Consider the following 144179-nt stretch of genomic DNA (forward strand, 5'->3'; position numbering starts at 1 on the left):
TTTCCCCATGTCCTGTATGAAAAGCCCAGGCACCTACCTCAGGGTTATGGTCTAATAAATGATATCACCTCTTCCAAGAGTTCTGCACATGTTTTCCTTGTAGAGCAACAGAGCTAAAACTTGTATTCCTGAAACTAGAGCAGGGGTGGGCAAAATACGGCCCACGGGTTGCATCTGGCCCACAAAGCACTTCCCTTCTGCCTGCAGAGCCCCTTCAAACCCCACATAATGGCAGCTGCCTCTCTAAAAGCCTCTGGCGGACCCAGCCGCAGTACCTCAGGCTGTTTGCTTGGGTTCTGGTTGTGAGGCATGCAGCTGAAGTCAGCTCCTGACATGCTGCTGGGGATGGAGCAAGCCCAGCCGGGTCTGCACTGGCCAGCAGAAGCAGTGGCGGAGCCATGTGCTGCTCAGGACTGACCAGTGCCGGTAGGGGGAAAATGCAGCTGAGCCCCTGCTGCTCCAGCCAGGCTCGTCTCATCCTGAGCGGCACACAGCTCCGCTGCCACTTCTGCTGGGCAGTGCAGACCCAGCCAGGCTCCTCTTGTCCCCAGCAGCACATGAGGAGCCAACTTCAGCTGCATGCCACCTTTCCTGGCTGGTGCAAACATGGCCGGGTCCGTCCCATCTGGAGCAGCGTGCGGCTGAAGCTGGTTTCCCAGGTGTTGCTGGGGATGGGGTGAGCCCAACTGGATGGCACTGGCCAGCAGAATCGGCGGCGGAGCCTCCTCCATTTGTGACCAGCTGGCACAGGTAGGGGGAAAGTTCTGGGGGAGGTCTGATGCCCCTGAAACCCCACTGCTGGGGCAGGATGTTAGAGAGGTCTCAACCCCTTGCTACCTGGTAAGTTGCACAAGGGGAGGCACTTCCGGTGGCAAAGGTCAGGGATCAGGGGACGGGACTTCTGGTGGCAAAGGTCAGGGCTCAGGGGGCGGGACGTCTGGTCCCAAGATGGCGACCAGGGGGTGGAGCAACTGAAGGGGCGGGGCTACCCACGTGGCCCTTGACAGCTCACCAAAATTCATCAAGCAGCCCTCTGCCCGAAATAATCGCCCACCCCTGAACCAGAGGAAGGAGGCACCTGAGTCCCTTTCAGGATCTAGACCTTTGCCTCTCTGTACTTCAGTTTCTTCATTTGAATCTGAGATCAGTGGATGAAAAGTACAAGAACAAACTTGCAGGAGTATTAATTACACAATTAATTTTCACTTTGTACTACAACATGGTATTCATCAAACTGAAAATATTAGTGCTCTGTATTTTTAAGCAGGGTATTCCATGGGGCGAAGTTTTCCTCACGTGTAACCATCATACCACCAATAATATTTGTGTAATGCCTTTCACACAAGGGATTCTCAAAGTACTGCATAATCGCTTACAAATTAAATATGTTAGCATTTTACTGCCTACCTTTGAAATGCAACCGAGTCTGAGGCTGAACACAGCAATCACTCACCAGGGCAGAGCAGCACAACACAACCATTTGGTGCTGGTGCTGAGTATCATGTACAACTCCCTGGAGTAGTTACAAAGTCTGAATGTAATTGCTCAAGTTTGAATTTGTCAAGGGTCATGAAAATTAACACCCTTATTCCAGCAAAAAGCAGTAAAGAAGCTTAATGTCAAGAGTTCAGTCTCTCAGTTTCATGTCAGTGTAAAGCCTGCACGTATTATTAGCAGACAGATTCAAGAGGAAAGATGCCACCTACTGAATCACATTCACTGTTTCTCAAGGTTTAGTTGTACCCCTTATTCCTTCAAATTCATTCCTCTTTAGGCTGGGAGGTCTGGCATGAATCATTGCTCAAGGTGATAAGGAGGTAGGCACTGTTCCACCCCATCATCATTCTTGAGAATGACTCTCATTCTCTCTAGTAAGCAGTATACACAGCAGCCTCTAATTATATGAATTCTTGAAATTGCCTGTTTCAATCAGATGATCCTGCTAGAAATGCCAACTCTATTTGTTTTGTTTCTTACTTAGAAAATTTCCTTTTAATTAATATGTTTACAAACAATCTTGCTTATTTAACTGCTTCCAAAACAGGAAATTTAATCATGTGTACTTGTTTTATTCTTGAAGTACAGTCCTCTGGCAGCACATCTGACACACATCCCTGGCACAAGCCCATTTTGTCTAAAAGATTTTTGGATTATCCAGAAGTGTAGATAAAACCACGTTTTCAAATGAATAGAGGATCTTTGAGTAGTGTGTCATAATGGGTGCAGCGGGGTGGGGGAGAGGGGAAATCTCCTTAGATTTAATTTAATCAGAGATTTAGACTTGCGCAGCATTTGACATGGTTATATAAAGGACTTGAAAAATGCAAAGCAAAGTTCTAAGTAAATGTCCTTTTTTTTTCTAAAGTAAATATATAGATTTATTGCCAGCACCTGAAAACTGGCTTTTGCATGGAAGACAGGGCTCTGTGTCAGTCTGTACTGCAAACCCCATGAACATGTGGCAGGAATTGTAGACACAAATATGTAATTCCTGGCCTGTAAATGATATCTGAACACAGTGTGGCTTTCCTACCCTGGAGGGACTTGAATGAGCCCATTTTATGTTCTAGACTTTGTGTATCTTGGCAAGTTATGCACGTCCTCTGTACTGAGTTGAGTGCTGATGTTACAAGAAGTGAACTGAAGAGAAAGAGATATGTGTATAAACTGAGAATCCTCATCCATAGGATTTACGTTTTAGCAAAAGGTGCACTGTGAATGTTTTCATAGGGCTGGACTCTTATCCAAGGAGTAGCACCTCGGTCTCCAAACTTTCTCTCTGAATTCTCTGCTATAATTTGTGCAGTAACTAGTGCTGCTTAATGAGAACAGGCTATAAGAATATGATCCATTGTATTTGGCCTCAGTACCTTAAAATCAGTATGACCAGTGATATTTCCTGGAATATTAAAGTTTTGGGCAATGTGCCATGTTTTGGCAAGGTAGAAGAATTCCTGTAAGAAAAGAACCACAATGCACAGAAAAGTGTCATTAGAAAATGTTTTCAATGCATTACTCACACCAGAAGTTGAACTGTGATTACAGTTAAAAAGTATGTTTCCAATAAAAATGGGCTGACCTGAAGTGCTTCCAGAAACCACATTGGGGTCACATATTACATCAACTCAGCCTGCACTGTCCAACCTAGTGATGTGATCCTCCCAGCCTTTTGGAACGATACCACCCAGTGTTTGAGCCACAACTGAGCCAATATACATATGTGGCTTATCCAGAGCCATAGGGAGGGGTGAATCTGTTCAAAGGAAAAAAGAGGCCCAAATCTCAGCATGTTCCCCAAAAGAAATAAAAGATAGCACATGAAGGTCTAGGAACATATGGCAGCATTTTTGTACCAAATATTATTCCATTGTTTTCCCTTTTCAAATTGTTCCCTTTTCCCTTGTCACTTAATCCCCAGTATGAGGATGACAGTTCTTTTCTGTGCCTCCTATTCATTTCCTTGTTCCACATGTCTTCACTGTTAACTCAGACAGCCACATCTATATTTGCTGATGGAACAAGAAAATCAAATTTGCCAAATTTATAACCCAGTTAGGAATGATGGAAAAAATAAAGAATCTTTGAGCTTTCAAGTCTGGACTCCATTTTCGTTGGTTCCCCAGGGAGTCCTGGTATCAGGGCCAGTGTTTGGATTGTAAACTCTTTAGAGCAGAGGTCACTTTGTTGTTCTTTGTTTGTACCATGCCTAAAGGAATGAGGCTTTGCTCCATGGCTAGGGATTCAAGGTGCAGTGACAATAAATAGTAAGGCTCTTATTCTGAGGGCTGGGAAATCCTGGAGCATGTGAGATCGGAAAACCCATGTGTAGCAGGTTACATAGGTTTGCAGCCTTATGGGAACAGGAAGCTTTGCATTTTAGTGAACTGTAACCTTGAAAGTGATATTTATTGTGTATTGATTTGGGCTTTTATTTTTGCATTTTCAGAGGAAACCATGAAGTTGCACGGTGGACCTCCTAAGAACGCATATATGGAACAGAGTTTCCAAGGCTTGAATCCAGTTTTAAATATCCCTATCAGTGCAGGTCAAGTGGACCAGGCCAAAAAGAACGCAGCACTGTTAGGCACCAAGCTGGAGAACTGGGTTGACACCTTGGCCAGCAGCATGTGGTCAGCAGTGGATATCTGTAGCACAGGCCCAACTTCCTGTCCTGTTATGCAGGCTTGCAGTCAGACAGCATGGAGCTCACTTAGCCCAGACCCCAAGTCCGAGCTCGGCCCCGTGAAACCTGATGGGCGTCTGAGGTAGCACCTTTCTTTGGCATGGATTTTAAAAGGGAATTTAACCTGGCTTACCTACACCTCTGACTGCGGGTTGTAAAACCTCGCTGAAACATTTTGTCTATTTGTTATCCCAATATAATTCTTAAACATCTGGCACAGTCTTTGGCATCCTTTCTCCTTCAGACCTGTCAGACTAAGCTTCAGTAATGCTGTAGCTTCTCCTCTGTATCTGTCCAGAGTCACAACCTTACCTCGTTCAATTTGTACCCAAAAGGGCTCCAACTCCTCTACTGATTATGAATAGGGACCTACTTAAATCACGGTTTTGCAATTTTCATGGAAAGCACAAAAAACTATAATTTCCACAGTTGCTGTGAAAAATAGCATTGGCTGTGATTTCCCAGGAAGTCAACTAAAAAAAAAACCTTAATAAAAAGAGAATGCTGTCTCCCCAGTGGGAGCCAGCGGTCCTTGGTGGCACTGCGGCCTGGCCTCGCCTGCCCAGGAAGGTTAGGCATCAACTGGCGGGGTGGCACAAAGGGCAACAACCATGATGGCAGATGCCTCTTTGTGCCTCTGCCAATCAGTGTCAAGGAGCGGGGCCACATGAAGGGCAGCCAGCAGTCAAGATGGCAACTCTCTTCTTGTTCCTCCTCCCCCTGGGGCCTCTCCACCAATCAGCACCAAGGGACGGGGCCACCACAAAACAACTGCAAAATTGGCTCTTCAGGCCAAGCCACAAAACTTGTTTTCTCTCACCGTGAGTTAGGTAGGTCCCTAGTTATGAAATGGTAACATAGCACCTCTGGGATCAGGGGAGGTCAAAAGGAGGCACTGCAGAAAAATGTTCCCGGAGCAAAATAAGTATGTATCTTTTGACTGGTTCATAGTTGTTAATTATTTGGCTAGCATAAAGAACTCTGCATGCTAAGAACCGTGTGTATGTGTGTATGTACACACACACACACACACACATACATACAGAGATATGCATACGTGTGTGTATGTGTATAAGTTTATATATACACACACTCACACATATTACAAGATAATTATAGATATATGTATAATACATAATATATATAATATAATATACAACATATATTTATTTCCTCCAAAAACTGCTCTGCCTTCCAAAATGTGGAAAACTGGAGATACGCCCCTGACGAGAGTTTTCATCATTGGAAAAAATAGACTTGATTCACTACTCTGCTATTCCACTTTTTTGCCAGCATGAGTGACATCATCCTGAGACCCAGTCTAGCAGTGGTGAATCGGGCTCCTTCTCACAGTGGGGAAAAATTCTCAAGCCAGAACAAAGTGAACATTATGGCTGCTTGCAGACATGGAAAAAGAAAAACGGTGCTTTACTTTCAACTCAGCACACTCCTGCGCCAAGCCAGCGCATGTCCAGTAGAGGCAGTGCATTAGTTGCACCCCACTTTCCCAATGTCTGTGTAGACTGGGTGCTTTAGTGGGTCTTTTTTGGTGCTTTTATCTAATAGCTAATTGAATTAGCTTGAGCTAAAAGTGCCAAAAAGCCCCGCTGAAGTACCCAATCTATACAGACGCTGCAGAGCCAAGTCAAACTAATGGGCTGCTGCTTCTGGTAAAACATGGTGGGTTTTTTCCCCACACACACATCTTTCACCTTTTATTCGTAATGTGATCAGACTTCACAATATCTGGGCACCACTTGCATTATTTATAACAAATATTCCCATACCCAAGCATGGGTTTCTGCCACTTCAGAAGTTTGCATTTTAAAAAGCCTACATTCAAAGTCATTCACATATGCAAATTCCATGAATATCAGGTGGTTTGTGCAAGAGGGTGGTCTGTGAGAAATTAGGGTTCAGACTGTAATACCCCTACTCACACTGAGTGGCACCATTTTTTTTTTCTATTACTAGACCTTGCTGTGTTCAGCAGAGCTATTCAGTCTGTAAACAAGGCAGAATCTGGCCTTTAATAATTTAGGTTTGGAAACTTTTCCACTGATTTTAGTGGAAGAAGGATTGGAGCCTAACTATGTGGCAAGCTGATTCTGATCTAATTTAAGTAGTGCCTAACGAGTCTAACACTAATTGCCTCCCTTGGTTCCAGACCTGCCAGGGTTCATGAAGGATAGTTCTAAGATTGCAGAGTCCATCTGGAAGGTTGTGGTGAATGAGACATGGAGATTCTCTGCTGAAGCCCTGAATTGAACATGGAGAGCAATGCTGTGCCTCAGAGTTTTACTTTTATATTACTGATAAGCATTAGCCTTGTTTGTGTTCCATTATTTACTTTCCAGTAGGCTCCAGGTGTTTTAAACATGGATGTGATACATCGTTTGAACCTGAGTTTTCAACAGTTGGGGGGGGGGGGGATACCCATTTAATTTCTAAGGACTTTAAAAAATATTTTATATGCAAATTCACTCTGACAAACTTTACATAAAACATGCACTTTTTTGTAGTCTTTGGAGTGCACCATACCGAGAAACTTCAAGGAGCCTTTTAATTATAAATTGCCCTATTAATGTAATAAAGGAAGGTGTCTGTTTACCCTTCTGTGTGCACATATAACTTTCATTACTGCTAATGAGAGTTAAGCTCCCACACTGGGGGGGAAATAGACCCTCAAATCTTTTCATAACCACATATCACAAAAAAAGGTTGAACTCCCTTTTAAGTAAGGATGGCAAAATGACCATAAAACAGACTTCCCAGTAGCTTGTTATATTTCTCATAGTAGTATTGGTTTAAAGCTACTGCAGTTTGCTTTGGACTTGAAATTGCAGTGTCAGCTGTGCTGGCTTTAAGGCGGAACATTTACATGTTTATCTGGCACGAGGATGGATGCATAGAAGGAATGTTTTAGGTATTTATTATTTATGTTTTAGTCAATGACTAATTAGTAGGTGCTGCTTTTGCAGCTTGAAGATTATTTTATCTTACTAACTAAAGCTGCCTTTATTAAGAAAAGGCCTTCCCCCCCATGCCTCTCATCTCTCTTTCTTTCTTCCTGATTTTGACAGTCATGAAGCTGTAGTTTTAGGAAAGCTTGTAGCCATTATAGCTGGTTGGAAAGTTTCTGTCAAAGCAGTGTCCCCGCTTTTCAACTGGCTGTAGTGGTGAGTTTGTTTTTAAACCAGTGTTGCCAACAGGTTTATATCATAGAAACACAATGTTATTTCTCATTCAGTATTTTTTCTAATACTCGTTTTTATCGATCATCGTGAAGGTCAGATGTGCTGGGGGCGTCCAGTCCTCTCTGTGAGCTGTGGGGGCTTAGCTACACTGACCAAATAGGGCTAGTGTGGTTAACGCCCTATAGATTGAATGAAAAAATATCATATTTGCTCATGTATTAGGCTATAACTAAAAAGATTTCATTCATTTTCCTAGTCTTTGGATCATTCCAGTTAAATCTGCTATTGAATTAATTAAATCCAGTCTGTCATGGGGGGGTGGGGGTGTGCACGTGCGTGTGTGTACATGTGCATGCACACACACAAATAACCTGGTTTATAAATTTTATACCTTTTTAAATATTAGGAAAGAACGTTTTTAAGTGTTTTGTTGGGAAGTTCACTATTAAATTTGTCAGGCCAAAGTTGGCAACGGTCCAGTCTCTCTCTCACAGTTAGAATGGTAGCCACCATTTTTATCATTTAAAATGTAAGGTTCAAATGACTTAGTTTTAGTTCCTGTTTTGCAGTTCAAAAAAATAAAACTATTGCAGATATACCTATCTACATTTCTATGCTTTATCTATATAGATTCTATGCTATGTTGTAAACATCTCAAAAGAAATATTTTATACTATTTTATTTTCTAAATGGCAAAAAGAGCCTATAAATATAAATACTATAGCCAGCTAGTAACACCAGTGCTGCTATTAAAATACTAGATGGTAACACGACTAGGTCAAATCCTGCAGTCCTTTCTCAGGAAAAACTTGTATGATTCTGAGTAAGGACTTCAGTATGAAACCCAGCATAAGTAAAAAGCAGCATACGTTTAAAGGTATCAGAGAATGAACTTTTCAGCATCCTTGGAGATGGGCATCAAGTTTGGATCCAGTGGACCATTTCCTACCATAGCTATTAATAGGAAGATACATAATATACATTGGACAATATGTCTTAATCGTTATGTCTTGTAGTTATAACATTACATTATGGAAAGCAAGACTGTCTCCATTAGGGATCAGAACTTGCCCCAAAACTATTGCTAAGGTAGCACCATGCTTAGTGGCTTGTCCAGCTTGAAAATAGCAGGCACTTAATGTCTACGATGAACCTCTGTCTTTTTAGAAAAGAATAACTCCACAGATCTTGCATCTGGTGAAAAGGAGAATTCAAAGCAGGGGCCCAGAGTTTATATGAAATAAACAAGTCATACATGTTTCCATTTGAGCAGACTAGTATTATTTTCAGAACATGCTGGCTAGTGATATTTTATGAACAAGACTGCATTTGAAAGCCAGCTGTGACCAAATGCCTTCTATGGGAAAAGAGTATATTTCCATTTGCACATATTTGCCCTCTATGTGTAATGCTGTACTCATTTAAACTCCATGCCCATGCTGCTAGATAGTCATGTGAAACTTCTAAAATCAACTGGCCTTATTCAGGCAGAAAAGAAATGTGGCAGAACATAGGGTGTCTGCATACATTTTTTTTAAAGGAATTAAATCCAAAGTCAGTGATATGCAAACCTGTTTATATGGTAATATTAAGCCCTGGAGCTAATAGAAATTAGCTGAAATGACAGTTTATTTTGTAGATGTGAACACAATCTTTCTCTATGTAGTCTGACTGGACATGGAGTAAAGATATTTATATTTTAGGTTTCTGATATTTGAAGTTTTTTAGAATTAAAATTGTGTCTTCATAGTTGTGCTGTGAAGGGCAAAGGGGATGGAGTATATTAACAGTTCTTTCATAGTGGCAAGTAGTTCAACAAGAACTATACATCTGTATCGCTGTTGCTAAGCCTAAAAATATAGGAGTGCCAATTAGTATGTTACAGATTGACTTTCCTAGATACAGGCTTTAATGCAGAATGTCTGGCAAATGCGACTCCTTAATGGCATATTAATGGTGAACTTGCAGCACCTTCAAAAGGATAAGCTTATGAGTATTCAACTTCCATCCATCTCTCATAAATCTTGTGGTTGGTACCAAAAAAGTCAAAATCCCTCTTATTCATTATTATAGGAAGAAGGACACTGAGTCAGACAAAGAACTGAGAAAATCCAAAGCTGGTGTAAGGAGGTAATAAAGGATAAAAGAAAGCCTGAGTCCTTAGCCTAAGCTTGAGACAAAACTGTATTTCTTTATTGCAGCAAAGGGGATGGTAGCTTCATTTTCTCACACACCCAGTCTCAGGACCCTGGGGTTATCAAATCTCAGTTTTGACCTCCCAGCTTTTTATTCTGTTTGGAAAGTATTGACTAACTTCCTGTTGATTTCAGAGGCACCAAAGCTAAATCACACTCTGTCATTTAGAGGGGAAATAGAGAACTGCCAGCTTGGCTCCCTGACTTCCCTAACGCTCCCTAATTCCCTCTGCTTAGAAGCAACAGCGTGAGTAAATTCTGTCTTTCCCAGGATGCCCAAACTGCAAATAATTGATCAAACTAAGCAGTGGCCTAATGCCCCTGTTTTCTGTTGAGTAAGGAAGTAATGTGCCCATCTTATAAGACCAGAGTCCATAACGCTCTTTGAAAAACTTGACTGTACGGGAGAAGGGTTGCTTTTGAAAGTCTGCTCAGCACTAAAGTATATAAAAAAGGACCTTCTGAAGGTGCTGGCAATTGGACTATCTTTTACCATGCTCAGATATATGGGTGTTCAGCATGTTCAGTAATAGATTAGTGTAGTTTATAAAAAAAAAAAGGCAACCTATCCAAAAATTGTTTGCAGCGGCTCCTTATTCTTATTTGGCACTGGAAAGCCAACATTGGAAAGAATACTTCTATCTCAGTCATGCTACACAATGATCCCTCCATGGTGGGGGAGAGTAGGTCTCGTGCCTGCTTCTAGCCACAAAGGAGCTACACTGCAGTGATGGGGGGCGGGGGGGCAATGTGTTATTTCCACACTGGGAGGAAGGCTTGTGGGCCATCACAGTGGATGGAGAGAACAATGTAGGAGAAACTCTGCAAAGGGTGTTCTCCCCTTTAGATCACTCTTGCAGGTTTTGTTAAAACATGGCCCGTTTTCTTTGTATAGTAGAGCAGTCACAAACATCTCTTCACTGTAGCATATTCAGAGTAAATAATAATTAGGTTGCATAACAGTCTCTTAGAAGGTGCAGAGTACAAAGGCTATGTGATTAGGGAGTCTTGAATGGTTAATTGCACAATTACACCCTGTTGTAGACATTCAGCACAATAGGCCTGAGTTCCCTCTCGCATCGTTTTCTGCTGGTTCAGCTCCCTTGATATCAGCAGACTCCTGTTTCAGAACTGGAGCAAATGAGGGGGTCATCAGGCCCAAAGCTATTGGGGCAAAGGTAAAAAGCAGTGATATTGCATGTTATCTGACCCAAGGGCCAGGGTAGCATTTAGGCTGTTTTCAGTTACCTATGGTGGGTTTTTTTCTAGTGATGAATTATGATTCTCTAATTCTGCAGGGTGCCCCCTTTCTTTTGTTCTTTTATGCTAATAGTAGTATATGGATCACTCTTTGCTGTTTGCTTCTGCCTCAGTTACCTTTTTTTGCCCATGGGTGCTACCACAGCTGCTACCTCACTTTATCTGCAAACACGTTTACCTGCCAACAACAACAAAGGTACCAGAAATCTCCTTGAGCTGAATGTACAGTCTATGCAAATTCTCTCTGTTTTGTTAAAACTCACAAGTATTACTTGTTACCTTGCCGAATAAACAGCAAGATCCTGTACAGGTGCCTCTGATAACAGAGTAACATTTTTAGGCGCGGTTCATCGCGCTGCAGTTGTATATTGTAATGACTGACTTGTCTTTGGTTCTGTTGTAATTAATACTCTTGAATGAGCAGATAGTAATCTCTCGTGTTCAAGGAGCACCTTCAGTTTGCTGGGAATGTTCTGGAGGAAGATGGCTACTGCGTTTTACTCTATTTGTCATGTTTGTTTTAAGAAGAAGACACAGGCCTAGCAATCAAAAAAGGTATTGTTTCAGATTTTTCCAGTGTGTTACCCCATAAAAAAGCCTTACTTTCATCCTTTCTTTCAATGTGGCCTTAAACAGTATTAGAAAGTTAGATGCTACGTGTGCGTGCGTCTCTCTCTCTCTGTTTGCTGTAAGTGGAATAAAAGGCACCTTGAAATTTCTGTTACAACTCTGAGCTGTGTAGCTGTCAGCTTATTCTTCACAAATATAATTGAAATTGCTTACAAATGCAGTCTTTAAGGGGAAGAAATGACCTTGCCTTTGGGGAAAAGGAAGGCTTGAGCTCTCTTCTAAGCTGAGCAAGTAATGAGAGTTCTCTTCTGCAACTTACTTCTGGTGAAGACAGTTGACTTAATTACTTACAGGTATGACTTCCCTATGTAATGATTTTCTGTTTGTCTGCAAAGTATTTCAGGATAGATTCTGGCCTTGGTTATGCCAGTCTGGAGTCATTCCTCTTATTCCAATGGGACTTCAGTGGAGTTCCTCCCAGATTTACACTGCTGTAGCAGAGATGAGAATACTCTTTCTGTACTTCACTAGAAGTTAAATAAGAACTTTTGAGATTCAGGCCAGATTTTAAAAGGTATTTAAGCACCAGGTTATTAGGAGCTTAAATGCCTTTAAAAACCTGCCCTTTAGAGCTTGATCCAAAGCCCACTTGAAGTGCATAAAAACTGTCTTCAGTGGACTTCTGATCTGTGCTATGCACATTTTTCTTTGCTCTTCTTGCATCTTTGGCAATGGGAACTATAGCAATTCAATAGAGCCAATATTCCCGGCAGGCTGGCAGTGCTTTTGAGGAACCTATGTTCTATCTTGTTTCTCTGTCCTGAGGCTGATACAACCCAAAGACAACTGAAAACATAGAAAAAATGGTTTGTGACACAAAAATAGTTTAATTTGAGTTAATGAAATTATCTCTCTAACTTTGTTTTTATGTTTGTGTTGAGTTGATTGGATTTTTGTATTGGTTAACCCACTCCATAATAAGTTATTCCTGTTCCCTCATTTTCAGAGACTGGCGGTAATATAGTTTTAAGAAATAACTATTTTGTTATAGATCATAATATGCATAAAACTGTACAGAAATATTTTGTAAGCTATTGATTAAGGAAAAAAACCATGTATATACAGTAAAGTTTAAAAAAATTGGGAATTCAAATGGCACACACTGAAAGATGTAGATATTTTGCTATTTATTTAAAGGAGTATTTTATGAGGTATTAAAATGTCTTAAATTGACTGGTAATCACAGTTCAAAAGTCAGAATGCTTTTCTTGTAGTAGAATGTGATTTTCAGCAATTATTGCACTACCCATTTTTGCACCCTTTTTGTCTTTCATTTAGCAGAAAAACAATGTGCCTTAGCTGTATTCCTTGTCTATGGGAGTTTGGGTTTTTGTCTGAAAAAGCAAATTTTTTTGCAGAACAAGAAATGGATGTATTGAATACTGTATTATACCAAAAACGCTGCGGTTGTATATACATGCTTTCTGTCCTACTGTGTTTTCAGATGCAGAATTTTAAAATTAAAAAAAAAGTCTGTCTTTAGTAATGGCTGTGTGACTGATTCTTACTTTTCATCTCAATCTAATTGATGACTTTTTTTCAAAAAGGAAGATATGAGCTGGTGGCATTTAGCAAAAGAGTACGAAGCAGGGACCCCGAGTTCTAATCTCGCTGCTAAAGATAATTCTCTTGCTGGCAAATAACAGGTTACTCTGTGCTCAGTTTCCAAGCCTCACAAACTATGGATAATGCAGCTAAGTTCACAGGTGTGCTTTTGAGCTCACTTCATATTTATAAAGGACTGAAGATGTAAAAAGCTATGACCCACGTACTGGCATGTGGCCCTTACTCAAGTTATAGGGAGTCAGGATCACTCACAAAAGGATTTTCAAAATCCAGTTAAACATAACGTAGGATGTTAATTCCAACCCATCGTGCAAATCCACCAGGCAACTTCAGTGTTTAGAGAAAGGTGAAAAGGACTCTTCTGAATACAAAACATTATTTTTAGTTCTGTTTCTGTGATTTCCACAAAATATGCGTGATAGCTCCAGAGACCGAAACTTCCCTGCTTTCACTTTCAGAGAACTCCCAGAACAAGATCTCTTGTGTAAGGGTATTTTTTCTCTCATTTGTGCACAGACATTTGAGGATGGGAGTGCAGGAACAAATAATATTTAGACCCACTGTGCATGCCCTTTCCAAGGTGCATACTCAAATCCAGTGTCTCCCACTAAGCTGGCATCATAATGAGTGTTTTGGATTGTTTCTTGATGCAGTCTCCTGCTACATAGTTACCTGTACAGGGTATCCCTGTAAGTCATGCAGCCTTTTGGTGCCATCAGTAACCTGTGTGGCTTTCTCCTATACCAACAAGCAACGTAGCAACCTCTCTCGGCAGTCAGAAGTGCCTTTGATCTTGTGATTACTTTCCACCTGCTCTGCAGGAATTCCACTTGTTGGCACTTGACTGTGACAATGCCTGTTTTTAAAAATGGGAGGAAATACAGTCCTGGCACAGAAAACAGACTTGCTACAAAAAAGATCATCCTTGCAGCTTTATTTAGACTTTCTCCAAACATATCATTGCCCTCTTCTTAGAACGAGGACCTTGATCAACCAGGTCCTTAAGTACTTTGCTTAATTGCACCCAACAGCAAGAGTGAACATTTGAGGAGGTGTACAAAGCCCGTTGTTATTGAGTGATCCATCTGAGCTGTTTACAAAGTCATGCCAACAGAGAGCTATGTTTACAGCTATACATATGCTGTACTTCTGGTAGAGATCTTATCATTAAAATTTGCATCTACCATGCCTAATCTGTCTTAATCCAAATGCATATTTAAATAGAACAGAACCTGGCTAATTCTTACTAATGACTAGGGGACTCATTGCAAATCATTAAATTTTGTCAAGCAGAGTTTACAAGAAACAAGTACAAAAGAAAAAAGGTTATTTTGTTCTTCTCTTTTGTCAATGGTAGCTTAATTTTAATGCTCTCTGTGTGACACTTCATCTATTAATCAAGTACCATAGCATGTTTTCTAAAAAAAAAGAATTGTTAGTAATCTCAGGACTCCATACCATGAGGTGTTCCTACCCTTTGGTGGGAAGACTTCATGTATGCAAATTAGATTTGTACAGCACTACTGTATTAAGAACACAATAGCAATTTTTCAGTCATTCTGCAGGAGACAGAATTCTGGGCCGTGGTACAGAATCATAACCAGCTTTTCAAGGCCTTCTACTGCCTCCATGGGAGGCTTTTGGGAACAAGCCCAAACTGACTTCAGTGACACTGACACATGGCTGTCAGAAGAGATGGAACTGAGCTATAAAATCTGGACTCAGATTTCAATTGTCTCAAAGTTCAGGAGTGTTCGAATCTGGAGGTCAGGGTCAGCTTGGATAGACCAGACTTCAAATACCAATCCACATCTGCCATCAGTATCCAAACAGATGTACACTATGTTCTGCATAGTTAAAGTCAAACAGGGTGGTTCTACTTGTGGTCCCTAACTTGGTTCAGGACCAGGGTAGGAATTTCCTCAGCTGTGGAACTTGGATCCTAATTTTGTTTACAGCCGGCATTACTATGACTCAGGAAGAGAGAGGTTCCTTTTTCCCTCTTCTTGGCTTATCAACTAAAGCATGTCTAGTCTAAATGTAAATTTTAGTTGTGCCCTAATGACCATGTAATCTTGGGGAAGCATTTGGAATCAGCACAGTTCATATGAAATTGGAAAGAGAAATACCTGCAAAGGCCTTGAGAATGATCTGACAGGGTGGTCTGTGTTGCACATTTATTCAGTTTGTCGGGATCAAATGTTAAGATATTTGAAATGCAGCAGGACACAGTTACAGGACTCAATTTCCTAAAAGTTTGTGCTCACCTGGTAAAAAAAATTATGAGTAACTTTGGTTCCCCTAGGATCTTAAGCCTCTGAAGCAGGCATTTGGGCCTAATGTTTCAGCAACCCCCGCAGATTGTACTACTCCCATATGCAGCAAAGGAATATGTGGCTTATCTATGTAATTGTGGCCTTCTCAGCCTTGTGTTTAATAGCATGATATAAATAGGTAGGATTGAGTTAAAATCATGGAGGATCAATATGGCAGTTATCATCAAGATGTTCAAGATATAACAGGCCATTTGTTTGCTTCCACGTGATTACATTGGCCTGGGCACATTACAGAAACCATTGCAAAAAGTTCAGTTCTGCCGTTACAGAAAATGTCAGCCGTAGGACTTTGTAAAGAACCATAGAACTTTTCTGGGGGATCAATAACGCTGGTTGCTTCAGTAAGGGTGTCATAGTATGACCAAAGCAGTAGAAATGAGGATTGTTGATTCATCCATACAGTGGAGAACAAAGAGAAACAAGGACTCCATGCTGAAGCTTGGGAAACTGAGTCACAGCAAGGAAAAGTAATGTATTCAAAGTCATACACTAGTCAAGGGATAGAACTTTAATCTATTGTTTCTGAGTCTAATACCTTAAACCGTGTCAATTCTGCCTCCTGTGATTCCGGAAAGTAAGGTTCGATTCCTGACCTTTGCTTCAACCGCCTGTTCATCTTGCCCTGTAAGAATAAGAGCTTCTCCTCACATTTGTTTCAAGGTCAGGACTAATTTGATCTCTAAAACTGTTCATTTCCTCTGACTTTAGATGTGTGTCTCACTACAACTGAAAGAGCCAGATGGAGGTTCTCATCTCCCAACTTTTATTTGTCTTTCCTTAGAAATAATATATGATGACAGCAGTGTTAGCACCTGAAATGGCTGACAACCCATGGCTGCCTGAAAGAAATCAAACTATCTAAATAATAGCAAAAAGTAAAAGCAAAACATTTGGTACCGTACACAGATTTCCATGATAAAGTTATGCAGTGATCTGTGATTTATCCTAGAGCAGGTAATATAATGCATGGGGGTGGAGCGTAGCAGACATCTCCCCCTCAGACATTTTGTGGAAGGAAGCTAGGGTTATTATAGGACAAGAATACAGTCTCCCAGGTCACACATCATCTGAAAGGGGCCAGGGATAAGCCAGTGCCATTATTTTCCTTATCCCCTCCACACACCACACTTTGCACTAATCAGAGCAGTTAGGAGGTACCATTCAAAGAGGCAGACCCTATTCTTTCACTCTGCAGAGCTCTGTCAGGGATTGTTGCTACTAAAGCAATGTGTCATTTGCACAGTTTTACCCAGTCTTTGTAACGGGTAATTCTCATTATGGCATCAACTTTCCTTGAGCAGTTAAATGTTCAGGATTCTCAAAATTCAACTGCCACAACTCCATGGGGGAGAAATTCTCATTGCAAGCAATAATCCTATTAGTTTTTATGCACTACTGAATAGCAAACCAATCCTGCAAACCTATATTCATGAGTGATCTTTATTCACCTGAACAGTTCCATTAAAGTCAACGGCATGATTTGAGAGAGTAAGAATTACTTGCATAAGTAAAGTTTGCTGTGCCAGGACCTATGATTGTGCAAATTTAATAATAAAAGCAGCAATCCCAACTATTTTAACGCACATGGGAAATGATTAATTAACAAGGAATAAAGTGACTCTTACAGCCCTGCACACAGCAACACAGGGCTATTCAATACCCTGCAAAATTGATTTCTCAGGCCTTGCTTGGCCTGACACAATATCCTTAAAGCAGTTTCAAAGCAAGTCACCAGTCTGAATAGTAATAGTTACCATAGTATAACTATGCTTCCTGGGACTGAAGCGCATAGCAGTACTTAAGAAGATAGATTGGCTAGGACCACACAGACCCAGCCTATTAAAAGAGTTTTCCCAAGGCTGTAATTATATTCAACAATTCCAAATCCACAAGCTTTGCAGAAAGATAATGCCTCCAAAAACTAGCTTTATCACTGCAAAGGAATTATGCCCCTCTTCAATTTTTTTTCCCCTTAATTAAAGCCATTTTATTGACGTACTGTATTTACAATGTCTGGTTCATATTTTTTTTGGCAAATACTGGGTTATAATATGCAAACCCATACTTTTGCAAAGAAAAATCACTTTCCTTTGTGATATGTTCAGTCTGTAGGTTGGGCTTTCATTTTGTTTTACTTCAAAGGAAGTCTGAATGAACGTACCTCCACTAGAATGCTTCTATAAGTGACTCCACTCAATGAAGCAATTAGATGTCCATCAGAAGAAGGGACCTTTATGATTCTGCAAATGCCTGATTACATAAGTACTGCTTATTCAAATAATTCCACCGAAGTCAGTAGACGTGGGCATCATACTGAGATTGCAACATGAAGTGTCATTAATTTTCACATACAAGGAAGAGCAGAAACAAGTCAGGAACCCTATATAATTATTAAGAAAAAGGGCTGAAGAAGATCCCATTAAGAAATATGATTTTTTTGTTTGTTTACTAAGTTCCAACAGCAACAAATCACAGCAAATAAATATTATTTCATAAAATCCACCCCTAAGAGCAAGGAAACAAAAATCCTGTACAAGATCTGGACCTGGGCTGAGATCTTAATCTCATACACACCAAGACCTAGCTGAGCTGGTGGACTGCTTCTAGACCGACTGACATCTTCCAAGATGGAGCAAGTTGCCTTGGCTGGTGACAGCTATATAGTCCCTTAGCTCCACCCCTTTTTTGTCTTAGCCAATCAGTCCCCTTGGCCTCCATAAAGCTTCAGAGGGGAGCAGGCCAGCCCACACCCTAGCACTACTTCCTTAATAAGAGTAGGTGGTGCTACATTAAGTTATAAATAGCAGCTCTTTCAAATTTTTCCATATCTTTCAGAACAAGCTCCAACAGTCTGTAACAGCTAGCTGCAGAGACACCTGTAACTTGTCCCAGGGCTACTGGTTTAAGGTAAGTACAGTTGGAGAAAGGCAAGGAGAAGCCATCTTCTCTAGAGACATTATGTGTAACTCAGTAACTGACCGTACTGAATTATCCCTGGCATTGGATCCACCCTTGGGTTTCTATATTCTCTGCAAGGGCTTCCTCCCTGGGAAAACATGGCCCAAGCCATTGCTCTTCAATAGAAGCAACTTTTAGGCTCAACCCCAGAAGGTGCCAAGGGATGAAAGCTCTTGTGTTCAGTGATCATTCAGAGCACACATGGAAAGCAGCAGACTTTTGTTAAGCTTCTTCACTTTGGGTTCCTGAACAGCATGGCTTAATGGCCATAATGGGGGTTCTCCATGCTTCCCAGGGGATGTTCAAAACTGCCTGGGAGCTTGAGGGCAAAGGATTGCAGGATGTGTCATCTTTGTGCACCTGATCTGAGGCAAACCAAATTGTATTTGCATATTGGTTATGTTTATTGTTGGGGGCCAGGGATTCCCCCCAAAAGCAGTTCTGGAAAAGTTCTTCTGGTAACATTTGAACTGTTTTCTTTCACTGTCCATTAATGGATGAGATTGTGTTCCTACATCAGCACTTTTGTGATGTTGTGTGGCTATTTATAATAGTGTATACTCTGGCAGGGGAGGGAGGCAAAGTCCAGCCCATGGGCTGGATCTGGCCCACAGTGGACTCCATTTCCCAGCAGCCCCTTTCCCGTGGGCAGGAGCATGCAGTGAGTGGATTGCAGCTCTGCCACAAAATCCCAACCTTGGCCCTGGAGCAACTCCTTGCCCAGCCATGCGCTCTGCCAGCACTGCTTGGGCTGATCCTCCTGGAAACCTTGGCCCCGCGGCTCCTGGGGTCTCCTTGGGAACTGTCTGCAGTGATGTGGGAAGGGGCTCTTGGGAAATGGAGTCCAGCTGCCAGCCGGCTTCACTATTTTGCCCACCCGTAGTATACTCCCTGTCCACTCAAGGATTGAGGTATGGCATTGGAGCCTGAAAAGCAATCCTGTTTGATTCATTACAGCATTGGCTCTATTTCAAAGCACTCTTGCAGCTAGTCCATCATGTCACAGGAATGGTAGTTTAGCAGCTAGTTTGGAAGGCCATGTTCTGCCACTGATGCATGGTGAGATTATGGAGAAGTCACTTAATCTGCTCATGCCTCATTTTACTCATTTGTAAAATGGTTGCTTAAATACCCAACCAGGAGAGTGTGGGGTAAGGGGTGATAAGCTTTGTTACTATTGGTTCAGCAGTTGGAGACCCTCGAAAGAAAGGTTCTATGGATATGCAAAATATCATACTGAATTTATTCACTACCTTGAAAACTGTTTCAGAAATTCCCCTTCCTCTCTAAACTTCTTTGTTGGGATTTCCAGTGCAGTCTCTTAATTTTAGACACATCTTGGTTTTGGACACTTATCAATTTTATTATAATCTATATGTTGTGTATCTAAATCCCTAAATCCCCTAGACAGCTCTGAGAAACAAAACTGCTTATAATTATGAATAAAGAAAATAAATACATTTTCAGCTCATTTCTCCACAGTTCTTGGGATTCTCAAAACTCAAGGCTTTGGATCCATATAGGCCTATTCAGATCCTATTTAAGTTTCCATTGCAATGATTTAATCTAGTACTAGAAACATAGCAGCTATGCAGCAGCATGTTCCTGAGGCATTTTACTATTACAGAAAGCACACACTTCAAGTATGGGGACTAACAATATTACTCCTATATGTAAATGAATTAAGTAATTTACTGTTATTAGTCTGATACCATAATTGTTTTTCCCCCCAAATAAAACTTGCATAATATAAAAAGATTTGACTTAAAATTCAAAGTACATTTTAATGTGATCTCATTTACAAAAGCATATCACCCTGTTACATATGGCAAGGAAATGAAATAATTCTTACAACAGATTAGTATTCAAGATTACATATTTCGCTTTCAAACGTATTCTGCCTATATATGTTTTTAATCCCCCACTAAATTTAAATTCAGGTTTTTTTACATTGAGAGCAACCTACCTCCTATCTTGTCACTCCTGATTTTTCATTACTGCTCACTGATGATCTGCACTCATTAGCATACAAGGACAGTGGTCGTATTCTTCAAGGGAGAGAATCTGACTTGTTTCTTGTTGCCTCTAGGAACAGTTTAAAATTAGATTGTGTTAGGGAGGCAGACTTCAGACAGATGCACCCACAAAGTCCACAGTTACACCTACATGCAGGGCACTGGACTAGATTAATTTATTAGAATAAGTGGTAGGCCAGAAAAAGGTCTAGTTGGCAGCTAATATCAAGTGGAGTGCTCCCGGGACCAGTTTTGTCCAATATCTTCATTAACAATCTGGAAGATGGCATAGAGCGCACCCTCAACAAGTTTGTGGATGGTGCCAAGCTGGGAGGAGTAGTAGATACATTGGAGGGTAGAGCTAGGATTCAGGGTGACCTAGACAAATTGGAGGATTGGGCTAGAAGAAATCTCATGAGGTTCAATACGGACAAGTGCAAAGTCCTGCACTTAGGACAGAATGATCCCATGCACCAGTACAGGCTGGGGGTTGACTGGCTGGGCAGCATCTCTGCAGAAGGAGACATAGGGGTTACAGTGGACAGTAAGATTGATATGAGTCAGCAGTGTGCCCTTGTTGCCAAGAAGGCCAACAGCATACTGGGCTGCATTAGTAGGAGCATTGCCAGCAGATTGAGGGAAATAATTATTCTGCTTTATTCTGCACTGGTTAGGCCACATCTGGAGTACTGTGTCCAGTTTGGGGCCTCCCACTACACAAGTTGGAGAGAATCCAGCAGAGGGCAATGAAAATGGTTCAGGGGCTGGGGCACATGACTTCTGAGGAAAGGTGAGAGAACTGGGTTTATTTAGTCTGCAGAAGAGAAGACTGAGAGGAGATTTGATAGCAGCCTTTAACTATGTGAACTGGGGCTCCAAAGAGGATGGAGCTGGGCTGTTCTCAGTGGTGACAGATGACAGAGCAAGGAGCAAAGGTCTCAAGTTGCAGCAAAGGGAAGTTTAGGTTGGATATTAGGAAAAACTTTCTCCCTAGGAGGATAGTAAAACACTGGAACAGGTTACCTAGAGAGGAGGTAGAATCTCCATTCTGGGAGGTTTTTAAGGCCTGGCTCGACAAAGCACTGGCTAGGATGATCTAGCTGGGGATGGTCCTGCTTTGAGCAGGGGAGTTGGACTAGATGACTCCTGAGGTCCCTTCCAACCCTAATTTTCTATTTTTTTTAAAAAGACACTTGGTGTTGACAATAAAGGAAAACTCTGGAGATGGTACAAAAACAGCTATGATTCAGCTCTGCACTTCAGGGACTGCCCTGTGTCAGTCCTCCTTCCTTCTCACGTCCCTGTGACAACATATTTAACAAAATTCACAGATTTGTTGGAATATGATAGGGTCACACCGTGAGTCCTTCTGCTATGCCCTGAAACTTGCTACCTCTGGGCTATTGACTGTACACCTTAGAATCCGCACCTCACCAGCCCCTGCCCTGCATTACTGAGGCAAGGCAGCTCCCTGGCTGCAGACCATGATGGGGATTAGTGACTCAGCGTGCTGCTCATATCAGCTTTGAACTCGCGGGCAAGCGAGTCTGTCTAGACTTAACTGAGCAGAGTGCCAAAAATTTCTTACCATTCATCGGCTCTCAGATCCACAATAAGAAACATATCCCAGCACTCTCAATAAAGGTCCTCACACCCTCAAATTTAAAAATATCTGGCTCTGAATCCTCTGAGCTCACTGCTCCTCCTGATCTCTTACTTTGTGTGTGTTGTTATGGAAAATCAGGTTTTTGGCTTTGTTTGGGGATAACTTTGGGACAACAAAGAATCGAGCCTATACAGATAAGAGCAGAATGCATGTGGGGTGATGCAGATAAATAATCTAAACAGGAAGGCAGACCGGGATATCGCCAGTCTGCTTTTTACACTAATACTGTAGTTAGAAAGGAAGTTGATGTTTGGTGTGGTAAGTGTAAAAATAGTAGCATGCTAATGAAAAAGTGGACTACAATATGCACCATCCAGTGAGATAGATGGGTCTCATTACACGAGAAGTTTGCCTTGGCAATGTCATTGTTCCCTCAAAGGCCAGATAATTCCATGGTGGCATGTGAGTTTGAGTGTAAGTCAGTATAGGTTGTTTGCTCTTTTTGTACATTGGACACGTCTACACATGCTATTAATGAGCCTGAATAAACTCCAGTGCAGTTCACGCTGGAGTGAGTGGCTTCCCAGGTGCAGCTGGGGTGGAGCAGCCCCAGCTGGCAGGGGCCTGGAGACTCAGCCTGCCAATCCAGGGCTGCTCCCCCTTGGCTCAATGTGCTTGTGGAGGGGTTGGCTGGGGCACGAGGGTGCAGTGTAGGGCTAGCTGGCAGGATAAGTACTATCCTGTAGCACCCTTGTGCCCCAGCCAGCCCTGGTCACAGTCTACACGTGTGTTTGAGCACATGTAATTACTCTGCTGTAGGATAGTACTTGTCCTGGACAGTATTATCCTACAGCAGAGTTAATTAGTTTACTGAACCCTAATAGGAGTGCACATATAGACTGTGACACTTTACTACAGAGCTAATTAGTCAACTCTGCAGTAAAGAGCACTGGTAGATGGACCCATTGTGACTAATCAGTCTGCTAAGGCTCATCTGTCCTTGAACGTGCCCTGGAATCACTCAATTTCTCTCGTTCCATTTGTCTTTTGTGGCTGTGTTTTTAAAGCGGAGTTCTCTTTTGTGAGGCGCACACTTTGGGCACATCTACATGTGCCACTATGGCGCCGTTGTTACTGCACCACCCTTTAGTACTCCCTTTGGAAGTACTTAAAATGGTGTAGTAACAGCCAGTACAGATGCCATGTGTCCCCTGCCCACCCAGCGCGCAGAAGGCACATAGTCTTGCTCAGCTGTCAAGGCAGTGACACGCAGAGCCCTGGTGCGCAGCGGGAGCCTGCCTCCGCCCTGCATACAAATCCAGGGGGCACATGTCCCCCAGGTCTCCCCCAGGGTGCCTGCACCAGTGGGAGCCCCCCCCAACTTCCGGTGCCCCTGGATCAGCCAGCCAGCCGAGCCGTGGCTCCATCCCACAACGTGTCCCAGGGCCCCAGTCACCCAAGCCCCACCCCACCCACTCCCCCACTCACTGTGGGGGCCTCGATCTGCCCCTCTACCCCTCTCCCTCCACCCTTTCTCTAACACACTTACCTGCTGGGCAGTGTGTATCTGCATGTCTGCTCCTCACTCCCAAGCCACAGCCTCTGCAGCCCTGCTGCTGCCCCTCACTCCTGACCCATAGTACCCACATCCTGCCAGGGTAGGCAGGAACCCCCCCTGCCCCAGCTCCAAACCCCCCACACACACCCACAGCCCCCTACACCTTCACAACCCCTCCCCCATGCACACAACCTCCACGCACCTGCCAACCATACAAAGTACCTGCATAATTTTGCATAACTTTGAGTTTTCCTGCGCATAATATTGAGTTTTTAACTGTGCAATTAAAATCACGATTGATTGTGACTCATTTTTTTAATTGCTCACCTAATCGTGATCAAATTCTTTAATCGTTTGACAGCCCTACTGCGATAAATGTATTGCATGAGCATATTTAAGTAGATGCATATAATGTGGATAGGCAAAAGCAGCACAGTAGAAGTATCTTTTAAGTTTAAGTTTTACTCAGCCCTCCCACGAATAATATTTTCTCCCTCAGCCTATGGTTGCATGTAGATGCGCCCTTTGAGTAGAGAACTGAAATATTGTCACAAAAGACCAGGGACTGGAACTGATGCAGTGCCATTAACAGCAAGGGAGACGTGCTGATTTATGCCTGGTGAGGAGCTGACCCTAAATATCCAAAGATACTTAAACTTGATAGATAATTTTGAATCCTTGTTGAACAGCCCTGGTTTGTAAGTGCCAGGGTCTGAGAGAGGTGCTGGGACCTCTCACAGCAAGGAGGTAGCAAGAACACTGTGAAGTATATTTTGCAGTGTCTGTCACCAGCCAGAGTTATTGACTCCTCGCCCCCATGCAAATATAAAAGGAGCTTGGAAATTAGACCAAAACCATGAGAAAAGAAAACCGAAGGGGGAAAAAACCTAATTAAAAACTGTGAGCAAGAAAAAGAGAGAATGTCTGCCAGGATTTCCAGGTATCTGAGAAAAGGCAAAATATCAGGGGATTGTATTCATTTAATCATGCTTCCCTGCCACCTGTCTGTTGAAATGGTTTTACTCTTCATAAAGAATCCAAGACATGGCCTTGCAAATGCTACTTGGGATCCAATTCAGTTTTTCAGCTCAGCAGCTAAATTTTCTTCTTGTTGGCCCCTGATTGCTAACTGGTTCGTTTTCATCTCCTCACTTTTCTTTTACAGAGGCAACATCTTCACCCACCACCAACTAACATTAATCAAGCCAGTTTCAATATAACAGATCAGAATTGGGCAATTCACATAGCAAAACAGATCAACAAAAAATATGATGTTTTCATTCCTTCGTGCCACTTCACACTGTTACTTAATAACTGTATAGAAAAATGTTTCCTACTAAAAAGATCTCTTCATTATCATTTATAGCACCAAGGTACAACACAATATTTTTCTGGTTGTGATTTCAAGATCCCGACCTTTCCGGGCCAGAGCCTCAACTGATGTCAAGCAGGATGGCTGAACTAATGTGAACAGAATGGTGCTGATTTACATCAGCTCAATGAAGAGGTGCTGTTATCCAGCCTTAGTCTGAAAGCAAACGTGCTCTCATTTCTTTCATTGGTCTTGAAGATGTTATAAAACAAACCAAAAAATCTACCAAGCTAAGTACACAGTCAAAAAAAAGCCCATGGCTGAATTGATTCAGTCTTTGCAGGTTAGTCTAAACTGCATGGATTGAACCGATAAGCTAGGGTTACCATATTTCCAGTTCCAAAAAAGAGGACATCTGTTGTGCGGAGGAGGCAGTGATATGCCAGTGTCCTGGCCCTGCCCATTCTGTTGCCCCTCAATCCCAAGCCACAGCCCCCCCCCCGCCCCCACAGCCCTGCTGCTGCCCCTCACGCCCGACCCACAAATCCCAGTCCTTCCAGTGCCCCTCACTCCCAAACTGCAGTACCCTGCCACCCTGGGCCATGCTGGTGCCCCTCACTCCCAATCTGCAGCCCCCCCATCCCTGCTGGTGCCCCTCCTGACCTGCACCATGTGGCAATGCCAGTGCCCTGCCCTTCTGATGTACTCTCCCCGACCTCCCTGGTGCCCCTCACTCCCAAGCCATAGTCCCCTCAGTCCCCGCAGTGCTCCTCACTTCAGACCCGCAGCCCCTTGCTCCCCCCCAGCCCCATCCCTGTGATCATAGGCACTGGCCCCAGTGCTGCTGGGCCAGCCACACAGCTCCCTCTGCCCCTCAAGGGCTCCCACCCCCTTCCCAGCTGGAGAGGCAGGCACCTCCCCTGCCCTGCTGCAGCTTCAGACTCACCCCTGCACCATAAATATGCCTACACGCACACGCGTGCATACAGACACACACACACACTGGCAGTCCCCAAGCCCCTGCCTTCCAACCCCCACCCCTCACAGACTTACCATATACAGCTGCCAGGCTGCTCCTACCCCCTGCCTGGCTACATGCTGACCACATGTGTGTGCGCCCTGCCTCCAATCTCCCTGCCCCCAGCCCCATGTAGCTCCTTGCTAGGGCAAGCCAGGAAGTGCTGGAAAAAGCTTTGAAGTTGAGCAAAGCAAAATCCTGAACATTTGATCATATTTAAAATAAACACCTGGACTGAGATTGGAGGATCTAAAAGGAGGCCATGTCCAGGAAAACCTGGACGTATAGCGTATAGTAACCCTACAATAAGCAAGTGAACAGACATTCGCTTTTGATTCTGGAAATACAGCCATATGCCTGCCGTGGCCCAGGACCAAAACCAGGGGAGCGGGGGCACTAGAGCACACCTTCCTGCTCTGCTGGAGCAGACAGCTTGGGCCAAGGCTAGCCCACCCACCCTGTGAAGGGAGAGATGCAAGACATCCTGGGATGTTGGGGGCTGTGAATGAACTTGAATCTGAAGGGAATCCTGGACAGAAGTTCAAGAAACCCATTTAAACTGAATCAGTTAAGTCTGATACTACATCCATCCAGGTTTCTCTTAAACTGGTTTTGGCCATTTTGAAAGTGGTTTAAGTGCACTTAACTTCTGGACTAGGGACAGAAATTACACATAAACCAGTATAAGTGGTTCAAATCTGTAACACAACAGAAGTTCAGCCCAAGGCTGTCTGTACTTTTGAATGTCTGTACTTAGCCTGGTGTTCTTTTTTCTTTCTGAGAAATTTCCTAATAACTCACTTAGAAGTTTTTTTTTAAGGGCTTTCCTTCTTTCTGGCTTTTCCTTGTTTCTTTGAGAGAACACTTCAAGCTGACTTTGCCAATATTTGAAGCATGTGCTCTTGTCAGACTCTCTTTACATCTGTCGCTCCTTTGGATGCTCTTTTAAAAAAAACCAAAAACCATTTATGTTGTGGGGTTGTTCTGAAAGTATACACCGTGGTTGAGTTGGCAGTTTGGAGACCTACAGTCAAATGCTGTGCTGTGCTGTGCTTCAAGGTCTCTCACTGCCAAATAGAGCCAAGGTCCCCCAGCTCCATAAGCCAGATCCAGTGGATCCACAAGCTGCATCCATTTACATGTTGCCAACTGTAGATGGCATTAAATTGCATGAAATAGCTCTGTCATGCAAAAAAGTATCTTAGTTTGGACTTAAACAATCTCAGGCCATTGCGCAAGCTCATGCCACTGCCTCAGCATTGTACCGCTAACCCTAGGTTGCCAACTCCTGACTTAGACGGCTCTGTCTAAAGTATAGCACCCCACAGGACTGCCCTATGGGTCACAGTGTTGTGTGTTGTGACCCCAATTCCAGTATGCACTGTTCTACCCTCTTATACCAGGACCTCGAAAAGGGGCCTTGGAAGGCAGCCTTTGGGTTGTCCTGCACATACCTGTGTTGGAGACTTTGGTAGACTTTCTGAGCTCTTTGCAACAGAAGATTTGCTCTTTTATTTTTCCACAGTCAAGAAACAATTGAAAGCTAACAACCGGCATTTTCTGAGGGATGCCTTAAGTCTACAAAAGGTTGAGAACCACTGATCTAGCATGTCCCTGTTAAAAACAAAATCAAGACACTGCCTGTATTATCCATGTTCTAGCTCATTAGTGTGAAATGGTGGCACTGATACTGTTTTGCTCTTATTCAAGTGTTAATATTGTAATGTCAGGTGAGGCAGGAGTAGAGTGGAAACTAATATCACTATATTATATATATATATATATAAATAAAATGGTCACTGTGCATTTTCCATATTAATGTATTTGAACCAGTTCCTCTGGATTCCTAAGATCTGTCAAGAATTAATAAACCATTTGAGTAAGTATTCCCTAATACTTGATTGAGAATTAACAAACCATTTGAATGAGTATTTTGCTGCTATGGGAAAAGGCCACCTCATGGGCATGCTTTATTATTCTAGAAAGTAAAGGTGTGATGAATCCATGCTTGAAAGTAGAGTGGAAGACTTAAGGCTCTTTGTTTCAGCTTACAAACTGCAATTTGTTGCTAAGAGACTATATAAAGTGATGCCATTAAAATACATCAGAATCCACATGTGGTTATATAATACCAAGTCCTTTTATAGAAATGCAAATTAGGCATGTGCTAAATATGCCTGCGGTATGTGTTGAATGTGATAAGGGGATTTCTGTTGCAACCAAAAGTAGCCTGGTCTCCCAGAGGGGGTAGGAAATAGAGACACTGAATTGATTTAGTTCTTCTCCCCGTTCCATTTCCAAATTATTTTAATAATAATTTACAAGCAATTCAATTGCTGCTTCACAACTGGTTCTTACACAATTAGTACCAGAACAAATTTAAATTACTGATATTATTGTGTTATTTATAAACACACTTTTTCTGATATTTTAGAAAGAATGTAGTGACATGACAGATGCTTTGTTTTTTTCAATATCATGTTGTCAAAGCACTGTTGTTTGATAGACTTACTACTACTTATTCCTAAAAAGATCATGCTGTGTGATAAAGTCTCCGTCTTCTGGATGCCATTTGCACCAATTTAAACAGAGGTTTGCTAGTGAAGCAATTGCATTAAATACCTCTACCATACAAAATGTTTTAGTTTGGGATCAAACAAGCTCATGCCATTGTAACTTTTGTACTTCCTCAGCATTATACAGCTAACCCAAACCTGCCTTTGGTTTGTACTCTTTGAGGACCGTTTACCTGATGTAAATGTGTGCATAAGTCAGTGGACCTATAGTAATTCATACCAGTTGCTGGCCCAAACAATTCCACGGGTCCAGCCAGCAGGACCTGAGGACCTCCTAGGGAAGCAATTTTTCAGGACCTTTCAAAATAGGATGAATATACGTCAAATCCAAACCTATGTTTCTAATGATAGATTAGGTCTGGGTCTACAGCAAAACCCATACTTACACTTTAAAAGGTAACTGTGGTCTCGTCCAAAGTGTTCTGACAAACTCTTCTTGGCCACACGTAACAGTGCATGTCACACCCATCTATAAGTGATACACTGCTGGAGGGAAAGGTGATGAAGTTAGACCCTATGAAGACGGACAAAGAAAACTACCATATTTTGTTCATGCCTTTCCTTTCTTTCTTATCTTGAGTTCCTTTGTCAGTATTAATTGTGAACAGGCAGTGAGCAGGACCGAAGGGTTGGCATATGGCCAAAAGAGGGCACTAAAACAAGTAACAACAAAATCTCCAGGAAGGACTAGAAATAGAGTGAAATGTAAGATGCTTAAGGGAAAATGAGACTTGTGAATTGCTCAGGTGGATTCTAACAGTGCAATGGAGTGTGAGAGCCACAGGTTTTTCTCTTGCTAATTTCTATGCATGTGGCTTCGGTATCACTGACTCTGGAAATGGTATGCACAAATAAAAGCAAAGTCAGTGAAACCTAGACACCCCCAGCCCAGTCTTATATAAGATTTTTATATATATATATATATATATATATATATATATATATATATATATATAAAATTGCCTCCCTAGGAGGTGCTCAGGTCCTATAAGATGCTGAGGAAGTACAGAAGTTACAATGGTATGAGCTTGTTTGATCCCAAACTAAGACACTTCTTTGCACGGTAGAGGTATTTAATGCAATTGCCTAACTAACAAATCTCTGTTTAAATTAGTGCAAATTATTTACTTATAACCGGAGTACTATATATATATATATATATATATATATATATATATATATATATAGTACTCCGGTTATAAATATATAGTATAAATATATAGTAAATATATATAGTACTCTGCTTATAAATAAGGGGGGAAAGCATTTCTCTTAAAATGGGAAGACTCCACTCTCTTGTAAGCAAACAATGCATGGCTAAACTCCATCCCAGAAGAAATCATGAGATGAAGCACAGTAACTGTATACACCATTAGGAAAGAATGGCAGAACTAGTCAGGTATTTTCTCAGTGTAACCTTTTCATTCACAAAGATGCCAACTGGATGAAACTAAACCTTTTTTTCCTTTTGTGAGAAAGGGACACTTTTGATAAATTTCATATTTCAAAGAAAAGTTGATGATGAAGTTGCAGTTGCTGAAACATCCAGTTTTGCTATTTTTAAACAAAAAAGTTCAGTTTGAAATTGTGTTTGTTTTAAAATTTAATTTCGAGTAAAATATAATAAAACAATGAAGGTTAGAAAGGAAATGTTTTGACTGACCCAAACCAACATTTTTCTTGAGTTCACAAATACATTTGAGATTTGGACTTTTTGCCTTTACTCGGGATGGAGTCTTTCTCCTTGAAAATTCAGCCCCCACCCCGCCCTTGGGACAGGAAAGCCATTTCCCATCCAGCTCTAACAGAAGGGGCCAGGTTCTGCAGCTTCTCAGTTTCCACTTTCTCCTCATCCAGATAATGCCATTGACTTTAATGGGAGGCTTATTTGAGTACAGGGCATAATGCAAATTGAGCCACAGATCTGTAGCCAAATAAATCTACAGAGAGTCGTGTCCCCCCAAGACCACTCCACTGGTCTAGGCTCTGCATTGTAGATTGTAGTGAAGGCAGAGGTAGGACTAATACAACATTGGGATACATTTCCTCTTTGGAGTCCCAGGAGTAGCTACAGTGAAAATAATTTGTAGTCTAATTCCACAGCAAAGGGGCTGTATCTTTGTCTGGTCTAGTCCTAAGGCCATCAGCCATTTTAGTATGATAAGTACAAGTCTAGCACTCATGCCAAATATGCCAGTGGTGTCATGCTGCCTTATCAAAGGAGCCTTAGGTCAAGTAGAAAATGTCCCCCGTGTTCCTGAACTGCAGAAAATTCCTCAAGTTATATTTCTGATCATCTTTGAATTAGAAACAATCACATATTACATTATTGCAGAGGTTATAGAAAGCACATAGTAGCAGAAGATTGTGAATGTATCGAATTAAAGGAAAGAAAATCCCATTTCCTTGCCGATTCACTGACCCAAGTGAACTGTCGTTTCTTGTTTTAACGTGTGACTTCAAAAAATGCCAGTTAGTTTCACAATTCAAAAACTTTTTCTGAGACATTTTCTAATTGGTAGTTTAGGCAGATATATTGTATGTAAGTTAAGTAATGTCTAGAAACATTGAGCCAAACCAAATATTATGTGCTCTCATTTTCAACTATAAATTGGACATTATCAGAAAGAAAGGATAATGTGTTGAGGAATATTTTGCAGTGGAGAAAGCTTACTTTACCAGGCCAGGATTTTCAAAAGGAGGTGTTGAAAGTTAAGATTTCTAAAAAAAAAAAGCTGAACATTCGTCTCCGTGCCTTTTTTGCTTTGCTAGGGGCTTCTGCATTTTCAGTACTTCTGAGAAATCAAGCCAATGGTTTTAGATGCCAAAATGAATTTAACTTTGGTTGCCTCCTTTTAGGAGTCCTGGTCCTTGAGTCCTTTGACAGAGTCATTTCTCTTTGAGAGTTTCATCAAAAATATCTTAACACTAATGGGTTGCATAAGTGAATTTAGCAATTTGAAAAGCACAGATGCTGATGTATTGAGCCATACAACACACTGCCTGAAATGCTCCCAAGACCTGCTCTTTGCAGCTGGCTGGGAAGAGCCCACACCTAAGGATTCTGACAGATGTCTTTCTCCAGGCCTCTCTTCCAACTGCAGTTTTTCAGAAAGGAGGAAAAAACTGTACCTCATCAAGAAATAAGAAATTATTTAATGCTGAGAAAGTGAAGTCTAGGAAACCTAATGCCTTGCACTTGGTAATTATGCTCTTTCCTTTGCTGCTGGCATTATTCACAGGCACATCTGGAGTACAGGCATGCTTCCTTAGAGCAGTAGTGCAAAAACCCTCTGAGGAAGAAGCAGGCAGCAGCAACACTTCATGGAGAGTGAAGTCATCAGTTCAGCAGCGTACCCAGCCTCCACCCCCTTAGCAGTCATATCCCTGTAGGGAGATCTGAGACGGCCCCTTCCCACCTGAAACAGGAAGGTATGCAGCACTGAAAGCAGTCAGAATTCAAAGTGACAGGTCTAAATAAAATCACTTCTGCTTTCATCTCTTCCTCCCAGGTGCACAATATTGTCCCAATCCCTGATTAATGAGCTGATTTAAATAATTAAAATCCCAGCCTCCTCTCTCCCGGCTGCTGAATCCCAGCCTGAGCTTTATTTAATGCACACCTTTTTAAAATTTATTCTAGGCCAAGACTTCACTCTGTTCCCTGCTTCCCACTTATTTCTGGAGCAGTTTTGCCTAAGTAAGGAATAAAAGCTGAGGACCAAGTTGTTTTGGGGGCAATGCAAAGCTCCAGGAGGGAGTGTGGGATTTGAGGATATATCCAGGCTCCTCCAGGAATGGCAGCTACCACGCTGAAAAGCTGGACCACTTTCCCCCTTGGCATGGCTTGTGCCTATTTCAACCCCAAACAGTCAGACTGTCATAAGCATATTGGTGGGCATCTAACTCTTGTGTCTTTGCCATAGCAAGTCCCCAGCTTCAATCTTCAGGGGTCATCATAAGTGTTAACATCCACTCCCTTTCCTCCTCCTTGCAATATCAGACCTCAGAAACAGGTTTCTGCTGCTCTCACTGCTGTGTCTGGCTAATTAAGCCTGAAGCCTGGCACTTCGCTGCTAATTTGCATCACAGGTTCAGACATTCCTGATACCAAAAGGTAAGCACAACTTGTTGAGCAGCATGTAGCTGGAATCCACACAGAGTCCTGAATACCAGCACAGCCTCAGAATGGATGTACCATGAATGACTTAGGAATCAGGAAAGCACTTAGAAGTGCTTAACTTTAAGCACATGCTTAAATATCCCTTCCAAGAGACATAAGTAGGTACTTACTGGGTACATGCTTACTAGGATTTGGAGCTAGTCATTAGGGCTGTGCAAAGTTTTGGTCCCTGACTCAATTTGGCAGAGATTCAGCTCAATTCAGTGGCCAAATCTCCGAATGGAATCAGGAGACCCTTTAATCTCTCTGAATCGAATCAGAATCCTCCGAATCGATTCGGAGAGATTCAGAAAGACTCGGCAATTTGGACATAGACACAGGTTTAAATGGTTTTTCTACATACCTCTAGGTACCAGGCAGCTCGTGAATGCTGCGATGGTGGGCGGATGGAGCATCCCACAGAAGCATGGGGGGCTCCCCAGTGCGCTCAGCGGTAGACCTGGAAGTGGACCAGAAGCACTTCTGGGTCTGCTAAGCAGCATACAGAGGGTCCCCCCCTCCCACCCCCCATCTGCCCCGGTTCAGTGACTGGTGCCTCCTGGGTCTGGAAGGGCACCCGGGGTCCCCTGGCAGCCGATCGCTGAGCCAGGGAGCACGGGGCGAGGGGGGCCCTGCTTGCTCCCCGGTGGACCTGGAAGTGGACCGGAAGTACTTCCAGTCCACTTCCAGGTTGGCCACTGAGCACATGGGGGCCCACCCCTGCGCTCCTGTGGGACTCTTCACCTGCCCCAGCATTGCAGTGATCACGAGCCGCATCTGGTACCTCGAGGTATGTAGAAAAAACATTTAAAGCTGTGCCTATGGCTGAATCACTGATTCTCTGAATCAGCATCAAATCTTCAGATTTGGATTTGGCCGAATCAAATCGGGGACAGTGATCCAAATCAACTAATTCAATCCCTGTCCCCTATTCAGGCCAAATCCGAATCTGAGTTGAATAGGGCCCATTTCGCACACCCCTATTAGTCATGCTAAAGTCCCCAGCACACCTTCAACACTCTCCAGTCACTGTCAACCATGAGTTTTATGTCCATAGCAATATATTTGTTTTTCTCCACATGTCTAGCCATCTACCAAGCTCTTGGCTTCCTCCTTTACACAAAGAGGTCATTTTAAAATAAAATATTGTTTTAGTTTTGCTTCAAATTTAAAGAGCCTTTTTTGTTATAACTTTTCCTTCTTCTTTTTTGAGGTGTTTTGTCATTCATCCATCAGAAACTGGCAAGGATGATTAAATATATCAGCCCACATAACATTTCTGTCCACACATAAATTTCAGAGAGCTTTTCTGAGAAAAAACAATCTTTCCACCCCTTACCCACTTCCCTCCCTCCCTGCCCTCGGTTTTGGTAGTGAGACAACACTATTTGTGCGTTCATTCTCACTCTGCAGTGAGATTCAGGTTTTCTAATAGTTTCTGTGTCTTATACATGACTAAGTGAGGCTCATTAAGCAGTTCACAGTCACTGTTCTGCTGCTAGTATGGGGCTGCTTCCATCTTTTCCCTCTGCCCAAGCTGCTGCTCTGCTTACTGCTCTTAGCCCCATGCACCCTGACCAATGCATGGTAAGTGAGGGCGAGAATTCACAGTGCTGGAACTGCTCTGTATCAGCGCCTCACCTAGACCTTAGTGTGTACTGAATACAATAGCTTTTAAAAAACCTTAAGCCCAACACCCCTAATTTCTTAAATACTGCAAAGGGGTGATGGGTGTCAGCCCCAGCACTCGGTGCCCCACGGTGCTGCCCCACCCAGGTGGGACAGAGCGTTCATCTGCCCAAGCCCCAGCCAGGCCCGGGGCTCTCCCATCCACTAGGAGCCTCCAGCACAGTGGCCCTGCACAGCACCTGCCTGGGCCCCAGCCCCTGCCCCAGCCACCTGCAGCTCCTCTCCAGGGGCCAGGCTGGGCTCGGGGGCGCAGCCCAGGAACAGGGTTGGGGTCAGCAGAATGCAGACTGAGACCCTGCCTGTGTTCTCCTGACTCTGCCCCCAGTGCCTGCTGTGGTGCTGGGACCTGTGGCTGCTCTAGAGGGCCCAGAGCAGCAACTTGAAAAAAATGTTTTTTTAAACAAGTTCCTCACACGCCTCCTGATGTGCCAGGGAAAATGTCTCCACATGCCACTAATTGGCATGCGTGCTGAGGGTTGCCTATCCCTGTCCTAGGGGGCACTCTTTTGAGGCTTGCCCCTCCCCAATGGTGGGGAGTGGTGATTTGCCTCTGTCCTATACATGATACCCTGCATAACTGCTTAGTTATCCGACTAGTGTGTGTGGGCCCTGGTTCTCTCACCTGTCACCAGCCATCTGCTCCAGTAAGGGATTGGAGTAGGCAGGTATTGAGTTTCTTGCATACTAAAATGTTCAAATTCATCTAATGGTACAAGTAGTCCACATTGAGACAAGGTGTGCTTTTATGTCCCTCATGGTCTTGATTTCCATTCTCACCCCTCTACTTCTATTTTGATAACAAAGCAGGGTGCTATGCAAATCAAAGTAATAGGAGAATTAGCCTTATGGAATCCAGACAGACATGGCTGTGGAAAAGACTGTCCCTAGTTATTAAAGCCTTATATAAGGTAGCTGTTCTGGTATTAGTGGCCATTGCTACTTGAAAAGGCCTATTCTCCATGCACAAAAGGACTTATCAAGAATGCAAAGTATGTTGCTTTGGATTGTGGATTTCTGTGTCTCTGAACAGCCAAGACAGCCGTGTTTGGCTTTTGTTATAGGCCAACAGAGAATATGCATCGGCACGCTCTTCTTGCTAAGGGTTCTCGCTAAGATTTCTCTGCGGCCTGCTCGTATCTTTATTTCCCCCTCCCCCTTGAAAAAGGAGAAGTACGTGTTTCCCAGGCATAATGCAGATAATACCTAATGCACTGACCCCCAACTGCAGGCAATAATACCCAGGTATCCAGGTTGTAGCCATATTGGTCTAGAGGAAAAGGCAATCAGGACCCGTAGTAGAGATGATATCTTTTATTAGACCACAAGATTTTTTCAAAAAAAAAATTCTTGAATTTAATTAAATACATGGGTGGGTGTTTGTGTCTAAAAGCCAGTAATCAAAAAAAAATTTTTTTTGCAAAAAATCTTGTTGGTTGAATAAAAGATATCATGTCTACTACGAGTCATGATGGCCATAACACCCAAGCACTTATGAGAATATGTCATATTGGATCCATCTACACATGCGGCAGACTGCTCAGTAACAACTGCGCAGTAAGCAGCATTACTGAGCAGTCCTGTCGCTGCAGTTATTTTTAGCTGCTACTGTGCATGAGCAACGAGCTACTGTGTAGTAGCTGTGCAGTAGCTACTGCTCATTGCTCATGTGCAGTAACTTCAGCATCACAATTCATGCCCAGCAATGCTACGTTGCCATAGCAACGAGCTACAACACAGTAGCTTGTTGCTATGGCAACATAGCATCTCATGTAGATGTGCCCACTGTGTATGAGCCAACCAAGTAAGCAAAGGAGGCTTTATTAATATAAACGTGTCCCCCGGAGGGTATCCCATCCACATTAGCCCTGAGGGTGAAGTTGCACGTTGCACTTGGGCCATACTAAACCTTTGGCATGTTAAACAGTGTTAAAGTTAGCATGTGCTGTGAGAAGTTGCACATTAAGGGTTAATACTGTGTCTTGCCTGCGCAGCTCTGACTTCCCACTAGAAGGGGAAGGGGTAGTCATTGTGGGTGCATCTACCGGAGATGCTTTACTGTGCAGTAGAGCTAATTACTGCACAGTAAGTATCTGCATCTTCATGTGCAGACGCTTACTGTGAAGTAATTAGCTCTAATCACAAGTAAATTTACTACCTGCAAATGCAAGTGGCAAATTTACTCAAGATTAGTAACTGTGCAGTAGTGCACATGTAGACCCCTGACTGGGAGCAAATGTGCTGCCGGTCAGCCAGGCAGCAGGGGGCAGGAGATTGCTCGCTGCCTCTGCGATGTCCCCCTGCCCCAGCAGCAGGGAATCATGGAGCTGGCACTGGGAAAGAAGGATCTCCCAGTGCTGGCCCCGAAATTGCAGAGCTCGGGCTGGGACATGAGGATCTCTTAGACCCTGCTCCCCGATCGGGGAACGGGGGCTGGGAGCTCCCTGCTGGCAGGGCCTGGGGAGGCTCCGTGATTGTGGCGGTGGGGAAGAAACAGGCTCTCCATCCCCTGGGGGCTGGGAACTGTCCTGGCCAGGGATAGATCCCAGCCCTGTGCCCTGACTGGGGGATCAAAGCATGGGCCTTGGAAACAGCTGCAGGCGTGAGGCAGGTCCCAGCCCCCTGCCCCATCCACTAGTGGGGCAGCTAGCAGCAAGCCCCTAGCAGGGACTCCCTGCCCAGCTGGGGGCTTGTTGCTAGCTGCCCCACCAGCAGATAGGGGAAAGGGGCTAAGACCTGCCCCTCTCCTGCAGCTCTTTCCAAGTCCCCTTCCCCTAATCAGGGAGCTGGGGCTAGGAGCTGCTGGGACAGGGGGACATTGTCCCTGCCCAGGCAGCAGGCAGCCCCCCGGGAGACTGGGAGCAATGTCCCAGCCCTTGCCAGGAGATTGCTGTCTCCAGGCCCAGTGCTCCCTGTCAGCCCCTGGGTTAGCACCCAGGGGGAGCCTAGAGCTCCCCCTGGCTGCTGCAGGGGCCGTGGAGGGCCCGCAGGGGCAGGAGCCAGCTGCTGCCATGAGCAGCAAATCCATTCCTGGGACCCTGCATGTATAGATGCCTACCCAGGATCATTTACTCTCAGATCAAATTAACATGTAGACACACCCCCTGGGTTGCTGGAGGACTGTTAATTGCTCTTTTTAACCCGTTGGAGAAGACTAAAGTTACCTTTACACAAGCTAGGTAGCGTAGCCCAGAAGTGGCATAACATGAGATGCTCAGAGAACACTTAGTATGAGGTAGCAAGTTGTAAGCCATGGACACTTGTATTTTAAGTGCTCTTAGTATAGTCTACGTAGACTGTGTAACTTCATTTTGATCCTCAGCCCATGGGCAATTCAGCAGAGCATAGGTGTGGTCCTCGTGTCCCATAGTGCTGGTTCCTCACATGCCACCTGAAGCACCTGGGCAGCCCCTCCAGAGGCTGTGCTTGTTCCTCATCTGCTGATCATCAGTGAAGGTCTGGTCACAGTTTTGTGTCACAACCCAAGGGTGTGATTTTTGTTTGTGTGTGCTTCGGCACTGCTGAATTATTTCCCGCCATTTGTAGCTTTCTTTGCAGGGTGCATTTCTTCGTTGCAACACAGAAATGCACGTTGCAAGGAGTTCCCGCCATTTGTATTCAGATTCGTGCCCCACTATTGGTCAGTTCTAAATTATTCCTACGTGGCGGCTAGCGATTGGCTTGCTAGCCGTATAAGAGGCTTGAGTGGTTTCCGCCCAAGTTGGAGGACTCCACGAACACCAGGAGGAGGAAACTTCATGTCTCGTGAAGATCTCTAAGCGCTGCAGAGCCTATTGGACCCAGCGTGTATATCATGAAGGCTACAGGGGTCTGATCAGCCTCTCGCCTCTCCCCGTCGCCGAATGATCCCTCGACATACCTTTCCCTGCGCGCACAAGTTCCACAGAGCCTAGCAAACTTCGTGTGAGTGAATCCAGAGCTCTGTCCGAGTCCTTAAACTGGGACTTAAGCGAAGTTTTCCTGGAAATTTTCCAGCCTGCACCGTGACCATCTACGGTGTAAGTAAACAATCTTAAATCAACCATTAAGCGTCCGTGCCTAATTCTAGCGTGCCGCCTGCCTTCCCCGACCCTGCATGTCCGGGCTGCTGGCCACAGCCCGCTGCGCGAAGAAAGGGCCTTGGACTGCTCCCGGCCTGCACATTTTGATTTTTTCAGCCCCTTTTATGCCCACTGCATGCATATGCCAACCACAATAAGACTTCCCTTTTTTAATAGCCCGCCTTATCATGACTAGCATATTCTTACTCAGATGCAGTCTCTCTCTTGGCAAGCTTGCACTCCCTTAAGTTTGCACGGCTGGCTCCACACTGGGACAGGTAGAGATTTGCAGGTCTGCTGCACTGTTAAAATAGACTTATTACCAGCAGGTTTGTTCCACATACCAGTGTCTATTTGGATAATAATTACCTTCTATTGAAGACAGCTGAGCTCCTGTAAGAATGCAACCAAGTCAATATGCTAAGCATCACTGCTGTGATAACAGGAGCTCTGGTTCTGTTCAGGAGGGACCTGCCAGCAGAAGGTTTTGGCCAGAGCAACTGCTTCTCAGTGTGACTGATGAATAAACTTACTTAGTGCCTGTCAGGTAACCTCTAGAGATACAGACTCATCTGCCAGCCTTTTCTGTTGTAAATTGTGGCTGCACTGCAGATATCGTTCTTAATTGTTGAGTTATAAACACCAATGAGCAATTTAGACAGAAACCTGTGGGGTAGAGGGGAGACAAGCCTGCCAGGAGGCATTTAGTGAAAATCCTTTCAACACAAAAGTCTCAATCAGCAGCAGTTAGCCTCCCGTGGGTTATCAATGGCTAGGATTAGCTTAGAGCCACATCATTCCTATAGTGCTTGGTGCTGTACAAAGACGATCATATGATCCTTGGGCCAGGAACTGATTTTGTTGTTGATGTTGCTCTGAAAAAGGGATAAGCTGGGCACAGGCCAATGGGACCCTGGTCACTTGATGGGCAGTAGCCTTAGCAAAGTAGCAGCTCGCCCAAGCTATTGGATCCAGCCTCAGTGGTCTGAGGGGACCAGTTCAATGGTATTGTTTCCACAGGTAGCATCTCTCCTTAACTTCTGTAGAAGTTTTCGTGTGGAGCAAGGATGGGAGAGGTAGGTGTGTGGCATTGTATAGCTAGGAGCAGTTAATGCTTCAACTCATGTAATTCCCAATTGAGCACCTCGGTGGCCTCTCCTATGCAGCTGGCAGCTAAGCTGCTTCCAAATGAAGGTCAACACGGCCCTCCATGCTGTGGGCTATAGGGCCTGTCTGCTGGGCAGGGACACATAAACTTAAGCTTTCTCCCCTGCCAATAGCGAAATGATTCTGGAGCAGCTCTTGGCTGAGGGGTTTGTGGGATTTCTTGTGACCTTTCATAGGCTCCATTCTGTCCGTGAAGATCAGGCCTGTGGATCACAAGTGGGGCATCTATCTTGTGGCTCAGGGCTGTTCAACTTCAAAGCAGCCAGGTGCCACGTGCCGTGTGGATGGTCCCCTCTCCCCACTGCTCCATGTTCCTTGCTGTCCCCTGCTACACCGCACAACTGAAGGCTCGTTCTCAGCTCTGCAGCCTCATCCCCTGGGCTGGTGGAGGCAGAAAAAGGCAGAGGAGGGAGGGGGAGCCCAGAGCAGTGAGGGGGCTGCTACTTAACCCTTCATGGGTCACATGCAGCCTGTAGATTGCTAGTTGGCCAGCCCTGTTGCAGATCACAAGATACCTGCTTGAAGAAAAAAGGAAAGACAATATAAACTAAAGCTTAAAACTTTATTTTTCCTTAGGAGGTAACAGGATACCATAAATGCCTTTCTTGTCACCCAGGCTTCCAGTTCTTAAAAGCTGCATGGACACTCAGCGTGGCATGGACCTAGGCATTGATCTGACAGGCATACTTACTATCCCTGCTGTCAGCTAGTCCCCTCTGTCATGGGTGAGGGCTCTCCTAGTCAGTGGCCAACATTTTTAAAAGTTTAAAATTAGGTACTTAAATCCATGTTTAAGTAATTAAAGAGGCAGCCTATTTTTTTTCTGCACTCTCAGTTCCCTTTGATTTTTGACCTAAATCTTTAGGCTCTGTCAAGTGGATAAATACAAGGGGTATTGCATGCTCTAAGCCAATTATAGGTATTCCTTCAGAGTTCACAGCATTTATTTCAGTACAGACAGTCTTCTGATTTTGATTTGCACCCCAGCCAATGTGCATTTTGAAAGCAAATTTGTAAATGCAAGTTTGTGTGCTGTCTCCTGCGTGTACTCTTGTTGTACAGTAGTACATCTTTGCAGCTGTCACCTAAGGCTTCAACACTGGTTTATTAAGAAAGAAATGAAACAGTTCATAGCATTGCTTGTGAACATGCTTAAAGATGATGTGTACACTTATATAATGCTATATCTGCCACTCCTTAGCTGTGGACTTTCCTTTCCTTTGTCCTGTTAATTCACTTTAGGTCTCTTCCCGTAGTCAAACTCCTGTTAGAAACACTTCTGGTGAAGTTTTCTCCAAGAACCGCAGGACTGGACATTGGTCCAGATGCAAAGGTTACCTACCATGTCAGCCCATAGAGCTGCCTGACCTGAACCCAGAAAAAAAAGCAACTATTCATTTATTCTAATTTGTTTAGGGTTTTTCTGCCTCTCCCCTTTTATCCCTCTCCTTGTTGTAGCTTGTTGAACAAATATTGAATATCCAATTAATCCACCTGAACACATTGGATTTTTGTTTTTCTTTTCCATGTTGAGTAAAATGGCTATTGCAAGCATAGTCCAACTAGAAAATTAATGGGAAACTTCAGTCCTTTTCTTCAGTTCCTTGTATAAGAGAAGAGGTTTGCCTTTGTTTTCACCTCAAAATGATGTAGATGGAGCTGAGAGTGATTGAAGGTTCTGGCATCAAAATCACCTGTGACAGGAAAAAAAAACCCTTATTTCCCAGGGAATTCTTGCATCAAACTAAAAATAAAGGAGCAGATCCTCAGGCCGATACCTGCCAGCTCTGCTCTAGTTCTTATTTCTATCAGCAGAAGATTCAACTCAAAAAGTTTATATGAAAAATTCAATGGTTCTGAGTGTAAGTGGTGGTTAAAAAACACCAAAAGAACAAGAAAAGCTCCCGTTCCCTCCCCCTCATGCCATGCTACCCAGGGACACTATAGCATACTGTAGCATACTGGGATTATTTCAAAAAGTCAGACTGCTTTGCTTTTATTAGAGACAGAAACGAAATCCAGAACACTTTGGTCAGGGTGCAAATTTTCATTTCATAGACATTACAGCTGGAAGGGACCTCGGAAGATTGGGTCCAGCCCCCAGATATCTTTGATGCTAAACCTCCCCTCTTTTGGGTTCAGTCATAACAAAGTAGAAAAGCAAACAATGCTAATTGTAAGAACAAAAATTAAAAAGACCAGAAAAATGCTCTCTCCTCTTACTGGCTGGATATGAAAACTCATGCAGGAAACACTTAGGTGAGGAGTAGTTTTATCTGGGCTAGTCTGATGCCAGCCAGTTTTGTTAGAGTATAAGGACACAAGAGGTATGTACCATGCTGGCTCAGACCACAGGTCCATCTAATCCAGGGGCAGGCAAAATATGGCCCGCAGGCTGGATGTGGCCTACCAGGCAATCCCATCTGGCCCATGGGGCCCCTTTGTAAGCTGAAAGAGTTATCACGGGCCCTGGTCCTAGGCTGCCCCTCTGAAAGCTGGCACCTCCATGCAAGAGGTACAGCTCTGGCTGCCAAGAAACTAACCCTGCACCCTGGCCTGGCCTGGCCTGGCCTGCCCCAGCCCCAGTCCCAAGGGAGGGGGTCTAGAGACAAGAAACTTCTGCCTGGCAGACGTTTTTGCTGGGCAACGCTGTGGCTGTTTCCAGCCTCCCTCCCTGCGAGAGTGGAAATTCAGGTAAGGGCCCCAGTGGGCCAGGGACTCCTGTTGGGGGGAAGGGGACCAGGACCATGGGGAGACACAGACTATGGGGCCAGGCCAGGCTGGCCCTACACTACACTGCCACGTGAAGCTGCGGACTTGGGTGGGAGCACAAGAGCTGTGTGTTATGAGTTTGGGCAGGGCTGGCCCCACATGCTGCCGCCATGTGCAGCTGCGGACTCGGGTGGGAATGTGGGAGCAGGGTGGGACCGGCCCCACTCGTTGCTACCACATGCAGCTTCGGGGACTCAGGGGACTCCAAGGACCCACTCCCCTATACACATACCCTACACACATGCACCCATACCCTCTCACACCCCCACCATATCCCCACATACCCCCACACCCTCCCACATTCCCCCACACATTCCCACACTCCCATACACACACCCAAACACCCACCATACCCATACACATTCCCACATACCCCCACACACTCCCACCCCCTAACATACCCACTCATACACCCACACCCTCCTCCACACACTCCTACATACAAACCCACATCCACCAACACACCCCATGCACACCCCCACATACACCCCTTACTCCCCCAATATACAAGAGTAAGACTGTATTTTGAGCTATTATGCAATCATCTCTATATACAACATGCAAACACACATAAATCAGGACTGAAATATTTTTTTAAATAAAATTGTGCGGGCCGGGCCCCAAGCCCGCCCTTGTCGCCATGCGCGGCGGTGATTCCGATCCCATTCTGGCCGCCATGGGCAAGCCAGGGGCGAACCAGGGTCGTACCGGACCCGTCTCTGGTGCACATGGGCTGTGGCCGTCAGCCCGGACACGCGGGGTGGGAGAAACCGCAGGATGGTTTTGTGCACGCGAGTTAGAATTAGTCACGGAGGCGTAATGGTTGATTGAAAAGATTGTTTACTTACACCCAAAGATGGTATCGGTGTAGGCTGGATAAGTTTCCAGGCACAGCTCCCGCTTGAACCCTCGTTGGAGGACTCTGACAAAACGATTGCTCCCACGGAGTTTGCTAGGCTCCGCAGGTCTGGTTAAGTTGAATTCAAAAAGTTTCCCCGGAGCTATTTAGGCTCCGCGGGTCCGATACATTTTCCCCGGAGTTTGCTAGGCTCCGCGGGGTCCGAAATTATAGGAAAGGGATACGTCTAGGATTGCGCTCGGCGACGGGGAGAGGCGAGAAGCAAAAGCTCCATAGGCTCGGCTCTATTGCCTCTCTCTGCCTGCTTAGGGGAGGCGCGTCGGATCCGCGAGGGTCCACAGTGCTTGGAGATCTTCACACAGAATCTCTCTCTCTCCTCCCTCCTCCAGCTTGGGCGGAAACTACCCAAGCCTTATGTACGGCTAGCAAGCCAATAGCTAGCCGCCACATGTGCCTAAATTAGGAGTCGGCCAATAACATGGCGCGGACTCTAATACAAATGGCGGGAACTTCTTTGCGGCGAGCATCACTACGATGCAAAAGGAATGCACACTGCAAAGAAGCTGTAATTTTGGCGGGAAATCCCCCGCTGCACCAGAGCTCTCTCTAGCAGCAGAGAGCTCTACCGTGCAAAGAAAGCGACAAAAATGGCGGGAAATAATTTAGCGGTGCCGAAGCGCACACACAAACAAAAAATCACAACTTTGGGTTGTGACAAAAATAAGTTATAGTAGATGTTTGTTTTTTTAGTATGATTTGTTTGGGGTTTTTTCCAGTTCCAAGATGCCACCCCCACTCCCAAAAAGGAGTCCTTCCAGGGCAAGGGGAAAGACTTCAGGTGGCAAAGTTCAGGGGTTAGGGATGGGACTTCTGGTCCCAAGATGGCAACCAGGGGTGGGGCTACACTTGACAGCTCATCAAAACTCAATAAGCAGCCCTCCATCTGAAATAATTGCCCACCCCTTATCTAGCCCATTATCCTGTATCTCATAGCAGCAAAGAGTGGTTGCTAATGCATAGAATATTTATGCAGGGCCTATCCAGGATCTGCCCCCTGCCTCTTCCATTATAGCTTCCAGCTTCTAACTTTTAGGATGTCCTAATTTAGTGGTTGCAGCCATGCTGTCATGTTTAATATTTACTAATGCACCTATCCTGCATGAATGTGTCTAAGGTTCTTTTGAACCTGGTTAAATTGCCAGCCTCTACATCTTGTAGCAAGAATTCCACAAATAAATTGAACCCCGTGTAAAGAAGAACTTCCTTTTTGTTTTAAACTGGATTGCTAATAATTTCCTTGGCCACTGGTTCTTGTATTGTGAGATGATAAATAGTAAATCTCTATTCATTTTCTCCATGGCATTCATTACTTTATCACCCCTTGATTGTTTTTTTTTCTCTAAGGTGACAACTTCAAGCCTGCTTAGTTTCTCCTCAAACAGAAGCTTCTCCATGACCCTGGTCATTCATGTTGCTTTTCTCTGTACTTTTTCAAGTTCAGCTATCACCTTTTGGAGGTTCAGTTATCACCTTTTGGGGACTAAAACTGCACACAATATTCAAGGTGTGGGCATACCATCAATTTATAGTGGCATAATTATATTTTCTGGCTTGTTTTCAATCCTTTTCCTAATAATTCCTAAGATACGGCCCACAGGCTGGATTCTAGCAGAGTGGTGAGGTATGACCTCCCTTTACAAAAGCCATGTTGACTCTCTCCCAGCAAGTCCTGTCAGAGGATTTAATTCCACAGGATATAAAATCAGTGGAGAAACAACAGAAATGATGTCACTCCTGATGAGTGCTTTTCTGCCTCTCAATATTTCATTGTTTGAAATTGTTATGGGCATGGTTGTTTCTTTCACCAAAACTTTGAGATTAATGCAGATTAACAGAATTGGAAACATGATTTAAAAACAAAACAAAAAAGAATAGTAGATGATGAAGAATGGACTTTGTTCCTCTCTAGAATGAAGCAAATGAGAGGAAAACCTTGCCCAGAAGTTAAAGAACTGTCTTGGGACGTGGGAGACTCTGCTTCAATTTCTTGCTCTGCTCTCGGTATCCTGTATGACCTTCAGCAAGTCATTATAGTCTCTACATCAGTTCTCTCCAATAAGGATCACAGCAATTTGTGGGGATGTTGTGGTGGGATTTGGGTACTTGCTCAGCATCTATGGTTGTGAGTGCCCCATAGAAAACTGTTTTCTTTCTTTTCCTCTTGTGTTCACTTGAAGGTTTGGGGTGAATTTCTCCATTAGTAGAGCCCAGTTCTGCTAGGTGATGTGCAGAAAATGAACAGGCGCAGCCAGACAGGGTAAGGCACTCCAAAATATCCCAGGTAACCTTTAGCCTCTGGCTTTTTACTGCTACCTCTTCCTTGTAGTGACCCCAGAGTGCTTCACCCCAGAGTGTGATTGGTGGAATTCAGGGAAAAGGAGGGGGAAGTACAACATGCCTAAAACAGGCTAATTGACCACTGAAGAGTTGGGATTTATTCTGGATGCTCCAGAGCAGGCAAGTATCTTCAGAGAACAGGGGGTTTTAGATCCTTCATAGCCTGGTTATTGTGGATGCTTTATTCTACTAAGTCAAATTACACTAAAAAATTCTAACTCCACATCCTAAATCTATTGGTATTCCCTGGCCCATGGTAGTTTCAAAGCAAATAGATATTGACTTTCAATAATACAGGCACCTGTCCAAGGAATTTTCTCATTAGAAAGGCAGTATCATTTTTTTGGCCAAAAACTGGTATGTCATTTAATTTTTTTATTTTTATCCAGAAGATACTATGAAGTGAATGTTTAAAGAAATAGATACTTGTGCTAATGCTTCCCTGTCAATAGAAGTGAAACATTTTTTAGTTCCGTGAAAATGACTTGCAAAGAATGAACCAACCCTTATAGACCCATAGTTTGGGGAAAAAACCAAAAACAGCACATTTTTGGTAGCTCATTTTCCTAAGCACTACTTAACTGCATATTCTTTAGCAACCAGGTCCAACCTCCATATACATTATGTGATGCCACAAGTAGCTGTGGCTTTCCAGAACTAGGCTTTTGAGGAGAAAATAAAGAAACCCTTCCTGTAAACTTTTACCATGCAGCAACGGTCTGTGTTTTCTTCATGCAAAAAACAACATTTTATAAATTGGTCACAGCTAATGTACCTTCTTGTAAAGTCATTGCCACCCTACATTTGTGTTTTTGGATAAATGAGATCTGTTTAAAGCACTTGTTTCTTGGTATTTACAGAAAAGTTCATATTCTTGTATGGTGCTTTTGATATATTATTTTTCATCTTCTTGATATCTTTGATGTATGGTCTTCAAATTCAGGATGACTGTCACGTAGACCTCACCAGAAAACACATTTCATTTACAGCACCTACTGCAATACCCAAGGAACCATATACTTGAGTCACTCTTTCACATGGAAAAAGTAAGGACTAGGTGTTAAAAACATTTTCTGGCTTTGTTTCCAAGATGTGCACATTTGCATATTTGAGACTCACTAATAAGGCGGGGGGGGGGAGTGTCAGTTTTTCCTCAACTAATTAATTTTTTTAAAGTATAATTTCATTTTGACCAAAAAGTGTTTGCAGATTGAGGTCAAATTCAGTGAATAATTTGGTCAATGAGTAATTGAGAAGCAAGGTCTCCCCAAAGTTGAAATATTTTGTTTGGACACTTTCAAAAACAAAATGTGTTTCAGTTTTCTGTTCTGAAATGACCATTCAGAATTGTGCTAGTTTTCTTTTTTATAAAAAGAATAGCAAAAACCACCCAAAAAGAATTAAGAGTTTCATTTCAGGATGAATACATTATTTTGTTTAATCTGAAATGAATGTGCATTTTTTTCAGTTCTTTTTATTATATTGAGAAAAAAATCTATCTCAGGTCAAAATATTTTTTTTCCTGTTTTTTAATATTTTCTTTTAGTTAATCTGCCAAACTGCAAACCCCCCCCAAGTATTTTCACAGCCCTATCACAAATTAAGGAAACAATACCAAAAGATTGAATATAAAACACCATTAGATTACATGTTACACCATAACACAGGTAACTTTTAATCTAGTATCCTGCTGTTGCTAGTGCCTGATACGCAGCACTACACAGAAAAAATCCCGCATCAAGTGTTCAGTGTAATTCATTTGTGTGTGGTGTAGGGAAGAAATTGTAATTTCTCTTTCACTCCTGTTACAGATAACTTGTACCTTGAGGCTAAAGATGTGACTACTCAGCCCCTTATCTTTGTTTTTCTTAATATAGCCCTAATATTACTAGTCCAAAATGATTTGACCTTGAACTGATAATCAAAGGAAGCTGTTTCCATTCCAGAATCCATTTTGTCTGAGAACTTTTTAAAGTGAAGATAAGCTCTAAAAGTATGATAAAACACTGAAAAACCCAGCACTATCCCCTATACTGGTGGGCAGGACAATCTCAGCCAATATAGTTATTTGGGGATATTCCCAGAATATCCCCAATTGTTATCATTGAAATATTGGCCTCACAGCTTTAGACAGTATTGACTATGGGTGTCTATACACATGCTCTGGGGTAGTGCATGGGGTGTTTTAATTAAAGCAGCTCCTGGACAGCCACTCTAAGGTTATGTGCATTAAAATCCATGCATTTAAAAATGGTCATGAGACGCTTTTTCTAAAGCTTGTTCAATGAGATTTAGATAAAATGAATAAAATATGATAAAATTTTAAAATATGTGGGGTCTTAATACGTTGCAGCATTTTAATTAGAATGGCCAGGAGCTCGCATATAGGCAGTAGGACCGTGCAAAATTTCAACGGCCGTTTCATTTCAAAGGTGTTTCAATGAGTTTCAAGCTCAAAACACTGAAACCAAAACAAAATGCAAGGCTTCAAAACAGCTTTGAAATGAAACAAAGGCGCTTGAAATGTTTTGAAAATGTTGAAGAGTTTTGAGTTTTGAAGCTGGGTGCACAGGGAAATATAAACTAAGGAGAGGGAGGGGGAAGAGGGGGGAAGGACTGCTTTGATCTTAACATGTGTGACTGTGATCCCTCCCTGAGATCCCTTCCAATCCCAGTGCTCAGGGGGAGGGATGGAGAAGGATCATAAAAGCATTATATGAAATCATCTTTGTCAGCTGTGTCTTTGTCAGCTTACTGATGTGACCTCCAGCAGCATCAGGAGCATCAGGAAGGCTCTCATTTCCTACTTGCTAGTCTGTTCCTAGCAAGTAGGATCCAATCCTTTCTGAAATACCCTAATACCCTTCCTAATCCATTCCTTTCAATTTATCCTCCCCTTCCCCCCCCATCCTCTTTTTGTTTTTGTTAATCTCTGTAATTCTTTCTCCACATAAAAGAAATCTGTGTTTTCCCCAACAGTCTGCATTGACTGCATTAAATGTTGCTGTTTTGCACAGCCCTAATAGGCAGCCCATGCCACCTGGCCTGACTGCAATGCCCAAGGTAAATTAAAATGTGGGTTGGTCACTCCAGTTTGTTTCATAAATTTCTGTGTGCTTGGATAGACATCCAATTTATCATAATGTCTTTAGTGCCCTTAATTAGTATTGATGCTACTGCTGGAAACAATATACTAGAGGGCATCTTATTCTTGCTCAGATTATGATGCCAGTTCTTTTTGTACCAAGAGAATCACATAGGCTGCCTATACACGTGCTCATTGCTGTTCTAATTAGAACGGTGCAGTGTTGCTGCATTGCATGTATTAACTCTCCATGCATTTTAAAATGGCTGTGGGGGTGCTTTAACTAAACCTTGTCAAATGAGATTTAGAACAAAACATCCCGCAATGTTTTTAAATGTGCGTGGGCATAATACACGTGACAGTGACGTGTTTTCATTACTGCGGGTGCACAGGAACTGCTCTAATTAAAATGTACTCCCCCACCTCTGAGCATATGTATAGGCAGGCTTAAAGTATGTTTTCTTCTCCTAGGCAATAAAACACTCCAAAAAACCATCAGCACAACTTTTCTCATACTAAAATCTTTTTTTTCTTGGATTCCAGTTGACTTTGGATCAGGCTTTCCTTCTGAGGAATGTATACCCAAATTTCACAGCATTGCATGGTTCTTCCTTCTACAAGGAAGTATCAAAATATTAGCAATGGACAAATTCATTTGAGATCTGCCTGAGCCTCCTGAATTCATGCTAGGTTTCGTGGAGGGAAAGAGTGACATTTGGCCACCTCTGACTCCACAGCTCAAATGACCAAGTACCCATTTATACCTGGGCTTAGTGTGCTGGCTCTATATCTAGATAAATTTGGTTCTCGTTATGAAGATTTTGCAATCTAAATAGACATCCCAAGCAAAGGGTGAGAAGGGAAAAGGGGATGAAATAACGACACAGAGTAGGTTAGTTGCAGAACAATATGTACTTCTACTCTGGAATCCCACTTCCCTCTCAACGAGAGCATGAAGTCTCTGTCACTACATTTATCTTCTTTGACAAATAGCAGCAGCCAGTGAAAAGGAATAAAAAATCCCAAACAATTTGGTCACAGCCCTTGCTATAACAAAGCTGTTTCCAGCCTTTGGGAATGGCTAGCTCCAGAAATGAAGGCTGACACATTTCTCCTGGAGCACTTGGAGTGCTTGCTCTGTCTGGGGATGAGGTTTGCTAAAGGGAACATTACACTGTTTTCCAGTTAATTGGGAGGGATGGTATTTGACAGGTTTATAAACACATGTGGCAGAGGCAGGGAGAGACAGCGAGGGTCCAAACTCCTATAGTTTTTTAGCTAACCCCGTAAAAAATATTGAAAGACCACAACACATGATATGCGAAAACCAACATCTTCCCAGTCAAACCCTCAGGTTCTAACATGCTAAGGTAAGCCCAATAAGGATTTGGTTTTCCAGACAAAAAACCTCACATCTTAGTGAAATGAATAGGAGTCCTTTCATAAACATCAGCGAGAACTGGCTTGAGTCTCATAAGCCCAGAAAATTTAAATAAAATTTATGCGCAACTGCATGCTGAATAGAGCACATTTGTGCATGAAATTCAAGTCATTTGTAGGCAAAAATAGGCATCTGTTATCCAGTGGGCATTTTGTATATGTAAATACCTGATTTGAATATATAACTCTATGGGCACATAAAGCATGTAATTTCACATATATTTTCCTTTATTACAAGGCTTCTGCTCTTCAGAAAATCAGGCCTCCTAGGTTTTTATCTGGTCAAGCACATTAGGACACATGCATATAATTAAGCACATTTATAGTTTCAGTGAGTTTAAGTTATACGTGTGCTCATGTTCCAGTGGATAAAGCCTATTGTTTCTTAACAACATGACATGAGGTACACAGTAAATAGATCAAAGTCGTTTTAAGGCCTAACACTATGTATAACACAGTATAAGTGTTTTCTTTGACCTAGGTAAACCATCAAAGGCAGACAAAAAAGAAAAAGTGAGTTTTCATTAATCTGATATATCATGTCATACCCGTAACAGCCTATTAAGAAGCTAGCTGGAGGAGTCACATGCTGCCAGCTCATAAAATCTTTGAGCTCCAATACACAAAGGATGCTTTTACTTTGACCAGCCTGCATGTATTTGATTTTTGTTGATTTACAAATATGCATTTCCCCAATAATTCAATTGCGATCCCCTGACAATTTTAGGCTGGTGATTTGTGGGCTGGTTTTCAAGTGATGAGCCCTGATTCTTGGGCTTGCACTTGCACAGGAAACACAGCTTTATGTCAGCCACGGATTTTATTGATTTCAGATTTGAGACATTTTATGTCCTCGGAGCAAGAGAACTATGTAAATGTCAACAGGAATTTTCAGAGGAGAAATGTTTTTCTAGTGTGTTTATGTTACAGCATGTCCCAGATAACTGCATATACATCCCACCCTCTGCATAATAAAAGTGATTAACAGCAGCAGGATTCCTTTGATTTGCAAAGAAGAGTGTTGCTGCCATTCAAAGGAAATGTGCTCATACTAATTCAGTGCTGTGCTTGTTCAGATGGAGTTGTTACAGTACATATTTGACTGCACGGTGTCCAACTGAAAAATGCTTTATGGGAAAGTCAGTAGGCTTACCCCTGCCTTTTTTTTAGCTATCATGAATCTTAAGGTTGTTCCTTATCTCAGCAGCCCAGTTCTGTATGGGAGTGTCCCCAGATTTAGGGGATGGAAGCATCCTGGCAACCAACCTGGTCACCACTGGATAGGGTTACCATATTTCCAGTATCAAAAAAGATGACTCCTGCTGGGGGGGAGCACAGGGGGGAGAGGGAGGAAAGGGATATATGATTTGGGGAGCAGTGATATGCCCATGCCCTGCCTCTGCCCCTCACTCCTAAGCCACAGCCCCTCTAGGCCTGCTGTTGCTGCTCACTCCTGACCGACTGTACCTTACCCCCCAGCCCTGCCAGTGCATCAGGAGCTTGGTGAACAACAGTTCACTAGGGCACCCCTGGGGCAGACCAGGACCAATGGATACAAACTCCTGGAAGGCTGCTTCAGGCTTAATACCAGGAAAAACTGCTTCACAGTCAGGGTGTCCAGACTGTGCAATAAACTCCCTCCAGAGGTGGTGCAGTCACCTACCCTGGTGGTTTTCAAGAGGAGACTGGACAGTCACCTCGCTGGGGTCGCTTTACCCCAGTTGTCCTCCTGCCTAGAGCGGTGGGAGCTGGACCCGATGATCTGCAAGGTCCCTTCCAGCCCCGTACAATCTATGAATCTATGAAAAGGCAATTGACTGCATTTGAAAGAGGGTCACATGATAACCTGTAATTCTTTGCATGAGAGTAACACCGACAGGCCACACCAGAGACCAAGACCCCAGCAAGCTAGCTGTAGGCCAGGTGCATTGTAAAAGAATGCCCAGTCCTTCAGAGAACGTCCAGGCGGAAGAGACAAGACAAGAAGGTGGGGAATGGATGTTTTAAGTTTATTATGTTCATTTTACAGATGTGCCTCAGTTTTCCAGGTGGAATAAATGACTTGCCCAAGGTCACACCAGGAGTCTTGGCCAGTAAAAATGAGTGAACATGAGTCAACATGGGTCTACCACGTTCTAGGTGGGGGCCCTAACTATGACATGATTTGATGTAAGAGGTAGCTCCTCCTTTTCTTCCAACTTTTTGTGAAAAAGGAATCTCCAGAACAGAGAGGGGCTTTGTGTCTTTGAATACCAAGTGGACAGAGTCTTCTTTCTAGATGGGAGCTGGGTGCCATCTAGAGAGGGGCTGCATCTAGACTTGATGCAGCCCCTCTCAAGTCCCTTTCTGACTTGGCTGGCTCAATCAGCTTCCACTCACAGTGTTGGTTGTTATGCGTCTCACTCTTGCTTGACACTCTCCATGTACTGTATGAGAGCCTGGGCACCTACCTTTTGGATCCCAGTAGTTGGCAGGGTGCAGAAGAGTTGGATGTTGCAATGCTGAGGGCCTTGTTACATGTTACACTGTGAGCTGTTCAAATGTTGATTGGTGCCAGTGCTAGCTCAAGTTTGGAGCAGTCACACATTCAGGTCAGCAGGGGCCTGGAGCATTGAAAGGTAAGACTCCCCCCTCCCTCCCATTCCAGGTTTCTCCTCTGTGCCCCCTCCCAGGGTTCCCTCGGTTTCCCCTGGGCCCTGGGCTCCCCCCGATCCACGCCAGTGGTGCGGGAGGGGATTACATTAACATGTAGCCTAGAGTTGCTGCACTGTAGCATGACACAAGTTGGGTAACATGGATCAGAGACACCTAGGCTGGAGGGGCCTAACTTTAAGCCAGCTACAGAGTTCTTAACACTAGTTTCAGGAGTTAATGTGTGGACAATCCAGGGGTTAAGAGCTGAGGGAGCAGCTTAAAATTAACATGGAACAAGGCCCTAAGTTAAGTTCCCTTTGGATTTAGCCCTGTGTGCCAGAACTGTCTGAGCTCAACTCCCTCATGTTTTGTGAGGGACAAGGGTCAGATTTTTATCTGACTTAACACCAGCAGAAATCTATGGAAGTCCTGTGCAATTACTCTGGATCAATGATAGTGTTACTGACAGCATCTGTCTGCACTGTCCATAGTTAAGAGCAGTACATGCATTCACACATGCATTCAAGTACACACAAGCATGCTCTTCTTTGCCTGTCGATTGGTTTCTGTCACCAGTAATTTTACTGAGATAAGTGGAGCATCGGTGCATTCTGGTGTTGCCCTCAAAACTATATGAATACTTCACTTCTTTGCCAAAAACCTTAATCATCTAGTTCTGCTGTAGCAGCAGACAAGAGAATATTTCTAACCCCACAAATAATAGAGAGCCAATTGTGAGGACAGCATGTTAAAAAAACAGCTGAGAAAAAACAACATTTTCTGTCTGACCTCTACCCAGCAAAATCACGTTGTTGCTATAGTTGCTGTTCTAGAACAAGTTTTAGCAATAAACAGTGAGGCTGTTGGTTTTGATTGGGAAGGAAAACAGTCCCTGTTCTTGTATCTTGATGTGGTCCCATGCAGTAATATTTTTTCCAGCTGGCCTGATTACTAATTTATAATACTGCAAAACCCTGTAGAGCTGTAGAGTGGCTCTCCCCCAAATTTTCCATTCACTTCTATGAAAACATGGCGGAAGGTAGAGCAGGAACTTAGAAACTAATTGGGCTAACATGGAGCAGAGTGATAATAAGCTTTTAAGCCAGTGGTCCTCAGCCTCTTGCTGGCCCATGGACAACAGTGCCGAGCAAATAACAAGTTGTAGGCAACCTCATACTCTGCTCTCCCTTTTGAACTCAGTTGTACCTTTTTAACTTCCTGTGCCCATGAGCAATGTTAAAAGATTTCACAGGTAATGAGCTGGTCCCTGGCTATGAATCAGGATCCACAGCTCTAAGCAGACTTCTTGAAAATTATATTGAAATAAAGATCATTCCAAACGAAAACAGCCTAGAATGGCATGTGTAGATAACAGTTCTTATTATTTGCAAATGAACTGTGCCATTTTTATAGTTCACTGTTTTTATTGAACTTTTATTCTATTGTAATAGTTGTGAATGAAACCCAAATGGAAATGTGCCATTTACTCCATTTATCTGGAATTATATTTAGTTACTACTTTGATTATACTAAAATAATGTGGGGGAAAGCGTGTGTTGTTTTAACTTGGGAATGTTTTAGAATTTTGCTTTCCACAACCTTGACGTGTGCTTACTTGTAATCACCTTGGAAATGCTAGCTGTCACCACTAGAGCTGAGTTGTAATGTAGAGCCGATCATCACTGCTCTCTACTTTGTCTTGTCAACAAATTTAGTTCCCTTTGGAGAGGCCACTGCACTAGTGCCGAATGCAAATAAGTAGTAACGTGCTTTTTCTGGTTGTTATTAAAAATCAATTCAGAAAATCAAAGGGCCGGGTTTTGCAACACTCTGTACCACTTCTCTACCCCTGCTGAGGCCGTGATGCCTGCCAGCTGTCAAGGAGATAGGTCCTGGGGGGTTCTGGGGCCCTGCATCCCTGGCTGCTGGCAGACAAAACTCGTGACATGGGTGCTTGTGCAACTGTCTGTGTCTGTGTCTGTCTTGGGGCATGGGAGACACTGCTGCAGGCCTGGCTGCTGAACTACTGCGTAACTAGTTACCAATCAATCATGATTTACTCAGGGACCAGCTCAATACACAGGACCTAGCTAATGTAGCCAGTTAATTGCCATCAATTAGCACCTACAAAACCAGGCTAAGGAGAGGAAAGAATCAATACAGACAATCAACTGCCCCAAGACAGACAGACACAGTTGCACAAGCACACATCACGAGTTTTGTCTCTCAGCAGCTAGGGGTGCAGGGCCCCAGAACCCAGAAGCCCCTGTACCGACCTCCTCGACAGCTGTCAGCCTTCATGGCCGCAGCAGGGGCCACCACCCCTGCAGTTGTCACCCTGCTGCGCCTTAACACACACAGGGTCACCCATGGCATGAGTTTTTCTTGTCCACAGCTTGAGGGGCAGTTCCCCCCGAACCCCTGCATCGATCTTCTTGAAATGTGGCGGGTTTGTGGCCTCAGTAAGAGCTGCCACCCCTGCAGTTTTGATCCCCCGTGCTGTAACACATAGACATGACAGGAGTTTTGCTTTCAAGAATTTGGGGTACAGTTCTCCCAAAACCCTTGCACCGACCTTCTTGAAACTTGGCAGGCTTTGTGGCCTCATCAGGATCCACCACCTCTGCAGTCCCCCCCCCCGCCGGCTGTAACACAGCTGTGACATGAGTTTTGCTTTCAAGAATTTGGGGTGCAGTTCCCCCAAACCTCTTCACCAATCTTCTTGAAACTTGGCAAATTTCATGCTCTCAGCAGAGGCTACTGTTCCTAAAAGTTTCATCCAAATTGCACAAAAAACAACAAAGTTATAGGTATTTCATTGATTCCTCATTATACCCTACAGCCTGATCTCCAGGGCGGCTCCGAAGCTTCAGAGCCACTTCAGCCGGATCGAGGTGGAAACCCAGTCCGGAGCTCCGGATCGGATCACGGCCATTGAAAGTGGCTGGATCTGAAGCCGGATTGGGTCTCTGCTGACTTGCACAGGTCTAAGGAGTTGCTCTTGAAACATGAAACACAGCATCTACCCAATAGAATTTAGCAATGCAAAAGGCCTATAAGATCATCTCTGTGCTGCTCAGTGCAGGTTTGTGTCTACCAGGGGGGTTATAACTATACTTGAAATGATTCAGAAGAGACTTCCACTTTATTAGATACAACTGTATTAGATGCTTCCTTGCTAGGTGTCTCCTCAGGACCAAGTTCTGATGTATGTGGTTTACTCATTTTGCACAAGAAGCTCTTGCTGACATGGGGGCAGCTTTGTGGTATTAGTCAGCTGTCAGTTTATTCAAGTCTCTGAATTGTCAGCAACGGCAGTGGCAATCCCTCATGATCAAGGATGATCACTCCCATAGGTCAAGTAAAGTGTTGTAAATGCGTCCACTGATGGCTCACTCAGAAGGCCAATCCTAAAGCAGCAGACTGTCTGGCAAATGTCACAGATGGTGGTTAAAGGGAGGGTCAGACCATAGATTTCTCATTTCCTTTCCTTCATTTCTGTCATTTTTCTTCCTCCAGGGCAAGACAGTTTTCCTCAAAGTAAGATGACCCTTCTCTGACAAGGCATCACCATGTAGCCTTGTCCCAGGCTAGTTTTCCCCAATTTGTGATGTCAATGCCATGCTTCTTAATATTCACCTTGTGGGTGTTCTTGAAGTGTTTCCTCTGGCCTCTGCATGTCCCTTGTCCTTGACTGAGTTGGGAATATTGCAGTTGTTTTGGTAAACATGTGTTGGGCATGCACACACAGCGCTCTGTCTACCACAGCTGATGTTGAATAATCGGTGCTTCCATACTGGACATGTTGGCATCAGTAAAGACACTGGCATTTGTGCGATGATCCTCCCACTTTGTGCCAAGGATCTTCCAGAGGTAGCGCTGGTGATGGTGTTCCAGGGTTTTCAGGTGGTCTCTGTAGGTCACCCAAGCTTCACAGGTATAGAAAAGAGTTAGGATTACCACAGCCTTATATAGCAGGAGCTTTGTTCATGTCCTGATGTCATGATTGTTGAACACAGTGATTTAGTCTTCTCAAGGCAGAGTGGGCACTTTGGATCTTATACTGGGTCTCCTCATTGATGTTGGCCTTTGAGAGATGGCTGTTAAGGTATTCAAAATGTCCAACATTCTCCAGCTCCTGTCCATCAATGAGGAGCTTTGTTGGGGGAGTTGTTTGGACTGGAGGAGGCTGGTGAGGCACCTTTATTTTTCCAATGTCAAGGTCAGTCCCAGGCACTGGTATACTTGAGAGAAGTAGTTATGGGCTGTTATAGGTCTTCCTCTATATGTGCAATGCCAGCACCATCATCAACATACTGAAGTTCCACAATCAAGGCTGAAATAACTTTGGTTTTGGTACAGAGGTGGGAGAGCTTGAAAATTTTCCCCTCCATCCTGTACTTGATGCCGATGCCATGCAGCAGATGGTCACAGATGAGCACCTTGATGACTGCAAGAAAGATGGAAAACAAAATGAGTGCTTGATGCCAGTTTGAATGGCAAAGGGCTCCATAGCAGAACCACTGCTTAGGTTGAAGGCAATCATCTGGTCATGAAGGAGTCTTAGGACGGTGATAAATTTCCCTGGGCAGCCAAACTTCAATAAGATCTTCCATAGAGCCTCATGGTTAACAGTGTCGAAGGCTTTGGTCAAATTAGTAAAGGCCATAGACAGTTCCTGGTGTTGTTCTCAGCATTTTTCCTGGATTTCCCAGGCCACAAAAAATCATGTCCATCATGCCTCTCCATTGTTTGAAGCCACCTTGAGACTCAGGAAGAATTTCCTCAACAAGTGGGAGCAGTTGGTTCAGAAGAATTCAAGCAAGGATCTTCCCAGCCATGGAGAGAAGGGCAATACCTTGATAGTTTCCACAGTCAGCCTTATTCACTTCTTAAAAAATGGCAATATTGACATTCCTTAGATTAGCAGGAATTTCCTCAGTGTTCCAGATTTTGAGAAACTGTGTGGAGCTTTTTGGTTATCATTTCCCCTATCAACTTTGAAGACCTCAGCTGGTATGCCATCAGGACCAGATGCATTGTTGTTCTTCATCTGTCTTATCATCTGGTGTACTTCTTCAGAGGTTGGTGGACTGGCAAATGCTTCCCTTACTGGATGCTGAGGGATGGATTTGATGGTTTCATCAGTCATCATTGATTCTCAGTTCAGGAGCTTTTGGTAGTGCTCCTTCCAGTGGTTTTTGATGGACTTGTCTTTGAGAAATGTAGTGCCATCTTTAGATCTAAGTGGGGTGAGTCCACAAGAGCTTGGTCCATACACAGCCTTGATTGCACTGAAGAATCTCTGCATGTCATGATTATCAATAAATTGTTGGATTTCTTTTGCCTTTTTTTCTCAACATTTGTTTTTAATTTCTTGAATCTTCCTCTGGGCTTAACTTTAAGGCATTGTGGTGGAGCAGGGGTGCTCGCCACGTGGCAAGGGCTTCTGTAGGCTGGGGCAGAGCCCAGCAGAGAAGGCAGCCAAGTAAATCCCCCCCCCCCCGCTCCCATTCTAAGGGGGGAGGTGTGTGACAGAGCACCGCTGGGGGTGCTCACCACTTGAGGGCTCTCACAGGCTCCAAGGGAAGCCTCTTTTGGAGAAGCAGCAAGGGAAACCTTCCCCTGGTACCATTTAAAGGGGGAAGATGTGTGGCAGGGCACTGTGGGTGCCTGCCACTTCAAGACCAGAGCCAAGCAGCTAGCAGGTGCTTGATTGAGGCAGTCATTTTAGATCCCTGGTGGCCTATATAAACAGCTCAGTTCCTGGTGACTGAGAAAGCAGTAACATTGCCTGGTTGTGAGGCTCCATGTATCATCCTGGAGGTAAGGGATGAGCTGTAGGGGATGGATTGGAGGCTCCTGGTCCTGGCCATGACCTAAAACTGCACTCTGCCAGGAGTGGGTGGTCAAGTGGGGCTCTCAGTGGCACAGGAGCCACCAGGAAATGCCAGGCCAGTTATCACCCTGGTGACAGGTGGGTGGGGCACCTTAACCCTCACCCTCACCTTTGGGTGGGTTTATGTAATACTGGAGGCAGTTGGGGCCAGGCATGGCTGTGGCCACCTGAGTCTTGTGGGGTGCAAGACCCCGAGGAAGATGCCGAGGAGAGAGAGAGAGAGTGGGGGGCCAGGCACGGCTGCGGCCACCTGAGCCTTGTGGGGCACAAGACCCTGAGGAAGATGCTGAGGAGGGAGAGTGGGGGCCAGGCACGGCTGCGGCCACCTGAGCCCACAGGGGGAAAGAAGCCCTGGGGCCCTGAGTGAGGGGGTGGTGTGGAGCCCCAAGTGAGGGGGGCAATGTGGAACCCCAGAGAGGGGGCAGAGATGGGGAGCCCCAGTGAAAGGGGAGAAGCCCTTTACTGAGGGCCCAGTACATTTTTATACACATAGTGTTGCCCCCAGAAGGGGCCAGAGTAAGCTTAGACCTGGTCAGGTAATTGGCTGGCCACTACCCCAGTGAGGGCCATGGGAAAGGCCCAAAAGATGATACATCTACCACCCAAGGAATGGACTAGCTAAGCCTATGGCCTAAGGGGCCCGATCCAAGAGGCAGCAAGGCAGAATAAGTTGTCAACAGATGAAAGAGACCTTGTGAGAGAGGGTGGAGTGTGTGAGGCCCGAGTGAGAAGCAGGCAATATGAATGTGTGTGTGACTGAGACCTGACAGCATGGCCTAAGCTTGCTCCGGTGGTAGGCCAGGAGCACAGTAACATCTGGATGCCATCTATGAGGCATGGGCTATGGTGTAGGGGAGGTGTGGAGCTGCAGATAGCGCCCCCTGGCATCGGGGCATAAAATGGGCAGCCTCCTGCCTAATTAACATGCTCATTAAGAACAAGGCATGGCAGGAGAGTCAGGTGGGGAGCGTGCCCAAAAACAAGTGGGGAACCTAGCACTGTGGCTAGGTGGGGAGCCCCACATTGCCACAGGCATCAAAAAGTTCCTTGCTTCTGACTGGACATAGGATGGTTTTGCCAGTCACAGAAATCTTTTCTGTTCGAGAAGGGCTTTGATCTCAATACTGTTTACATCTAATCAGTGCTGATGGCATTGGGTTATAAAGCCAATCAAGTCTGTGCAAGCCTCATGGATGGTCTCTGTAACAGGCTGAAAACTTGCAGCCTGGAGCAATTAGCCAGCTACTAACAGGCTGCCTGCCTAAGGGGCCACAGCTGGCTCACCCAATTAGTAAGTGAGGGGAAGTTAACTGGCTGACCTAGAAATAAAAGCGGATGGGATGAGGAAGTGAGAGAGGACCTGGAGTGGGAATTGTTCACGAGTGCAGATGAACCCAGGGCATTATCACTTGTGTTGTGAAACCCAGAGAATGACTGTGGGTGGGACCAGATTATGGGAGTTAGTTCAAGGACTAATTTGAGCTTGGTGGTGCCAGGTTAGCCAGTTGACCTGCTACAGTCTCCTTTAGAGCTCGCCAATCTTCCTCAACACAAGTGTTATAATTTTCAATCTTAAGATTGGTGAGTTTCTTGCTGAGATGTGTTTGGAGGGCTCCATGGTGTCTAAAGGCATTTGATGTTGTACTGTCTTGAGACTGATTTGGGTTGCTTTTGATGTGTCAGCACAGCCCTAATGGACATGACGGATCTCACTAAGTGATGATAGGTGATAGTCATTGGCTTGTCTCATAACACACATGATATGAGCGTCTTTTAGAACACATGCTCTTATGATTATCTAGTCGAGGAGCTGCCATTGTTTTGAGCGAGGTTGTTGCCATGTTGCTTTGTACCTATTGTATTATTTGAAGATAGTGTTAGTAATGACAAGGTCATGCTCTGCATGTTTACTGAGTAAGAGGATGCCCTTGGAATTGGCCTTGCCCACTCTCTTCTTTCCAACCCTAACCCCTAACCCCTCCACAAGTTAAAGTCACAGCCAACTCCCACATTGAAAGTCCAAGGAGGATGATCTTATTCTCCGTTGGGATAATAGTCAGGATTTCATCAAGGTCAACATAAAATTGTTCTTTCTATTCTTCCTCAGTATCAAGTGTTGTGGTGTATGCACTGATAATGGTAGCAAACAAATTATTGGTCAGCTGGAGGTGCAGAATCATGAGGCGCTCGTTAATGCCATAGGGAATTCAGTCATTCAGCTGACAATCTTGTTCTTAATGGCAAAATCAGCACTGTGTATTTACCTGTAGTTTGCAGGTTTCCCTTTCCAGAACATATAGCCACCCCCATCCTCCCTCAGGTGGCCTTCATCTGCATGCCTGGTCTCATTAAAAAGAGCAATATTGATGATGTATCACAAGAGTTCTCGGTGACAATAGCTGTTTTACATTCAGGTTCGTCACTGTTTGAGTCATTAAGTAGGGTTCATGCATTCTAAGATGCAAAGGACATTTTTGTGTTTTGACTACAATTTGAGTGATCCCCCTGGAAGCAGCTATCTAATTGGGTAAGATAAGGTGGGTCAGCCTATGTTTGGGGCACCTTTTCTAGCCCTTACCTCATGTGGGATGAGCAGAGGGCATCCTAAAAAGGACTGCTCAGTTATGATCGCAAGACGTTGAATCACCCTCCTATCCCGTTCCAAGGTTGAAGTGACTAAAATGACACACCTGTATGTAGATCCATGAGTAGAGACTCCTGGTGATCACTTCCTCTGTCCCCGTCACCACTCATCCATCACTGCAAGACTTTGTAGAGGTTATGGGTATTGGTGATTGGTTTTTAGATGTTGGACCCAGTGGGAAAAGCCTACATATGACTTGTTTTATATTAGGAAGCCATTGCGCAACAGCAACTGCACAGATCTTGGTAGAGGAGAAACCTGTGCCAGTGGTAAGAGATCCAAGATGACTGGGGTTAGTCTTTCATGGCAGCCTTCATTTGCCTTCAAGCGATTGAGAAGTATGCCTTCTTCATCTGCCTGCTCCACTGCCGAGGTTTTTATGTTATGTTGGATTGGTCTTCGTCTGATACCTCACCTTTGACCGTACTGCCAGGGGTGACCCTACCCGGAGTACAAAACTCCTAATGGTGTAGCTCTTAGAGTCATCTGTACACACAAACCTCTCCACATCATCAAGGTGGAAGCCCATGTAATGGAAGTCTCTGAATATACAGTGCCCCAAAAGGATTTTAAAAAGCCTTATCATCATCTGATGACATGTAACAATGCAACAAAAATGGGTCTGTCCAACCCTTAGACTTCACCGCTTAACATATCCTGTTTCCTCAGTTTGTGCTCTCTCCCCTTGTCATATAACTGAGACAGCCTATCTTCTTTCTTCCTGCTGTGTATTGGTTTAGAAGCAAGCCATCATTCCTTTTCCTTCCATTCCCACCTCTGTACCATGGTCAGGACAAAGGAGGCAGTATCATGGCTGAGCCTCAGCCAAAGCAAACCAGCAGACAATGCACTGACCTGCATTCTGCAGCTCTGTTTGACGTAAGTCGCCCATCAAAAAAACACTACCAGACTACAGCAGGTCAATTTGGAATTGGTCCAAAATATTAGTTCCTTCCTTGTCTTCCTTGTTTTTGGATTCCACATATCCTCAATTTTGGGTCTGCTTTCTTTTAAGGGGGACTTAGCAGGGTGGATAAACTGGCCTATGAAACTATCAGTACGTTGGCATGTGCTGTTACTGCCACTTGCTTTAATTACACAATTCAGTGACATAATGAGAAACCTTCAAAAAAGGCTAAAGGATTATTATAATCTTGCTGTGTTGCAGACGGTGAGAAAGGAGACATTCAAAGGCACAAGCGGATATATGTCTTCTATCATGTGACTTCTGAAAATTTCGCTCTTAAAAGCATCATCTCTCCACTGGTTATTTCTCCATTGTCCATAGTCTGTTTTTTCCCCCCCCCTCTTTTACTGTCTCGTTCTTGTGAGAGCCCATACTTTTTGTCATAGGGGTAAATTGTCACAAAGGTCCTCAGTGATGCTGTTTTTGATAGGAAAAACTAAATAAGGAGCATGGGAGCCTTTTCCTGAGATCCAGTTTGAAAAGCATCACACTGCATAGCATTTACTTCTCTGAGTAGTGCCACTGAGGACATGTGAATGAGAGCAGAGGTACGCGGTGCATAAGTGATTTTACAAGCACCTGTCACATGCTTTATCCAGCGCTAATCCTCATTGTATCCAGTGCCCAATTCGACTCTTATTTTTCACAGAATAAAGGTAGAGCAGAAGAGTTGCTCTACATTTACGGCAGCATACTAGAGCAGGATGCGGTCTGTTTAGCTGCTGAGAACAGCAGCAGAAGTACATGAAAACACTGATTGGTAAAAGATTTTGCAAAATAGCTTGACTCTCCTAACTGCTTTGCGCCACAATGCACTCACTTTTTCTCCCTGTTGGAAGCTACTTTTCACATCTGCTGTCACAACAGTTTTACAATGGGTGGCAGCCATTGACTTTTTCCTTCTCGCTTATTGGAACGTACGAAAAGTCAAAATTCCACAATTTTTGCTGTTGGGACAAAGTTTTTCATATAACCCCAGGCTGCCTAAAATATATGGAGTTTCCTTTTAGATATAGATGTTATAAGGAAGAAATTCTTGGTACTGAGGTTTTAGACATTCCACCTAGAAGTAAAATAGAATCTGCTGCAAATGACCCAAAATGTAAGGAGTGACCCAGCGCAAGGGAAGCGCATCAAAGCCAAAAAAATGTGAGCGGGGAAAATGTTGCTAAGTGCTTCTAAAAGCTTTCTTAAATTGAAAAAGACAGAACATGTGAAAGGACCTTTGTCCACAACCAAGTGAATGTAATCAGTAAGTTCAAGGAGAGCTAAACTGCTTGAAAGAGAAAGGGCATAACCTTGATTAAAAGCAATTCAGTAGCTTATTACATTTGAGCCATTCCTTAGTTTGTTCATAAATATTTTAAAGTGATTTTTCAGTAGCTTAGAAGGCCATGTTGGAAAATAATTAAAATCTGGGAGAAAATGGAAATGAGAAAAAAATTGGGAGGAATGAGGTCTTGCCAACACCATTCTTAGAACTGCTCAATCTGATTCCTAACTAGCCAGTTAAAAAATAACTTTGAAAGCCAATATAAATAAATCACTAGGGAAGAGTAAATGCAGATAGTTAACACCCATAGGGTACAACCACACATGCAGGCACATGCGCTTGCAGCAGCTCAAACTGGAGCAGCACAAATTTGCGCCAGGGATTTTTGCCTCAGTGCACGTGCCTGGACATGCACTTTGGTGTGGGGCAAGTTGTGCTACTTGCAGCAAAATGGCCTTGCCCAGCTCCTCCCAACCCTGCAGCCAGGGCTGGCCCCAGCAATATAAAAACCTGCCCTGTGCTGGCTCCAACAATATAAAAAGCTGCCCTGGGAAGCAGCTCAGGGCTACTTGCTCTCAGGAGCTTCTAGGTGGAAGTTGGCCATACCCCTTCCTGCCCGAGGCTGCTGCTCCTGCTGCTGCTAACCCCCCACAGGGGGGGTCTCTGCCACACACTGCTGCCCCCCCTGCAGGGGGGCACCACATCCCCACCGCACTGCACCGCACCCCAGTTCTCGCACTTGCGTTCCAGCCTGCTGCCCAGCCTGCCGCCAAGCCACAGCCAGGGGACAGCCCAGGGGTGGGGGGAGGTGGCCTGTGCTGCCTGCAGGCCTCTCCCCCCTCACCACCACTGCTGGTGCCTAAAGGCTCCTCACCTGGCCCAGCTGCCTCGGCAGGCCACCCACCACCTTCACCTGAAACACGCCTTGGGTGGCTGACCTGGGTGGCTGCTACCATGCTACCTTTGCTGCTGCTGCTGCTGCCTGTGCTGCCACTGGCCCCACTCAAGGTGACTGTCTAGTCTCCTCTTAAAAACTACTTCTGGAGGGAGTTTATTCCACAGTCTGGACACCCTGACTGTGAAGGAGTTTTTTCCTGGTATTAAGCCTGAAGCGTCCTTCTAGGAGTTTGTACCCATTGGTCCTGGTCTTCCCTGGAGATGCCCTAGCAAACAGTTGTTCACTGAGCTCCTGATGCACTCCTCTGATATAGTGGTAAGCCGCTAGCAAGTCCCCTCTCAACCTTGGGTAAGTAGAATCGGGAACACATTCTCAGCAGAGGTGGTGCAGTCACCATCCCTGGAGGGGTTCAAGAGGAGGCTGGACAGGCATCTCATGGAGCTTGAGCCCAATAACCTCCTACCTATGGCAGGGGACTGGACTCAGTGATCTTACAGGTTCCTTCTGGTCCTTCTATTCTACTATTCTATGCCCCTACAGCCCCCACCCCAGGGGCAAGGTCCAACTGACCCCCTCTGGGGATAGACAAGCCTGTAACCCCCATTGCAAGGGCAAACAGGACTCTAACAGGGAGCCAGTGGGGTCAGGGGGTGTCCCCCCTCTGCCAGTCCACTCCTGGAGGGGCTCCCAAGCCCTACCCTACCATCAGGAACCCAGGACAGGGGCAATGGGAAGGGCTTCTCTTCAGCCTCCTCCTCAGCTGGGGGTGGGAAAGGCAAGGGCCCCACCTCCTGGCCTAGACCACCGGCACCTGAGGGGACCAGGTGTGCTACACCAGCCCTCACACCCACTCAGCCTGCCTCTGCCCCTAGCCCTGGCCCCACCAAGGCGGCTCCCCAGCGAGGGACTTACAGCTATGCCCAGGCAACTGTGGGGTGATCTGCAGCTGTGGGGCCTTCCAGGTCTAGCGGTGGGACCTGCTTTCTAGCACTTACCCTTAGGCTCAGGGTGAAGTGCCAACTACCCAAGCAGGAGAATCAGCACTTTGAGACCTGGGTTCAGGCCCTGGCTTGGGTGGTTGGGGCCCACAAGATCGTGATGGCTTCTCGCTTTCATGGCAAGGGGTTTTTTTTACCTTGCTTTGGAGGTTGCCCTACAAAAGGCAGTGGAGAGGAGGCTCATGGTGGAGGGTGAATACATCCCCCTTGATCCCCTAGAAGAGCTGAGGATCTGGGTGGTCCTCAGGTCCATCCCACCCTATATCCCCAACTGGGCCTTGCTCCCCCAGCTCCAAATCTTGGGGACGATTATCTCCTTGGTGTTGGCCCTCTTGCTAGGGTGCCAAGAACCTGGACTCCTCCATGTGCGCTCTTTCTGCTGCCAAGGCTAAGGCCTGCCCTCCTTTTTTTCTTTATATGCTGAAAAACCCCAGAACTGAGGCAACGAGCATGCTCCATAGATATGCCTCACTGTCAGTCAAGCACTCACACACAGTGTTTGGGGGTGTCCCTCGAGCATCCTCAGTGCCAGGGTTGGAGTCCACAGAGCAGGAGAGGATGAGCAAGACTTCATTTGTAGGGGCTGTCTCAAATGCCATGAAGTGGTGTAGACCAGTGGTTCTCAACCTTTTTTGTATTGGGACCCATTTGTAAACATCGATGGCCAGTCCTGACCCATTGCCCCTCACTCTCAACCCACTGTCCCCTGCCCCCAGGCCTCAGCCTCCCAGCGTGTGGGGTAAGGGGTGGGTGTGTCGTGACCCTTTTAGATATTCTTGCAACCCACTTTTGGGTCACGACCCACAGGTTGAAAAATGCTGGTGTAGACGGGCAGACACTGGCAGGTAGAGAAATACCAGGAAAGCATAGGACAACACTGGTCAGTTGTCTCTGTGCCTTGTCTGCCTGGCCATCGTTAGGTTTTTTTTCATAGAACAATGGCCAAGAAGTGCATGTACACACGCGCGCGCGCACAGGTGTTTTGTACTATGTGATATCTTTAGGTCAGTGTTCTATTCCTCTGCTTTTTTTGATTATTTTTTAAGCAACACAGTTTTCACTTTCCGTGATGACAAAGGTCATGTCTGACAGAAAAAGCAGCAGCAAAAGAAAGAATTCAAAAGAGCAATTTCTTTGTGTTATAGTTTGAAAAATCTCTCTTTTACCATCCTGCTTCTTTCTTTGTGATCACAAAGGAAAATAGTTCTAGCAAAGCAAAAAATATTATCAAAGTTAAAATGAGATCCATTGAATTTTATTAGCAATTTTCTAATTTGTTAGCAATTTCACACTGCCTGTTAGCATTTGTTTTTATATATTAGCATTCATCACAAAAAGCTAATCCTATTAGCGCTTTCCATATTGAATTATTGAAAACAAACAACAATGCTGCAGCAAATCTTTACTATGCCATTCTCATTTATGTACAGTATTTCTGTTCATGCTAGCTCATATCTAATGCTGCCAATTAGGACAGAATCATAGCATACTTGCTTACAAGATATCATATATAATATACTCAAATATTTGAAAACTAAAGGAGATGTCCTGTTCTTACATATCATATATATCTCATCTTTTTTCACCCAACTGGAAATGTTCCAGAGAACTTGATTGAAAGTGTTGACCTTTGTATAGGACCTTTTCCCCCAATTCTTCTATGGAATTCAATAGAAAATTATATCCTTTTACGAGAATTTTTTTCAACCATCCTTTAAGATTTTCCAATAGACCACATCCTCTGGTACATGATAGATTAATTTCTAAATCACTTATACTCTACAATAATTTCAACTATTCAAAACAATTTGCATAAACCCTGATTTACAATGTCTAGAATGCTAATGGATTCATCCTAAATAAGATGTTTGGGAATATGGGCACATATATAAGAAGTGTGTGATGTATGGTATTTAGTATTAAAATATATTGCACTTGTTTGCTGTGAACATGGGGACAAGTTAGGAAAGTGTGTGTGTGTGCATATATACATATATAATGTGTGTGCGTGTATGCATGAGTATGTGTGTGATATATATATATATATTTAATAGGTCTGTGCAAAACAGCACCATGTCATTTTGATTTCCATTGCACCTTTTCAAAGAGACAGCATTTTGTTTCAGCATTTCATTTTGTTTCAAAGCACTGTTCCATTTCGTTTCCTCGAAACTGTTTCGCTGTTTCGACGCATTTTGACGTTTCTCCCATAGGCTGTAATGGGGAATCATGAAAGTTAACTTTGTAATTTCTTTTCTTATTAAAATGAAAACAGCAGGGTGGGTAGTCCCTGCTGAGATGACAAAGCCTGCCACGTTTCAAGGAGATATGTGCAGGGGTTTCTGGGAAACTGCACCTCAAACTGTTCAGAGCAAAACTTGTGTCACTTGTAAGTGTGAAGGCACAGAGAAAGCTCAGTTCAAACAATGCTTTTTATGCTGTTTTTCCATCCCTCCCCCAGAGCACCAGGATTGGAAGGGACCTCAGGGAAGGATCACAGTCACTGGCCAGCTACACATGTCAAGATCAAAGCAGTCCTTCCCCCTCCCTCTCCTTAGTTTCCCTTTAGCTGCAAGGAAGCCCAGTTTCAAAACTCGAAACATTCCCAAACTTTCATAATGTTTTGACTGTGCTCGTTTCTCCTCAAGGCTGTTTTGAAGCCTTTAATTTCATTTTGATTTCACTGTTTCAAGCTTGAAACTAGTCGAAACAGCTTCGAAATGATACACCCGGTGAAATTTCACACAGCCCTAATATTTAACCATGGAACCTCAAAACTTGGGGCTTTCTCTTTTATTTTCTTCTGGAAATCATTCTAGGGAATACAACAGTGACATCCAAAGATGCCAATTAGTTGTGTATCCTTCAATCTTTTTTGGGACTGCGCAAGACAAGCAATGGTACCTTCTTATGCTACCTATGCAATTCTGAGTGCAATATTAACAAATAAGTAAATAATAATAGAAATACCCACGAGTCATAAATGTGCCAGCTTTCTGTGTGAGGAGCTAGTATAGTCTACGTCTCAATATATACCCAAGTGTGTGTGCTTGTATAGCAATGTAAGTCTTTGAATACAACCATCACCTTTATGGTGCAGTTGCATGCATACCATTCTTCAATTCCATAATTGTGTTTTTACTTTCACATCTGGGACCAGATCAGAGTGCCTTCTACATACCTGTGGACTCTATTAAAAAAAAAAGTAGGGGGAAGGGAATCTCCTATGTACCAGCTGTGAAATTATCCTTATCCTTTGATATATTAGAATTGAAGTGCTGTAAATTTCTGTTGCCATGGTAATACTTTCCATGCCACTTTCTGATTGGCCATCTGAGTTCACTTTCCTTTGGGTGTTCTAGCCTAATTAACTGTTATTTTTTGCGTTTGTAGAGGAAAAACCCACACAAGCCATTTTGGGCTGTGATTTGTGTCCCTTATGATGAATATTCATTTTCACATACTATTCAGGCAAAAATGCATAGGCCTGGCTTGTACTTAGCAAAAACAAATCTGTGAAAAAAGCAGTTATGCTCAGGCATTGAGTCAAATGTTATCTAGCTTAAACATGTTGTTATTTGTATCACCATAGCACCAGTCATGAACCAAGGTCCCAATGTGTATGGCACTGTACAAACACAGAACAAACAGATGGTTTTGGCCACAAGGAACTTACAGTCTCCATGTAAGACTATAAATAATACATGGATACAGGGAGGTCAAGGAGACAATGAGACAGTGCTAGTCACTGTTATAGGACTGGTCTCAGTACAGCTGCTGGAAAGCCTTGGAAGAATGAATTTATGATTTTATTCACCAATTTCCAGTAAGCCAGTTTGGGTGCATTTATTTTCAACTTTTATAAGTCATAAACAAGTTCATTAATGGACTGAGTTAGATTCTTATTACCTTCACCAACATGCAGCCCAGCATTACAGACATGAGACAATCACTAACTGGGCCTCAGGAGTTCTCAAGGGCCTGGTTTCCATGCTATTCACACTATAAAACTTGTACAGTGACTCCCTACAGTATAAGAAAATAAGGGATAGGGCCTATGTTTCCCTGAGAGTTACCTTCCCAAGAATTATACCTACTCATCTAAGTAAAAAAAAATATATATATATGCAACCCAGGTGTAGTCAGGTATGTAGTCCCGTTTTCCAATTGAAGGGAATTGTTAGCTGGCAGGTGTACTGGGGCAGGAACTGCAGACGGCTCACAGTTTCCCTCTGTCCTTATAGAACCAGGCCAGGACAGTCATGGGACTTAACTATACACAAATTTATTTGTATTTACATCAAATTTACATTTACATTAATTTATCACAAGGAAAAGAAACATGGATATATGCATGTGTGTGTGTATATATTTGTGTGTGTGTGTGTATGATATACAAGCAAATAACATAAACAATAACCTCTAGGTAAATGTTATATAACCTTATACCAGGGCTCCAGATACAGGTAAGTAGTAGCAGAATGTTCCAACCAGGGTGTTGGTAGGGGGATCATATAATAACACTATAGCAATGAACCAACTCACAAATCAAGGCACTCAAAAGAACACAATATGAGGCATTGTTTACACAATACGGGGCACATAGACACCATTTAGTACCTCATACTTAGGGGGCGGGGCACCCCAGAATGCCCTAGGTGTTTGGACCCCAACAACACTTCCAAGGAGAGAAAGGATCCCCAGTGCTTCCAGTCCTTGGGGGGCCCTAGCATGGATGCTTCCCAAAATAGCCCACCCAGAAGGCCTGGCCAGGGTGTTCCCTCCCCTATGGGAACCCCTTTCCTCGGTAACTCATGACTCCAGGGCCATGTGGGTGGTCAGTGTCCCCTCAGCTGAGCTGCTCCTTGCTGCAGGGACCTTTCGGGTCTCTAGTTCCATCTGGGCCACCTGAATGCTAGTAGCCCCGAGCACCATTGCATGCTCCCGGAGGCTCTGCCTTCTGCTCAGGGTTGGGGGCCTGGGCCACCTTGCACAGTCCCAGGGACTCAGTCTGGCTTGGACCCGGCATGCAATGAAGCCTGCATTGAGCCCTGGCCACGTGCCAGGGGTTGGAGACTGAGCCACCTCAAGCAGCAACCAGGGTCTTGGTCCCTTGGGGACCTGCCATGCAGCACTTCCTGCACTGAGTTCCCAGCCTCGTGCTGGGGTTAGGGACCCGAGCTGCCCTGAGCAGTTCCCAGGGTCTTGGTCCCTACTGGGGTCCTCAGATTTCCTCTGTGCAGCGCGGTCTGCACCAAGTTGGGGGCTGGAGACCTGAGCTGCCTCATGCAGCTCCCAGGGTCTTGCTGCCATGCACTGAGTGGAGGTTGCAGCCATCTGCCACTCTCATCCCACCGACGGGATCTTTGGGCTCTTCCGGGCAACGGCATCTGCTCAGCTGGCCAGCGCTTCCCCACCTCTTCATAGCCCCTCTCCTTCTCTTCTCCATCCCCCAAAGCATCTGCTGGTTGCTGGGCATGCACCTCCTTTTATTCTTTTGGGGGGCTCTGCCTTAGAAGTTCTGCCAGACTGAGAGAATGCAGTCTTGAACCAGGTCCAAGGCTTCTTTTTTTTTCTTTGCCTGGAGCAGGGATGGGGCAAAGCCCCTCCCAACAGTTACTTGATTGGTGGACAGGCTCCACCAATCACAAAGAGGATTCTCCAAGCCCAGACATGCTGGGCTGTATCAGTTAGTTCACTACAGACAACCCCACACACACATAAATATAAATATAAATATATGGGCTGCTGAGCCAATAAAACTGAGCATATTGAATTGCCATTGGCATATCTTCCTCACATGAAACATCACATCTGCCCTCCAAAAAATCAATTCTGCTCTGATGAATTCCCTTTCACCCCAGCAAATCAATTCAGCCATCAATATCTTCTACCTCCTCTCAATCCAGTTTCATCTATCTTGCTCTAATATATTACATTTTGTCACCAAAACAACTCTCTCCATTGGAATATGTTAATTTCATGTCCCCAATGCTTTATCAAGTAATTGACACACAGCCAGCTACAACTCCAACAATCAATCTATCAATTTGCCTCTCTTTACTTTTTCTTTTTCTGTTGCTGCCTGACACCACTCTCTCCCAGGCTCCTCAGCTCTTTGATCTTTCCCACTTTATGCTACCTGCCCCCTTCCATCTTCAAAGGGAACAAAGCTTGGCAAGGACTTCTCTGTTTCTTTCTTTCCCTTTCTCCTCTGTAAAAAGAGCTATTGAAGTCTAGACTTTTTTGATTCTTGCTCCTTCCTTGTGCCAGTAGAATGAACTGCTTACTCATTTGGGCCAGATTTCTGCTAGTGAAACTTGGCTGTCTTCTCAGAATCTTTCCCACCTTGTGCTCCCTGCCAGGGCCCGCTATTCAATCTGCATGAACCAACAGCTCTACTTCTACTTTTTAAATTTCCTTATAGGATGATTCCCTGCACAGTGGGCATGTCTATACATGTGCTTGAATGCACATTAGCTTAGTTTAATGAGCATTAAACTGTCACTTAAAAAACTGTGCTATTAGTTAATGTGCATTAAAATAAGCTAATGTGCATTAAGCATTACTTAAAAACCATGGGCACTTTAACACGTGTTTCAGGAGTGGGTGCAGTAGTGCTTTAATTAGAGAAGCTCCAAGAGTCTGAAGTAAAAAACTGTGGTGTCTCCTGTATCAGTGTCCCTGTGCTTAAAAATGGTGATGAGGGTGCTCATTTGATGAGCTTTAGTTGAAGCACTCCCACTGCCATTTTTAAATGCAGGGACACTGGTACACAAGATGCAGGAAGCTGCTGGAACACAGCAATTGCCATGTTTCCATAGACTTGTTTAATCAAGTCTGATCCAATGCTCCCAGCACCTTAAAGCAGCCTCCACATTTGTGTATAGGCACCCCATGCACTTCAGTTAATGCACATTAAGACAGACTAATGTGCATTTTCTTAGTACCTGACAATGGAGGGTGCCTGTACATGAGCGCAGAGGCTGCTCTGGTGCTCTATAAGTACAGCGTATTGCAGCAGACTCGATTAACCAAGTCTGCTGAAGAGTGGTAATTGCCGTGCTCCTGCAACCTCCTGCATCTCATGTATCAGCATCCCTGCACTTCAAAATGGCAGTAGGGGTGCTTTAACTAAAGCTTGTCAAACAAGCTTTAGATCAAACCCCCCGCCGCCATTTGGAAGCACAGGGACACTGATACACAAGACACTGTGACACTTTAATTAGAGCAGTGCTTTAATTTGTGTTTTCAGAGCCACTATAATTAAAGCATTGCCTCCACCACCCGCAGACAATGTGTAAAAGTGCCTGGAGGTACATTCAATGCGCATTAACTAACGCACGTTAATGCACGTGTAGACATGCCAAATGAGACTTATCCAGTTCGTTTTCCTTCTGTACCCTTCTTGCCTTTCTGATATGTATGGGCAGATTTATTTGAATTAAAAGCAACTAAGAGGCCTTTTGCCGAAAACTCAAACCAAATCTGTTCTGAGATTTGAAAAGCTTCACTTAATTTGGCTTGCCTGGGTGCTATTGAGTTTATAGACTATTTTAAGATCCTCAGATTCCATAATAAAGACTATGTCATAGTCTGTGTGTAGCCAAAGATAGGTAGAGTTGGACATCTCAGCTGTTTAAGCCATGTCCTTGTGAACTTTTTAGCCTGAGTATGCTGAGCCTTGATCTGCCAATAGGTAAGTTGTTTGAGGATCCATATATCTGAACGGACCCTCTGATATTTACCAGATTCATCCACGATTGCTTCCTGCTGCTATGATCTCCAAGAAACACAAAGCTGGTTTGTCAGTTCCTGTAAGATATATAGAGAAACCAAGTCTTGAGAACAGCTTCCCTTATTCTTTTTACTGAAAGCATCTTTAATGTATTTTTCTACATGCATTTGAACATTTAGAGTCCATTGGTAACAAACTGCATGATTTGGTACTAAATAGCCTCCCTTCCTCCAAAGAGAATTAGTGTCAGATCTTAATTTACTACTGGGATATAGACATCCCTTAATGAGGTAATTAATTCAGTGCTAAAGTGCCTGTGAAGGACCCACACTGAGTGGACAGGAAAAAAATTAAAAGTGACATCTCACCGGTGGGCATCAGAAACAAGGGGGTTATTTTTGTGAAAAAGTTAATTTACCAAAGAAATAATGATGGGCCTTATTCCTTGTCCATGGCTCTCTTCCTAATTACAGTATTTGACAACAATCCTATGCTGGAGATTTTTATTTATTGGGCAATGCTCCACCTTCCCAAACTAAGCATGGAACAAATGCTGTTCAGTGTAAACAACTGCAGTTTGCTTGGAGACTTCCTTAAGTGATAGCGTTGCCAGCTGTGGCACAGCTATATATAAATGTGATGGTTGTTCTCCTGGTTCAGCACCCTTAGGGTTGAAAATAAATGGGTCAGTTGTGCTGGGTTGTGTCCTAGCATAGCTGATCTGTTTTATTGGGCAGCATAGGTGGCCCATGGTCACCCACTGATGCTGCAGAACAGGCAACAATTTCTCTATTGCCTTACCCAGGCACAAATTGATACCGCCTTCATTGCAGTCACCTTCTGTGGTGTAACAAGGAGTATGGACACCTGCCTGCTTGTGCAGAGGTAAAAGCACATACTGCTGCAGTATGAGCTACATCTATAATATTAGCCTCTTCAGCGGGGAATGATAGGGAAGTGCTGAGCCCCTCAAAGGCTGGGGGTCTCAGCTGCAGGTGGTCAGTGAATTATAATCTGTCTGACTGGGAGGCTTGGGACCAGCTGGGAGGGATGATGTGCTAATGAGGGTGGAGCCACAAAGGGAAGTTAAGAACTACAGGGTACAAGGTTGGGGTCAACTGCTGTATTGGGGGTTGGGAGGAGCTTGGAGCTAAAATTGTCCCTTTCTGAAGATCCTGAAAGGGCAAAGGGGTTGTGTTGTGTTGTGGATTCAAGGCTATTTTGTGAAGAGTGAAACTGGTCTGACAAACGGGAAGTGGAGCTGGCATGTATCTAAAGCAGCAGGGTAAGTGACCTGCTTCCAGGGACACACAACACATAGATTCATATTCATAGATTCATAGATGTTAGGGTCGGAAGGGACCTCAATAGATCATCGAGTCCGACCCCCTGCATAGGCAGGAAAGAGCGCTGGGTCTAGATGACCCCAGCTAGATGCCCATCTAACCTCCTCTTGAAGACCCCCAGGGTAGGGGAGAGCACCACCTCCCTTGGGAGCCCGTTCCAGACCTTGGCCACTCGAACTGTGAAGAAGTTCTTCCTGATGTCCAATCTAAATCTGCTCTCTGCCAGCTTGTGGCCATTATTTCTTGTAACCCCCGGGGGCGCCTTGGTGAATAAAATCTCACCAATTCCCTTCTGTGCCCCCGTGATGAACTTATAGGCGGCCACAAGGTCGCCTCTCAACCTTCTTTTGCGGAGGCTGAAAAGGTCCAGGTTCTCTAGTCTCTTCTCATAGGGCTTGGTCTGCAGGCCCTACATTCATCAGTGGGGTCCATTCAAAACTTCCAGAAGCAGTTGGTAATGCAACTACAGCACTGAACATAAAGTTCAGCAGCAGTGGTTCACAATAGACCTGGGTTTGGGCTTTGATGAATGAGTTAAATTTCCAGGGCTTTAGAACACACCCTAAACTTTTCAAAATCAATTGCCAAAAAAAAAAAAAAAGGGGCGAGAGAGAAACTTGGTGACTCTTTTATGTGACCTAAATGTTTAAAGCTCTGGAAGTTTTTCCATGTAGACCTACAACTGAATTTGTTGGAGTTTCTAAATAGGATCCTGCCTACATTTGCTACTCCCTCCTATGTGCCTTCCTGTCTACAAGGAATAACATGTGCTCTGGGGAACAAGCATGTTAGATGGCAATTAAAATGGTGGTTGGCGCTTTTGTAATGTCTGGACTAAACTGCGTCTCTCTGTCATGGATGAACTTGATTGGAGCTTAATTAGAAGTATGCCTTGGTTCACAAATTAAACACCTTTTTTCAACTAGTTTATTTATAACTTATCCATTCCAGGAAAAAACAAGAGCTGTGAGTGAAAGAGAGAAGTCTTCAAATAGAGCCGTCCAAAGCACTATGAAACTAATAGAGATGCTATTTTTAGTAGAGCTAGATTACCTGTTTTAGGAACATGTATGCCAATTTAAATAAACTAGCTTAAAAATTTAATGAGGCATAACAGTTACATTTATTACAGCAAGCTGAGAGCCATCTACCTACAAAGTACTATTATTTTGTCTGTCTGTATGGTGATCATTAACATTTCATGACACTGAGGTCATAGTTTAACACTTAAATCTTAATGCAAATCTAGGGGAAAAAATGATTAAGGGTACATGTATAAAGAGGTGATAGATGTCTTCATAATTGATTAACCATTATGTGTTGTTATAGAGTACAACAGCTCAATAGCTTGCTTAGTTATGACATCATTTACTGTTGTACTTACAGTCCTTTTATAAAAACAAAACAACATTATTCATGCATGCAATAGACTTATAACATTTATTAATCATTTATTAACTCTTTATAAAATATTTATAAATGTACCTTTTAAAATAAAATGTGGTGGAAAACTGTATTTTCATTTATATTTGCCCTGACCTTCAACTTCTGGTTGTCCATGAAGGATTCCCAACAATTCTTCATGTGCTTATTCAAACACCAGGATTTCTCAGACCTTATCGTGTCCTAGCCTAACTGTGGAGGCAGTTAGATCCAGGTCTGCCAAGACAACTCTATCTGCAGCTTTCTCCAACTTCCCCAGCAATGTCCTACTTCAATCTCCTATCTGTCTCCTAGTTTCCTCTACCCACATTTCTGCCCAGACTGCTCTGTTCTGCTCTATGGGCTCCCCTCTGTCTCTCATCCCTAGAACATGTGGCTCCAGTGTGGAAGTGAGTGCTGTTTCTTAGTGTGGATACACATGACTGGTGCTTGGAACTGTTCCTGCTAATATGAAGGTACCCAGAGCAAAAACCAGCTCATCAGTTCTAAATCTGTTCTGAAGTAGTTTTTGGCTCTAAAATCCATTGTCCAGTCCATGCATTGGTATTAGCAGCCTATTGAAATATAACAGGGGACTGAAATTGAGTCCCCTGTTATATTTTCATTCCCTATTATAATATCAAAGAACAGAAATGCAAAATCACACCACAGAGGTAGACATTAGATTTCCGGTAGTTTTTATGCCGTGTTTTAAATTGAATGAAGATTCTTGAATGTGGAAGATGCTACCCCACTGCAATAAACTGCCATGAGTTACTGTTGCTGGTTACATGCGTACTGTTGATTATATACATGATTTTTTTATTGCCACTATTTCCCCTCATAATAGCAAAAATATGTTCTTGTAATGAATAGGATTGCAGCAAAGATGATTGTCCCTAACTTAAAATGTTGCAGACAGCACCAGTGTAACATGTTTTGATTGCTGAGTGTTGATAGGACAATGATTTCATAAGGGATTCTCATGCATTATTTTTTTATGTGAAAGAGATGATGTGGGTACTTAAGTCTTAGTGATATTTGTGAGTCTCATTAGTGACTATTCAAGCAGGATTAAGGAATTGTATAAAGACACAGAGGAAACAAATATATGTTGTTCACTGTGTGCATAGAGTAACATCCCTTGCATTACAGCACGTTCTGTCCCCAGTTGCATTACAGCCTGCCCAGTTTCATTTATTGATCATGAAATGGCTTGTTTCCCTTAGCACTCTAGATGCATGAACAGTTCAATCTACAACAGAGGGAATGTTCCATGAGCAAATGAGGAATTTGAATAGGAAAAAGAAAATCTCCATTAAAAGAAGGCAGTGGCAATGTAAGTGGTGTCAGTGTACCTATGATATGTGAATGTGCACACATCATTAAGCTGTAGGTAGGAGGTCATGCTATGCTGGGCCCTAAGATAATGAGGAGCAGTCTCATTAAAAAGTTGTAGCTATAGCATTGCATGAAGACTGCGGGCTGGCGTGGATTCAAACAGGAGCAGTGGAATTCTTTTCTCAGAATTACCCCATGAAGCTTGACCTCCAGCACTTTGCTCTTTCTACAGAAGGGTAATGGGATCCTTTTCCTTGGACTGGAGCTTCTTAATGCTACTGCAATACAAATAGCTAGGAAGGATACAGTAGGATTGCTGGGTGTACTTATTCATAGATCCATAGATGTTAGGGTCGGAAGGGACCTCAATAGATCATCGAGTTCGACCCCCTGCATAAGCAGGAAAGAGTGCTGGGTCTAGATGACCCCAGCAAGATGCTCATCTAACCTCCTCTTGAAGACCCCCAGGGTAGGGGAGAGCACCACCTCCCTTGGGAGCCCATTCCAGACCCTGGCCACTTGAACTGTGAAGAAGTTCTTCCTAATGTCCAGTCTAAATCTGCTCTCTGCTAGCTTGTGGCCATTATTTCTTGTAACCCCCGGGGGTGCCTTGGTGAATAAATACTCACCAATTCCCTTCTGTGCCCCCGTGATGAACTTATAGGCAGCCACAAGGTCGCCTCTCAACCTTCTCTTGCGGAGGCTGAAAGGGTCCAGTTTCTCTAGTCTCTCCTCATAGGGCTTGGTCTGCAGGCCCTTAACCATACGAGTGGCCCTTCTCTGGACCCTCTCCAGGTTATCCGCATCCCTCTTGAATTGCGGCGCCCAGAATTGCACGCAGTACTCCAACTGCGGTCTGACCAGCGCCCGATAGAGGGGAAGTATCACCTCCTTGGACCTATTCGTCATGCATCTGCTGATGCACGATAAAGTGCCATTGGCTTTTCTGATGGCTTCGTCACACTGCCGACTCATGTTCATCTTGGAGTCCACTAGGACTCCAAGATCCCTTTCCACTTCCGTGCTACCCAGCAGGTCATTCCCTAGGCTGTAGGTGTGCTGGACATTTTTCCTCCCGAGGTGCAGCACTTTGCATTTCTCCTTGTTGAACTGCATCCTGTTGTTTTCTGCCCACTTATCCAATCTGTCCAGGTCTGCCTGCAGCTGTTCCCTGCCCTCCGGCGTGTCCACTTCTCCCCATAGCTTTGTGTCATCTGCAAACTTGGACAGAGTACATTTGACTCCCTCGTCCAAGTCACTGATGAAGACATTAAAGAGTATCGGTCCAAAGACCAAGCCCTGCAGGACCCCATTGCCCACACCCTTCCAGGTCGAGACCGACCCATCCACCACGACTCTCTGGGTGCGACCCTCCAGCCAATTCACCACCCACCGGACTGTGTAGTCATCCAAGTCACAGCCTCTTAACTTGTTCACCAGTATGGGGTGGGATACCGTATCGAAGGCCTTCCTGAAGTCTAAGTATACAACATCCACCCCTCCTCCTGTGTCCAGGCGTTTCATAACCTGGTCATAAAAAGAGACTAGATTGGTCAGGCACGATCTGCCTGCCACGAACCTGTGCTGATTTCCCCTCAGCATAATTTGTCCTGCCGGGCTCTCACAAATGTGAGCCTTGATAATTTTTTCAAAGACTTTGCCAAGGATGGAGGTGAGACTGACAGGTCTATAGTTACCCGGGTCCTCCTTCCTCCCCTTTTTGAAAATGGGGACCACTTTGGCCCTTTTCCAGTCCTCCGGGACTTGGCCCGTGGGCCACGAGCTTTCAAATATTCCCGCCAGTGACTCTGCAATGATGTCGGCCAGTGCCTTCAGCACCCTTGGATGGAGCTCATCCGGGCCTGCCGACTTAAAGGCATCCAGTTCTTCCAAGTGACTGCACCATCTCAGGGTCTATGCATGGAAGTCTGGTGCCTTGCTGCTGCCTCTCTACAACCCCAGTGAGAGACTTGTCGTGCCCCTCGCTTAGGAACACTGAGGCAAAGAACTCGTTGAGGAGTTCAGCCTTGTCCCCCCTGTCTGTCACCAATTGTTTCTGCCCATTTAACAGGGGTCTTATTCCTCCCTGGGCCTTCCTTTTACTCCCTATATATCTAAAAAACAATTTCTTGTTGTCTTTTACTTGGGTTGCCATCCTCAGCTCCATGGTAGCTTCGGCCCATCTAACTGCCTCCCTACAAGCACGAGCAGAGGAGGTATATTCATCTTTGGTGATCTCACCTTGTTTCCACTTTTTATGTGCTCCCCTTTTGTCCCTTAGGCTGCTCTGGATTTCTCTGGTCAGCCAGGGAAGCCTCCTGGCCCCTTTCCCTCTTTTGCCTCGCTCGGGGATCATCTTGCTTTGTGCCCGAAGGATCGTTTCCTTAAGGCACAGCCACCCTTCTTGGGCTTCCATCTCTTCAAATCTCCTACTCTGAAGTGCGTCCTTGACTAATTGCCTGAGTTCATTGAAATCAGCTTTCCTAAAGTCTAGCACTTTCACCCTACTAGTTACCTTACCCACTCGCCGTCTTATGGTGAATTCTGTTATTAGGTGATCACTGTCCCCCAGATGGCTACCGATCTGGAGGTCCGCTACCATGTCATCTCCCATTGCCAATACCAGATCCAGTATGGCATTCCCCCTAGTGGGACCATGTACCTCCTGTGTCAGGTGGAGGTCCTGTACACAGGTTAGAAACCTGCGTGAGCGATGGGACTTTGCTGTCTGTGACTCCCAGCAGATGTCCGTGTAGTTTAGGTCCCCCATGACTACCGCCTCTTTAGCTTTTATGGTCTCCGAGATTTGCCTCAGGAGCCCCGAATCTCTTTCTTCCCCTTGATGTGGGGGTCTGTAGCAGACCCCTACCACCAAATCCCTTTCTCCTTGCCCCCCATGTAGCCTAACCCACAGTCCTTCTACTTCCTCATCCTTTGATTCCGTCTTGATGAGGGTTGATGTGTATTGCTCACTGACATAGAGCGCAAGCCCTCCCCCTTTCTTCCCCACCCTGTCCTTTCTGTACAGTCTATAACCCTAAATATGTGCCACCCAATCATGGGATGAATCCCACCAGGTTTCCGTTAGCCCCACTAAGTCATAGGTGTTTAGTGCAAGCAGGAGCGCTAGTTCATCCTGCTCGTTTCCCATGCTCCTAGCATTAGTATATAGGCACTTGAGCCCTGCGACTGGTGCCTTTGCTGCCCCCCCGCTCCGAGTCCCAGGGGGCCCTTTGATTCTTACCTTCTCGTTTCTTACCTGTTCTGTAGTGCTGGCCTCCCCATGGCTTTCAGGTTCCCAATGCTCTCTTTCTTCAGGCTGGGCTGTCCTTGTGGGTGTCACATGGTTTGGTGATCCACAGCTTCCCCCGCCCTCATCTTCCCCTCCCCCCGACGAGCCTAGTTTAAAGCCCACCGGAGGAGATCCGCCAACCTAGAAGAAAACACACGCTTACCTTTGGGGGACAGGTGAAGCCCATCCCAGCTGAGCATGTCCCTCATCGTGATGTGTGGGTCGTTGTCCAGGAAGCCGAAGCCTGCCTCGAGACACCACTTCTGAAGCCGCCAGTTGGTCTCTCGGATACAGTTCTCATGCCGTCTTCCACGTCCGTTCACTGGTAGGATGGAAGAGAATACCACCTGTGCACCGAACTCCCTCAGCACGCCGCCCAGAGCACTGTAGTCCGCCATCAGGTGATCGGGGGTTCTCCTGGCCGCATCATTAGTACCCACATGGACTAGGACCATGGGGTAGTAATCGGTGGGCATGATCCTGGCCTGGATTACCTCCGTCACATCCCGAATCTTTGCTCCAGGGAGGCAGCATACCTCTCGTGCTGAGGGGTCCTGGTGACAGATGGGCCCTTCCGTACCTCTCAGGATGGAGTCGCCTATGACGAGCACTCGTCGCCTCCTCCTCTGGGTCCTCTTGGATCTCTTGATCTGTTTCTAGTGTGAAGAATGTGGTGTTTCTTCCTGCCCAAGGGTTTCCTCCTCCCCTTCCATCTCCTGCAGGATCGCCAGGGCCTCATACTTGTTCTCCAGTCGAACTGGAACTTCCTGAGGATAATATCAATAAGATCCCAGGACCGTAGTATGAGTGAGTCTAAGTCTGGAAGTAAATAGATGCCGGGTCACCAAAACAGGAGATCTGTCCTTTTGATCTTGGGTCTAGGATCCTTCCTCCAATACACAGAGGGAAGGATTTGGCCTCTGGACACAACATGTATGTGGAAAACTAGGAAATATTTTGAAGATCTGCTCTTTGTTGGTTTTCTGGAGATGAGAAGCTGCCCCTTTGCCTTGTTCTCACCTCTTGTTCAGTAGCAGTTTGTGTGACTGGTAGTGAACATGTGACCATGCTTACATCCTTATTGGATACCTGAGAGAGTGCCTATCATTTTCAAGGATTTTTGGTATTTGGAAATGAAATGTACCCTCATCAAAGGTAAGCTGTGGGAAGCAAACCAGTGAAGAACTGTGTGAGGTGGGAGAGGGGGTTAGTGGAAAGACATGGTTGTTTAATATGCAAACTTCAAAATACTCAATACGGTATCTATGCAGCTGCTCGCCTAGGAGAAGGTGGTGCAGGGCAAAGAGGGTACTGTGCACAAGTGACCTGGCTCTGTCATGCCAGATCAGGTGTGTAGGCTGCTGCAGAGATGGATGGAGACATGATTCCCCTAACTGGGTACCTGCATGTATGTCGCACAAAGAAAGCAAGTACATTTTGTTCCCTGTGCAAAGGCAGAAGGATCCTTGTTCCTTCTTTAATTGCCCTTTTCATGCCTAAATCAAGCACGCTTGCTTATGGATACGGACAATTGTTCATATTTGTTTCAATGTATCGTTATCATCAGCTGCTAAGTGGCACCCAATAGCAGAGGACCTGGAACATCTCTCCTTTGTCACCCTCCAACCACATTTTAGCTTCATTTTTAAAAATGCATTTGACATCAAAGCTCTTGTGTTCTGTTTGAGACATATGTAAGTTAGATTAGAAATCCACCTGTCAGTCAGAGCTAATAATGGCACTCTCTGCATAAAGTATTAACTTTGTCAGGAGCTGTTATATCATGAATATGCATGTGGGAGAGAGTGAGCATGTTTTGTACAGAATATTTACATTAGAAGGGCTCAGCCAAGGACTTAGTGTCCTAAATTAGAATATGCATGTTCAATGCAAAGCTGCACTTCAGCACAGGCACCTTGCTCATAAATGTTCGGGCTTCTCCTCAGCTGGTGTAAATTGGTGCAGCTGCTTTCTATGATTGTTTACATTAACAGAGAACCTGTCCCAAGATCCTTTTTTAATTAAGATAAACATGAAGGCATTTCAAACCTACCTGTATTCAAATTTGGCATTCTTTAAATCCTAGAATAAAAATAAAAGAGGTGGGTGTGTTATTTGCAAGATCCATTGTGAGCAAGTAGAAAATGTTTCTTTGACTAGAAAGAATGGATCAAAGATGACTGGAGATAACCCATGACTTTACAATGTTTTCCTCAATCTCCTGCAAACAAAAAACACAGCCTACAGGTGCCTGTGTTTCTATTGCCCACTCGCACGTAGAGAAGAGCACCAGTCTCTGGAGAACTTTCCTCCACTGTTTGAATGAGCAAGTATCTTACATTTTACTGGCTCTTTAATAAGTAACTTCTAACCAGATCACATTTTAATTCTGATCTCATCCTTCAGGGAGCTTGCCATGTTCCTACTTCGATGCTCTCCACAAATGTTTTAAGTACACTCTGACAAGCAAGGCACTTTGAGTAGATGTAATCTCTTTTATTCGACCAACTGAGTAGTTGGAAAAAAGCCTTTTACAAGCTTTCCGGCCCAAGCACCATTCTTCAGGCATAGGGAGTCTCTGCTTTTCTGAGATCTCCAAGGAATGAAAGAAGCTGAAAGTGTGACAGGATCTCAGTGAGAATGTAATTAGGTGGAAATTAGGAAAACAATGAATAGAGAAGGGAGGGGAGGGGGAACAAGGGGGAAATAATGCCAAAGGTAAGCAAGGGAGACTGTTCTAGTTGAGTTTTCCAAGGTAGAAGAGAGGCAGTTTGTGAAAAAGTAAATAACTGGAAATTAGGAAGACAAAGGATAGAGAAGGAGAGGAGGGGAGGAGTGTGTGGGGGATGTAAATGGTAAGGTCAAAAGTACCTGGTGAATTAGATGACACGCAGGTTGTAATGTGTCATAAATCCAATGTCTATATTGAGTCCATGATTTATTTTTATTTTTTTGTATCCAGTAGGTTTATGATGTGAAGTTCATAGGCTCGTCTACGTAAGGTGTTTTGTAAATTCCCTTTAAGGATTAGAACTGAGAGATCAAAGAGGAACTGCTTGTCTTGTGACCAGTGTGTTCTTTGGCCAGGTTGTTAATAAGGATACAACTAATCTTGGGGCAGCTCCTTGTGGGAACCCACTTGAAAGTTTCTTCCCATCTGATAATGAACCACTGATATCTGTTCCTCAGGTGCAATGTTACACCCAGTTGTGAATCTCCCTAAGCCAGGGGTTTTCAACTTTTTTTTTTCATTTGCAAACCCCTAAAAATTTTCTAATGGCGTTGTGGATGCCTTTAAATTGTAAGTGCAAGTATATGCATACTTTTGATTGGTAATAGTAGTCTTTTGTGGACCCCCTTAGACATAATCTGCAGACCGCCCCCCTCTGCCGGGGCTCTGCAGACCACAGGTTGAAAACCACTACCCTAGGCTACATTTCCCTCAATGACATGTGAGATGGTATCAAAATCTTTATTAAAGTTATCTCTTTATCATACTAAAATAAGTCTCTCATTGACTGTTTCTCCCTTGTTGGCCAAGCCAGTTATTCTGGCTAAGAAAGTAATGTAAATTGATTTTGACATGATTTGTTCTTTACAATTCCATGTTTGCTCTTTTTAATCACTTTATTATTCTCCCTCTGCTTAAAAACTGTTTAATAATTTATTCTAATATTCTGCTTGGTATGGAGGCTGATATACCTGTAATCTCCGTGGATTTCTTTTTTCTCCCTGTTTAACAACAGATCCTAAGATTTTTTTTCCTTCTCCAGTCTGCTGGGATCTTCTACCTCCTCCAAGTGTTCTCAGAGATGACAGGTAATGTTTTAGAGATTGCTACGGCAGATAAGTTTATTTTGGAATTTCCAATATCCCCTCTCTCTTCTGCAGTGTTGCTCATACTAGGCACTTTCTTTATTTGTATGGCTGATACGTACGTTTAAAAGAAAGGAACACAAACCCTTTGCTCTCCAAGAGCTGCTTGACTGTTCTTAAACACAGTCCAGAAAGGACACGTGTATAAGTTTGGTTCAACACTTTAAGCAGCTGCAACATGCATGAAAAATCTTTAAAATTCCATTCCCCCCCCAACCCTTTTCCCCCACAACAGAAGCTCTTCTATTCATTCACAGTTGCATTTAAAAAATAGGCCTTGAAGCTTGGTATGAAGAACAGGAGGGTAGATTGGGGGAGGGGGGGGATTTCTTTCTAATTAAAGTAAAATCAATAAACTGTAGGATTTTTGTAAAGCAAATGTTACCTTTATTTTATTTATTTACCTTTATTTTATTTTGTAATTGTGACCTTATTTTTTTTTTTTTTTGCCTTGAGATAAGTGCAATGGTAACTCCAGTTACTCAGTGCAGCTGCCCTTAGAGCTAATTGATGAATGCTAAATTGGAGATTGTCTCTCGCTTTCAGCTCAGATTGGAGTTTTCTCCAAGAAACTTCAATTTTATTCTCTTCAGTCCTTTTTGGCTGTCTGTCACCTGCCTGGTTTATAAAGTCCACATCTATGCCTATTCCTCTCATCTTCACAGCAACTAATAAATATCCATTAATTCTCACAATTCACAATACCGTTTTACAAATAGAAGGTGGAATTATGCCATGGCTCAGTGTAACAGAAGTCATCCCAGACTGAGATTAGAGTTCAGGATGTATCTGCACAGCATCCCGGGGGGAGACTGGAGCTCATACCTGGGCTAGCTTTAGCTGCCGTACCTCTTACCAACAGCACTGGGTGGGTTTGGTAGGATCCTGGTAAATACTTGAGCAGTTAGACAAGATAGTGTGACCATAGCTTGCATTATGCTGCTGTCAGTACCTGGACTAACCAGTTTATGGCTGGCATAGCTATGTCTCCAGAAATTTCAGTTGCACTCCTAGATTGCAGTGTAAATAGTCCTCCAGTTCTGTGCTCAAATTACCTCCTTCTTGCCAGGTTTTTAGATCACTGCAAAGCATTCAGGGATTTTTGCCATGAACAAAGACTTACAAATGCATTCCCATATTCCATATTTGGACCAATGCCTTTTATGCTAACCAACAGCATCTCATCCATTCCTTAGGCCACCTGTCTATACCTGCTTGCTGCTGCTTATACTTGGATTTCAATTACTTTATGGCAAGGGAGTGCCTTTATACATATATGTCTGCATAATGTCTAGCAACATAATGGGGTCCTGGTCTGACTCAGGCTTCTATGTGCTACCACACTGTAGACAAAGTGCACTGCAAACACAGTAGAAGAAACTGTCACATCACAGTGAGGGGTAACAAAATGCACACTTGAGGAATGTAGGACATGTTCCACCAGGCAAAATAGCAGCGACAAGGCTTAGACCTCAACACTCCTGTATTTCTGTCCTATGCTGACTCTGCTACACAACAGTGGCTCATGGAGCCTGAAGAAATTGGACAGTTCATCCAAAAGGTTATCTGTGTTGACATCAGAACAAAAGCTCACGAGAGAACTTACATAAAAATTTTCAGGAAGCAATTAAACAGTCCTGGATTTTTGTCTAGTTATTTTTAGCATTGCAGTCGAGTTTGAGGGAAAGCTTAGAGGTTCTCCCCCTCCCCTATTCCTTTTTCTATTATGCGTCTTTCCAGTTTTCATGTGATCATTTCTGTGAGAAATTCATGCCTCCAGCAAGTAATAGGAGACTCTGAGATAATGAAGACTGCAGCTCCAGATAAAGCATCTCCAGGAATGAATTAGCCCTAAATGGTATTGTTCTTTTCTTCTAACTTCATGTTGATATTCAAGTAAAAACCAAAGAACCAAACACCCTGCAGGTTCACAAAGCCACTGCATGCTAAAAATTTCCAAGCCATAAAATATTGTATCCCTCAGGTAGAAAACTAAGGAGCCACTTTTTTTTTATTTTCCCTGCCCAGATTTGTTCTTGTAATGGGGAAACCTGCTGTGATGACATTCTCATTTCAGCAGTCTGTTTGTCATGGTGAACCTTCTTTCTCTTGCAGCCTTAATGGCAAAGGAAAAAAGAAAACAATAATGGTCAGTTTTAAGTCTACACTTTTGTTCCTGCCTTTGCTGCATCTTTATTTTCTCATGTTCCCTAGCATTGCCACAGCCAGGAATAATAATAATAATAAAAAAAAAAAATCTGCCTCTTAGTATGAATGGTCTGCATCATCTCTCCTTATTAACTGGCAGTTTAGACTGGCCTCCACTGTACCCAGTGTATGTCTAGGAGCTGCTGCTTTATCTTTAAGAGAATGTGCTAAGCACGGTTGCATTGTCTGTCTTAAAATGGCACACAGGGATCTGGCTACAGAAATGCCATTGATTTAATGGGAAGAATGATATTAAATCCTTTCACTGTGAAAAGACTTAGAAGACATCTGTGAGAACACAGCAGAGAATGGGTTTATCTGTATGCTGCTTATGCTCCATAGCATATCATCTCCTCCACAGGCTGGAGTCATGGACTAGAATCACCTCTATTACTCGCAGGCTCCGGCAGACTTGGATATGTATGTTGTAGATCACTTGAAGAGATGTCGCATGCACAGAGGGCCTTTGTCTGAATGCAACCATCCTCCCTAGCGTGTCCACATGAGCCTGCACGTGCCTCTTGAAAAGTGTCTCAAACTCCTTTGAGATGCTGCAAGATACATGCCGGGAAGAAAAAAACATTTCCTGCGCTGCATATTTGCAGCGGGGGGAGGGGGGTGTGCAAAATTTGATACCTGGAGATGCAGGTATCAAAAAATACCCCGGGGGGAAGCAGGACAGGGCATGGTCCCTGGCCATGCCGTGAGGCAACTGGAAGCTTGGGTCCTTCACAGAACCACTCTAGTAGCCAGCCAGAGCATCTCTATGGCTGGCCCTCGCCCTGGTGCTGAAGCACACTGCCTGCCCATGCAGGGCAAGCAGCAGTTCAGGCTGCAGAGACCTAGACTCAGGCTCTGCGACAGGTAAGTAGGGGGTTGGGGGGATAAGGGGGGGAACCATGGGGGGAACCATGGGGGGGCCCCACTTGGCCCCAGCTCTTTGATTGCCCCCCCCCACCTGGCCCCAGTGTCCCTGCATGGCCTCATGGCACTGCCACCCTGCACGGCGTGGGACAGCGGGGATTGGTGCTGGCCGCCTGGCACTCATGCTGCTTCTGCCACATCATGGGTGCGCAACCTGGTTTCACGGGGCGCTACACACTGTTTGGCACCTTGGGGCTGCTCAGACTGAGCAGCGTTGAGCCCTGGGTGACAGCCACAGTGGCCCCAAGCTTCCTGACAGTGTGCAGTGCCACACAGTGCTTGCTGATCTGAGCTGCACCCCTGCAATGTGGCAGTGGCAGCATGGGTGCCAGGCAGTTGGGGCCAAACCCCACTGCCTCGCACCGCGTGGTGGGTGGGCTATGCCATGAGGCCTCGAGTGGCCCTGACAGCCACTGCTGCAGTCGGTGAGTGCGGGGATGCTGGGGTAGGTGGAGGGATGTGTGGGGGCCTGGGGCCAGGTGGGGGAGCAATCGGGGAGGCTGGAGGAGCGAGCAGGAAGCTGGGACCAGGGTGGGGGGCCCGCTCAGAGCTGACACCTGGGACCCAGTTGGAAGTGGCTGACCTGGTCCCAAGTGGCCAGGAGGACATGCTTTGACAGTTCAAAGTATGCCACCACACTGAGAACATCTTCTGGGCAATAGCTACCCAGGTGGCCGGGCGGTGGCACACATGGCAGTAGTGCCGCACAAAGGCCAGCTGTGCAGCCACAGCCCACTGGCAGCTGACCCAGAGGTGCAGATGCCTCTAATGGCCATACAGCCATCTGGATTTGGCAGGTGTGCAGCCTTGGGGCCACATGCTGTCACAGGTGGCAGCAGGTCACAGCCAGGCAGCAGCCCCCACTGCCAGACTGCTGCAGTGAGTAGAGGGTGCAGGGAACTCAGGGCTGCTTCAGCAGTCCAGCTGGCACAAGGGGAAGTGTCCCCAGGTACCAATTGGCCGGGCTGCAGAAGCTACTATCTATTTGTACACCCTCTTTAGAGTGGGCCTTAAGGCCCACCTGGCTAACTAGTAGCCCCTTGTGGGGCTAGTGAATGATTGGTACACCCCAGAAGCTCCTGAGAGTGAGTAGTCCTGAGCTACTTGCCAGGGCAGCTTTTTATACTGCTGAGGCCAGCACAGGGCAGGTTTTTATATGGCTGCGGCCAGCACAGGTGCTGGACGCAGCCTCCAGCTCCCCCTGGCGGCAGATCAAGGAGGAGCCAGGCAGGATTATTTTGCCCTCAGTGGCACAATTTGCCCTACAGCAAAATGCATGTCCAGGCACATGCACTGAGGCAAAAAGGCCCAGCTCAGATTTGTGCTGCTTCTATTTGAGCTGCTGCAATTGCATGTGCCTGCATTTGTGGACATGCCCCTAGAGTACACTGGTATTTGCCTGCAGTAGTTATTGTAGCATCTCACCACTATGATGGGAGAGCAAGAAATAGCCTGTTTAACTTGCACAAACAGCTTCCACGCAACAAGCTGCTGGCTGACATGTTCCTTGGTGTAACTTACCCTGGAACAGTTTTACCCCTGCTTTTGTGCAACACTAATTCCAATAGATCAGATGAAGTTACACCAGTGTCAGAGTTTGTCGTGTGTCCATTTGCTTTTTACACCTGTGTAAATGCTGATTAGTCCAGTGTATACATGTCTTTCCAGGCCCTGAGCTGTTATGAGGGTTTCCCCCCTTCTTCCACTCCCCCAGCACTAAAACAAGCTTTGCTGCTTCTGCAATGTACAAATATCCCATTTCTTCCAGAGACTCCAGTACAACCTCCAAGGCAAAGCTAGCTATCTGCTCAACAGAGGAATTTTTAAAGTTGATTAATTCAAGCTCCTAGTAACATGTGGTCACATTATTATAGTCCTGCACCATTCCTGTACAGCTTTCCTTGTGCAGAAGCCTCAGCTGGCAGATACTGGATAGCTGAAGGCAGTTTGAACAGAAGCAGGATATTGTAAATAGTTGGCACTACAAAGCCAGACCCAGTTAGTGGACTGTACCTGTGATGTGCAGAGATGAGAGAGTGATTTGAAGTGTTTCAAAATTTCATCCTGGGCTTTTTGCTCCAGTTTGTTCTTCATTTACATTAGTAAGTAGCTTCACTTTCACCCAAAAGTTGTGCTACTTTTCTTCTTTCTTCAGGATGCCAGATAATAGCTTCCTTTCTCCTTCCATCCAGCAGCTTGATTTGCATTGGATACAACAGTTCAATGAATATATAGGACAGTAATCCATGACTGCATCCCTGAAGTCAATTGTATGCAGCACGGGGATTCACACTCAGGATCTTTGCCAAGCACAGACCAAGAGCCTGTGGTACTGTTTGTTTCACACGTGTATGTGTGTGTGAACGCTCACACATGTACACTCATATACATATATCCCAGGTTAGAAACTCCTAGTCTGAGGTGGGAAGTGTGTGGGATGGTGCAGGGGAGGAGAAATCTGGCATGCTCAAATTTCATTTCAAATGATCTATAATGGTCACTGTGCCTTTTTCCATGTGACTGAGTCCAAGTTGGATAAAGGAGGAGACTGTTTCCTGTTATAGGCTAAGCGACTACCTCAGAGTGGCAAAAAAACAGCAGTGGGGCACACATTTAGGTCCCATTAAAACTCTCTGCTCTGCCTAATTTCCAGGGCTGGTTACAAGCTGAGTGGATGGGGTTTGTGTCTTGGGCTGTTCTGAGGTTCAACAGGGTCATGGGATAGATGCATCCAAAGAGACTGAAAGAAAAGACTTCCCAGCTTAGGCTTTCTGTGTAAACAGAGTACAGGAAAGATGCATTCACCTGGCAGGGCTGTGAGTGTCTTTGAAGGTGGGGAAGGTGGGATGGCTGCTTGTTAGATGAGAAGCAAAGGGGACATCAGTTTTATGGTAGGTGCCACGTCAGCAGGTAAAGCCAGAGTTGTTACTAGTGTCGTTGAGAAGTTACGCCATAAACTACAAAAAAATAAAATAAAAAAGGGACAGGAAGAATTTAGCAGTGGCAGGCTGCTATGCAGGGGTTATAAGAAAAGAACTAGTCAAATAATGGCAAACAGAAAAGGCCTAGTATTGCCACCAAAGTCACCAACATCCCATTGAAACCTCCTGTGATACAGACACTTGGCTGGGATGATCCTTCCATGAGCAGAGGTTTGGACTAGATAACTATTAGGGCCCTTCTAACTCGGCGATTCTATGATTTGATTAATTCAATGGCTTAGTATTGGGCCCACTGTGCATTCATTCTATCCCTTTATATGATATACTGTCTCTGTTTCAACACATCAGGCAGGGAGTTATCTACCAACTGCCATCATATGACTGGGTCACAGTATCCTGGCATGATTTCCTACATTCAGCTAAGCACTCTTCTGTTATGTGCTCAGATGCCCTAGTGATGGGTATAATATAGTATAGATACCCAAACATCTCTTCAGGTGAAGCCCTTCCATGGCTGCTAGATACCCTGCTGCAGTGAGAACTACCCAAATTTTAAGATCAGAAAAATATTTATGGCGTGTGTGGGGTTTTTTTGGGGGGGGTGGTTGTTGTTTGTTCGGTTTTTGTTTTTGTTTTTTGCTAAAGTACAGCATTGAAATCGCTTTATGGATTTTTTAGACACTTGACTACTCCCTTGGGGAGTAAACCTCCAGTTGCTGTGACACCTAAAACCAGCATCTGCTCCTGACACTTAAAACCAGTATCCACTCCCCATTTGACTGCTAAAACCAGGATTTCTAAAGGGGATTTAAGAGTTAGCTGTCCAAATCCCTTTGACTTTAAAAGGCATTTGAGTGCCCAACTCCCTTACACTCCTTTGAAAAATCCCAGGCCCGGGTCACATCATTTCCTGTGCATGCTTTACCAGACTCAGTCATGAAATTGCTCAAGTGAGCAACTTGGAAATCCTGCCGCTCAGTGAACAGGAATCAGCTTGACTGCTCTTTTCATTCTTCTTAGTGCTAAAAATGTGTTGTTAATTGCAAAAGCGATACAACTAAAAGTGCTAATGGGAGATTATTCTAGCTTTAAAATGTCAATGTGCTTGAAGGAATTATATTCAGGAGCAAATGCCTCAATTAATTTTTTCTAACATCTGTTTACAGTAAAGTACAAGAAGAATTGAGCCTTGTATCAGCAGTCTAGAATGACTGGAAAACTTGCAGCTTTTTTCTCCCAAAAGCAGCTCTTTTACGGCTGCCTGTAACCTATTAACCACATCAGTGGGCTCACAGAAGGCTTATAGAAGAGCAGGAGCCAGAGGACAACACTGACTGTCTCTAGTCATAAAAAAAGTCAGCTTCCTATCTTAGGCTCAGCTGTCACTTCTGAAGGTGCAACATATGGGAAGCTAAAGCTCATGCTGAACAACTAGGAAGTTGGAAGACTGAGCAACTAAAGAGCTTAACAAGACCATCTCCCCCCACAATGGAAACAAGATTGTTCAGGCATTTATTATACTGTTAAGGTGGGTAATGTAGCTTCTTAAGTAAATCCATCTATTTCGTGGATCAAGTCATGTTACATGAACCAGAAACCAGAGTGCAGTGACACTATTCTTCTGGAGTTGCTGGGGATTTGTTTAATTTGCAATGGAGAATGTAAGCTGCCACTACCGTGCTTGGGATATAGATACAGCAAGCAGTGTAATGCAAGGGTCATATTCAGCCACCCATCCTTACACTGAGTGATGTGTTATTCTGCATATAATCGCACTGATATCAGATGGTCATTCTGGGACTTCCTGCAAAGCTAGCAGTCTTCCACAACCCAAGGAGCAACACTGCAGTCTAACAGTGTTCAGCATCAAATTTCCTCTCATCTGTTCACTCCTTAACACTAGAGAGGCTAAACTGTGCAGGTAGTAAGTATAAGGGCTAAAAGAAGCAATGAATGCTATGAAAGTGCATATGCTATGAAGCAACCTTGGTTTCCGTTCTCAGGGTCAGGTGGCTGAAGCATCAAAGAGTTGTACAACAGGGGCAGGCAGGTATCCTCCCTGACACACAAGCACCCTCAGGTGGTGAAGACAGTTGTCCACTATCTGCTGTACCTGCCACCTCCTCCTACCGCACAGGAGTTAGGAGGACTAGGGAAAGAGGGCTGAACAGTGCACAGTTCCCATCACTGAAACTCCTGTCACTGGCATAACTTAGAGCAGTTGATAACAGTTTTCTGGCCAATCCAGGATCAAGGGGCACAAAGTTGGCTTAAAGAGATGTCTCTTCCCAGCCCTATTCTCTTCAGTTCTTCTAGGTGCACTAGAGAATGTAATCATCATCAGAGGGAGTGATTCGGAGATGAGGAGCACTGACTCGATAGGCTAGAACAGGTCAGCAACCCCCGGCACGCAAGGCCATTTTGCTCGGCACACCACCACCAGCCTGGGCTCTAGGCAGTTGCTGCCAGCCACGGAGCCCAGGCTGCTCCCAGCAGGCACCTGGGAGGCTGCAAGCCCTGAGGCAAGCAGACCAGGCTTCGTGGGCTGGCTGCAGCTGGGAGACTGCAAACAGCTGCTCCGGGCTCCAACATGTCAGCACTCTGGCACCTTCCAAGGTAGACATTGTGGGGGTTTTTCGGCACTCCAGCCAAAACATGTTGCCTACCCCTGGGCTAGAACCACCTGTGATGCTGAGTGTTGACATTGCAGTCCAAGGCTGTGTCTGCGGTTTATGAAGACACACCTGAGCTAGCTTTAAATTACATAGCGCAGGTACTGATGACTGTGTTCAGCACAGCATTCAGATGCAAAAGAAGCCCGTGACCCTGAGTGAATTGCTAGGCTGGGAGCAGTGCTGCCACAGTCTCATGCTTTTCAGCCCATGAGTTTAAAGCTAACTTGGCCTTGCCTGTGTGAGCTGCAGTAATGGCTCTGGGCTTCATGAAGACAGGCCCTTTGTCAAGCAAGCCTGGAGAAGTCACAACCCCTGTGTTCCTCTCTCTAATCATCTCCTTTAGTCCTCATCTTTAGATGAAGAGAATTGTACTTAAGGCATGCATTGCTTTGGATTGATTGATGCCAGAAGTGCAAAGTATTACTGTTATTATATCAATGTGGTCAAAGCAATGGTGTGCTTGGGCCTCAAAGCTCATGAGCTTGGAGCCAGCATATTGCATCAATCAGAGAGAGAGATGTGGGGCAGCCAGAAGGTTGAGAACCAGATAGAACAAGTCCAGGTACATCTGCATCTTGGGATTTGCAGCCACCTGTCTCTGGTCTGGATATGGACAGAGAACTACTGATTTTTTTTTTTCCATATCCCCAGAGCACTTACAAGGCTTATGGGGCCTAGTTTTGACATGTGTAGGCACATTCAGTAGCACCTCATTGAATGCCTAGGTACGAGTAGGGTGTTACTTGGTGGGATACTAGAATCTGCCTCTACCATGAGCTAGTGGCAAGACCAATGGGGATATTTATTGGTAAGGTTAGGATGGCCGTTGGCAGCCACACAATTCATCAGAGGAGAGCTCTGATCTAGTGACAAAAAGAAATACTTTCCTTTTTATTCATTTTGCCCTTGAGACACTATGGAGCTGTAATGAACTGCGTGCTGTAGAACATGGCATTATCTTTGATAGCGTTCAATCAGGGTTATAATACTTAGTAATATAGGAACCTGGAATGGAAATGATGTTCCTATAAGGGAGAAAAGGGCCATTATAGCAATTTTTTTTTTAATCTTCACTTTCTGCTGGGAAAATAATTTACAAACCTTGATCTTTTCCCTGTGCCAAGTGTTTTGCTCATAACAACGTTCACAAAGAAAAAAAACCCCACAGGAAGGTGGCTTGCATATTGCATGTTTTGGGCATATGTTTCACTTGAGAACTCCAGGATGTTACACTACAATTGCCTCGTGAATGCTTTGCATTTGCCTGTTTTGTATTTGTGTTGGGGCTACATTTTCAAAGAAGGCTTTTAGTTGTAGCATAATAGAAATAAATATTAAGCTCATAGTTACTATCTTCTGTGACTGAAGAATGTACACCGGTTGTTGTTGCCACATGCTCTAAAATAGGTGTTGATATTTAAAATTCACTTAAAAGCCAACTGTTACTGACACAGCCAGACTCAAGGAAGCATTCAAGTGTAGAGCTGACTAAAAAGATGAGAATCTTGATTGAAGCTGGTGACATTAGCACAGATGTCTATATGTTTGCAGTAATGATAATTAGACAACAGTAGTATATTTACAAAGTGATGCTCTTTCTTGCTGCTCCAGTCCTCTGGAGGTGAATGTATAATATATAATAGCATTGGTCTAACTTATTGCAAGCAGCATGGTCAAGAAATTTGCCCTGATGCATCGTCTTTATGCCCTGTTCAGATGAAATGCTTAAATGCCTGGCCTTAAGCACTGGAGTCCTTCCCCTGAAGTCAGGAAAGGTGGGGGGTGGGCACAGTCTGGTGATTAAAGCACTGATTTGAGGCAGCACAATTCCTTTGTGACTGTGAACAAGTCATTACACTTCTTCAGTTTGATAGAGGCGTCAAATAGGGATGTACGAAGTGGGCCCTATTCAATTCGGATTCGGTTTTGGCCCAAATCGGGGACAGTGATTTGATCTGATTCAGATCACTGTCCCCAATTCAATTCAGCCGAATCCAAATCTGACAATTCGATGCTGATTCAGTGAATCAGCGATTTGGACATAGACGCAGCTTTAAAAGGTTTTTTTCTACATACCTTGAGGTACCAGGTGCGACTCATGATCACTGCGATGTTGGGGCAGATGGAGCATACCACGGCATCGCGGGGGGCTCTCCAGCGTACTCAGCGGCAGACCCGTAAGTGGACCGGAAGTACTTCTGGTCCACTTCTGGGTCTGCCAGGGTGCCCCCCCCAACCCAGGACCAGTCACTGAGCCAGGGGTCCAGTAGGGGCTCCCAACATGCTCCCTGGTGGACCCAGAAGTGCTTCTTGTCCACTTCCAGGTCTGCTGCCGAGCGCACTGGGGAGCCCCCCATGGTCCTGCGGGACGCTCCATCTGCCCACCATCGCAGTGATCACGAGCCCCTGCTACCTAGAGGTATGTAGAAAAACCATTTAAAGCTGTCTCTATCCGAATCACCAAATCTGTCCAAATCTCTCCGAATCGATTCGGAGAGATTAAAGGGTCCTCTGATTCAATTCAGATTGAGATATTCGGCCACTGAATCGAGCCAAATCTCCACCAAATAGAATCAGGGACCGAATCTTCGCACAGCCCTAGTGTCAAACTATTTTAGATCCAAGGCCAGATCGAGACCAGGAAGAGCTTCCTAGTCCAGATCTGGACCACTTCCAGGAGCAGGGAGAGAGGCAGCATTAATCACCAGTTTCCTGAGCTACAGGGATTATGTATCCATTCCTTGCCTGGCACCTAACATGGGAGCTCCTTGTCTCTTGACTCTTTGTCTTCAAAATGAGTTAAAGATACCAGCTCTTAAAGGAGGGGCTCAGTCACTGGCAGAAGTGAAAGTTCATGATTAAGCTAGTCCTGCTGCTGCTTCTGTTTTAATAAGGGAAAAGCTGGCTTGGTTAGATGCAAAATGGTAAGAAAATATGCCATGTACTCACCAGAACTGTATATTGAACTATGAAGCTCAATGAGAAATCACAATCCTTTGCTGTTTCTCATCTCATCAGAAGCATTTATGTTTGGTATTGAGTATTATGAGCATGGAGCTGTGTATTGAGAGTCTGTAGAGTGCTGTATAAATGCAGAAGTAAGCATAACCTGGGGATGTATTTGACTTGAACTCTCTTTTGAGTACCATCTATAAGAATTCTATAGTAAGCTACTGGTTTCTCCTAATCCTAAATCATCCCTTCCACTGGGCATTTCAAGAGGCAAAGCTAGTTGTCAGTGATAAAGGGCCCTCGTACCCTTTGAAATGTTTGTAACATTTCTGCTTCAAACTGGTAGATGGCTCAGTTGGGATGAAATAAGAATTGACTCAAACCTTTCTCCATCCCTAGAACTAAACTTGATTCCAACCTTTTTCTGATGTTTACTTAACTTGTTTCGTGTTTCCTCTTTGTTCCCAGCAGAAATGGGCCAGCCCTCCCCAAAGCTTGTGAATGTTTTGATGCAGTGTTTTGTTTGGCTTACATCAAATTGTAGGACCAGAAACAGATGTAAATTCCTAGGGGAGAGACTGTTCTTGTGGGACTTCCAACCTGCCTGGAAGCACAAAGTGTTGGAAAGAGCACAAGAAATCCTGCTCCTCATTCAATTTCCAAGCTTGTTTTTGAAAACCAAATGGATTCAAGTAACTTGGATAAAGTTTAAAAGTAGCATCCAAATGCAAAGGGAGAGACTTAATCAGTCACACACAAGGAAAAGCATGTGACACAGCCTCACCCACTCTCAGATGAACCTTTGGGCTCCTTAGCTATTTACAAAACCAATTCAAGGCCCCATCTTGTCCCAGCCTAGCTCAGAAACATTGTCTCACCTGGCTTCCCTGACTCCTACTCCAAGCTCTCTCAGCCCCTTTGTTCCGAGCAAAGTGAATGCATGTAGTGCCTTCTCCTGTGTCGCATGGTCCATTTCCAACACCCCTTCCTTTATCAGTGTCCTCTTATTTTTAGCTGGAAGCATATTTTCCTTCTTTGTCTGGGATTTTTGACTTCTCCCTCTATTTTCTATTTAATTCTGTAAAGTACATTGTGGTATGGTTTGCATGAGCGGCTTCAGAGAAGCTGTTGTTCTGCCTCCTCTAAGCTACAGCTTCCTTCATCTCAGTATGCAGTTCCTCAGTAGACCAGTTTAGAGACAGAGCTCAGCTGGTACAGTTGTTCTGTATATGTTTACAATACTGCTAAGGCTGCCTGATGTATTGACCATTTTTATCCGTCACTTTTCCACAAGTTGGTGCCAACAATGATTCTAGCGATTGACTGGCTCAGCTTGTTCCATGGTAATTTCAATCCATTTGGAGAGCTGAAAATTGTCAGTTGCTACCATTGTAGCTTTTCTCCGTCTGCAAGTCATTATCAATTTATATTAATTAAGATAATTTATAACAAATTGCTGTGTTTTCTCATATTTTGCAGATCACAAACAGCTTCTCAAAAGCTAATGACAGATACCACACAGCAACGAATAGGAGGGAAAAATACTTTGCTCATGCAATTAGTGTTAGAGAGTTCACAAGAGGACACATGGAAGAAAGACCACAAGGGAAAGAAAGAAACAAGGAAAAAAAGAAAGCGTAAGCCTCATCTAATACCACTGCTTCAATTTAAAATAGCTAAGGCTAGGAACAGATGCTGTAATGGTTCCTGTACAAAGTGTGCCTGCGTTTGTCCTGAAACAGAAATATCCTGGGATTGGCATGAATTATACACATTGCCCTTCTAATAGGGGTTTACTAATTGGCTGGATGCATCACGGCTTTTCTGCCATTGAGTCAATGATGCAATCCCAAGATAACCATTCAGCTCACTACTTTACAATGTCCTGGGATAGTATTAGTACTACTTATCCCATGAACCTTTGTAGGATTTATACTGACATAATGGACACAAACATCTGAATGATTGCACTTTGTCCCAGAATAAAATGGCTTATCCCAGGACAAATGTGACTTCTATTTGTATCCTAAAACACTTCAGTGATATCCAAAGGAGCTTTGAAAGGAGGGTTCATTTCTGACTGTATCTTCTGCAAGATATAATTGCTATCTCCCTTGTTCACTGGGATGCAATTTCCAAAGCAAGAGAAAACCACACATGCCAAAATGCTATTCTTCATTAGCTTTCACACAGACAGTTAGTGTGAAGAGGAATGTAACACATGCTCTGGTAATAATTTAATTAGTATTGAGTCCCTGCCTATTAGCAAACAGAATCCACACCGAGTTTACTTACCCTTCTGACAACTGCACATAAAATTAACAGCTCCCATAATAAGACTATCTTGGTTTGAGGGAAGATTTTGTACCACCACAGCACCTTACCACTAGCAAATCACTCTTTCACTCTCTCTCCTGGAAATAAGACTCCACGTTCCTTTCCATCAGATGAGATGTTAGTATAGGCAAAGCCCAAAGCTTATAAATGCAGATTATAATTCAGCCTGTGGTTACTGACAGGACCAGAAATAATGCCCCTTCACATATTAGCTGGTAGAACTGACTATTGGTGGACTCAGTACCTTTCCACCAATGGTAGCCACCATTCCACTGTCATGATGGGTTTCCTTGTCCTGAGGATCTCCTGAGTCATTGGTATCTCTGTTATGCAACATGTATAGCTGGGAGCATGGTGTAGGCTGATTGCACTGAGTTGCATATTTAATCCTCAGTGCAGGGATTACAATGGACAGTTAATCTTTCTGATCAAAAATAAGATTTTAAAATACACCCCCCCATGAATCTCTCAAAAAATGATGTAATGATCACACTCGTACAACTTTGTGCAAAGCCATAATTCCATTTTTCTGTGGTTTTTTTTTCTGAAGAGGGAAGGGAACACAAACCAGCTGCCAACAAACAAATGAAAATATATTTTTAAAAGATCTGCCAAATTAGATCTGATTTACAGCGTCTGCTTAAGAGAATAAGAGGGCTGGAACATTAGCACTGAGCTCCACTGGCAGCAAGGCATGGAAGGAATTATGGAAAGAGTAGACTGGCAGACCACACGGTGTGCCCCTGGTCTCATAGTTAGAAGCACTGAAACTGCACTAAATCAACAAAAACATCGGAGAGGAAAGACAGGGGAAAGTCTGACATTGAAAATGAGGGGGAAATGACATATAAAAAATATTAGTCCACCATCCCAATTAGCTCAGACATGTAATTTAGACTGACTGGAACAAATGTACACTGAAATTAGTGACATTGCAGCAGGGATAGATTGACCTCCCCTTTGCCTCATGTAATTATGAATAGAAACCATCACACCTGAAATCCAACTGTCCCTTCACCAATATTAGAGATGCTGCAAGAGTTATTTATCAGGGTGATGTAATGTCCTGCAAAGATTCCCTCCCCTTTCCTGATTTACAATCGAGGAATATTTGACAGAGAGAGTTTTGCATAGGGAACTTCTTGGGTTTGTGATAAAGAAAAGAAAGAAAAATGACCAAACGCCAAACGTAGGAGCAAGTCGTGCTCATGGCATGGGGGAGGCGATGGGCGCAGCCTGATAGCGGTGGTCCCGCCCCGCGCTGATTGGCAGGGGCGTGCAGATGCAGCCCGTTTAAAAGGGGAGCGCGCCAAAAGAAAGGGGGACCCGCGCAATATCGGAGAGGCCTGATCACCCTCAGAGGAGGTCCTGCATCCATGAAATCCCTTCCCCCCCGGACGCCCCCATCATGACTGGGTATACCATCCGAACGTGTTTAAGAGCTCTCGAGTTATCAGCGAGTTTAATCTTGGAACAGCTGTTAAGAAGTTTTTTTCTGCCTAAACTGTGAGTAAAGCGTTTACTTATCTCACCGCCTCCTTGGTGTTTTTCTGTCGACGGAAGGAGAGACAGAAGAGGGAGGAATAAGGCCTCAAAACCCTTTTGTCCCCGGCCTGCTCGCATAATCTGGGTCCAACCACCCATTGTTAGGTTGAACAGGGTTGTGCTTGAAAAGCTGTATGTAAAGCAGGATCTATATTAAGCCTCACTTTGCAGCGGAAAGCATATGAACAGACTGATGCAACATTGATTCTGGGGCTCTGCATGGACATAGTAGCTGGCATATGTACCTGATGTGTAGGATTAATTAGCATTAACCAGTTCTAGGTAGACCTCCAGCAGTACATTATATAGTTGATAAAGATATTCTCAAACTCTAGTCTTCAGAGAATTCGCTGGCAGTTTCAGTAAAGGTGGTTGGGCATGTGGTACTGCCTGGATCCTGTTTTTACACTTATCTGATAAATAATATTGACAGTGCAGACATGTCCTCTGAGGGCCACAGGATGGAGTGCCTGAGTGAAGCTATATGTGGGCTACACCCCAAAATGGATAGAATATAGCTGTGTTGGTGGTACTGGATGCATGCCAATAAACACTCCTAAGAGAGCAAGCTTATTACCACTTCCCTAGTGCTGCCCTCATGCTGTTTAGGGTTACAGCACATGTGGAGTAAGCATGGCTGCTTCACTGTCGTTCTCCCTAGCATGGTTCTTTGACAGGCCCTAATTGCAATATCTATCTAATAGTTGAAAATGTCTGCTCCAGGGAATTCAGAAGCTGGAATAGTGAGCGTGGGAGAGAAACACCTTTCTTAATATTACTTTTCTGTGAAGGTATTTGATGCATTTTCTACAGGGTAGTATGGGTAGGAGAGATGATGATCTGTCTAATCATGGAAGTGAAGGTGCATCAATAGGACGGCCTAATCATTATTTGTTTTACTGTAGTGCTTAAAAGTCCTGTTCATGGTGCAATCCCCCTCCCCTAAAAAAAATGGTCCCTGATGTAAAGAACAGGCAGTGTTAGTGTAAGGCAATAAACACCAAGCAAATAAATGGAGTCCAGTGTTAACCCTCTCATGGTCAACATGGCAGCAAGTGGCTGCAGCAGGCAAACAGGCTAAGTGTTGTAGGGATCGTGAATGCTGCGTGTTCCTGGAAGCGGGGAGGGGGCACGGAAAGCTCCCACAGGCGGTGACAGTGGAGGCGGCAGCAGGAGCATGGTGGCAGTAAGTGGGGAGCTCCCACAGGCGGTGACGGCGGCAGTGGGAGCGTAGCGGCAGTAAGTGGGGGGCTCCCATAGGCGGCCGCAACGCTGTCGGCATTGGGGCAGAGGGGGTGGTGAGTGCTGACAGGAGGTTGGCAACCACCCGCAGATGCCGCCAGCAGTGTCACTGGCAGCCAGTGGCAATCACAGACCACCCGTAAATGCCGCCAGCAGTGTCAGGGGCAAGGGTAGGGCGGCAATGAGCAGCGACCACCTGCAGGCACCGTCAGCGGTGCCTTTTCACAGGGGGTGCACCGCCATGCTCAGGGGGTGCACATGCACCTCGTACGCATCGCCAATGGTAGGGATCATAGCAGAGGGAGAATCTGAAGTAACTTGCTATAGCCCACAAATTACTTTTGAGAGAGAGAGTATGTTTCACTGGAGGTGAAGGCACCCAGTCACTGTTTTGCAACAAAGATATCATTAAATATGAAAGTTCAACATTTATGAAAAAGTTTGAGAAGAAAAAACACAGCATCTCAATAAGCTAATAGGGATGCAATAGCATGGGAGGGAATAAAAACTAAATGGTGTATGTGACTGAGTCAGAGTGGGCTGTCCTCCTCCCTGCTAACACACGCATATGCCAGTACTTGCTATGCAGAGTGTCCATCTTCTGTGGGATGGGAGTTGTGGCACCAGTCTCTATGGGGTAGAATAGCTCACAGCAGACCTTACAAATTCTGCAAGCCACTGTCACTTGAAAGATTTATGTTGCCATGACTACATGGCGAAATGTCAACCTGTTCCTCTGTCAGAGAAGTCAAAAGAGCTATTTTAAAAGAAGGGGGGGGAGGGGAGAGAGAGACAAAGAGAAAAATGGAACACAGGTCAAAGATAAATCAAAGAATGCAATGGCAAAGGTCCAGACACTTTGGCAGTACTTGGAAAGCAAAGAAAATTGAAATAGGTTGAGGTCTGGAAAATCACTCTCAGCTGTGGTGCCCCACCAGATAAAATAGTTTGGTGCTGACCAGTGACCACAGCCATTAGTATGTAGATGGTATTGTTTCAGCATGATGCAGGTAAAGCCAGAAGCCAGCTCAGCTACAGTCTCATCACCAGAGTCATCAGAGCATTCAAGGCTACTGTTAGTGTCAGACGGTCAAAACTCCACCCGATTTTTTCCAAGCTAAAAACTACAAACTGCATGGCAAAGTCTTTTCCTAGGGTTTCTAGTGAGGGAAGCACAGGATTGCCTGATGTGGCAGTTACTAGGGGTGTGCGAAGCAGGCCCTATTCAATTCGGATTCAGCCCAAATCAGGGACAGTGATTCGATTAGTTGATTCAGATGGCTGCCCATGATTCGATTTGGCTTAATCCAATTCTGAAGATTCAATGCTGATTTGGAGAATCCATGATTCGGACACAGACATTGCTTTAAAAGTTTTTTCTACATACCTTGAGTCGCAGGCACGGCTCATGATCGCTGCTATGCTGGGGCACATGGAGTGTCCCACAGGAGTGCAGGGGGCCCTCCACGTGCTTGGTCCACTTCTGGGTCTGCTGCTGAACATGGTGGGGAGCCCCCCCAGCTTCTGTGGGACACTCCATGCACCCCAGCATCATAGCATTCATGAGCCACCTGGTACCTACAGGTATGTAAAAAAACCATTTAAAGCTGTCTCTATGTCCAAATCTCCAAATCTTTCTGAATCTCTCAGGATCAATTCGGAGGGTTCCAATTCGATTCAGAGAGATTAAAGGGTCTCCGATTCAATTCGGATTCAGAGATTCAGCCACCAAATTGGGCCAAATCTCCACCGAATCGAATCAGGGACCGAAGCTTCACACAGCCCTAGGAGTTACACCTATCCTGGAAGCAGAATTTGGTGTTGTAGCTGTGGAATATGTCAAAGAAAAAAATAGATTGGTAATAAGATGATTGCTGCTACTGCATGACACTTAGATTTTTGCAAAGACTTTAAAATACTGTAATGTAAAGAAGATGCAAGTGTAACAGCATGTTATAAAATAAGACTGCAGTAGGAGAATAGTGAAAGATACAGGAAAAGGCTTAAGCCTGGGAAAGAATATACCATATTTGCTTGCATTCAATATATACTTCCCCCACAAAAAATTAGCCCTTCAAAATTGGGGGGCATAGCTTAGGTGGGGAAGCTGATTTTTCTTCACTGGAGTAGAAGCAGGATAGACAAGAGCATGCAATGTGCTTCATGACTGCCAAGGTAACTGCTGTTTCTCCCTGGGGCTGCAGAGATCAGGGATGGAGTCCAGTATTACGCCTCTCAATGACTAATGAGGCAGTGGCTTTTGGCTGAATAGCCAATGAGCCAGCTGAATGAGCTGCTGCATGCAGTCTGTAGTATGCTGATGATGGTTGTGGTATGTAAACAACACTATTATTTCCAGGAACTTATATAAAGAACTATTTACAGTAAAGAAATAACAGCTTTGCTACTGCCCTGATAAGGGTCAGGGCCCTGACTTGCTGTAGTCCTACCACACCTAGGAGTCCCTCTGCCCCAGCCAGACTGTCTCCTGGGATTCCACACATCCTGGACACTATTTCCAAGTAGACTATGTCCCACATGTAGACTCTGTCTCGCACAGTTGGCCATTACTTTGGACAATTCTTTCTTATGTTCTTCTGTTTAAAAACAAGATGCTCATCTTATTTTGGGGCTTGTGGTATATGAGCAAATGTGATATTCCCTGTGATAAAGGTACAGTGGGAAAGCTGAGGCAAGCCAGGGCCATCTCCATGGGGATTAAAGGGTTGTTGGTGAATTCAGTTGTTCATTTTTAACCTGCACTTTGTTATGCGGAGCAGAGAGCTAACGGGTATGCTTCTGAGAAGCCAACAAAAAGGTGGGCTAGAAATAAATGGACAGATAGTGAGCCAGAAAGATTGCTTATTTTCCCTGTTGCTAACAATTTTCCTTTCTGCTCCAGTTAAACCCTTCATGTGGGGACTTTAAGACATAATGCCAAAGAAAAGAAAAAGGTGGCTTAAATATACATTAAATTGAGGTGCTGTGCTGAACAGAAGCCTTGCTACTAAATCTGTGTCTCTACAGGCTAATATTCCCAATGCTTTATTTATCCAGGCTTTCTTCTCCAAGTTCTAATGAGCCACCTGTCTTCTGCTACCAGAACCAACAGCAGGAAAGGAAGAGATGACAGACACATTATTTTGATAATTCTTCAAGTGGCATTTCTAGGTTGTATGCCATCCATAGTATGCCAGCGCCACTGGCCAAAGCAATGATGGGCAACTAGAGTTAGGGTAAAGTGTCTTTAATATGATTGGGTTTGGTTTGTGAGTCAAACGCTGTAGAAGACAGAACTGTGAAGAAAGAACTTCAGGGTAGTAGCTATGGTGTTGACATTTCCTTTTTTGGCAGTTATCTTTCTGTATTTCATAGGTGCCTGGTTGCATAGATTCTTGTTATCTGTGGATAAATTAAAATAAGAAGGTAATGAAATAACTTATTTTTATTTGTCACCTAGAATTCTCTTACCTTGACATAGGATTTCAATTAAAGGACTAAATATGCATTTAAGATTTGAACCTAGGGCCAGAGGGCTACCAAATTTGGGCTCTAATTATACAGGCAAAAGTCCACAACTAAGAATTTTCCTTTGTCAGTCATCAGAGTTCAAGACCAAAAGCATCCATTAAATCATTTATTCTGACCTTCTTGTATATCATAAGGAGGAGTTTCACACAGTTGCTTTTGCAGTGAGATGCATCATTTGTGATTGGCTAAAGCAGCTCTTCCCCAAAGACATGAAGAAATAGACACTCCACTACTTCCCTTAAAAACATTCATTGTCTCTGTGACAGTAGAACCATATGGGAAAGTTGCAAACAACCTGAAAAATGCTACCTCAGGTACTGACCTGAAAACTTGAGGACACAAGATTGCTAACAAAAGTTCACAGAATCATAGAAAATTAGGATTGGAAGAGACCTCAGGAGGTCATCTAGTCCAACCCCCTGCTCAAGGCAGGACCACCCCAAATAGATCATCCCAGCCAGGGCTTTGTCAACCTGGGATTTAAAAACCTCCAAGAATGGAGATTCCACTACCTCTCTAGGTAACTTTCCGCCAGTGCTTCACCACCCTCCTAGTGAGAGAGATTTTACTAATATCCAGTCTAAACCTCCCTTGCTGCAACTTGAGAACATTGCTCCTTGTTCTGTCATCTGTCACCACCGAGAACAGTCCAGCTCCATCCTCTTTGGAACCACCCTTGGTGTAGTTACCCTTCAGGTAGTTAAAAGCAGCTATCAAATCCTCTCTATCTTCTCTTTTCCAAACTAAATAAACCCAGTTCCCTCAGCCTCTCCTTGTAAGTCATGTGCCCCAGCCCCTGAACCAGTTTTCGTTGCCCTCCACTGGACTCTCTCCAACTTGGCCACATCCTTTCTATAGTGGAGGGTCCAAAATTGGGCACAGTACCGCAGATGTGGCCTCACCAGGACAGAATAGACTAATCTAATTACTTCCCTTGATCTCCTGGAACGCTGTTATTCTTCTTGGATTGGAAACGGATTGGAAAAGGATTCTTTGAGGACCTGCTCCATGATTTTTTGGGGGACTGAGGTAAGGCTGACTGGTCTGTAGTTCCCCAGCTCCTCCTCCTTCCTTTTCTTAGAGATGAGCGCCATATTTACTGTTTTCCAATCATAAAGGACCTTCCCCGATTGCCATGAGTTTTCAAAGATAATGGCCAGTGGCTCTGCAATCACATCAGCCAATTCTTTCAGCACTCTCAGATACACTGCATCTGGCCCCCACAGACTTGTACACTTCTAGTTTTTCTAAATAGTCCCTAACCTGTTCTTTCACCACCTTCTTCCCCAAACTGTACTGCCCAGAGCAGTAGTCTGGGAGCTGACCTTGCCTGTGAAGACCAAGGAATTGAGTAGTTCAGCCAAAGGAATTGAGTACTTCAGCCTTTTCCACATAATCTGTCACTAGGTTGCCTCCACCAATCACTAAGGAACCCACACTTTCCCTGACCTTCCTGTTGTTGCTAACATACTTGTAGAAGCCCTTCTTGTTACCTTCACATCTCTTGCTAGCTGCAACTCCAATTGTGCTTTGGCCTTCCTGACTTCATCCCTGCATGCGTGAGCAATATTCTTATACTCCTCCCTCGTCATCTGTCCAAGCTTCCACTTCTTGTAAGCTTCCTTTTCGTGTTTAAGCTCACCAAAGACTTTTCTGCTAAGCCAAACTGGTTGCTTGCCACATTTGCTATTCTTCCTGTACATCAGGATGGTTTATTCCTGTGCCCGCAGTAAGGTTTCTTTAAAACACAACCAGCTCTCCTGGATTCCTCTCCCTCTCAGACTGGTCTCTCAGGGGATCCTGCTCATCTGTTCCCTGAAGGAGTCAAAGTCTGCTTTTGTGAAGTCCAGGGTTCATGCTCTGCTGCTCTCCATCCTTCCTTTTGTCACGATCCTGAACTCAGTCATCTCGTGGTCACTGCTGCCCAACTTGCCACCACTTGTACATCCCCCACCAATTCTTCCCTGTTTGGGAGCACCAAGAACAGCACTACCCCTAGTTGGTCTCTCCAATGTTTGCACCAGGAAGTTGTCTCCAACACTCTACAAAAACTTAATGGATTGCCTGCACACTGCTCTATTGTCCTCCCAGCAGATGTCAGGGTGATTGAAGTCCCACAGGAGAACTAGGGCCTGTGATCAGGAAACTTCTGCTTTTTGTCTGAAGAAGGCCTCACTTACCTCATCCGCCTGGTCTGGTGGTCTATAACAGACTCCCACCACAACATCATCTTTGTTACTCTCTCTTCTAACCTTAATCCGGAGACTTTCAATAGGCCTACCTCTAGTTTCATACTGGAACTGTGAGCAATCATACAGCTCTTTTACATACAGCACAATTCCTCCTCCTCTTCTCCCCTGCCCGTCCTTCCTGAACACTTTGTACCCATCCATGACAATGCTCCAGTCATGCGAGCTATCCCACAAGTCTCTGTTATTCCAATCACATCATAGCTCCTTGACTGTGCGAGGACTTCCAATTCTTCCTGCTTGTTTCTCAAGCTCCATGCATTCGTGTACAGACACTGAAGTTACTAGCTTTTTGCCCTACTTTCTCAGGAAGAATGAAGAGGCTGTAGGTGTGCTGGACATTTTTCCTCCCTAGGTGCAGCACTTTGCATTTCTCCTTGTTGAACTGCATTCTGTTGTTTTCTGCCCACTTGTCCAACCTGTCCAGGTCTGCCTGCAGCTGTTCCCTGCCCTCCGGTGTGTCCACTTCCCCCCATAGCTTTGTGTCATCTGCAAACTTGGACAGGGTACACTTCACTCCCTCGTCCAAGTCGCTGATGAAGACATTAAAGAGTATCGGTCCAAGGACCGAGCCCTGCGGGACCCCACTGCCCACACCCTTCCAGGTCAATACCGACCCATCCACTACGACTCTCTGGGTGCAACCCTCTAGCCAATTCACCACCCACCGGACTGTGTAGTCATCCAAGTCACAGCCTCTTAACTTGTTCACCAGTATGGGGTGGGATACCGTATCGAAGGCCTTCCTGAAGTCTAAGTATACGACATCCACCCCTCCTCCTGTGTCCAGGCGTTTCGTAACCTGGTCATAAAAAGAGACTAGATTGGTCAGGCACGATCTGCCTGCCACAAACCCGTGCTGGTTTCCCCTCAGCATAATTTGTCCTGCTGGGCTCTCGCAAATGTGAGCCTTGATAATTTTTTCAAAGACTTTGCCAAGGATGGAGGTGAGACTAATTGGCCTATAGTTGCCTGGGTCCTCCTTCCTCCCCTTCTTGAAAATGGGGACCACATTGGCCCTTTTCCAGTCCTCCGGGACTTGGCTCGTGCACCACGAGCGTTCAAATATTCCCTCCAGTGGCTCTGCAATGATGTCGGCCAGTGCCTTCAGCACCCTTGGATGGAGCTCATCCGGGCCTGCCGACTTAAAGGCATCCAATTCTTCCAAGTGACTCTGCACCATCTCAGGGTCTACGCATGGAAGTCTGGTGCCTTGCTGCTGCCTCTCTACAACCCCAGTGAGAGACTTGTCGTGCCCCTCGCTTATGAACACTGAGGCAAAGAACTCGTTGAGGAGTTGAGCCTTGCCCCCCCCGTCCATCACGAATTGCTTCTGCCCATTTAGCAGGGGTCCTATTCCTCCCTGGGCCTTCCTTTTACTCCCTATATATCTAAAAAACAATTTTTTGTTATCCTTTACTTGGGATGCCATCCTCAGCTCTATGGTAGCTTTGGCCTGTCTAACTGCCTCCCTACAAGCACGATCAGTGAGTGGAGAAGAGACGCTATGGAGTCATCAGATGTCTTCATGTGGCTGGGTGCGTGGGCAACCTGTTTGTTTTTGTGCATCTTTATAGGTAGGACCCTAGTGAATTCAAGGTGGAAATGGGCTGCACTGCGGCACCTTTAATCTTGCAGGTTCTCCCATGCACCCTCCCCCACCCCATTAGCAGAGGGACCTCACTTGCAGGTCACTCCTGATTGGCAGGGAAGTGAAAACTGTGGTTTTAGACATGGCGCTATTTTTGCCTCCCTGCCAGTCGTCAGCAGGCAGTGGGGCCACTGGGGCCCCTCAGCCAATCAGTGGTGGGAGGCAAAGAGGCACCATGTTTAAACCCACGGTTTTCACTTCGCTCTTGATCAGGAGCAAGCCGCAAGCAGGGCCCTTTCACTGATCAGTGGCAGGGGGGCATGCAGAGGGCAGGGACCTGCAAGATTAAAGGAGCCACAGCACAGCCCACTTCTGCCATGAATTAAGTAGGGACCTAGTTGTAGACCACAGAGAGTAAACCAGTGCCCTGCATATGTGGATGTCAGTAGCACTTTGCATAGACTGAACTTACACTGCCTAATAATCAGTATATCCAGGGTGAAATCAACACTGACTTCAGAGCTGTTGAGGTACAGCCATTGGGAGTCTCTTCTCCTTATACCCCCCCCACCCCCCAAGCTCTGATGCTCCACTGGGAGCTGGGTGTCTGAAGTCCTTGCATCTTCCCACAAAACAAAGCCTGCAGTACAGCCAGTGACCTTTTGTTCAGACAGATATTTGTCAAATGGTCCCTTGGCCTGTTTCAAGGAGAAAAGCATGATGGGATGATAGGAGCAGCACAGTTAAGTTTTAGGGTGGAGGGCTCTTTTTTCCTAAGCCATGGTCTCTGCTTTCGGAAATGAAGGTCTGAAGTGGCATATAGAAAATATAGTCTGGCTGGATGCCTGTCTCAGAGGAAAATAAGGACATGAGACAACCAAAGTCTCATCAGGCACTGTGGCAGCATGCCCACACTGAAATATTCAGGGATTGGACCATTTGGTTCTTCATTGAAATTTTCTGCAGAAAGCCAATGATCCCTGCAACAAAACATATTCACTTAGTTAAACCCTGCCCCCCCCCTTTTTTTATCAGTAAGCAGTTTTCAAAGTAAATTTTTGACCAGCCCTAGCTCCTCAGCAGTTTCCCTAGGGCACACCATTTTAGATGTCTCTGTCTTAGTGCTCTAATTCTTCTCAGGGCTCCTAAATCTTTTTCTTTTCCTCCTCCTTATGTCAGCCTCTCACTTTCATGCTATTCTTGAAGCTTCACATCCCTTGCCAAGCTCATTCTTGCCCCTGCTTCACATCTCTACTTAAGACTCACTTCTTCCAAGAATTTTTACTGTGCTAATCGTCTCAACAATGATATTTGCAGTTAAATCCCCTAACTGAATCACCTGAACTGTTGTCCAATACAGACAGGCCAAAATATAGAACCGTGAGCTCATCAAAACCAGGGAACATCTAATTCCATATTTTCTAAGCAGCATGCATATTAGGGTGTATTAATAGCCATGCATATTAATAACAAACACTACTGTTTCAGTCTCTCTATTAGGGATAAATGAACCTCTCAAGTTTTTCAATTCAGAGAAGTAACCAGAAATCCAAATGCTTATTTGAAGCTCATCCAGATTCCCTTGGCCTTCCTTCCTATTATGCTGGAAATCAGGAGATTTCCACTAGGTTATTGGTTTTGCTCCAGTTGGAAGTGCTGCAAGAATAGTTTTTCCTCCAAGTGTTCCAGTATTTCTAGTTCTTTTCCAGACTGAAGCCAGCATATGCAGAGAGACACGAAAAGTTGTGATTAAAGAAAGCTGAGAGGGATTGTAAACTGGAGCTTAAGATGGGGGAAAAAAGTGAGAATGTGTTGGCAGAAGGGGGAAGAGAATAGAGAGAAAAGCTTGGGTGAAGGAAGAAAAAAATAAGAATAACAAGAATTATAAAAGAAAGAAAAATGCACAAGAAGAAAAAAGCCCAACAGGGAAAAAGAAGACAGGGAGACAAAGCAGGGAAGGAATAGATCCAGGGCAAGTGAGATGAAGTAACTAGTGTAGAAGCAGATGGTGACTAATGCTCACCAGTGGAATAGACCAGTACTAATTGGCTGGATGTTTCTGTCATCCTCAATCACAGGTAGCTATTTTAGAAACAATTACGGGTACCTCGATAAATTACTTTTAAATACTGTTAGCAGCATCTTTAAATAAGGTGTCTGGAGGTACTATCTTTAATGTGCATTAGGAAAAGTGCATTAATGCACGTGTAGACATGGCCTTGGAGTCTTTAATCTTTAAATACTTTTAAATACTGACTGCCCACAAATAGAAACTATGATACTTTTAGCAGGCAGCATCACCTGGACACAGCCATGTTTCAAGACCCTTCCCCAGGGATAGCAAATGAAACAGCCCTCCTGAAGTTGCTACTAGAATAGTAAGGTTACTACCAGGAAGTCTGCTTCCAGGGAGCTGATAAAAACCAAATTCTCAGAAAATGGATTTCATGCACTAGGAAGAATCATGCTTTATATTTTGTCTATTGAGTATGCAATGAACCAACAGTGGTTTTCAACAGATGTGGCTTCAAAAGCTGTCAACACACTTATCAGTAAATTGCAGAACATAGAGCATCTAACACACATTCAAGGTCACTGACAGGTGACATGGCAAACAAAAGCAGATTAAACATTGTGCCATTGTCTGACACTGTTCCAAATGATATTTACCAATGGCAGGTTATGGAACATTGCCTTTTGTTGATTGGAGTCACTGAATGTAGTGTCATTTCTTTGAAACTAACGCCTGTCAATTTTATCTAGGCAAAATACAGGCACTTATCCACTAAGGGACAAATCTTCCTCCTAGTGCCTGGGGAGTTACGGGCAGGCTGATCCCCTGTTATTGCTGATGGGTATTCTTAGGCATACTGTGACTCCTTGTGCACCAAAGGGAAAACATGGGCTTTAAGTGACTTTACTGTTTAGCATAAAAATTCTCTGGAAGTTTGCTGATGTTCCTCTAGAAAATCATTTGCAACATGTTTTCAGTCTCCTAGAGACATAAGAAAAAGCTAGAAATCATTAAGAAGAGGGAGAAAGTTGTAATTAATGAACTTACTCAACTTATGGATCTGGAACTACGCTGGACAGTCTATGAATCAAATTGCAAGATATTCAGTGAACCAAATAAGTAGGCAACAATATTAATCCCAGTGTGCATTAATAATTGCACTGGAAGGCACTTTCTATTGCTGGTAATAAATAAAGAGTGTTACTTCTACGAACTGTTTCCTATTTCCAGCCAGATTCACATGTAAAAAATATCCCTGCTGTAAATAATCAGGGAAATCTTGACACCTGTAGGTAGCAATTAGAAACAAAAGCTGATAGGTTTTTTTAAAGCATTCCAGTTGCAAGCAGCAGTCTTGAATGAGCTTTTTCCCCCTTCTCCCTCTCGTCCTGCAGCAGATTCCAGGCACATCGTGTTAGCAGCATCTCCTGCTAAGAAGAGGCATTTGGGCCAAGAATAAAGACTCCAAGGGCATGTCTACACGTGCATTAATGCACTTTTCCTAATGCACATTAAAGATAGTACCTCCAGGCACCTATACATGAGCACCGAGGCTGCTCTGACACTGGAATTCCAGTGTTGAAGCAGACTTGATTAATTGAGTCTGCGGCAGCGAGGCAATTACTGTGCTCCAGCAGCCTCCTGCATTCCCATGCTGCCATTGTTATGCTGATACATGAGATGCAGGAGGCTGCTGGAGCACAGTAATTGCCTCGCTGCCACAGACTCAATTAATCAAGTCTGCTTCGACACTGGAATTCCAGTGTCAGAGCAGCCTCGGTGCTCATGTATAGGTGCTTGGAGGTACTATCTTTAATGTGCATTAGGAAAAGTGCATTAATGCATGTGTAGACATGCCCTTGGAGTCTTTATTCTTGACCCAAATGCCTCTTCTTAGCAGGAGATGCTGCTAACACAATGTGCCTGGAATCTGCTGCAGGACGAGAGGGAGAAGGGGGAAAAAGCTCATTCAAACGTCGCTTTAAGTAAAGTGGCTCTCGGAGCTCCTCTAATTAAAGCACCACCCCCTCCATCCCTGAAGCATGTGCAAAAGTGTTCTCCAATGTGAGGTACTAAATAAATGCGCATTAGGCTGCCCTGACGTACAGTATTGAAAGCACACATTATTTTTTAAGTGACACTTAATTTTCATTAGCCTATTTTACTGCACATTAGTAAAATTGCGTGGCTTTTTATGTGACACTTTAATGACTAATAAAATAGGCTACTGCATACTCAAGCACATGTGTAGACATGTCCCAGAGGTCACAAGTCAGTCCATTGCTTTCCCTATCCTTAGGAGCATGTCTAGAGGATGGCATGTCACCATGGTTATGCTTTTCATTGGATGAGGTTTCTTGGGGAAGGTGCTTTTGTTGCTTGTAAGGGCCATTGTCCTGAGAGTTTCCAGCCAGTAGAAGACATCAAGTTTTCCTTAATTGAGTCAAGGCCTTTGGTTACAGCATCCTGCCTCTCCTCTTGTTCATCACCACCATAAATCCCAGTGGTGCAATGAGACTGCTCAGGGTATAAGTACTCTTCCCATTTGTAGCGATTGTTTCCATCATAAAGATTCTCTTAACCCGCTGTCACCTTTACATTGAGGAACATTTTTCCCCCAGCTACATCATTGAAATAGAGTTGTATTCACTGGTGCTAGCCAGCTGTGGAGCAAGGTAATGCAAAGGTGTCAGAACTTGGCCTAATATATAAGCCAAGTTTGGATGATGGTATCTGGGGGCATGGGAGGGGGAGGCACCTGGGTCTAGACATGGAGAAACACAGCCTTCCTTACCCATTCACTACAAATCAAAGTTCTGCAGTTTTGCCAAAAACACCATAATTCTGTTTTCTTGGGTTTTGAATGTATTATTGGTCCATGCATGTTTCTCAGTATCTTCTGCTTTTCATGGAACTGGAATAGCAGTTTCATCTTGCCCCTTTTATGCACAAAGTCACACCAAGTTGTCAGGTCTATCAGACCATCTCACGTCAGATTCATTTAATTCATGCATTTGATACAAATGCAAAGGTTATTAATATGCCCTGTACAGTGGCTCATTTCATCAACTTTTTCCTGAGTTCACATGTACTTCAAGCAATACAATCTGTAAGGTTTTGTTTGGCTATGCCATTATGCAATTTTTGCCCTTTTGTCTTTCTCTCTCTTTTTTTTTCCCCCTATAGATCTATTTGCTAAAATAAATTGAAAATGGGGAAAAGAATATAAGGCACAATTTATACTAGATATATCTGCAATTACTAACTCTGAATTAAACATATCCCTTCATGAATAATGAAGCAGAAATAGGCCAGAGGAAAAATGAGATAAGATCATCAATCCATGTATTTTTAATTGCTTCATTATCTAAAATTTGGTATGAATAGCTGTGGATACAGTTTGCTGTTAATGCACAAAAAGAAATGAGAATTTTCAACCAAATCACAAAAGGCTATCAAAAATTAATTTTGTGTGCTGTGATCATTGAAAATGTAAGTGATTTTGTGGCAGAGTGACATAAAAAATACCATTTATATGCTAATAATGAACAAGTCATATTTTTTCATTTTGATGCAAAATAAATTTTATTTTCATTTTAATGAACTGTAATGAATTATAAGCTGTTTCTTTTTATCTTTAGGTAAAAGCTGAGGGAAAGATAATAGAAGGTTGACAAAAAGACTGTCCCTGAATGAAAATAGGATGGAACAGAGCGTGACTCTTGTTTCGACCTGTTAAACTTTGTTGTTAACTTCATAGTTCATGGTTGAACTGTGCCTTTCAGATCCTTAGGATGTTAACCAGAACTCAGAGCTGAGGTTTGCTCTACAATGGTAATGTTCCGGGGAGGATCCCTGTCACTGATGCTGGAGAGCTGAGAGAAAATCAGTTTAGCTTGATGCAAAACTCTGATGTTAATTTCCAGTTGGAATATCCCAAGTTAGAAAACGAGGTCAAAGAAAAACAAGCTGCATGCGAATACCCACCTGGTATATTTAAGACAATTACACGCTTCCTTTAGAATTGCTGTTGACATGTAGATACAAATGGGGGGAAAATACAAGCCACAATTCATGCTAGATCGGTCTGCAATATCGAATTCTGAATGAAATGTATCCTTCCATGAATAACCGACCAGGCTTGTTCTCAAACCCATAAAAGCAAATGGAAAGTTTCACATTTATAGGCACCGTATTATTAACAATTATGTATCGTTTCTACTGTGGTATCACCGAGGTGTCCCAGCCATTGACACGTTGGTGCTGTACAAACCCAAAGCAAAGAGACTGTCCCGGCCCCAAAGATATTACAACCCAAGCCAGTGGTTCTCAATCATTTTAGCCTTGAGGCACCTCTCCATAATTTCTGTCAATAAATAAAAACCAATGTATTTATTATAGTGCTCCCCTGCTTGAAGGGGGCCTTGAAGAAGGAGAAGCAGCCAGAAAGGAAGAGCCCATGCTGGAGAGTGGCAGGAGGAGGTGCAGCAGCTGGAAAGAAAAGCCTGCACTTGGCTCTTTGGGGAAGCCTGCACTTATTTTGCTTATCTCCTCTCTCCTGGTCAACACCCTTCAAAGGCTGCAAGGCACCCTAGTTAGACTCACTGGCCTAAGCATAAGACGAGAGATAATATGTGGCTAGGTACAGGCCAACCAAGGCACGAAAAGAAGCAATGGGATCTGTAGGGCAGCAGTCTCAGTGCACTAGCCGTTTAAAGCTAGTAAAGCTTTTTAAGTATCATGAGAGAGGTGAGGTTTAAGAAAAGATATCAAAGTGGACAATGGGGACCTTGCAAGCATTACTGCCCTGCCTGAATGAAGGGCAGCAGAGGAGAAAACATGAAGGTGCTTGTTGGAAAATGTAATGATGGTTTCAGTGGGCTCTGGATCAGCTCCAGTTAAAGCATCTGCCTAAAATGTCAATCTGCCAAGATAAAACAGCTTGTTCTCCACTTTTACACACAGGAAGCAATAAAACTGATAAAGCTGACATTTTAACTACTATTGCTAAATCTGCGTAACTTCAAGCTAAAAAGCTAGATCCATTGTTCCACATTTTTAATCTGTCTTTTGTGAGTTTACCAGGACCTAGGTCACATGCAAAGCACTGGATGTTTCTGTAAGAGCTCTCATTTCCTGAGCACAATTAAGAAAATAGCAAGTGGTGCAACATGCAGCAGAACAGACCCTAGTAAAAAGAGATGCAAAGAAGCAGGGTGGTTAGAAAAGAAGCCTCAGAGCAAAAGGGACCAGGTTTTTAAGGGAATTTAGATGCCTAAGGATGTAGATAGGTACTTTTCAGAAGGCAAATTTGCAACCTGAATCCCAGTAGGCAACCAGATTCCTCTATAGAAGCCTCAATGCCTTTCTCAAGATGAATACTAACAAGAAAGCAACAGCAATTCCTGCCATGTTTTTGAATGTGGCATCTAATTTTGAGTACTTGATTGTCCCCAGAGAGTGAAGCTGTGGCTACTGAAAGGGATAAACACACCCACTTCTATCAACATCAACAGAAACTGCAAACACTAAACACCTATGAAAATCAGACATCAACATAAGGCCGCTTTTTTTAAATAGTTGTCTTGCATTGACTGCTCTTCCTGTAATGGCAGGTTTCAGCTCAGTGTACCCAGAGATGTGAAGCCTCAGATTAGAATTATACAGCATCTCAAGTACAAATGCCAGACATAACCATCAGCTTCAACACAGGCACTAGCTAGGCTTTCTTTCACCGGCTAGGACACAAAGCTTTTCGGATGTGATCATTTATTTTAGTTGCCCTTGGTTTTGGGGAGCCTGGCTTGTGACGCTAGAATAATGACTTGATGATTTGCAGAAAATAAGTGCTTGATCAAAGGAAAAAAGAGCAAGTACAGACCACTTGTTCCAAAAGCGAGTGTGAAGGAATAAAGGCAGTCCAAAAAGACAGCAGTCTTGTGCCAAGTGCAAAGTATTCCCTGATCCACAGCAGCTGCTTTTGCTGTTGTTTTTAAACTTGAAGGTAGTGATTTTTCTGGATATGTTCCCTGCAGCATGTTTAGTTTTATAAACTTCCTTACCTTGCCTTTTGATTAATGACAAATCTAGTCTTGGTATTGAACGGCTTATAAAGAAATAAATGTTGGCCCTGAAGAGTAGCCAACTCAAGCGCTGCAGCAGAAATTTGTGACTGAAAACAGTTTGTGATGCTGCAGGTTTCCTCTATTTCTCTCCTCCCTTTCTCCTCCTTCCCTTCCCACCTCCTGTGCTTTTTCTTCCTTTCTTTAAGGTGAATTGCTCTCCAATGCAGTTATGCTAGATAAAGCAAGGCTGAAACAGACCTTGATATGCCACACTTTTCCCACTTGATTTTTGTTTCAGTTTCTTTTGTGCGTTCTAACAGCATTACAACAAGCACCATGGAACCTTTTCACAATCTGCTTTCTCTGGCCTATATGTATGAGTTAGAAAAGGGCTAGTTTTTCTACAGAGGAGTCGTGTGAGATTTTTTTTTCCCCCCAAAAGTGCCTATGGGAAAGTATCTAACAAGCCTATGTGCTTCTGAAAAACCCTACTGAATATGGATCTGTATCTCTAGGTATCTAAGTACCTTTGAAAATCTGCCCTTAAATAACCCTATCACAACCTAGTAGGGAGGAAGTGCTTGACTTTAGGAAGGCTAACTTCAGTGTGCTCGGGAGTGTAGTCAATGACGCACTGCAGGATAAGACTATTGACGAGATAGGAGTCCAGGAAGGGTGGTCGTTCCTAAAGAAAGCAATCCTTCAGGCACAGAGGGAGACGATCCCAGTGCGAGGGAAGGGGGAAAAGGGGCCAAAAGTCTTCCTTGGCTAAACAGAGAAATCCAAGGGAGCCTAAGGGCAAAAAAGGAGGCATATAGATGGTGGAAGCAGGCGGAAGCTACCAAGGAGGAGTATACCTACTTGGCCCACAATTGCAGGGAGGCCGTCAGAAAGGCCAAAGCAACTACAAAGCTAAGGCTGGCAACGCAAATTAAAGACAACAAAAAGTCTTCTTTTAGGTATGTAGGGAGTAAAAGGAAGACACAGGGCAGCATAGGACCCCTACTGAACAAGCAGGAGCAATTAGTGACAGACGGGGGGGGGGGGGGGGGACAAGGCTGAGTTGTGAAAACTCTTCAATGAGTTTTTTGCCTCAGTGTTCTTGAACAAGCATCCAGATAAATCTCCTAATGGGTTCTTAGATGGGCATCAGAGGGACACCAGTCCACCAACTGTTAATGCTGACTTGGTGCAGCATTACTTGGATGGGCTGGATGTGTTTAAGTAGGCAGGCCCAGATGAGCTGCATCTGAGAGTACTGAAAGAATTGGCCAGTGTCATAGCAGAACCATTGGCACGGCTGTTTGAGCACTTGTGGTGCTTGGGTCAGGTCCTGAAGGACTGAAAAAGGGCCAGTGTGGTCCCTATTTTCAAGAAGGGGAGGAAGAAGGATTTGAGTAGATTCATAGATTCATAGATTCATAGATGTTGGGGTCGGAAGGGACCTCAATAGATCATCGAGTCCGACCCCCTGCATAAGCAGGAAAGAGCGCTGGGTCTAGATGACGCCAGCTAAATACTCGTCTAACCTCCTCTTGAAGACCCCCAGGGTAGGGGAGAGCACCACCTCCCTTCGGAGCCCGTTCCAGACCTTGGCCACTCGAACTGTGAAGAAGTTCTTCCTTATGTCCAGTCTAAATCTGCTCTCTACTAGCTTGTGGCCATTGTTTCTTGTAACCCCTGGGGGTGCCTTGGTGAATAAATCCTCACCAATTCCCTTCTGTGCCCCCGTGATGAACTTATAGGCAGCCACAAGGTCGCCTCTCAACCTTCTCTTGCGGAGGCTGAAAAGGTCCAGTTTCTCTAGTCTCTCCTCGTAGGGCTTGGTCTGCAGGCCCTTGACCATACGAGTTGCCCTTCGCTGTACCCTCTCCAGGTTATCCGCATCCTTCTTGAAGTGTGGCGCCCAGAACTGCACGCAGTACTCCAACTGCGGTCTGACCAACGCCCCATAGAGGGGAAGTATCACCTCCCTGGACCTATTTGTCATGCATCTGCTGATGCACGATAAAGTGCCATTGGCTTTTCTGATGGCTTCGTCACACTGCCGGCTCATGTTCATCTTGGAGTCCACTAGGACTCCAAGATCCCTTTCCACCTCTGTGCCACCCAGCAGGTCATTCCCTAGGCTGTAGGTATGCTGGACATTTTTCCTCCCTAGGTGCAGCACTTTGCATTTCTCCTTGTTGAACTGCATCCTGTTGTTTTCTGCCCACTTGTCCAACCTATCCAGGTCTGCCTGCAGCTGTTCCCTGCCCTCCGGCGTGTCCACTTCTCCCCATAGCTTTGTGTCATCTGCAAACTTGGACAGAGTACATTTCACTCCCTCGTCCAAGTCGCTGATGAAGACATTAAAGAGTATCGATCCAAGGACTGAACCGTGGGGGACCCCACTGCCCACACCCTTCCAGGTCGAGACCGACCCATCTACCACGACTCTTTGGGTGCGACCCTCTAGCCAATTCGCCACCCACCGGACTGTGCAGTCATCCAAGTCACAGCCTCTTAACTTGTTCACCAGTATGGGGTGGGATACCGTATCGAAGGCCTTCCTGAAGTCTAAGTATACGACATCCACCCCTCCTCCTGTGTCCAGGCGTTTCGTAACCTGGTCATAGAAAGAGACTAGGTTGGTCAGGCACGATTTGCCCGCCACAAACCCATGCTGGTTTCCCCTCAGCATAATTTGCCCTGCCGGGCTCTCACAAATGTGAGCCTTGATAATTTTTTCAAATACTTTACCAAGGATGGAGGTGAGACTGACCGGCCTATAGTTGCCCGGGTCCTCCTTCCTCCCCTTTTTGAAAATGGAGACCACGTTAGCCCTTTTCCAGTCCTCCGGGACTTGGCCTGTGCGCCACGAGCATTCGAATATTCCCGCCAGTGGCTCTGCAATGACGTCGGCCAGTGCCTTCAGCACCCTCGGATGGAGCCCATCCGGGCCTGCCGACTTAAAGGCATCCAGTTCTTCCAAGTGACTCTGCACCACCTCAGGATCTACGCATGGAAGTCTGGCGCCTTGCTGCTGCCTCTCTACAACCCCAGTGAGAGACTTGTCGTGCCCCTCGCTTAGGAACACTGAGGCAAAGAACTCGTTGAGGAGTTCAGCCTTGTCCCCTCTATCTGTCACCAATTGCTTCTGCCCATTTAGCAGGGGTCCTATTCCTCCCTGGGCCTTCCTTTTACTCCCAATATATCTAAAAAACAATTTCTTGTTGTCCTTTACTTGGGTTGCCATCCTCAGCTCCATGGTAGCTTTGGCCCGCCTAACTGCCTCCCTACAAGCACAAGCAGAGGAGGTATATTCATCTTTAGTGATCTCACCCTGTTTCCACTTTTTATGTGCTCCCCTTTTGGCCCTTAGGCTGCCCTGGATTTCTCTGGTCAGCCATGGAAGCCTCCTGGCCCCTTTCCCTCTTTTGCCTCGCTCGGGGATCGTCTTGCTTTGTGCCCAAAGGATCGTTTCCTTTAGGCACAGCCACCCTTCTTGGGCACCCATCCCATCAAAACTCCTACTCTGCAGTGCTTCCTTGACTAATCGCCTGAGTGCAATGAGATCAGCTTTCCTAAAGTCTAGCACTTTCACCCTACTAGTTACCTTACCCACTCGCCGTCTTATGTTGAATTCTATTATAAGGTGATCACTGTCTCCCAGGTAGCTACCGATCTGGAGGTCCCCTATCATGTCATCTCCCGTTGCCAATACCAGATCCAGTATGGCATTCCCCCTAGTGGGACCATGCACCTCCTGCGTCAGGTGGAGGTCCTGTACACAAGTTAGAAACCTGCGTGAGCGATGGGACCTTGCTGTCTGCGTCTCCCAGCAGATGTCTGGGTAGTTTAGGTCCCCCATGACTACCGCCTCTTTAGCTTTTATGGTCTCCGATTAGCTTTTATGGTCAGTCCGATTAGCTTTTTAGGTCAGTCACTCTCACCTCCATCCTTGGAAGAGTCTTGGAAAAGATTAAGGATCATATTTGTGAGAGTCCAGCAGAAAAAAATAATGCAGCAGGGCAACCAGCATGGATGTGTAGCAGGTAGATCATGCCTGACTAATCTGGTTTCGTTTTATGACCAGGTCCCAAAATGCTTAAACACAGGAGTAGAGGTGGATATCAGTTTCCTGGATTTTAGGAAGGCCTTCAATATGGTATCTCATCCCATTCTAATAAATAAAGAGGCTGTGACTCATATGTTTACATGGTCCAGTGGGTGGCAAATTGACTTGGGGGGTCGCACCCAGAGTGTGGTAGTAGATGGGCTGCTATTAACCTGGAAGGATGTGGGTAGTGGGGGTCCCGCAGGACTTGGTCCTTGGACCTGTACTCTTCAATGTCTTCATCACTGACTTGGATGTCGGTGTGAAGTGCGCACTGTCCAAGTTTGCAGATGATACTAAATTGTGGGGTGAAGTGCACACTCCAGAGAACAGGGAATGATTGCAGGTGACCTGAACAGGTTGGAAAAGTGGGCAGTACACAATAGGATGCAGCACAACAAGGACAAATGCAGAGTGCTGCACCCAAGGCGCAAAAATATCCAGCACACCTACTGGCTAGGAAATGACCCTCTCAGCAGCACAGAAGCAGAAAAGGATCTTGGAGTCATAGTGGACTCCAAGATGAACATGAGTCATCAGCATGATGAAATCATCAGCAAGGCTAACCGCACTTTATCATGCATCATCAGATACATGACAAATAGATCCAAGGAGGTGATACGTCCCCTCTATGTGGCATTGGTCAGACCGCAGTTGGAGTACTGCATCCAGTTTTGGGTGCTGTACTTTAAGAAAGATGTGGGTAGCCTCAAAAGGGTCCAGAGGAGGGCCACTCATTTGGTTAAGGGTGCACAGGCCAAGTCCTATGAGGAGAGACTAAGGGCCCTGGATATCTTCAGCCTCTGCAAGAGAAGGCTGAGAGGTGATCTTGTGGCTGCCTACAAATTCATTAGGGGGACACAACAAGGGATCGGAGATGCTCTGTTCACCAGGGCGCCTCTTGGAGTAACAAGAAACAATGGTCACAAACTGAAAGAGAGCAGATTTAGGCTAGACATCAGGAAAAACTTCACAGTGAGGGTAGCCAAATCTTGGAATGGGCTTCCAAGGGAGGTGATGCTCTCCCCTACTTTGGGGGTCTTTAAGAGAAGGCTGGATAGGCATCTAGCTGGGGTCATCTGACCCCAGCACTCTTTCCTGCCCAGGCAGGCGGTCAGACACAATGATCTACTGAGGTCCCTTTCGACCCTAGCATCTATGAATCTATGAACCAGAACCCAGGTGCATTGTAGTTGTATTCATGTAGTCAGTTTTTGCTATGAGGGATCCTATATATGCAGGATCATATATATGTGACATCTCAGCATGACAGAATGATGAAGAAGTGGTTATACTTCAAGATTCATTAATGTTAATACAAAATATCAAATTTAACATTGGTTAAATTCACAAGCATTGACTATATTTTAAGATTAAAAATGCTAATTAACATTTATTTTCAAAAGTATTTCATAGGATAAATCCAGGAACCTGATACAATTCTGTTTATTCCCCTTCCTTAATCATAAAAAGCTGAATACTGGCTTCTGCAAACATCTCTGCTAGCGGTTAAATTCAAGTGTGCAAACAGTCCCACTGAAATTAATGGTGCTACTCATGTGGAAGTGCCTTGAGAACAGAACAGGTTGGAACATTTCTGGCAGCAAAATTTAATGTCCTCAAAGCTAGAAAATGTCATGAAGATGTGTCTGTTTCAATGATTTCCTTGTTTCTTGGTTTGCGGGAGGGAAAGGAAGACTGATTTGCTCACGTTCTGCAGTTCTAAGGTTAAGGGACTGAGCTGGGTTTGGGAGACCAGCTCCAACTGCCTGATTGAGAGTGAGGTGTGACAAAAATCTTTGCCATGAACCTGACAAGGTAGTAACTTGACCCTGAATCTTCCAAATCCAAAGCTAGTGTTCTGACTGCTACGTTGCTAAATGTCCCTTCCCATATCAAAACACTGCAGTGTCCATCCAAGACCAGATATTGTAGCGTAATTCTCTTTACATGACCATATTCAAAGGGTTTGGTCTTTGTTTCAGAAAGGAACAAAAACAAATTTCAAAATCCTCCAGAGCTGCCGTGAAACCAAAGTATTGTCTTCTGGGCAGCTTTAAATGTGTGACCAAGTAAGAAGCAAATTCCAGAGAGAAGGATCCTTTCAGTGCCTTGCTGACGCTCTCTGGATGGCAGGGTCCATTCATTCCTCATAAAATCAGAGCACTATCAATTTGTGTCATGGAAATTTTCAGCCACTGTAGCATCATGTGAGTAGAAAGGTGGGCTTTGTAGCTCACCACTAACTTCTTAAACGTCACCCAGTCACCCTTCAGCATGGCTGTGGGGGGAAGCATTGCTTGACCAGTGACCTTCTGCATTAGAAATTTAAGTCAAAGGCTTTTCAGGAGCAATGTTGTGCGAGTCCTAGAGCAGTAATTTAACCTCTAGGAGACAATGGCCCAAACTGTTATGATGACAACCACAGCCAGGGTATGAGAAGAACAGAGCTTGACAGCCCAGGCCCTGCACTGAACAAATAGCCTCCCGAGGCACTGCTGGAATTTCTGGATCTCTTTGATGGATCAGCTTGCTCCTAAGCATCACTATTACCTAGCTTGTCTCATTCATCCATATGGCTTATTGCTCTCTTATGCAGTTTTTTACAGCTCTTCTACCTCTGGTGAGCCACTCTGAACACTGTCCTTATTAAAAAAAGACATGACAGGGTGTGAGTTGTATGGAGCAGTAACTCACTCCTGGTGTGTGGCTGTGCACAAGGCAGAGGCCAAGTGCTGTTAAAGGCAGGAGGTGTGAATTATTATGCTATAACTCACTCTAACTTGTCTTGGTGGGATATTAAAGCAGGCAAAAACAAAAACCCTGAGTAAATATTTAGAAACTAGGAGAAAGTTAAAGAAATATATTAGCAAACCAAGGGAAGAAAGGGCTGGGGAAGAAGAGCCCAGTTCCACACTAAAAAGCAATGTTTGTATTTCCTCAAAAAATAGGTATTGTGGGCACAACCTTTTTTGAGAGTTAGCAGAACAATTGAGGAAAATATTGGGGGTGAGGAGAGAGGTTACCAAAATTTCAAAGGTCTCAAGAATTTTTTTTTCTGACTAGCTTGATCTCTATGTGGAAAGGAGATCCAGTGCCTCATTTATAAACCAAGGAAGGAATTGTTAAAATGCAGTTCATATCTTTTGATGTTAAAGAGTAAAGATTTAAAGACAACCTAGAGAAATGAGAAAGCGACACAACTTACTACAGTATATCATGGAAAATATGCAGGCTAAGAAGATAAAACTGTGAATTTCTAAAAGATACAAGAAACCAGACAATGATGAAATGAGAGAAAAACTGTACATGGGATATAGTTTGGTGGTCTTAATCTCTAACTTTAACAAGAGATACCTTTTAAATGTGTGATATAAAAGCTACTTAATACTGGTTGTGGTCAATGATTCATCAGAAATACTAACACAGCAAAAATTCACATCCAGAATAAACAGTCATGTGAACTCTTTTGGCTGCTTATAGCAAACAGTGTTGTTCCTGGATTTAACCTGTCTATGGGATTGAGCCTGCCAGGCTGCATCCAGATGAGCACGGCCGTGCGGTAGGTCGTGCCACAGACGTACTGCACATTCAGTTGTTCTCTACACTACAGGGGAGCAGCACGGAGGGTTTTTCTGTCAAAAAAACCCCATGGAGAAAAAAAGTGGAGGGGCAGCATGCACTGCTCAAAACTGGAGCTGGGCCAGCCAGAGCCTCCCTGTCGTTGCCAGCCAGAATTGCTACTGATGCAGCCCTGGGAGGCCCCCAGGATCCCAGATAAGGCTGCTGGGGCCAGCCCAGTGTCTCCCCTACTGCCTCCGGGGTAACTTGCCACATACTCTCCATGTATGACACAAGCATTTCCCAGGGACAACTAGCAACGGCATAAGGTGTGCCCCCACTAGTTGTCCCCGAGGAACCAAACGTCCACACCACATGTGGATGCAGCCTCAGAGACCAAACACTAGTTTTTGTTTAAATGAAATGTCCTGACAAAACCTTTGTGTAGATAAATTGCAGCCTTTATTTGTAGGTTAGCTACTGCCAAGAAAATTAAAGGCTTTAGCTCTCTCCTAGCCAACTGAATGTGCCCCACGTTGGAGCTAAGTGGTATTTCGTTGCCTTCCCTCACTTGTGCACCCCCCTGGCTCCCAACTATTTGCTGCTCTCCCCATTGTTTCACCTGTAGCAGCAGCCAGGGTCCCCAGGCTCCCCCTTCTCCTGCCCCTGCACTGGGCATCCCCTGCTAGTGTTGCCCCCAAATTCCCAGGCTGCTTAGACATCAGACAGGTCTACTTTAGTTTAATCACAGGTTATGGGGTCCATGGAAGACTCACCAGGTAAAATTATTAGTTTTTTATTAGTGCTCAATTGCTCCACTTGAGGTTGGTATGATTTGCAAGTGAACCCCCCTTTCTGACTAGGAGCATCAGTATTGTATCTCCTTGCCATTATGGGAGGGCCGAAGTAAGTTATTCTGTCAAGAGTTTGGAGATACTTGGCCAAATAGCAAATTGCTTCTATAGTAAGATGCCTTGAGACTTTTTTATTACATTATTCTCCTATTTTTTATAATTGTCTAGGCTGATAATGTACTATTGAGGGTTATTGAATCTGGACTGTTTCCAGTTCTTATTATTCCAGATAGCTACTGCTGACAAGGCTATACTCTGTAGTTGGTTGTCAAGTTCAAAGCCTGTCTCCTACAAAATGATCTAATACATGTGGTTGCCTCTTCATCCCCAGTTAGACTCAAATGAGGTTCAGGGGAAGGAATTTGTCTACACAGAACTATTGACAGGACAGTGGTTTGTCAGAGGTATAGAGTTCAAGGGCTCAGGGATTTTCGTAGGCTGTTCCTTTGACCTGACTCTCAAGCCAAAGAAAATTATTAAGGAAGTGCCTGAGATGTTGGGTCACCAGGTTATATAATACCATGTTACTGACATTTCCTACTACCGTCTGTTTCCCTCCCCCTGGGCCATGCATATGGAGTGTGCTATTGATCTTTTAAAATTATTTACATTTTGCTTTGTCTTACTTCTGATCTGATGTTCCTGGGTCTAACTGGTAAATTCTGTTTGCTTCAGGAAGGAGTAGATTAAGGATTCATCTTGCAGAACCTCGTCCTAGTTTTTTGTCTTGTTTTCAACTATGAGATACATAGGGATTGGTACAAGGTCTGATAAGATGTTTAATGTACACCTTTATCAGAGATAGATAAAGATACGGTTCATCCTAATAACTGCCAGTTTTTATCATGACTACATGTGAAAATGAATAAAGAAGAAAAGTGTTAGGGGAAAAAAGGAGACTAGATAAATGATGTTTGAAAAGGAATGCACTATTTTCACTTCTGAATGTGCATAAAAGACTAAGTAAGCAATAAGGAAAAATAACAGATGTCTACAAGGAAAAAAAATGAAGACCAGTAAAAGACAACATAGGGATATGAATAAACACAATTCAACTAAGTCAATTAGAAACATTTGTTTGGTGCAACAATGAGGCTTTGAAATGCCTAAGATTTCTGTTTTAGTTACTGTCTTAACATAGTTACAGAAAATTGCCTGGATTTTAGGGGCGGTTGTCTTAATCACATAAAATTGCGCCATCATTTTGTTTGGCCATTAACATGTTCAATAGCAAATCTAGCCAACAAGAGCCATTCAAGGCTTAATCAGGCTTGTACAAGGAAGAGTTACAATGCCTTCCTCAATGAGCAGTGATGAAAGAGACAGCAAAAAGGTATAACATCCCTTCTTCCAGTCTAATGAAATAAGACTCATTTGTATTTGCCAACGGTGCTGGATAAATTTCATCATCGCCGGGATCAGCAAAACAAATTTTGTTACATTTGGCATCTTTAATATAATTCTTATGTATTGCTGCAGATGGCATGACATTGTGAGTTGTGAAGGGAACCTCATGCACTAAAAGGCATGAGCCAGCAGGAAACAACTGGTATCTGTCAGCTCATTACATTTCTACTGATGACCTATTAGAATTTATTCCTCCAAGGCCAGGCCTGTTGAACGACATAGTGGCCAACTACCAGAACTGGTCCAAAGGACAGTGAAAAAAAACTTTGATTCCCAATGTATGGTTGGGCAAAATTGTGGGGAGGTTGCTTAGGCCTCAGCTAGGAGATGATCAAACAGGGGATAAGGCTGGTGACTTCCATTAAGGCCTACATTGCCTCTATGCAGCAGACCCTACACAGCAGATTTCCCCTGTCTTGGGCATAGGAAGACATTTGGGATTACTTTACCTTCATTGTGCAGACTTGTACACTAGGAAGCTTATAAACTGGGAGGATTGCCTTGGAGGGATGAGTTGTGATGCCCAGAACAGAGTTGTGACATCTAAAGTTGTGACTTGATGTAATAGTTTATCATGGACCCGCCCTGCTCCATATCATCAGGAAAACAGAGTGTTCCTCAAAAATTTCCTCTAGCTTAGCCACAAGGTTCTCAGGGAAACCCATCACAAATCCCCAAACCCAGCTCATGCTACCTCTGTACATTTCTAAGCAGTTGGCATGAGGTTGAATATGTCCTTCAAAAAGGGCACATCTACAAGAGATGCTTAATTGCACAGCCATGTACTTTACTGCACATGCAGTAAGTATGTACATCTACATTTAACATGCTTACTATACAGTAAAAACCTTGCTAATCACGAGTAAATTTGCTACCTGGAAATGCAAGTAGTAAATTTACATTCACAGAGTCATAGAAAGTTAGGGTTGGAAGGACCCTCAGGATGTCATCTAGTCCAACCCCCTGCTCAAAGCAGGACCATCCCCAACTAGATCACCACAGCCAAAGCTTTGTCTACCCAGGTTTTGAAAACCTCCAAGGATGGAGCTTCTACTACCTCTCTGGGTAACCTGTCCCAGCATTTTACTACCCTCCTAGTGAAAAAAATATCATCCTAATATCTAACCTAAAGTTCTCTTGCTGCTACTTGAGACCATTGCTCCTTGTTTTGTCATCTGCCACCACTGAGAACAGTCCAGCTCCACCCTCTTTCGAACCCAGCTTCAGATAGTTGAAGGCTGCTATTAAGCCTCCTCTCAGTCTTCTCTACTCTAGACTAAGTAAGCCCAGTTCCCTCAAAGTTTCCTTGTAAGTCATGTCCCCCAAACCCCCCACTATTTTTGTCACCTTCCATTGGACTGTCTCCAATTTGTCCACATCCTTTCTGTAGTCAGGGGTCCAAAACTGAACACAGGACTCCAGATGTGGCCTCACCAGGGCTGAATAGAGGGGAATAATCACTTCCTTTGATACACTTCCCTTATTCCCTTGAGGGGAATAATCACTTCCTTTGACACACCTACTAATGCAGCTGAGTATGCCATTAGCCTTCTTGGCAACAAGGGCAAACTGCTGGCTCATATTCATCTTATTGTCTACTGTAACACCCATGTCCTTTTTTGCAGAGCTGCTGTCCAGCCAGTCAGCCCCCAGCCTGTACTGGTGCATGGGATTGTTCCGTCCTAAGTGCAGGACTTTGCACTAATCCTTCTTGAACCTCATGATATTTCTTTTGGCTCAATCCTCCAATTTGTGTAAGTCACCGGAATCCTAGCCCTACCATCCAGCATATCTACTACTCCCCCCAGCTTGGTGTCATCTGCAAACTTGCTGAGGGTGCTCTCTATGCCATTTTCCAGGTCGTTGATGAAGACATTGAACAAAACTGGCCCCAGGACTAACCCCTCGGGCACTCCACTTGATACCAGCTGCCAACTAGTCATAGAAACATTGATTACTACTCTCTGAGCCCAATGCTCCAGCTAGTTTCCTATCCACTTTACAGTCCATTCATCCAGCCCATACTTCCTTAGCTTGCCTACAAGAATGCTGCAAGAGGCCATATCAAAAACCTTGCTAAAATCAAGGTACATCATATCCCCTGTCTGCCCACATCCACAGAACCAGTCACCTTGTCGTATACAGCAATCAGGTTGGTCAGGCATGACTTGCCCCTGGTGAATGCACGCTGACTGTTTCTAATCACCTTTTTCTCCTCCAAGTGTTTAGAGATGGATTCCTGCACTATGATTTTTCCAGGGACTGAGGTGACGCTGACTGTAGGCCTCTGCAAGTCAGCAGCAATCCAATCCAGCTTTGGATCTGGCCGCTTCAGGTGGCCACGATCCAATCTGGAGCTCTGGACTGGGTTTCTGCCTCGATCTGGCTGAAGTGGCTCTGAAGCTTCGGAGCCGCCTCGGAGATCCTGCCATAGGGTATAATGGGGGAATCAATTAAATAATTATAATTTCGGGGGGGGGGGGTTATCCAATTTGGATTAAACTTGCAGGAATGGTAGCCTCTGCCAAGAGCATGAAACCTGCCAAGTTTCAAGAAGATCGGTGGAGGAGTTTGGGGGGGGGAACTGTACCCCAAATTCTTGAAAACCAAACTCATGTCACGTCTGTGTTACACCATGGGTGGGGGGGGAGCAAAACTGCAGGGCTGGTAGCTCTTACTGAGGCCACAAAGCTTGCCAAGTTTCAAGGAGATCAGTGCAGGGGTTTGGGGGGAACTGCCCCTCAAGCTGCGGGCAAGCAAAACTGGTGCCATGGGTGGCACTGTGTGCGCTAAGGTGCAGCAGGGTGACAGCTGCAGGGATGGTGGCCCCTGCTGTGACACCTGCCAGCTGTGGAGGAGATCAGTGCAGGGGGCTCTGGGCCCTGCACCCCTAGTCTGCTGACGGTCAAAACTGGTGCCAAGACTGTGTCTGTCTTGGGGCAGTTGATTGTCTGTATTGATTCTTCCCTCTCCTTAGCCTGGTTTTGTAAGTGCTAATTGCTGCTCGTTAAGTCGTTATGTAGTAGCTAGGTCCTGTGTATTGAGCTGGTCCCTGAGTCCCTGACTGAATCATTATTGATTGATTGGTAACTGGGAACACAGCAGCTCAGCAGCCAGGCCTGCAGCAGTGTCTCCCCTCCTGCCCCAGGACAGACACAGTCAGTCCCACAAGCACCCATGGCATGAGTTTTGCTTGTCCACAGCTTGAGTAGCAGCTCCCCCCAAACTCCTGCACCGATTTTCTTGAAACGTGGCAGGCTTTGTGGCCTCAGTAAGAGCTACCACCCATGCAGTTTTCACCCCGCTATGTTGTAACATCTAGCCGTGACATGAGTTTTGCTTTCAAGAATTTGGGGTGCTGTTCCCCCCAAACCCCTGCACCGATCATCTTGAAACTTGGCAGGCTTTATCCTCTCTGCAGATTCTACCATACCTGAAAATGTTATCCAAATTGGACAAAAAACAACAAGGTTATAGATATTTTATTGCTTCCCCATTATACGCCATGGCCGGATCTCCAAGGTGGCTCTGAAGCTCTGCGGAAGCTCTGAACTGCTTTGGGAAGCCCAACGAGGCCAACGCTTTGACCTGATGTGCTGCTTCAGACCCTGAAGCGTCCAAAGCTCCTCCGGATCCGAAGCTCTGTCTGAAGCCTTGCATAGCCCTACTGACTGGTCTGTAGTTCCCTGGATCCTCCTTCCCTTTCTTAAATATGGGCACTATGTTTGCCCTTCTCCTGTCATCCAGGACCTCTCCTGATTGCCATGAGTTTTCAAAGCTAATGGCCAATGGCTTTGCAATCACATCAGCCAACTCCCTTAGCACCCTTGAGTGCATCCCACCCATGGATTTGTACAAGTCCAGCTTTTCTTAGTCCCTAACCTGTTCTTTCACCACTGTTGGCTGCTCACCTCCTCCTCAAACTGTGCTGTTTGGTGCAGCAGTCTGGGAGTTGACCTTGCCTATGAAGACTGAAGCAAAAAAGTAACTGAATACTTCAGCCTTTTCTGCATCCTCTGCCACAAGCTTTCCTCCCCCATTTAGTAAGGGACCCACACTTTCCCTGATCCTCTTCTTGCTATTGACCTACTTGTAGAAACCCTTCTCATTACCCTTCATATCCCTTGCTAGCTGCAAATCCAGTTGTGCTTTGGTCTTCCTGACTTCATTCCTGCATGCCTGAGCAATGCTCTTATATTCTTCCCTAGTTATTTGTGTAAGTTTCCACATCTTACAGGTTTCCTTTTTGTGATTTAATTTACAAAATTGTTCCTTGCTAATCCCTCCAATTAGTAATGGCACAGTAGCACTTGTGCAGACACTGGATCAGGAGCAAATCTACTCCCAGTTAGCTGTCCACCAAGGGGTGGGAGATTGCTCCCTGCCCCTGGGACCTGCCTGCTGCCAGGGCAGGCTATGCCAACAGACCCCGGCCAGGGACTATGTCCCCCTGCCCCAGCAGCAGGGAGCTTCAAGTCCCCCAGTCCAAGATTATGATCAGAGAGTTGCGGGCTGGGAGACCCTTATCTTCCAGCTCCAGCTCCATAGTCATGGGGCTTGGGCTGGGAGATCCTTATCTCCCAGTGCCAGCTCTACAGTTGTGGAGCTCAGGCTGGGAGACCTTTATCTTCCAGCACCAGCCCTCAACTGCAGAGCTGGAGTTAGGAGATAAGGATTCCCCAATCACTGGCCTTGCAACTGCAGAGTTGGTACTGTGGGAGATAAGGTCATGGAGCTGGTGCTGGGAGATAAGGGTCTTCCACCACCGATCATATAGTGCAGAGCTAGTACTGGGAGCTCTCTTCTGGTGGGGACTGGGGAGTCTGTTCCCTATGCAGCTCCACACTTGTGGAGATGAGTGGGGAACAGGCTCCCCAGCCTCCACCCCATAGTCGCAGAGCTAGGCTGGGAACTGTCCCAGTCAGGGGCAGGTCCCAGCCCTGTGTCCCAATCAGGTGAACAAGGCATGAGCTTGGAAAGAGCTGCAGGGGTGGAGCAGGTCCCAGCCTCTTCTGCCATCCACCGGTGGGGCAGCTAGCAGCATGGCAGGTCAGGGCAGGACGCTGGGACCTACCCCACTCTTGCAGCTCTTTCCAAGTCCCCTGCCCCTGATCAAAGAGCCAGGGCCAGGAGCTCCCTACAAATCTGCTCCTGCTTCCCTGCATGCATGGATGCCTGCCTGGGAGTGTTTACTCATGAGTAGTTTACTCGTGAGTAAACTGATCCTGGATCAAATGCATGTGTAGACATGCTCAAAGGATACTAGTATGCAGGATCAAATCCTGTCTTCACTTGCGATAATGTTCAGCCAATCCTATTATGTGTGTAACTATATCTTTGAAAAGTGTGTGTGTATTGTATCCACTCCAAACAAGTGTCTGTGAGCTCCACTCTTTGAAATCGTTTTCCATTTGTCTGGCATGAAGAGAATTGGAAGGGTGTTTTAATGGCCCTGAGCATTTAATTTATTTGTTATTTTACCAGATAAATACTTCTAGTGAATTACAGTGCTTATGAAAGCTGCTGGCTTGATAGATCTACTGAGGGCATCCTTTTTTGCCATTCACATCAGTGAATGTCCATACATAGCATCCTGTCAGTGTGCCTCAAGCTGGAACTGGTCTTTAATGGGAAAAGCTCTATTTATTGGCTCAATCAGTCTTTGCCCTTCTATTAAACATGCCAGGAAAGGTGCCAGGCAGCTAATGATGTCTGTGATACAGACCACCTCTGTCTACCAGGAACTGGTCTTAGCCCACTAAGTCTTTTTTTTTTTTCTTTTTTTAAAGGAAAGCTCTTTAGGAGCCATGAGAGCACAATAAATAATGAGTCTTGGATTTGAACCTTAAAGTGGATCATTAAAAATCCCCCAGGCCATTTATTACTATGTAATGTTTAGATGACGTGTGGATGCTTTGTATAATTCTAATGCTTCTGACTTAGTACCAGCTACACGACTTGTACTTTGACACCATCGGAAAAGTTTGCTACTATAATTTTTTTAATAAAAATTTCCAAGTGCAAGTGGCTATGGGTGGGTTAATAACAAAACACAAGAAAAAAAAAGAAACACAAAATTGGAACAGAAACCAAAAAAACCCCCCAAAAAACAACAAACCAACCCCCCCATGAAATCAGTTAAGTAAGAAGGTAAATCTGGAGATGCACTAATGGGCAAGCACTGAATGTATTTTACATAATTGAAGTCCGCTCACTTTCAGAGGGCACTATCCCCAGATTTATTATTCACCAGATACCACTAAGAATGTCTGCGTAGTTTGGCAGCAGCCGGTTAGATCATTATAAAAGAGAATGGAAACTGAAACTGAAAAAGAGGCAGTAAAGTACCTTGATTATTAACTGCTTCAATTCTGAATGACATGCCAGGTGCATCTAGAAAATGTTCCTGCCTAATATTTTTAGATGCATTGTACCAGATACATTCAAGATATTCCACTGACTGCTCCCTCCAGAAAAGGGCTGCTTCATGTCTATGCAGGAGGGGCAGAGTTGTGGCTTTCCTTACTACTTCTGATTAAATGTTTCATAACACATCTCATTAAAGGCATTTTGCATGCATCTGGGTATATAACATGCCACATATGCGAAGGGCTTTGGGATCTTTCCAAGCCCTATATCATCTTTATTGCCTGCTTCTGAACCGTTTCTGACTTTTCCACCTCTTTTTTAAAATGTGAAACCTAGTACTACACACAACACTCCAAAGGAGGCTTGACGAGGGCCAAGTAGAGAGACACTATCAGATTCTGAGCCTTGCACCTAATACGTCTGTTGACACATCCCAAAATCGCATTGGCCTTTTATGCAGCTTAATCACACTGTAGAGTCATATTGAGTCTGAGAGCTACCAAGACTCAGATTCTTTTCCATAGTGCTGTCATCCAGCCATGTGTCACCTATTTTATATTTGTTTTTGATTATTCTTCCTGAGGTGTAACACTTTGCATTTGTCTGAACTGAACTTCATCCTGTTAGCTGTAGCCCAGCTTTCCAATCCTTCTGAATTGCACTCACATCTTCCAGCATGTTTGCAATCCTTTCCAGTTTTGTGCTATCCATAAATTTGCTCAAGAAGCTTTCTATGCCAGCATCCAAATCATTAATAAGCACACTGAACAGCACCAGGCCTAGGACAGAGACTCCACTGGAAGCCTACTGCTATGCTGACATGGACCCGTTCTTTACTTATGTCTATTGAGCCCATTGTCTATCGTATCTTATAGTATTTTTTATCCAATCAACATTTCTCCAGTCTGCTTCTGAGAAAGTTGTATGGCACCTTGTCAAAAGCCTTGCCAAAGTCCAAATACACTATATCCACTGCAGTCCCTTCATCCCTTTGTCAAAGAAGGAGAGCAAGGTGGAGTCGCATGCTCTCCCCCACCTCCCACCCCACCTCTGCCCTACCACTGCTCTGGGTGATAGTGCCAAATCACCTGGGCACTGGGGGCCTTTTCCCACCTACCCCCAATTATTGTTGGTAGGGGATGACTTAAGCATGCATGCAAGTGTGTACACACACACACACCTGCATATGTGCTCAGTCATATGCACCTGCTCAGTGAACTGCATATGTGCTCAGCTGCAACACACCTGCTCAGTGAACGAATGCAGATTGATGAAGCAACTGGCCAAAACCAGCCAGGGGCATGGCTACAAACTGCCACGTAGATGCACAAAGGGAAAGTGACTTCTGCCTTCCATTTCAGCAAATTTTGCTTTACATGTGGGTTCACTTTGGTCCTAATTATGCTCCCCACGTACTGCAGCCCACTGCATTAGATCAGGTAAGTCTCGTCTTTCTCATTAATCCATGCTGACTGCTTGGGATAAGCCTTTTCTCCTCCAGATGCTTACAAATGGCTTTCCTAAGGATATGCTCCAGTAACTTGCTAGGTACTGAGGTGAGGCTAAACTGTCTGTAGTTCTCTGGGCCCTCCTTTTTGCCTTTTGTAAAAAGGGGCACTACACTGGCCCTTTTCCAGTCCTCTGGCACATCTCCCATAACTTCATCAAGATTTTTGCCAAGGGCTCCACTGCAAGTTCCTTCAGTACCATGGGCTGAAGTTTATCTGGTCCTGATGACTTGAAGTCATTCAGACCCACCAAAAGCTCTCTGATCAACTTTTTTGTTATCTCATCTCTCAGCTTTCTCCCTTCCTTATCCAGATAATCCTTATTAGGTGTCTGGCTGCAGCTTTGCCTTAGCCTTCACCAAAAAGGCAAGTAGTTGTTGAGTAGCTACACCTTCTTCACATCCTCTGTTAGGAGATCCCCCTGGCTTTTTAACAGTGGCCTCACAGCTTCCTTGGGCCTTTTCTGGCTGATATATTTATAAAACCTCTTCTTGCTGTCCTTAACCTCCTTCGCCAGGTGCAGCTCATTCTTTGTTTTACCAACATGATTTTGTCCCTGTGGGTTCTTGCCATCTCCTGATATGCTTCCTTGGTGACCTGCCCATTCTTCCATTGCCTGTATGCTTTTTTTTTTTTTGCTTTTGAGGCATTTTAGAAGCCCTTTGTGCAGCCACATTGGTTGTCTTGCCATTCTTCTTGTGTTTGCATCATGTTGGGACAGTTTCTTGTTGGGCTTCCAATAATCTGCCCTACTAGCTCCTAGCCCTCTTGGGTGCCTTTATCCTTCAGTCTGCATTCCCAAGACACCATCCCTATTAACTCCTTGAGTTGGATGAAATCCACCTTTTTGAAATCTAGTGTCCTAATGTTGCTGACCTCATGCTTTCCCTGTCTCAGGATCTGGAATTCTGTCCATATCCCTACATAGTCCTAAGCAAGGCTATGCCCCAATATCTCTTTGTTAGGAAATAGTGGTGAATCCAAAAGAGAGTGAATCTGAATGAGCTGAATTAGACTAAAATGAACAGGAAGAAGCACCACCAGGCTGATACTTTAAGTAACAACATATGACCAGAACAGTAGAAACAAATATATTAAATGGTACCAAGATTAAAACATTAAAAGCTAGGATGTTCCTTACCTCATTGCACGTACACAAGAGAAAATAAAGGGGAAAAAAGATACCAATCCTATTTATGCCAATCACAGGTACCTCTGGATGGGGAAATGCAGCAGTCCTTGTCCATGCACCAAAGATGATGCCTATGTCTCCTGTTTCCCCTCCCCTACATTGGCCTAAAAAATCTGTCCAGCAATAGTCATGGGGAGCACGCTGCACTGCCCTTGTGGGATGCTATGAGCTCCCTGAGACTTGAGGGTGCAAGAGGGGAGCTATAACTCGTGTTCACTATCCTTGCCAGAGCTGCTTCTAGGGGTGTGCAACTCTACCCTGCCCACAGCCTCTGGCCTCAAACTGAGAAATCTGGATAGCTCTACTTGTGCTAAAGTGCCAAGAGTCAACTATGCATAGTCATCCTTAGAGGCCGCATCCACATGAGCACGGATGTTTGTTTTTCCAGGAACAAGAAGCAGCGACACACTTTGTCCCTGGAGAACACCTGTGCCATGTGCCTTCTGGTGCGTGGCAGCTTACCCCAAGTGGGGTAGGGGAGGCTGGAGTCAGCATTGGACTGGCCTCAGAAACCTTACCTGGGTTCCTGGGGGGCCTCCTGGGGCTGCAGCAGTGGCGATCCTGTTGCTCAGAGCCTGGCTGGCAGCTGCAGTGCGGCTCCAGCCAGCCAGGCTCTAGTTTTGGGCAGGGCATACTGTTGCAGGCTGGTGTGCCGCTCCACTTGTATTTGTTGTGTGCAGGTTTTTTTGACCCTGAGATCTCCTGGGGTCACTGCCTCCCCCCCCCCCCCCACACACTTCTACCTTGCAGTGCAGAGGACACCTGACTGTGCAGTATGTGGTGCTGCAGATGCATCTGCGATGCAACATACTGCATAGCCACACTCATCTGGACATGGCCAAAGTGTGTATGACACCTGAGAGAGAGACTGAGCACAGGTAGATGTTAGCCAGGAAGCAAAATCTCATTAAAAGGTCCAGGGTTCCCTTTATTTGGGCAAGGCAGCACAAAGTGAGAAATAGGGAAAGAGGGTGGGGGATGGAGAGAAAGAAAGAAAGAAAGAAAGAAAGAAAGACTTTTGACTTTTAAGAGACCTTTATTCCCCGGAGGGTGATGACTCGGAGCCAGTCAAAAGCATGTACAAGGACGCCCGAAGCTCTGGGCCTCGTGGACAAGGCCTGGGCTCGTGGCCTGCAAGGCCTGCCCGTACACTCTAGACAAAAAAAAAAACAACCAACACAACGAAACATAAGGACTATTTACAGTATTTACAGTTCTGCCAGCAGGGACACCCATGGAGGCCTCCGGGGTCGACCCGCACGAGCAAAAGTCCAGGGCCTCGGCCCGCTTGACGCGTCTCTGCGGCTTGAGCAGCCGATGGCATCACAGAACGAGGATCAGGCGTCCCGCCTCGACCCGGCACAGCACCCCCTCGAGGGCCCAGCGCTCCTCAAAGGCGGGCACCGTCCGCCGGAGGACAGCGTGCTCAAACTCGAGCGAGAGGCGGGCCCGCACCAGCAGGCGGAAGAGCTGCAGGGCGTCGACCATCCCGGTGCCGCTGAGCTGGTTTCGCCGGCTCTTCAGGGTGGCCATCTTGGCCTGGCCCAGCAGGAAGTTGGCCAGGCTGACCGTGGCCCGCTCGGCCGCCCGGTATGGAAAGGAGTGGACGTAAGCGTCTTCGGAGAGGTCACGGCCCAGTACCCGAAGCAGTGCGCCCAGGGCGGCAAAGAGAGGCTGCAGCCGGGGGCAGTCGAGGAAGACGTGGAAAATGTCCTCGTCCAGCACCCCCGGGCAGAAGGGGCAGGCCGCCGAGGCCGCTGGGTCCAAGTGACGCACAAAGGTGCCGGTGGCCAGGATGCCATGCACGAGCCGCCACTGCAGGTCGCCGGTCTTCTTGGCGATGGGCGCCTTATACAGCGTGCGCCACGCCGGGGTCCCGGGCCGCGCCAGGCGCCGCCGCCACGCGGTGTCAGGGCGGCCGGCGAGCACCTGGGCGTGCCGGGTGCGCACCACCCACATGTAGAGGCCCTTGCGGGGGAGGGTGCCAAAAGGGCAGCCCGTATTGCTGCTGGGGGGCACCGGGAGCCTGAGCAGCGTGTTGGGCCGCTCGGCCAGCTCGCCGGGTACCGCTGGGATGACGGGTAGCGGTGGGAAGGCGTCTTCTGCGGCGTCTGCGGCGGGGAGGGGCCGGCGAGTCTGGAGATGGGCTTCCAGGGCGGTCGCTGCCTCCGTCGGGAGGGCGGCCCTAACGGCCCGCAGAAGCCGCCCCGCGGTGCGGACGGAGCGCATGGCCAGCCGGGCAGCCAGGGCCTCGGGTGACAGCCAGTCCGACCGAGCGGGGTCCAGGAGGTGCTCCAGGCGGGTGGAGCGCGCCTCGACAAGAGCTGCCGTGAGGCTGGCGGAGGCCAGGCTCGGCACGACACGGTGCAGGGCCGGGTTGTGGACCAAGGGCTCTCGAAGGAGCTGCGGGAACCGCAGGTGCCTGGCCTGGGGACAGAGATGGAAGGCCGCCCGCCAGGCCCGCACCACGCTGCGGTAGAACGGGGGAAGGACCGCCCCGTTCAGGAAGGTGAGGTCCAGTTGAAACAGCTCCCGGTCAAAGCCGAGGCCCCCCACTCGCCGCAGGAATCGGCACGCCAGCTGTCGCCACGGGAGGTGGCCTTCGGTGTACAGGAGCCGCTGGAGGGCCTGCAGCCGATAGGCGGCCACCCTGCTGGCCAGATCGATCAGGCCCTGGCCCCCCTCGCCGGTGGGCAGGTAGAGGGCAGCTCGTGGGAGCCAGTGGCGTCCGTCCCACAGGAAATCGACCAGGAGCCGCTGCAGTCGCTCCAGTAGCTCCGGCGGAGGGTCCAGCACCGCGCAGCGGTGCCACAGGGTGGCCGCCGCCAGGTTATTGATGACGAGGACGCGCCCCCGGTAGGAAAGGCTGGGCAGGCGCCAGCGCCACCGTTGCAGGCGGGCCTCCACTCCCTCCTCGAGGCCGTCCCAGTTGCGCGCCATGAAGGTCGTCGGCCCCAGGAACACGCCCAAGACCTTGAGGCCCTCGCGGCGCCAGGCGAGGCCCCCCGGCAAGTCCGGCGGAGGCCTGCCAGTCCATGCGCCAAGCAGCAGAGTGTCACTCTTGCCCCAGTTGATGCGGGCGGAGGAGGCGCGCTCGTAGGCCCGCTGGCAATCCGCCAGAGCCCGCACGTCTTCCCGGGTGGCGAGGAAGACGGTGACGTCGTCCGCGTAGGCCGACAGCCGGAGACGAGGGCCAGCGGACGGGCCCGTGGCCGATGGCAGGGCCACCCCACTCAGGCGGCGGCGCAGCGCGTGTAACAGCGGCTCGATGGCCAGGGCGTAGAGCATGCCCGACAGCGGACAGCCCTGGCGAATGCCCCTGCGCGCGGGGAACGGAGCGCAAAGCACCCCGTTCACCTTGAGCAGGCTGGAAATGTCCCGGTACAAGACCCGGAGGGCCCCGGTGAAGAGGGGCCCAAAGCCAAAGGCCTCCAGCGTGCGGAAGAGGTAGGCGTGGCCCACGCGGTCAAAGGCCTTCTCCTGGTCGAGAGAGAGGAGGCCGACGTCGAGGCCAAAGAGCTCGCTGGCCGTGAGCAGGTCCCGCAGCAGGAACAGGTTGTCTTGTATGGTCCTGCCCGGCACGCAGTAGCTCTGCTCGGGCCCGGTGAGAGAGGCCATGACCGCGCGGAGGCGGGTGGCCAGCGCTTTGGCCAGAATCTTGTAGTCCGCGCACAGCAGGGAGACCGGCCGCCAGTTCTTCATGTAGCCCAGGTCTCCCTTCTTGGGCAGCAGGGTCAGCACCGCTCGGCGGCAGCTGATCGGCAAGACCTTGTCGGCGAGGCTCTCCTGGAAAACGCGCAGGAGGCTGGGGCCGAGGAGAGGCCAGAAGGTCTTGTAGAACTCGGCAGGCAGCCCGTCGAGGCCCGGGGCTTTGCCGGAGGCGAGGCCGGCCGTGGCGGCCGCCAGCTCTTCCAGGGACAAGTCCCGCTCCAGCTCGCCGGCCTCCAGGGCATCGAGACGCGGTAGGCCCTCGTGGAGTTCCCGCGTGGCCTCGGGGCACGACGGCTCGGCCGCGAACAGGTCGCGATAGAAGGCGACGGCACGTTCGCGGACTTCGCCCGGCTCTGTAATGACCCGGCCCTCAGGAGTCTTGAGATGGTCCAAGGCTTTGCTCGCTGCCCGCCGCCGCTCCAGGTCGAAAAAGAAGCGGGTCGGGGCGTCGGTTTCCACCAGCTCCTGGCAGCGGGCGCGGATCCTCGCGCCGCGGGCCGCGCTCTCCGCCAAGTCGCGCAGGCATTTCCTGCGGAGCCGGAGGCTCTCGCTCAGTGCCGCGTCGCTGCCGGCGGCCAGCAGAGCAGCCTCGAGCTCCGCCACGTCCTCCTCCAACTCCCGGATACGGCGGCGCGTCTCGTTCGCGGCCAGCTGGGTGTACTGCTGGCAGAAGGCTCGGGTCTGGACCTTGCCCACGTCCCACCACAGCTTCCAGGAGGAGTGGCTCGGTCTCGCAGCCTCCCACCTCCGCCAAAAGTGGGCAAAGCAGTCCCGGAAATAAGAGTCCTGGAGCAGACTAATGTTCAAACACCAATACGGTGCCCGTGCACAGGCTCTCCCCGGCAGGCTCAGTTCGCTGAAGGCCAGGCCATGATCTGATAGACCCGAGGGAGCGATGCGGCTGCTGCGCAGGAGTGGCAGGTGGTGCCTGGTGATATAAAGGCGGTCGAGGCGAGCCATGGTGAGACCGCCGGCACTCGTCTTGGCCCAGGTGTACTGGCGCGCATCGGGATGCAGGGCTCGCCAGACGTCCACGAGGTCTGCCCCCTCCAGGGCAGCTTGCAGCTTGCGAGCGGAGGGCAGGTGGGGCTCAGGCCCTGTGCGGTCGAGGCGCGGGGCAGTGGTGCAATTGAAATCGCCCCCGAGGAGGAGCAGGTCATCATCCTCGCTAGCGTCGCGCAGGAGGGCAGCCAAGCTCTCAAAGAAAGCGACCCTCTCCTGGCCATCGGAGGGCGCGTAGATGTTGACGAGCAGCAGACGGTGTTGCGCGAGGGTGACGCGGACGGTCAGCAGGCGGCCGGGGACGACCTCCCGCGGCACCGCCGCGTCAAGCTGCAGCTGCGGCGATAAGAGTGTCGCGACCCCCGCGCGGAGGCTGGTGCCGTGGCTCAGGAACACCTGTCCTCGCCAGGCAGCCCGCCAGGCCGCCTGGTTGAACCTGTCAGAGTGGGTCTCTTGTAGGAAGGCGATGGCCAGCCTCTTCTGCCGCAGGAGCTCCAGGACGGCCTCGCGCTTCACCGCGTCTCGACAGCCGTTGACGTTGAAGGTGCCAATGGTTGTGGCTGCCATGGGGGTGGGTGTGGGAGAGGAGGAGCAAAGCAGAGTGCGGGTGGAAGAGCGAGCACCCAAGAGCAGAGCAAGGCAATACAGACAGGTCAGGGAAGGCCTACCGTGCCCTACTCTAGTCGAGGGACCCGCCCAGGCCCCACTCCACTCTCACCCTCTGGGCAAGCTTGTCCAGACGGTAGGCCATCTGACGTGTGCCCCGATCTTGCTTCATGAGCTTGACTGCCGCCCTGGCAGCCTTGACAAACACTTTGGGGTCCGCACACCACTGGGTGATGTGCCCCGCTACATTTTTCTGCCCCTTGGTTAGCTTCAGCAAGGACAGGAGTCCCCCATAGTCAGGAGAGACCCAGGGGGGCTCCGCCAGCTTGGGGTGGATGTTGCCTACGGAAGAGCGGCGAGGCCGCACCCCCGGCGGGAGCTCGCCCGCAACTGCAGCGTCGACCCCCTCGATGTCCAGGCACATCAGCCGCCTCTCGTCGTCCGAGTCGAGGACCGGCTCCGCGAGGACATTCCCTGTCTTCTTGGGGGGGGGAGGGGCCATCCCGCTCACGACGTCTCTTGCGAGACTCCGAGAGCTGGATCTCCATCTCGCTAACGTCCCCATCTGCTCCGGTAGGCTGGGGCGTGACCAAAGGGGCAGCGGGCTCTCCCGCCACCCCCGGGGCCAGGCCACCGGAAGAGAGACATTCGCCACTATCCCTGCTGCCGCCTGACTCCGGGGGCTGGGGGACAGGCGAGGGGAGGGGGACCCCTGAAGGCCCCTCCCCCCCACCCGCTAAGTCTGCCTCGTCGGTGGCTACATCCGACGGGGCGGGTGGTGTGGCAGCCGGAACGGGGTCCGGCCCTGTAGTGGGGGGGTCCTCAGCACTGGCCGAGGAGGGGTCTGTCAGGGATGGGGTGTCCTGAGAGGCCCCCCTCATCTCCCTCTCTTTTTCGGGTGGTAGGGAGGACGCCCGAGCCCCATCATCCGATGAGGCTCCAGCACCGCAGTCCCCGGCCACCCCAGCCACTTCGGCCGGGGCAGGCAGGGGGCAAGGGGAGGCGTCCGCCTCTCCACCCGGTGGGGCTGCCGCACCGAGGGCAGGGGGCGCCACAGATGGGGGAGGGGGCGGTGGGGCCACGGTAGTAGCACCAGCCCCTCGGCTGGACGATGGCTTCCCGCTGGAGACCCCGGTCCCCTGAGATGGAATGGGGGGGGAAGGAGGTCGGGAGGAAGAGCTCCCAGCCTCCCTGGGCCTGCCGCGTGCCCCAGACGTCGACGCGCCGTCTGTCGGCACTGCCGCAGGCGGCGATGGTCCGGCCGCCTTGCTCCGAGGGCACTGCGCGGCCAGGTGGGAGGAGCCCCCGCACTTGAAGCACGTGGTCTCTCCCACAGATAGATAGATAATAAACCGCCGCCCCTCGAGCGTGAGGCTCAGGGAGCGAGGCAGCGACTGGGGGCCCTCCTTGAGGAGCATGAAGACCTGCCTCCGAAAGGACAGGACGTGCTTGCCCTGAGGGTTCTTGTTTCCCATCGGCAGGCGGCGAAAAGGACTCGCAGGAACCCCATAGGCCTCGAGTCCCCTGGCCAGCTCCCGATTGGAAACGTGCGGTGGGACGTTGGAAATCACCACCCTCACTGCCTGAGTCTCTAGGGGCGTGACAGGGTAGTGGATGCCCGCAATGTCCAGGCCCTCCGCGCACACCCTGTCAACCAAGGCGGGCTTGCTCAAATAGATCATCGGGACCGTGTTCACGCGCCCCGCGTAGCGGATGGTACGCCATCCCAGGAGGGCGGCCAGAGCCTCCACGCAAGCCTCGAGCCCCACATGGAGAGGGGCATGAACCCTCAGGCCATGAGACAGTGGGAGGTCCTGAGAGACATCCTCATGCCAGCTGCCAGGCGTAGGAGCCGCCATTCCTCGCCAGGACAGGGTTAAACTGCGAAGCGCAGCAAAAAGAAAAAAAAAAAAAAAAAAAAAAAAAAAACACCTCAGGCTGACCCGGGGGACTGGGACTGGGAGGGGGCTGAAAACGCCCCAAAATCGGCCTGAGGGGGGGCAGAGCAACCCTGCAGGGGCTCAGGGCAAGCCCCAAGGCAGGGGCAGATGGCAGGGATCAAGGGAAGGGGCCCTGGGGGAGGGAGGCAGCAGAAATCAAAGGGACAACTCAGGCGGGGGTGGGGGAGGGGCAGAGGCAAATGAGGCTGCCAGAGCCCAGGGGAAAAAGGCTCAGAAAGTGGGGGGAAGGGGCAGGGAGGGGGTCCCCAGGGACAGGGTGGGGAGAGGCAAGGGGTTTTTTGGGGGGGGGACAGGAAAAGGGGGGCAGGGAGTGCGAGGCAACGAGCTGAAAGCACCTGAGCTGGAGGAGCTTAGAAGGGCTTCAGCTGTCGGCGGCCATCTTGAAAGAAAGAAAGACTTTGACTTTTAAGAGACCTTTATTCCCCGGAGGGTGATGACTCGGAGCCAGTCAAAAGCATGTACAAGGACAACCGAAGCTCTGGGCCTCATGGACAAGGCCTGGGCTCGTGGCCTGCAAGGCCTGCCCGTACACGCTAGACAAAAACAAAAACCAACCAACACAAAGAAACATAAGGACTATTTACAGTATTTACAGTTCTGCCAGCAGGGACACCCATGGAGGCCTCCGGGGTCGACCCGCACGAGCAAAAGTCCAGGGCCTCGGCCCGCTTGACGCGTCTCTGCGGCTTGAGCAGCCGGTGGCATCACAGAACGAGGATCAGGCGTCCCGCCTCGACCCGGCACAGCACCCCCTCGAGGGCCCAGCGCTCCTCAAAGGCGGGCACCGTCCGCCGGAGGACAGCGTGCTCAAACTCGAGCGAGAGGCGGGCCCGCACCAGCAGGCGGAAGAGCTGCAGGGCGTCGACCATCCCGGTGCCGCTGAGCTGGTTTCGCCGGCTCTTCAGGGTGGCCATCTTGGCCTGGCCCAGCAGGAAGTTGGCCAGGCTGACCGTGGCCCGCTCGGCCGCCCGGTATGGAAAGGAGTGGACGTAGGCGTCTTCGGAGAGGTCTCGGCCCAGTACCCGAAGCAGTGCGCCCAGGGCAGCAAAGAGAGGCTGCAGCCGGGGGCAGTCGAGGAAGGCGTGGAAAATGTCCTCGTCCAGCACCCCCGGGCAGAAGGGGCAGGCCGCCGAGGCCGCTGGGTCCAAGTGACGCACAAAGGTGCCGGTGGCCAGGATGCCGTGCACGAGCCGCCACTGCAGGTCGCCGGTCTTCTTGGCGATGGGCGCCTTATACAGCGTGCGCCACGCCGGGGTCCCGGGCCGCG

The 144179-nt window shown here is 45.8% G+C and overlaps 1 protein-coding gene and 1 long non-coding RNA gene across 2 annotated transcripts in view; both read left to right on the forward strand.

The window, feature by feature from the left end:
* The window catches only part of XYLT1 (xylosyltransferase 1), a 322048-nt gene extending 309101 nt beyond the window's left edge, over positions 1-12947 (forward strand). Inside the window, exon 12 of the mRNA XM_059716654.1 lies at positions 3947-12947. Within this exon, the coding sequence (XP_059572637.1) occupies positions 3947-4269 (323 nt within the window). The 3' untranslated portion in view covers positions 4270-12947. The remainder of the gene's footprint in view (positions 1-3946) is intronic.
* A 5259-nt stretch (positions 12948-18206) lies between these two features.
* Positions 18207-99943, forward strand: LOC109284953 (uncharacterized). The gene is made up of 4 exons (XR_002092603.2): positions 18207-18274; positions 84238-84310; positions 91608-91969; positions 97548-99943. It is a non-coding gene; the product is annotated as an uncharacterized LOC109284953 (long non-coding RNA).
* Positions 99944-144179: the final 44236 nt, after the last annotated feature.

Source organism: Alligator mississippiensis, chromosome 13 (assembly GCF_030867095.1).
Source record: "Alligator mississippiensis isolate rAllMis1 chromosome 13, rAllMis1, whole genome shotgun sequence".
NCBI lineage: Eukaryota > Metazoa > Chordata > Crocodylia > Alligatoridae > Alligator > Alligator mississippiensis.